General features: G+C 45.8%; 2 protein-coding genes across 5 annotated transcripts in view; both read right to left on the reverse strand.

Annotated features, from left to right (window-relative positions):
- Window positions 1-3,954: 3,954 nt before the first annotated feature.
- ttll4 (tubulin tyrosine ligase like 4) lies at window positions 3,955-115,100 on the reverse strand. Of its 3 annotated transcripts, XM_033024883.1 has the most exons (20): window positions 115,015-115,098; window positions 100,368-100,374; window positions 72,608-74,117; window positions 69,129-69,193; window positions 65,831-65,936; window positions 61,641-61,768; window positions 60,598-60,708; window positions 58,591-58,667; window positions 57,219-57,413; window positions 48,705-48,787; window positions 45,597-45,725; window positions 44,107-44,229; window positions 39,285-39,383; window positions 31,718-31,852; window positions 27,496-27,615; window positions 24,704-24,794; window positions 21,452-21,662; window positions 18,415-18,485; window positions 11,886-11,968; window positions 3,955-6,798 (listed from the first exon to the last, which is right to left on the reverse strand). In XM_033024883.1, exons 3-20 carry the CDS (start codon window positions 74,023-74,025, stop codon window positions 6,738-6,740), a joined length of 3,306 nt encoding a protein of 1,101 aa, XP_032880774.1. In that variant the 5' UTR covers window positions 74,026-74,117; window positions 100,368-100,374; window positions 115,015-115,098; the 3' UTR covers window positions 3,955-6,737. The 3 variants fall into 3 exon arrangements, with proteins under 3 accessions (XP_032880774.1, XP_032880775.1, XP_032880776.1); XM_033024884.1 differs by lacking the exon at window positions 100,368-100,374 and having other exon boundaries at window positions 115,011-115,100; XM_033024885.1 differs by lacking the exon at window positions 45,597-45,725 and having other exon boundaries at window positions 115,015-115,099.
- Window positions 115,101-132,653: 17,553 nt separating this feature from the next.
- Window positions 132,654-144,179, reverse strand: part of cnppd1 (cyclin Pas1/PHO80 domain containing 1) — a 40,033-nt gene continuing 28,507 nt past the window's right edge. Inside the window, exons 5-9 of one of the 2 annotated variants that reach the window (XR_004412668.1) lie at window positions 143,710-143,838; window positions 142,719-142,780; window positions 138,871-138,988; window positions 133,872-136,056; window positions 132,654-132,666 (exon numbers count right to left, since the gene is read on the reverse strand). Coding sequence is in view for 1 of the 2 variants with exons in the window: in XM_033024886.1 (XP_032880777.1) it covers window positions 135,337-136,056; window positions 138,871-138,988; window positions 142,719-142,780; window positions 143,710-143,838 (1,029 nt within the window). In the remaining variant the exon portion in view is untranslated. Of the gene's footprint in view, window positions 132,667-133,673; window positions 136,057-138,870; window positions 138,989-142,718; window positions 142,781-143,709; window positions 143,839-144,179 lie in introns of those variants that run through there. The other variant, XM_033024886.1, reaches the window with a different exon arrangement.

A 144,179-nucleotide genomic window follows, 5' to 3' on the forward strand; every position in this document is an offset into this window, starting at 1 on the left:
ACACACACACACACACACACACACACACACACACACACACACACAAGGTGGGAGAAGAGCTTCACTCGCCCAGTGAAGGGAGGGCTCGAGGCTTGGACAGAGTGAATGCAGAGAGGATCTTTCCACTAAGAAACATAGAAACATAGAAAGTAGGTGCAGGAGGAGGCCATTCGGCCCTTCGAGCCAGCACCGCCATTCATTGTGATCATGGCTGATCGTCCCCTATCAATAACCCGTGCCTGCCTTCTCCCCATATCCCTTGACTCCACTAGCCCCTAGAGCTCTATCTAACTCTCTCTTAAATCCATCCAGTGACTTGGCCTCCACTGCCCTCTGTGGCAGGGAATTCCACAAATTCACAACTCTCTGGGTGAAAAAGTCTTTTCTCACCTCAGTCTTAAATGACCTCCCCTTTATTCTAAGACTGTGGCCCCTGGTTCTGGACTCGCCCAACATTGGGAACATTTTTCCTGCATCTAGCTTGTCCTGTCCTTCAGTGGGAGAGTCTCGGACTAGAGGGCACAGCCTCAGAATTAAAGGACGTTCTTTTAGGAAGGAGATGAGGAGAAATCTCTTTTGTCAGAGGGTGGTGAATCTGTGGAATTCTTTGCCACGGAAGGCTTGTGGAGGCCATCACTGGATATTTTTAAGGCAGAGATATTCTACATTTCCTGAACGTCGTCTGCTTTGATCTGTGTGTTCACACCTTACCCTTCCATATCTCTCTCTGTATACCTCTCCCGACGCTCAGTCTGAAGAAGGGTCTCGACCCAAAACGTCACCCATTCCTTCTCTCCAGACGCTGCCTGTCTCGCTGAGTTACTCCAGCGTTTTGTGTCTATCCTCAGAGGGCGGTGGAGGCGGGTTCTCTGGATGCTTTCCAGAGAGAGCTAGATAGGGCTCTTAAAAATTGCGGAGTCAGGGGATATGGGGAGAAGGATTTGAGTATAGGAGCAGGGAGGTTCTACTGCAGTTGTACAGGGTCTTGGTGAGACCACGCCTGGAGTATTGCGTACAGTTTTGGTCTCCTAATCTGAAGAAAGACATTCTTGCCATAGAGGGAGTACAGAGAAGGTTCACCAGACTGATTCCTGGGATGTCAAGACTTTCATATGAAGAAAGACTGGATAGACTCGGCTTGTACTCGCTAGAATTTAGAAGATTGAGGGGGGATCTTATAGAGACTTACAAAATTCTTAAGGGGTTGGACAGGCTAGATGCAGGAAGATTGTTCCCGATGTTGGGGAAGTCCAGAGCAAGGGGTCACAGTTTAAGGATAAGGGGGAAGTCCTTTGGGACCGAGATGAGAAAAACATTTTTCACACAGAGTGGCGAACCTGTGGAATTCTCTGCCACAGAAGGTAGTTGAGGCCAGTTCATTGGCTATATTTAAGAGGGAGTTAGATGTGGCCCTTGTGGCTAAAGGGATCAGGGGGTATGGAGAGAAGGCAGGTACAGGATACTGAGTTGGATGATCAGCCATGATCATATTGAATGGTGGTGCAGGCTCAAAGGGCCGAATGGCCTACTCCTGCACCTATAGTCTGTTGTCTATTGAACCAGCATCTGCAGTCCTTTTCTGCGCACGTCGAACATGAATCAGGAAGCATCGATGTAGAACGCTGTGGTGAAGATAGTAACACATGGTCCGGTCACCATAAAACAGCATCTGCCAGGCCACCACCTCTATAATTAGCCTGCCCTTTCACTGTCCCTATTATATATAAACACTTTATGCCTTGCAAGCCGTTTGAGTGATTGCAATATAGTCATCACCACTTGTACACAAGGCTACAAAGAGTAAACAAGCATCACGGACATGTTTCAACAGAGGCTTAGTTCGGCAACAAACAAGCGGAAACAAACAGGCCCCTCCAGCTCACACTGGCCAGCGATCCCCGCACATTGACACTATCCTGCACACACTAGGGACAATTTTTACATTCACACCAAGCCAACTAACCTACAAACCTGTACGTCCTTGGAGTGTGGGAGGAGACCGAAGATCTCGGAGAAAACCCACGCAGGTCACGTGGACAATAGACAATAGGTGCAGGAGTAGGCCATTCGGCCCTTCCAGCCAGCACCGCCATTCACTGTGATCATGGCTGATCATCCCGTTCCTGACTTCTCCCCATATCCCTGATCTTTAAGAGCTCTATCGAAAAGCCCTGTACGAGTTCATTCAAGAGCTCTCCCGAGTTTAAAATAAAAAACAAACTCGTGGCAAGCACGTAGAATGTACGTAGCAGGTACGTCGGAGCTCGGGACGTCTCTTAGCGGCTCGTAACGCTAACGGCAGGTACTCGGGAAACGCGGTAAGCTCGGGGTGACTCGCGAAGATTTTTCAACATGTTGAAAAATGTCCACGAGAGCCCCGAGTACCTACGAATGGCCATTGCCGTAAATCTCCGAGTTCGAATCAGTGGAAACTCGGGAGGACTCTTGAATGGACTCGTACAGTGGGACAGGGCTTTAACTCTCTCTTGAAAGCATCCAGAGTGTCGGCCTCCACTGCCTTCTGAGGTAGAGAATTCCACAGATTCACAACTCTCTGGGTGAAAAAGTTTCTCCTCATCTCCATTCTAAATGGCCGACCCTTAATTCTTAAATTGTTTCAGGACTCCCCCAACATCGGCAACATGTTTCCTGCATCTAGCCTGTCCAATCCCTTAATAATCTTATCCCCTGCCTCTCAAGTATAAACTCCGCATCGACAGCACCCGTAGCCAGGATCGAACCAGGTTCTCTGGCACTGGGAGGCAGCAACTCTACCGCTGCGCCACCATGCCATCCAATGATAGCGTGAAGCAACTACATTTGAAAATGGTTCCATAAATGGGCAGAGGGGGAGGGGTGGAGTTGGGAGAAAGGAAGGTGGATGACAATAGACAATAGGCCCTTCGAGCCAGCACCGCCATTCAATGTGATCATGGCTGATCATCCACAATCAGTACCCCGTTCCTGCCTTCTCCCCATATCCCGACTCTGCTATTTTTAAGAGCCCTATTTAGCTCTCTCTTGAAAGTATCCAGAGAACCGGCCTCCACCGCCCTCTGAGGCAGAGAATTCCACAGACTCACAACTCTCTGTTGATAGTTAGTGGCGCAGTATCCAGAGAACCGGCCTCCACCGCCTCTGGGAGCCGGTGACCCGAGGGTTAACCTTTGCACAGAGGGTGGTGTGTGTATGGGACGAGCTTCCAGCCGAGGGACTATCGCAACGTTTAAGAAACATTTAGACAGGTACATGGATAGGGCAGGTTTGGAGGGATATGGGCCAAACGCACTCGGATAGGACTAGTGTAGATGGGGCGTGTTGGCCGATGTGGGCAGGAGGGCCTGTTTCCACGCTGTATCGCTCGGTGACTCTATATCCCCCTTCACCTCTGCTAGCCCACAAACCTGGCTACATGCGCTTCCAGTCCTCAGTAAAGGGCCTGTCCCACTTAGGCGATTTTTTAGGCGACTACAAGCGACCGGGGTGTCGCCTTTATGGTCATGAGTCGTAGCGTCTTCCTGGTTGCCGCTGGATTTCCAACATGTCCAACATTTCCAAATTTTCGGAGACAGTTGGCGACTGTGGGTTTGACGCCAATGAGCGTAGCTTGTCTTCTCCTGACGTACGTGTTGTCGTAGGTTGCCGCCAGGTGCCGACTTTCGTTTTGTTGTTGTTAAACATAGAAAATAGGTGCAGGATTAGGCCATTCGGCCCTTCGAGCCTGCACCGCCCTTCAATATGATCATGGCTGATCATCCAACTCAGCTAAAGTAATGATTCTATTTCAAACTTTGTGCTGTAGCCAGTCGCCGTTTTCTCGGTGACCTGCTACGGCTTAAGACAGTCGCCTAAAAATAGCCTATGTGGGACTGGCCCTTAACTTCATGCATTTGGAGGGAAGATTTTCATCGAGATGAATCATTATTAAAACAGAAACAGCAGATAGTCAAGAGATTAGGCAACATAGTTCTCTTTATTAGTGATTATTAAAAAAAAATATGTTCAGCACACAACAGACTCGGATTATTACAAAATAGTGTCACAGTTTGAGATTGGTACACATTTCCTTGCTTTGACCAGACTAGTGATCAGCTCCTGTAGCCAAGGTCTGCCGTGCTTGTAGGGGGCAATGCAGTTCGAGGGCTGGCATGGGTTCAATGGTGGTGGGGGGGGGGAGGTGAAATGAAGAATTTGTGGCCCTTCCGTTGGGTCAATACTAGCCCTTCGTAGCATAACCTGGAGAGTCTTTCGCAGGTTGCAACAGAAAGACACTGGAAAAGCAGAAGAGCTGGATAAAATTTAATACAGATATTTACATGTATAAATGGTTTGGATTGAATAGAACATTATTCGGATACTTAGTTTTTAGGCAACGCCACATTTCAGTCTACAGTCTTAGAAATCTATAATTGCTTAATATGCACACAAAATGTTATCGAAAGCAATTTGTTTGAATTGTTTCCATAATGGATATTTGGTTATTGCTTTAGGGGTGGGGGGGGGGGGAAAGAAAATGCTCCAACTCTTGAGAACCGCTCATTGTTATTGTAATAAAATTAATAAATCAAGTGTACCCAACTTATTACTAGTCAATGCAGGCAGATAAAAGCTAGTTTGATGCCAAGTTCATTGGAAAACTGTAAACTTTAAATCTAGAGTTAACACGAGCCATGTTAAAGATTACTGCCGGAGGCAGGTTGGTGGGGTAATTGTTCCGGACTTGCGTGATTTAAAATTAACATCATTTGGGGGGTGTGTGGTATGGTCTTGTTGTAATCTCAGCACTTACTCAAGGCAACCCGCTATCGAAAGAGCCACAGGAAACTCCAGACCGCCATTGTCCCTTTTCGCCTGCTAAAGACTCCAAAATAATTCAGCAGCAACGAAAAATTAAATCTTCCCATTGATTCCTTCAGCTACTGATCTTGCGTTTGCTTTCGAAGGGCAAGCAAAAAAAAATAAAAAGTCCTATTCTCGAGAGAGAAAAAATTTGGGGGGGGGGGGGGAAATCCTCTTGTTTAATCATGTTTTGAAGATTAATGGCTAAGGTGTTGTCCCATAACCGATTATAATTGGGACGCTTTCGTTTTCACGGACAGGGTGACACAAACAATAATCGAATGCGGCACTTCACATTCAAGGCACTTGAGAGCAAGGTTTAGGATTCCCTGCTGCTTTGATGCCACTGAAGGGGGAGGAAATAGTGAGACGGGGAATTTGGCCAAGCACAGTTTCAACGCTCCTCCAGAACAGAACTCGCCGGGGGGGGGGGGGGGGGTGTGTTCATCAATGCCGCCATGCTGAGTTCCCGATGATGCCCGACTTGCAAGATTATAGCTGATGTCTTTTTCCTGGGAGGTAGAAAGGGGAGGAGTAGGGACCCGGCTCATGGCAACACTCGCCTTTGGTGAGGCTGAGGTCAATGCTGCCAAGGCCCTGGGACATAATCTGTTCTCCCGAGCGCGTTTGGCTTCACAATGCAGGAAGATGATGACCTGCCGCACTGGTGTGGCCAACAAGACTAGCAGAACCGGGAAGCTGATCAGCAGGGCATTCATTCTCTTCCATCACATGGCTGCAGCAGGGTCAACTCCTCAATAGCAACACGAGTCTACTTCTGCACGCGGGTGCAGTGCGATACCATTGATTTCACATCAGATCGAGGTCAAGATTTAACCAGTGGTTATTGACACCCATAGTCTTTTTGATTCCTCACAAGCTATGACTGGGTGGGTACAGATAATACAACTCAATAAGACATTCCTCATTGCAAATGCTACTTGTGGGCCGCTCAGATTTTAAACGGCTGTTAAAAATAAAAACAGGTCACTGGAATGAACGTCACGTTGAAAGAATGCAGTGGTCTTAAATTCTGCGCATTTTTACGACAAGTAAATTTTTTCTTTTTCTTTTACACAATCCCAATAAGTAATGTTTTACCGGTAATTTCAAAGGTGTTTGTTATAGCCGCGAGATCACTTTTGTTCTTGTAGGCGTGATTATAAAATGGAATTCTTTAATCAAACAAAATCCGAGGCCAATGACATTTTATACAGCGAGGGGTGTGGGGTGGCGGGGAGGGAATGCAGCAGTATATGGGCAAAAGTCAGAATCAGGCATCTTGTGCGTATAAATTCACCGGTCGCTTCTGGTCTTCTTGGGTGGATATCCCCTTTTTTTTTTTTAAAGTTCTTTTAGAGGTATAGCCGCGTTTTCTGGACCGTCTTCTATCAGCAGAGAGGATCTCCAACCCAAAAGCTGATTTGCTTACCGTCACAAAGAGTTTTCGGTGGAGAATAGCAGTTGTGCTCGCCTGAAGCTGGCAACCAGCGTTTAGTTCCAGCCAAACGAGGAGCGGGAATTCGGGGATGGAGTGGGGTAGAACAAGAAGCTGATAGAGCTCCTGTATATTAATTACATTGTTCCGTAAGGCTTTGGGTGGGGGGGGGGGGGGCTGATCGAGATGCATAGCTCGTACTTCGATATTGCAATAAATAACTGATCGGGTCCAAAATTCGGGGAGTTTCAAAACGAGTGCAAGCAGCAAAAAAAAAAAAAAAAAAAAAAAGCTGAAAGGACTGACATTCCTGCTCTCCCCCTTGTTTTCATCCTCGGCTGAGGTGTCCTTCAAAGATCAAGATTCCCAGGAGTTGACAGCAAGGGTTTGGCCGCTGGAAAGGGGCAACCGTAGAAGGGAGAGCGCTCCCTCCACGGGGCAGCAACTTGTCCGAAGGATCTCAGGATGATTGTTGCAGTGGCTGGAGGTGACTCATGTTTGTGCCTTGTGGGGACTCACGGCTGTGAACGAGAGGAGAAAGATGCCGTGTGAAACAGGCAGTTCACACCCACTGAATATTGACTTCTCCAACCTTGCTTTCCTTCTCTCTCTCTCTCCTTCCCAGTTCTCCAACCAGTCTGACTGTCCCCCTAATTAAACATAGAAACATAGACAATAGGTGCAGGAGTAGGCCATTCGGCCCTTCGAGCCTGCACCGCCATTCAATATGATCATGGCTGATCATCCAACTCAGTACCCTGCACCTGCCTTCTCTCCATACCCCCTGATCCCTTTAGCCACAAGGGCCACATCTAACTCCCTCTTAAATATAGCCAATGAACTGGCCTCAACTACCTTCTGTGGCAGAGAATTCCAGAGATTCACCACTCTCTGTGTGAAAAATGTTTTTCTCATCTCGGTCCTAAAAGATTTCCCCCTTATCCTTAAACTGTGTGACCCTTTGTTCTGGACTTCCCCAACATCGGGAACAATCTTCCTGCATCTAGCCTGTCCAACCCCAACCAATTAAGCCTTGCTTTCCCTCTCTCTCCTTCCTAGTTCTTCAACCAATCTGACTGTCCCCTAATTAAAATGTATCTCTGTACGCTTCTCCGAGCTAACAATGATCTAGTCTACATACTCCTTGATTCACCTCCCCTTTGATGTCTCGTTTTCACACCTTACACTTCCTTATCTCCCTCTCCCCTGACTCTCAGTCTGAAGAAGGGTCTCGACCCGAAACGTCACCCATTCCTTCTCTCCAGAGGTGCTGCCTGACCCGCTGAGTTACACCAGCATTTTGTATCTATCTTCGGTGTAAACCAGCATCTGCAGTTCCTTCCTACCACATTTGTTTTACCTCTCCCTTTGCCTCATGCAATTCTAATTATTAAAATTAAATTAAATTTCTTTATTTATATAGCACATTTTTAGTCAACTTGCATTGACCCCAAAGTGCTTCACATAATTACATTCACACACACAGGCAAAGGTGGGTGAAGTGTCTTGCCCAAGGACACACACAGGCAAAGGTGGGTGAAGTGTCTTGCCCAAGGACACAACGACAGTATGCACTCCAAGCGGGATTCGAACCGGCTACCTTCCGGTTGCCAGCCGAACACTTAGCCCATTGTGCCATCTGTCGTCCTAGATGATTAGGAAAGTCATGAGTGTTTGTCGTATGTACTGACAACCGAACCACTCAATTCTTACTCGCGGCAGTATAACCAGCCTATAGTTTAGTTTAGTTTAGAGATACAGCGCGGAAACAGGCCCTTCGGCCCGCCGAATCCGCACCAAACAGCGATCCCCGCGCATTAACACTGTTCTACACACACTAGGGACAATTGTACGTAGACAAAAGTGCTGGAGAAACTCAGCGGGTGCAGCAGCATCTATGGAGCGAAGGAAATAGGCAACGTTTCGTCCCGAAACGTTGCCTATTTCCTTCGCTCCATAGATGCTGCTGCACCCGCTGAGTTTCCCCAGCACTTTTGTCTACCTTCGATTTTCCAGCATCTGCAGTTCCTTCTTAACCAAGGGACAATTGTACATTTACACCAAGCCAATTAACCTGCAAACCTGTACATCTTCGGAGTGTAATATAACAAAGATATAACACATAAAAACGTATTGAATTAATAACCGTAATACCAGTGTAAAAGTGACGGCACTGTGGCGTAGCGTTGGAGCTGCTGCCTTACAGCGCCAGGGACCTGGGTTTGATCCTGACCATGGGTTCATCTCTTTGTTGAGTTTGCACGTTCTCCCTGTGACCCCGTGGGTTTTCTCAAGGTGCTCCGGATTCTTCCCACACTCCAGCCGCACGGGTTTGTCAGTTAATTGGCTTCTGTGAACAATTTCCCTGAGTGTGATGGATAGTGCTAGTGTGCGGGGGGGATCGCTGGTCGGCGTGGACTCAGTGGGCCTGTGTCGGCGCTGTATCTCTGAAGTTTAAAAGTAAAGTCAAAGCCCAAAGTGCCACAAAGACAGTCCATAGTTGGTGATGAGTGGTGTTCAAGAGTATGAAGGTTGTTGGGTAGAAGCTATTCGTGAACCTGGAGGTCATGCCTTTCAGACTCCACCACCTTTGTCCCGATGGCAGGAATGAAATGAGAGCGTGGCCAGGGTGGTGTGGGTCTCTGATGATGCTGGCTGCCTTTTGAGGCAGCACTTCTTATAGATCCTTTCGATGGTGGGCAGGTCAGTACCCGTGATGGACTGGGTGGTGTTCCTATGCTGCTGGCTGTTCGAGTTGCCGAACCAGGCCGTAATGCAAACAAGTCAACATGCTCTCGAGCTGCAGAAGTTCAAGAGCACATTCATTGACATACCCAATCTTCTACGGAAGTAGAGGCGTTGAATCGAGAATTGATTTGGTTTGAGAACTAAGGGACAAAGTTTAGGGGTAACATGAGGGGGAACTTCTTTACTCAGAGAGTGGTAGCTGTGTGGAATGAGCTTCCAGTGGAAGTGGTGGAGGCAGGTTCGATTTTATAATTTAAAAATAAATTGGACAGGTATATGGACGGGAAAGGAATGGAGGGTTATGGTCTGAGTGCAGGTAGATGGGACTAGGTGAGAGTAAGTGTTCGGCACGGACTAGAAGGGCCGAGATCGCCTGTTTCCGTGCTGTAATTGTTATATGGTTATATGGAATCGGTTTCTTTATGCTTGCCTCAATATGTTGGGCCCAGGGAAATAAGAACACTGAGTTCAGAAGGTTGAGGGGGGGGGGGGGGGGGCCCACATTGAAACTTGCCGAATATTGAAAGGCATAGATAGAGTGGATGTGGAAAGGATGTTTCCACTGGTGGGAGAGTCGAGGACCAGAGGTCACAGCCTCAGAATTAATGGGGCGCTCTTTCAGAAAGGAGGCGAGGAGGGATTTCTTTAGTCAGAGGGTAGTTAATCGGTGGAACTCATTGCCACAGAGGGCTGTGGAGGCCAAGTCAGTGGATATTTTTGAGGCAGAGATATACAAATTCTTGATTAGAACGGGAGTCAAGGGTTATGGGGAGGAAGGCAGGAAAATGGGATGAGGAGGCAGAGATCAGCCATGATTGAATGGTGGAGCAGACCCTATGGGCCGAATGGCCTAATTCTACTCCTATAACTTGTGAACACTCTATGGAACCTTGATGAGACATGAACAGATCATTTTGTTCTGTTAGGCCATGCTCTTATTTTGTCACTACCATCGGGAAGGTGGTACAGGAGAAACAAAACCATGCCCATCCAATAAGCATCAGGCTCTTGAACACTGCGCAACGTTAACCTCTGTAACTACCATCTTCAATGGACTGTCTCTTTGATTGCACCAAGGACTTCAGCTTTGCGCCATAAAGGTTACCGAGTATTATGGTTATTAACTTATTCATTATTGATTATTATATATTTATCTGTGTGTTATTGGTCTGTGAGGCTGCAGCAAGAGGCTTCATTGTCATGACAATAGACAACAGACAATAGGTGCAGGAGTAGGCCATTCGGCCCTTCGAGCCAGCACCGCCATTCACTGTGATCATGGCTGATCATCCCCAATCAGTACCCCGTTCCTGCCTTCTCCCATATCCCATGACTCTGCTATCTTTAAGAGCTCTAACTAACTCTCTCTTGAAAGTATCCAGAGAACCGGCCTCCATTGCCTTCTGAGAATTCCACAGATTCACAACTCTCTGTGTGAAAAAGTGTTTCCTCGTCTCTGTTCTAAATGTCTTAACCCTTATTCTTAAACTGTAGCCCCTGGTTCTGGACTCCCCCAACATCGGGAACATGTTTTCTGCCTCTAGCGTGTCCAAACCATTAATAATCTCATGTTTCAATAAGATCCCCTCTCATCCTTCCATTGCAGCTTCACATAATTCGGCCCTTCGAGCCAGCACCGCCATTCAATGTGATCATGGCTGATCATCCACAATCAGTACACCGTTCCTGCCTTCTCCCCATATACTTTGACTCCGCTATCTTTAAGAGCTCTATCTAACTCTCTCTTGAAAGCATCCAGAGAATTGGCCTCCACTGCCTTCTGAGGCAGAGAATTCCACAGATTCACAACTCTCTGGATGAAAAAGTGTTTCCTCGGCTCCGTTCTAAATGGCCTACCCCTTATTCTTGAACTGTGGCCCCTGGTTCTGGACTCCCCCAACAGCGAGTCAGGCTGCATCGCTGGAGAAAAGGGACAAGTGAGGTTTCAGACCCGAATCGTCACCTCTTCCTTCTCTCCAGAGATGCTGCCTGACCTGCAGAGTTACTCCAGCACTTTGTGCCTATCTTCGGTGTAAACCAACATCTGCAGTTCCTTCCTACAAACATCAAACAGCACCTTGCTGACTGAATAACGTGGACATGGAGGCTAAAACAGTTTTGGAGGCTAAACAGATCCAAGAAGGGTCTCGACTGGAAACGTCTCCCGTTCTTTGTCTCCAGAGATGCTGCCTGTCCCACTGAGTTACTCCAGCATTTTCACAAATTCACAAGTAGAATTAGGCCAGTCTGCCCATCGAGTCTACTCCACCAGTCAATCATGGCTGATCCTCTGCCCCCTCATCCCATTTTTCTGTCTTCTCCCCATAACCCTCGACACCCGTTCTAATCAAGAATTTGTCCATCTCTGCCTTGAAAATATCTACTAATTTGACCTCCACAACCCTCTGTGGCAATGAGTTCCACAGATTAACTACCCTCTGACTAAAGGCGTTCCTCCTCACCTCCTATCTAAAAGAGTGCCCTTTAATTCTGAGGCTGTGACCTCTGGTCCTAGACTCTCCCACCAGTGGAAACATCCTCTCCACATCCACTCTATCTATGCCTTTCATTATTCTCAAACCTTCTAAACTCCAGCGAGTAGAGGCCTAGTGCTCATTCCTGGGATCATTCTTGTAAACCTCCTCTGGACCCTCTCCAGAGCCAGCACATCCTTCTTCAGATAAGGGGCCCAAATTTGCTCACAGTACTCCAAATGCAGCCTGCCCATGCGCCTTATAGAGCCTCAATGTAAACCCAGCATCTGCAGTTCCTTCCTACACTATCCTACACAGATCCTCTCTGTGATAAACGCACTACTGATGCAAATAGCCATCTTATACGCTTGAAATGGAGGACTTACCTCTCTTGGGAACGAGATGACTTACACACTCCATTCTGGCTGATGTCCACCTTCGGAATAAACATATTTTTGGGTGGATGCCACTGTAGAAAGGATTAAAAAAACAACTCATTTGTTGCCCGGAGCTAATTAAAGATGGTCGATAATTAAAATTACAATAAGGAGTTTGATTGTGCTAGATTTAGCAATGTTACAAAATTTTGAGATTTTAAAAATCAAGTCTGTAATTTATCCCATCAGATAAAGCATAAAAATAAGTTTAATTTGACACCTAATTCACTTTCATATCTCAAGTATTTAAAAAGTTATGGCCATTTTCATACTGGGAAATGAGCATCTTGTTCCCTATTGATTTTCTATGGACATAACAAAAAAGCTGTGATCGTGAACAGTCAAAAGCCCATAACTTTCTTAAAAATTAAGAGAACTGAATGAAATTTTCAGTTATCATAGATTGAAGCATTCTGAAACAAATATAAAATAATCTTACTTGGATGACCTGAAATTAAAGCATATAATTAGTTAGTTACCTAATTGTAGCTAATTTCAGACTTCAATTACTAGATCTAAACATCTATCCATTTCTTAATAAATGATTAACATTTTTAAATAGCCTAAATGTCCAAATAATATTCACAAATAATTCACAATAAAACATGATTTTTAAATCTCATTTACATTAATTTATAGACCAAATGGAAGGAATTTAGTGTTCAATTGCTGTAAATAAATGTCCATTTAAATCAGCTTGTGAGTGGGATCCTGTGGAACGCGCTGGTTTAGAACGTTCACATTGCGGTAGATTTGTGCCCCAAATGCCCAGAAAAATACTGCGGGATATAATGGGGCCAAAATGAGCTACTCGCAATATTAAACTTTGTATAAAGGGATCTTTAGAAGCCCTTTTTAATGTAAAAATATACAGCATACCTTCTCTGGTTTGCTTTATGAGACCCTGCGGTTACTGGCGGTCGCGGGTTTAGAGATTGATTTTTAAACTACTATAACTATTATTCAAGGCCTTTAAACCTAATAATAGCTTTTGCGACGGGGTCTTTCAGCGATTTTTCGTTAATAATTAACTAGGCTGAACATCTTCGATTTGAACAGCCTAGAGAAAATCGCATTTTAAACCCGCCCCCTCTAAACGGCGCCAAAATCGCGCACACCCGCAGCGACAGATTTTCACCGACGCTTCAGGTAGGCTTTGCAACATACCTACTAGATTCCAAGAGAGTTTACCTCATTGGAGACTCTCGGACGATCTTTAATCGGACTTTATCTTCCACTAAACCTTATTCCCTTCATCCTGTATCTGTGCGCCATGGGTAGACACAACATGCTGGAGTAACAGCAGGTCCGGCAGCATCTCTGGGGAAAAGGGATAGTTGACATTTCGGTTCGAGACCCTTCTTCAGACTGGCGGGTCTGAAGAAAGGTCTCGACCCAAAACGCCACCTATTCCTTCTCTCCAGAGATGCTGCCTGACCTGCTGAGTTACTCCAGCATTTCGTGTCTACCTTCAGTGTAAAGCAGCACCTGCAGTTTCTTCCTACACATATTTTTTCTGTACACTGTGGACAGGTTGATTGCACTCGGGTGTACTCTTTCCGTCGATTGGATTGCACGCACCAACAAAGCTTTCCACTGTACCTCGGCACAGATGACAAACCAAATTAATATTTGTTTTTTCACGGGGATGATGCAGAAAAGTGATAGCTCCTGGTCCTTGTGTAGTGAATTAGCTAGGATGTGACAGATGAAGAATATCAAAAGTCAAAGTATCCTTTATTGTCATTCAGACCTTTCGGTCTGAACGAAATGTCGTTGCCTTGCAGTCATACATATAATAAAACAAAACTCACAATAGACACAAATCTACCATCCACCACAGTGAGTTCACCAGGCACCTCCTCACTGTGATGGAAGGCAAAAGTCTTAAAGTCACTGTGACCTGTGAGCTCCCGATGATGTCGTCCACCCGGCTCGCGGCCGAGCCCCGAATTCAGGTCGGCGCCACCGGAACGCTGCCACAGCCCTGAAGTCGGCCAGCCTCGCACTGGTAAGTCCTGGCTGGCTCTGCCTCCGGAGCCTCGAGGTCGACCCCAGTTGGAGGCCGCCAGCACCGCCATTAGGCCTCAGCGCAGACGGAGACGGAGACGGGGGATACGACCAGGCAAGGTCGAATCCGCCCGAAGGAAGAGACTAAAACAAGTTTCTCCCACCCCTCCCACACATACACAACCCAATAACTAAAATCAACTAACCAAAACAGGACAAGAAAGCAAAGCAGCGCCGCCACTTCCGAATGTGGCCAATATTATGATTTATCTTACAGCAAAATATAGCGAGTCATTAGAACAGAAGGCGACACAAAATGTAATACTGCCGGGAATAGAATAGGATACGAATAAAATGTAGACAAAAGTGCTGGAGAAACTCAGCGGGTGCAGCAGCATCTATAGAGCAAAGGAAATAGGCAACGTTTCGGGTCGAACCCCTTCTTCAGACTGATGTAGGGTGGTAGGGGGGGGGGGGCAGGGAGAAGAAAGGAGAAAGGAAGAGGAGGAGCCCGAGGGCCGAGGGAGAGCTGAGAAAGGGAGGAGACAGCAAGGGCTACCGGAAATTGGAGAAGTCAATGTTTATGCCGCTAGGGTGCAGACTGCCCAAGGTGAGGTGCTGTTCCTCCAATTTCCGGTGTTGCTCACTCTGGCCATGGAGGCCCAGGACAGAAAAGTCGGATTCGGAATGGGAGGGGGAGTTGAAGTGCTGAGCCACCGGGAGGTCAGGTTGGTTAATGCGGATCGAGCGGAGGTGTTCGGCGAAACGATCGCCAAGCCTCCTCCCCTTCTCAGTTCTCCCTCAGCCCTCGGGCTCCTCCTCTTTCCTTTCTCCTTTCTTCTCCCCCCCCCCCCCCCCCCACATAAAAATGCTGGAGAAACTCAGCGGGTGAGGCAGCATCTATGGACTATAGAGCAAAGGAATAGGTGACGTTTCGGGTCGAGACCCTTCTTCTCAACCCGAAACGTCACCTATTCCTTCCCTCCATAGGTGCTGCCTCATCGGCTGAGTTTCTCCAGCATTTTTATCTACCTTCTATTTTTCCAGCATCTGCAGTTCCTTCTTAAACAAGGAATAGATTCTGCTTGGTAGGACGGATGGTTAAATAATTTGTGGTTTGAGAAGCAGAGGGGTGCAGATTTGATAAAGGTCATTGATACAAGATACAAAGACACATCGAATTTGGTGAGTTGCCAGCGTTCAACTCAGATCCATTTATTTGCCACTTGTTTAAATGTAATTCTTTCCAAAGTTATCATTCCTATTTCTAAGTGAAAATTTGCACCCATTGGGATTTCACCTTGGAATCAAGTTACCAGCAGAAATCCCCTGTGATCAATGAACGTTTCAGTCCCAATATCAATTTGGCTGCCAAACGTTGACAGCAAATTATTCACCGCATAAAACACGAGCTGGTGAGCACATTTTATTTGTTCCAAATACTGCGCCGAATACTGCGCCCACGTAAAAATATTGCGCAAAATTTTGTCAAATTATATATTTTTTAAAAAGGTCGCGGTGGACTAGCCCCAGCCTTGGAGTCTGCTGCGTTTTGTGGCTTCCTGGTTTATGGCAAATTGCTGTTCCTGGCCATTTAAGGTGCTGGTTTCCAAATGCCCTGCCGCCGCCTTGTGGCAGAATCAGCAGCCTCATCCCAGTGCTTTGTAGATTTACTGCAGCTCTTATTAAAAGGAAATGGGAAGTGTACCTGGGAGGGGAAGACAGCCTACCCCCGGTGGCTCAGCACTTCAACTCCCCCTCCCATTCCGAATCCGACCTCTCTGTCCTGGGCCAGAGTGAGCACCACCGGAAATTGGAGGAGCAGCACCTCATATTCCGCTTGGGCAGTCTGCACCCTAGCGGCATAAACATTGAATTCTCCCAATTCCGTTAGCCCTTGATGTCTCCTCCCCTTATCAGCTCTCCCTCAGCTCTCGGGCTCCTCCTCTTCCTTTTTCCTTTCTTCTCCCCGCCCCCTACCCTCCATCAGTCTGAAGAAGGGTTTCGGCCCGAAATGTTGCCCGTTTCCTTCGCTCCATAGATGCTGCTGCACCTGCTGAGTTTCTCCAGCACTTTTCTCTACCAGGGGAAGGAAGACAGCTGTGGTTATAAAGGTGCGAGTACCAGCAGCGACTAAACGACAGTTGCCCCACACAGCCTTGATTGATACAAATACATCGATAGATGCTCCTGAACACATCAGCAGTGATGTAACCTGGGGTCATTGGGTGTTTCGGGTCTTTCAACATCAGACACCCTCACCCAGGCGACCCAGCCGTGGGTTGATCAGACCACGACTTGTGTTCAGGTGGCATTCGCTCCTCCCCATGGACCTCCTCTCCTGATCCAGAGCCATCTCGAGGCCTTCTCTGCTGCCTCTGTGGAGTTCTTGATGGCTCTTCTCCTCGCCACTACGTTGATGCCCAGTGCACTCAAGGCTTTGTAGAGCGATTGCCCTGCAAAACCTCTGCAGCCAATGTCGATGGGCATACACCTTGCCTTCCAGCCCTGCTTCCGGCAGTCTATGACCAGCTCTTCCTTCATACTTGGCCATCTTCCTCTCGTGGTTGCACAGATCTATCCCAGTTCTGATATTTGTCAGGTTGTGGAAGGGATGTGTTTCTTGGAGATCACACGTCGGAATTAGTCTTGCCCGCATGCATTACCCATGCCATAAAGTTGTCTTAACTTTTCAAACATCAGGAAGAAGGTACAGGAGGCTGAAAGATGTAACGTCCAGGTTCTCTACAGCCACCAGGCTGTTAAACACTACAACCTCCAAATAAGCTCTGCACTACCTGTTGTACCTGTGCAGAGCTGGATTGTATTCATGTATTGTCAGAAGATCATAAGTGATAGGAACAGAATTAGGCCATTCGGCCCATCAAGTCTATTCCGCCATTCAATCATGGCTGATCTATCTCTCCCTCCTAACCCCAATCTCCTGCCTTCTCCCCATAACCCCTGACATCCGTACTAATCAAGTATTGTGTCATCTGATGTAATTGGATAGCACGCAAATGAAAGCTTTTTACTGTATCTCGGTACCAGTGACAGTAACAAATCAATATCATTTCCTCTAGTTCACTCAATCAGTGGACGAGAATAGCTAATTGGGTGGAAAACATTTTTGCTATTTACTTTCATGGCACTTAAGCGATTTTGAAGATTTTACAAATGATACCCCCACAATGTCCAATAGTCTCGTTCTCTTAGCCCCCTGCCAACAAAAATGACTTGAATTAGCGGAACAATATAAAATTAGTAAGGGATTGGACGGGCTAGATGCAGGAAAAATGTTCCCCATGTTGGGGGAGTCAGGGGGTCACAGTTTAAGAATAAGGGGTAGGTCATTTAGGGCTGAGGTGAGGAAAAACCTTTTCACCCAGAGAGTTGTGGACCTGTGGAATTCTCTGCCACAGAAGGCAGTGGTGGCCGATTCACTGGATGTTTTCAAGCGAGAACTGTTAGGGCAAGCGGAATCAAGGGATATGGGGAGAAAGTAGGAATGGGGTACTGATTTTGGATGATCAGCCATGATCATATTGAATGGCGGTGTTGGCTGGAAAGGCTGAATTGCCAACACCTGCACTTATTTTCTATGATTCTAAACTGGAGACCTCAATGGCTCGGAGATGTATAAGTGCCCTGTCGTGTCTCGGAGGTCTCTCCTCTCCATAAAGGACACTTCCCGGTCACATTCCTCCTGATGTGATCTGGTCAATGCGTAAAAAATCCACGCGGAAGTGATCATAGAAACATAGACAATAGGTGCAGGAGTAGGCCATTCGGCCCTTCGAGCCTGCACCACCATTCAATATGATCATGGCTGATCATCCAACTCAGTATCCTGTACCTGCCTTCTCTCCATACCCCCTGATCCCTTTAGCCACAAGGGCCACATCTAACATCCTCTTAAATATAGCCAATGAACTGGCCTCAACTACCTTCTGTGGCAGAGAATTCCACAGATTCACCACTCTCTGTGTGAAAAAAAATGTTCTCAACTCGGTCCTAAAAGATTTCCCCCTTATCCTTAAACTGTGACCCCTTGTTCTGGACTTCCCCAACATCGGGAACAATCTTCCTGCATCTAGCCTGTCCAACCCCTTAAGAATGTTGTAAGTTTCTATAAGATCCCCCCTCAATCTTCTAAATTCTAGCGAGTACAAGCTGAGTCTATCCAGTCTTTCTTCATATGAACGTCCTGCCATCCCAGGAATCAGTCTGGTGAACCTTCTCTGTACTCCCTCTATGGCAAGAATGTCTTCCCTCAGATTAGGAGACCAAAGCTGTACGCAATACTCCAGGTGTGGTCTCACCAAGACCCTGTACAACTGCAGTAGAACCTCCCTGCTCCTATAGCAAACCGACAGCAACCATTCATCAATGCAAGGCATCAACCAAAGCGGCAGATTGTTACTGCTCGAGACCAAAGACTAAAATGGCGGTAGTTTTGATTACTCACGATGTGTGTAGGATTAGCGGACGATCCCAGATGAACCCTCCGATAACTCAGTTCTTGCAACATTTCAATTGCTGTGGGAACAAATGGTAACAAAATATGGATTTTTCTTTCTAAAAAAAAACATTAGAATGCATTAGAATAAAACATTAGAATAGAATAGGAAGAACAATGAAGGTCCCGGCGTGAGGGAGATGGGGGTGGAAACGAAGGGCAATCAAGCGCGGGACACTTTGTAACTCTGTCGGTGCCCTTTACATAGCGGCTCTTTGCATACCTTGGGTACGCAAATCAAAGAGTTTCACTTGTGACAATAAAACATTCATTCATTCATATTTATTGTCAAACCAATCAGTTCTTAATTTGATGGCTGTGGCTTTTAGGAATAAGCTTTATTTGAATATTAGATACAAGGTGTTGCAGACGCTAGTTTAACAAAGAGGACACAAGGTGCTGGAGTAACTCAAGGGGTCAGACAGAATGTCTGGAGAACATGGATAGGCAAACGTATTGGGTCAGGACCTTTCTTCAGACTCCGTAAGATTGCCTATCTATGTTTACCAGAGGTGGTGCCTGACCCGCTGAGTTACTCCAGCACCGTGTGTTCTACTTGAATATTGCTGGGGTCAGGTGCTATGGATCAATGATAACCTTAGCTTTTCTCAATCTCAACCCCCCAAAGGGCTCCTGGGATGGCGGGACTATCATATGAGGAAAGATTGAAAAGACTAGGCTTGTATTCACTGGAGTTTAGAAGGATGAGGGAGGGTTCTTATAGAAACATATAAAATTACAAAAGTACTGGACAAGCTAGATGCAGGAAAAATGTTGGGCGAGTCCAGAACCAGGGGCCACAGTCTTAGAATAAAGGGGAGGTCATTTAAGACTGAGATGAGAAAAAACTTTTTCACCCAGAGAGTTGTAAATTTATGGAATTCCCTGCCACAGAGGGCAGTGGAGGCCAAGTCACAGGATGGATTTAAGAGAGAGTTAGATAGAGCTCTAGGGGCTAGTGGAGTCAAGGGATATGGGGAGAAGGCAGGCACGGGTTATTGATAGGGGACGATCAGCCATGATCAAAATGAATGGCGGTGCAGGCTCGAAGGGCTGAATGGCCTCCTCCTGCACCTATTTTCTATGTTTCTAGGAGGGTTTGTGCTACTGGTGGGACATCAAACCCTGGCATGTAAGTGAAGAACTCAGATCTACCACGGACTTGGTCCTTGTTGGCTGGTCCATATTTGCCTAGTCTGCAGATGTCAGGAAGTCATGACGCAGCTTTGTAAACTTTGGTCAGGCTGCAGTTGGAGTGTTGTGTGCAGTTCTAATCGTCCCCATTACAAGAAAGATTTGGAGGCTTTGGAAAGGGTGCAGGAGGGGAGGTTAACCAAAATGATGATGGGGTTTTAGCTACAGGGAGAGGATAGACAGACTTGGATTGTTTTCTGTGGAACGACGGAGGTTGGAGGGGAAACCCGATAGAAGTTTATAAAATGATGAGAGGCACAGATAGGGTAGACAGTCAGAATCTTTTTCTCAGGATGGAAATATCAAATACTAGTAAGTAAGTAAGTAAGTAAGTTTATTGGCCAAGTATTCACATACAAGGAATTTGCCTTGGTGCTCCGCCCACAAGTAACAACATGACATACAGTGACAGTTACGAATGACTCAGAAAACACTAAACATTAATAATAATAAAACATTAATGATAAAACACCATTGATCAAGCATGTGAACCAACAAAATACCAGAGCAAAGGGAGGCTACAGATTTTTGGCTGTTGAGTAGAGCAACTACTCGTGGATAAAAACTGTTTTTATGTCTGGCTGTGGCAGCTTTGACAGTCCGGAGTCGCCTTCCAGAGGGAAGTGATTCAAAGAGTTTGTGGCCAGGGTGAGAGGGGTCAGAGATGATCCTGCCCGCTCGCTTCCTGGCCCTTGCAGAACATAGTTTCAAGGTGAGAGGGACAACGTTTTAAGGAGATGTGTGCGGCAAGTATATTTATACAGAAAGTGATGAGTGCTTGGAATGCATTGATAGGGGTGATGATGGAGGCCGATGCAATAATGACGTTTAAGAGGCTATTAGGTCGGCACATTTAGACAGGTACATGAATGGGACAGGTTTCGTGTGATATGGGCCAAAACCGCAGACAGGTGGGACTGCTGTAGATGGGACACTTTAGTCGGTGTGGGCAAGCTGGGCCGAGGGGCGTGTTACCACACTGTATGACTCAGTCTGAAGGAAGAGGCCCCAGACTTGAAACGTCACCCATCCTTTAGATGTTGCCTGACCCGCTGAGTTAATCCAGCACTTTGTGACTATCTTTGGTATAAACCAGCATTTGCGGTTCTTAGTTTCTACTGTTTCCATGCTATGTCACTAAAGTCCTGTTGAAAAGATAGCAAAAGGATTTGAGTATAGGAGCAGGGAGGTTCTACTGCAGTTGTACAGGGTCTTGGTGAGACCACACCTGGAGTATTGCGTACAGTTTTGTTTCATATGAAGAAAGACTGGATAGACTCGGCTTGTACTCGCTAGAATTTAGGAGATTGAGAGGGGATCTTATAGAAACGTACAAAATTCTTAAGGGGTTGGACAGGCTAGATGCAGAAAGATTGTTCCCGGTGTTGGGGAAGTCCAGGACAAAGGGTCACAGCTTAAGGATAGAGTGGAAATCCTTTAGGACCGAGATGAGAAAAACATTTTTCACACAGAGAGTGGTGAATCTGTGGAATTCTCTGCCACAGAGGGTGGTTGAGGCCAGTTCATTGGCTATATTTAAGAGGGAGTTAGATGTGGCCCTTGTGGCTAAAGGGATCAGGGGGTATGGAGAGAAGGCAGGTATGGGATACTGAGTTGGATGATCAGCCATGATCATATTGAATGGCGGTGCAGGCTCGAAGGGCTGAATGGCCTACTCCTGCACCTATTTTCTATGTTTCTATGTTTCTATGACATTGCTTTACTGAAGGGAGTTTGGCTTAGATTATATCCTCCCTAAGCAGATAGAAACGCGATCAACATTTTACAGTACCTGTCTGCCTGTTCCGGCCATGCTTTTGCTCCCACAGGTCCAGCAAGATGTTGAAGTAGCGGGGCTGCTCAAAGAATCGGAGATAGCGCGAGGACATGAGGCCAGGGAAGATCCGCTCAAACTGTCCCCGGCGGTTGTACTCGTCCTCCGATTCCATTAACATCCGAATATCGTCGGGGGTAAGAATGTCCAGAAGCGAGGAGTAGAAGTCCTGAAAGGCACGGAAATAAAAATGACACCCTAGAGACAGGAAACATGTTCCCGATGTTGGGGGAGTCCAGAACCAGGGGCCACAGTTTAAGAATAAGGGGTAAAGCCATTTAGAACGGTGCAGAGGAAACATTTTTTCTCAGAGAGTTGTGAGTCTGTGGAATTCTCTGCCTCAGAGGGCGGTGGAGGCCGGTTTTCTGGATATTTTCAAGAGAGAGCTAGATAGGGCTCTTAAAGATAGCGGAGTCAGGGGATACGGGGAGAAGGCAGGAACGGGGTACTGATTGGGGATGATCAGCCATGATCAAATTAATGGTGGTGCTGGGATGGCAGGACTTTCATATGAAGAAAGTCGGCTTATACACGTTAGAATTTAGAAGATTGAGGGGGGATCTTATAGAAACTTACAAAATTCTTAAGGGGTTGGACAGGCTAGATGCTGGAAGATTATTCCCGATGTTGGGGAAGTCCAGAACAAGGGGTCACAGTTTAAGGATAAGAGGGAAGTCTTTTTGGACCGAGATGAGAAAATCATTTTTTACACAGAGAGTGGTGAATCTGTGGAATTCTCTGCCACAGAAGGTAGTTGAGGCCACAGTTCATTAGCTATATTTAAGAGGGAGTTAGATGTGGCCCTTGTGGCTAAAGGGATCAGGGGGTATGGAGAAAAGGCAGGTATGGGATATTGATTTGGATGATCAGCCATGATCACATTGAATGGCAGTGCAGGCTCGAAGGGCCGAATGGCCTACTCCTGCACCTATTGTCTTTTGAAAGGATCCTGCCTGAAATTTAAAAGAACTTCATACATGTGAGAAGATAAAAGACATAAAATGCTGGAGTAACTCAGCGGGACGGGCAGCATCTCTGGAGAGAAGGAATGGGAGACATTTCGGGGCGGGACCCTTCTTCAGACTGAGAGTCAGGGGAGAGGGAGACCAGAGGTATGGAAGGGTGAGGTGTGAAAATGACAGATCAAAGCAGACGGTGATCAAGGAAATGTAGAAGGGGGGGGAGAGAAGGTGACAACGAGGTATACAATCACTACAATTAATCAGGAGGACAGTGAAACTAATATGATAACTAGGGTGGTGGAGGAACAGAGGGAAAACAAGGGTTGGGTGAGTGGGCAGATGCATGGCAGATGCAGTATAATGTGGATAAGTGTGAGGTTATTCACTTTGGTGGCAAGAACTGGAAGGCAGATTATTATCTGAATGGTGTCAGATTAGGAAAAGGGGAGGTGCAACGAGACCTGGGTGTGCTTGTACATCAGTCACTGAAAGTAAGCATGCTGGTACAGCAGGTAGTGAAGAAAGCTAATGGCATGTTGGCCTTTTTTGCGAGAGGATTTGAGTTTTGGAGCAAAGAGGTCCAACTGCAGGGCCCTGGTGAGACCACACCTGGAGTATTGTATGCAATTTTGGTCTCCTAATTTGAGGAAGGGCATTATTGCTATTGAGGGAATGCAGCGTAGGTTCACCAGGTTAATTCCCGGGATGGCGGGACTGACATATGATGAAAGAATGGGTCGACTGGGCTTGTATTCACTGGAATTTAGAAGGATGAGAGGATATCTTATGGAAGCATATAAAATTCTCGAAGGATTGGACAGGCTAGATGCAGGAAAGATATTTCCAATGTTGGGGAAGTCCAGAACCAGGGGTCACAGTTTAAGAATAAGTTGGTAGGTCATTTAGGGCTTAGATGAGGAAACCTTTTCACCCGAAGAGTTATGAATCTGTGGAATTCTCTGACACAGAAGGCGGTGGAGGCTAATTCACTGAATGTTTTCAAGAGTTAGATTTAGTTCTTAGGGCTAAAGAAATTAAGGGAAATGGGGGGAAAGCAGGAACGGGGTACTGATTTTAGATGATCAGCCATGATCATAGTTAAATGGCAGAGCTGGCTTGAAGGGCCAAATGGCCTACTCCTGCACCTATTTTTCTGTATGAAGTTAGAGAAATCAATATTCATACCGCTGGCTGGCGTGAGCATTTATAATGAAAAGGCCTAATGTTCAGATAATGAAATAGATATTTGCCTGGACTAAAGGATTTATGCAATGGGGAGAGGTCGAACAGACTTGGATGGTTTTCTCTGGAACGTTGGAGGTTGTGGTGAGACTTCAAGATTCAAGAGAGTTTATTGTCATGTGTCCCTGATAGGACAATGAAATTCTTTCTTTGCTTCAGCACAACAGAACATAGTAGGCATTGACTACAGAACAGATCAGTGTGTCCATATGCCATAATATAAATATATATACACATGAACAAAATAAACTGATAAAATGCAAATAACAGATAATGGGTTATTAATGTTCAGAGTTTTGTCCGAGCCAAGTTTAATAGCCTGATGGCTGTGGGGAAGTAGCTATTCCTGAACCTGGTCGTTGCAGTCTTCAGGCTCCTGTACCTTCTACCTGAGGGTCCTTGATGATACTGCCAGCCTTTTTGAGGCAGCTGCCAGCCTTTTTGAGAAAGTATATAAAATTCATAAGGCATAGATAGGGTAGACAGTCAGAACCTGTGGGCGGCACAGTGGTTCTGTGGTGGAGTTGCTGCCTTACAAAGCCAGAGACCCGGGTTCGATCCTGACCACTGGTGCTGTCTGTACGGAATTTGCACGTTCCCTGTCACCACATGGGTTTCCTCCACATTTTATTCTGAGGCTGTGAACTCTGGTCATAGACTCTCCCACTAGTGGAAACAAACTCTCCACATCCACACTATCCAGGCCTTTTCACTATTCGGTAATTTTTAATGAGGTTCTCCCCTCATCCTTCTAAACTCCAGCGAGTACAGGCTCAGAGTTGTCAAACGCTCATCATATGTTAGACCAACCTCCTCTGGACCCTCTCCAGCGCATCCTTCCTCAGATACTGGCTCAAAATTGCTCACAATATTCCAAATGCGGTCAGACCAGCGCCTTATGAAGCCTCAGCATTATATCCCCGTTTTTATATTCAGGTCCTCTCGAAATAAATGCTAGTGATGGGGGAAAGACCGCAGTTCACTGCCTCTCCGAAAGACTTCTTACCTTAGGTGGCGATTTCTGACTCAGGTAATAGACCCGTTTCAGTTTCTCATCTGGTGTAAGATCACTGCTCTTTGGCCTGGATGCGGATGCGCTGTGGAACAATTTAAAAAAATAATTATGCAAATTAAATCAAATCAAATACGTTTATTGCCATTGCACAACAACTGTACAACAAAATTTCATTGCATCTCCTTCAGTGGTATACATAGAAGACATAGAAATTAGGTGCAGGAGTAGGCCATTCGGCCCTTCGAGCCTGCACCGCCATTCAATATGATCATGGCTGATCATCCAACTCAGTATCCTGTACCTGCCTTCTCTCCATACCCTCTGATCCCCTTAGCCACAAGGGCCACATCTAACTCCCTCTTAAATATAGCCAATGAACTGGCCTCGACTACCCTCTGTGGCAGGGAGTTCCAGAGATTCACCACTCTCTGTGTGAAAAAAGTTCTTCTCATCTCGGTTTTAAAGGATTTCCCCCTTATCCTTAAGCTGTGACCCCTTGTCCTGGACTTCCCCAACATCGGGAGCAATCTTCCTGCATCTAGCCTGTCCAACCCCTTAAGAATTTTGTAAGTTTCTATAAGATCCCCTCTCAATCTCCTAAATTCTAGAGAGGATAAACCAAGTCTATCCAGTCTTTCTTCATAAGACAGTCCTGACATCCCAGGAATCAGTCTGGTGAACCTTCTCTGCACTCCCTCTATGGCAATAATGTCCTTCCTCAGATTTGGAGACCAAAACTGTACGCAATACTCCAGGTGTGGTCTCACCAAGACCCTGTACAACTGCAGTAGAACCTCCCTGCTCCTATACTCAAATCCTTTTGCTATGAAAGCTAACTTACCATTCGCTTTCTTCAATGCCTGCTGCACCTGCATGCCCACTTTCAATGACTGGTGTACCATGACACCCAGGTCTCGCTGCATCTCCCCTTTTCCTAGTCGGCCACCATTTAGATAATAGTCTGCTTTCCTGTTTTTGCCACCAAAATGGATAACCTCACATTTATCCACATTATACTGCATCTGCCAAACATTTGCCCACTCACCCAGCCTATCCAAGTCACCTTGCAGTCTCCTAGCATCCTCCTCACAGCTAACACTGCCCCCCAGCTTAGTGTCATCCGCAAACTTGGAGATATTGCCTTCAATTCCCTCATCCAGATCATTAATATATAATATATAAATATATAATATATAAAAAGACACGGGATAAAAGATTTAAAAGAACAAAAACACAAACAACCATTGACTCTCATATACCGGCAAAATTAATGGTGTAGATGTCAATAATTGGAAAATTTCATAATTGCAATTGACAATAAACAATAGGTGCAGGTGTAGGCCATTCGGCCCTTCGAGCCAGCACCACCATTCCAAATGTTAATGGCTGATCATCCGCAATCAGTACCCCGTTCCTTCCTTCTCCCCACATCCCCCGGCTCTCCGCTATCTTTAAGAGCCCTATCTAGCTCTCTCTTGAAAGTATCCAGAGAACCGGCCTCCACCACCCTCTGAGGCACAGAATTCCACAGACTCACAAGTCTGTGTGTGAAAAAGTGTTTCCTCGTCTCAGGGTGGGACACACCTTTGATTATGCTGACTGCTTTTGCAAGGCCGCGTGAAGTGTAGAAAGAGTCAATGGTGGAATGAGAGAAGTGAGGGAATGAGATTCTCCATTGCAGACTAGGCAAATATGGGCATGCAATGACCATGGATGACAGCAAAGGTCGACAGAAATGCTGGGGAAACTCAGCGGGTGAGGAGGCATCTATGGTGCGAAGGAATCGGTGACGTTTCGGGTCGAGACCCTTCTTCAGATGACAGCAAGATCTGGTCTAGTGTACACCATACCACCAAAGGAAAATGGGGGCGGCACAGTGGCAGAGCTGCTGCCTCACAGCACCAGAGGCCTGGGTTCAATCCTGACTACGGGTGCTGTCTGTACGGAGTTTTTACGTTCTCTCCGAGACCACGTGGGTTTTAACCTGGGTGCTCTGGTTTCCTCCCACACTCCGGATTTGTAAGTTAATTGGCTTTGGTATGAATTGTAAAGTGTTACAAGTGTATAGATATATAGAAAATAGATGCAGGAGGAGGCCATTCGGCCCTTCGAGGCAGCACCTCCATTCATTGTGATCATGGCTGATCGTCCCCTATCAATAACCCGTGCCTGCCTTCTCCCCATATCCTTTGACTCCACTAGCCCCTAGAGCTCTATCTAACTCTCTCTTAAATCCATCCAGTGACTTGGCCTCCACTGCCCTCTGTGGCAGGGAATTCCATAAATTCACAACTCTCTGGGTGAAAAAGTTTTTCCTCACCTCAGTCTTAAATGACCTCCCCTTTATTCTAAGACTGTGGCCCCTGGTTCTGGACTCGCCCAACATTGGGAACATTTTTCCTGCATCTAGCTTGTCCAGTCCTTTTATAATTTTATATGTTTCTATAAGATCCCCCCCGCATCCTTCTAAACTCCAGTGAACACAAGCCTAGTCTTTTCAATCTTTCCTCATATGACAGTCCCGCCATCCCAGGGATCAATCTCGTGAACCTACGCTGCACTGCCTCAATCACAAGGATGTCCTTCCTCAAGTTAGGAGACCTAAACTGTACCCAATACTCCAGATGTGGTCTCACCAGAGCCTTATACAACTGCAGAAGAAATGTAGGATAGTGCTAGTCGACGGGCGATCCTTGGTCGGCACGGACTCGATGGGCCAAAGGGTTTGTTTCCGCGTTGTATTTCTAAACTAAACGGGGAAATAAAATAGCAAAATTCTTTACCTTTTTGTGCCATTTGGAGTCACATCTTCTTTTTGAGGAATAATAAATCCAGCCAGATTCAGAAGATCACTGATCATCTGCCCCTTGATGTTAACATCCAATGAGGAATTTGAATGGAGGCTGATGAAAAGATAAGAGAAAATTGAAAGTTACACTGGCTCAGTACCAAAGCATAACATATGCCTACATCAGCTGCTGCAAGCTAAAACTATACCAGAAGCAAAGATTTTTTTAAACTATAACTTGTGTTACAGTGGCGCAGCGGTAGAGTTGCTGCCTCGCACTCGGGTTTGATGCAGACTACAGGTGCTGTCTGTGCGGAGTTTTTTACGTGTGTAAGAAGGAACTGCAGATGCTGGAGTAACTCAGCGGGACAGGCAGCATCTCTGGAGAGAAGGAATGGGTGACGTTCTGGGTCGAGACATCTTCTACGTCACCCATTCCACTCTCCAGAGACGGTGCCTGTCCCGCTGAGTTACCCCAGCTTTTTGTGTCTATCTTTGGAGTTTCTCTCCGTGACCACGTGGGTTTTCTCTGAGATCATCGGTTTCCTTCCACACTCCAAAGGCACACCGGTTTTGTAGGTTAATTGGCTTGGTAACAGTGTAAATTGTCCCTAGGTACGCAAAAATGCTGGAGAAACTCAGCGGGTTCAGCAGCATCTATGGAGTGAAGGAAATAGGCAACGTTTCGGGTCGAAACCTTCGGCCCAAAACGGTGCCTATTTCCTTCGCTCCATAGGTGCTGCTGCACCCGATGAGTATCCAGCATTTTTATGTACCTTCGATTTTCCAGCATCTGTAGTACCTTCTTAAATAAATTGTCCCTAGTGTGTGTAGGATAGTGCTAAAGTGTGGGGATTGCTGGTCGGGATGGACTCGGAGGGCCGAAAAGCCTGTTTCTGTGCTGTAACTCTAAGCTAAGCTCCCAATTAGATTACTTTCTATTTTGCAAATAAGCCTTCAAAAAAACTAAATAAAAGGTTGATGTTGGAAATGTGAATTAAAATGTCAGAAACATTTAAATCACCAGGCAGCACTTGTGGTGAGAGAAGTGGAATTGAAAGTTCAGGTCAAATGAGACTCCATCTGAATATTATCTATCAACTCGCCTTGACAATAGACAACAGGTGCAGGAGTAGGCCATTCGGCCCTCCGAACCATTCAATGTGGTCATGGCAGATCATCCCCAATCAGTACCCCGTTCCTGCCTTCTCCCCATATCCCCTGACTCCGGTATCTTTAAGAGTCCCATCTAGCTCTCTCTTGAAAGTGTCCAGAGAACCTGCCTCCACCGCTCTCTGAGGCAGAGAATTCCACAGACTCACAACTCTCTGTTCCCTCGTCTCTGTTCTAAATGGCTTACCCCTTACTCTTAAACTGTGGCCCCTGGTTCTGGACTCCCCCAACATCGGCAACATGTTTCCTGCCTCTAGCGTGTCCAAACCCTCAATAAGATGCCCTCTCATCCTTCTAAACTCCAGCGTATACGAGTGCTTTGGATGGCACAGTAGCATGGCTAGTAGTTTAGTTTAGTGTAGTTTAGAGATACAGAGGAGAAACAGGCCCTTCGGCCCACCAAGTTCACCCTGACTGGTGATCCCTATATACACTAGCACTATCCTACACACAAGGGACAATTTACAATCTTTACCAAGCCAATTAACGTACAGACTTGTACATCTTTGGAATGTGGGAGGAAACTGGAGCTGCCGGTGAAAACCCTCCACGGACAAGTGGAGAACGGAAACTCCGTATAGTCAGGATCGATGCCGGATCTCCGGTGCTGTAAGGCAGCAACTCTACCGCTGCGCCACTGTGCCGTCCCCTAGGTAGATCCACTTGCTCATAGCGCCAGAGACCTGGGTTCCATCGTGGCCGCGGATGCTGTGTATGCGGAGCTCGCACGTTCTCCGTGACCGCTGGAGTTCACTGCGGGTGCGCCGGTTTCACCCCACATTCCAAAGACGCGCGGGTTTGTTTGTAGGTTAATCGGCCTTCTGAAAATTGCCCCTGGTGGATGAGAACGTGGGCTAACATAGGACAAGTGGGAGACGGTGATCGGCGGTCTGTGTGGGCCAAGGGACCAGCTACCACACGGTCTCCTCACAGTAAGCTAAAGTAGGACTCCTTACACCATGAGTCATTAAAGACATTTTTAGTCGATGCATTCAAAACTTTCAACTACTCTAAAGATGAACTAAAGATTTACAGGAACACTTATGTCAAGTTGGTTTCTTGCGCCTTCTGGTGGTCAGTTAGAAAAGGCATTGCAGGAAAAGGAAACCAAGGAACTAAGGCACGGTTGCGCAACGGTACAGTTGCTGCCTTACAGCGCTGACAGCACCAGAGACCCGGGTTCGATGCTGACTACGGGGGCTGTCTGTAAGGAGTGGGCCCCCCGTGACCAAGTGGGTTTTCTCCAAGATCTCCGGTTTCCTCCCACACTCCAAAGGCACACAGGGTTGTAGATTAATTGGATTGGTATAAATGTAAGTTGCTGTGTGTGTGTGTGTGTGAGATAATGTTAGTGTGCGGGGATCGCTGGTCAGTGTGGACGCGGTGGGCCGAAGGGCCTGTTATCTCTGAACTAAACTAAGAATTAAACTCAACTCTTCTTGGCTGTAATACGCCCTTTGAGCATCCCCATTACCACTTATTTCATTCAACCTTTTCTGCTTAAGACTGATTTCAGCTATGTACACGATGATGAAAAAAAAGCAGGTGCTGAAACAGAATGAAAGCAAGCTTCTGCAGAGAATAGTCACAGTATTGAGTATAAATGTCGGCAGGCCATGTTGCAGTTTCATAAGACATTGATGAGGCCACATTTAGAGTTCTGTTCTGGGTACCATGCGATAGGAAAGATGTTGTCAAATTGCAAATTGGAATAAACCAGCATTTAAGAGGATGTTGCCAGGTCTCGAGGGCCTGAGCTATAGGGAGAGGTTGAGCAGGCCAGGACTCTGACGATGATCTAATCTAATAAACTAAAGGGCCTGTCCCACGAGCATGCGACCTGCATGCGGCAATCGCGACCAAACCGGAAGCGGCGGCGCACGGAGGTCGAGTGAGTGACGTGAAGTTCGAGCGAAGTTCCCAGGTGACGTACGGCGTCGAGACACTGCGTACGGCGTCGAGGCGGCTGCGGGCCGGCAGGCCGTTGCCGCGCGGAATTTTTGAACACGGTCAGTTTTTCGGAGCCCCGCGCGATGTCGGGACCAGCTCCGCACAACTCCATACGGCTCCGTCGATCGAAGTGGGACCGGCCCCGCGAGGCCGTACGGCTCAAGCGACCACGTTAGGTCGCGCTTGCCGCATGCAGTCACATGCTCATGGGACAGGTCCTTAATAATCTAATGACTCTGATCTAATAGAGGTGCATAAAATCACGAGAGGAATAGATCGGGTAAACGTACGGAGTCTCTTGCCCAGAGTTGGAGAAACGAGAACCAGAGAATAAAGGTTTAAGGTTTGGGGGCGATTTAATAGGAACCTGAGGGATACCTTTTTTTTACACAAAGGGTGGTGGGTGCATGGAACGAGCTGCCGGAGGAGGTAGTTGAGGCAGGTACTATTGAAACGTTTAAGAAACGGACAGGCCCGTGGGTAATTTAAGAAAGAACTGCAGATGCTGGAAAAATCGAAGGTAGACAAAAATGCTGGAGAAACTCAGCGGGTGAGGCAGCATCTATGGAGCGATGGAATAGGTGACGTTTCGGGTCGAGACCCTTCTTCAGACTGATGTGGGGGTGGGGGCGAGACAAAGAAAGGAAGCGGAGACACTGGGTTGTGGGAGAGCTGGGAATGGGAGGGGGAAAGTAGTTTACACCCCAGTGGTATGAACATTGACCTCTCCAATTTCAGGTAGTCCCTGCTTTCTCCCTCTCTCCCTTCCCCTTCCCAGCTCTCCCACAGCCACTGTCTCTTCCTTTCTTCTTCCCGCCCCCCCCATCCCACATCAGTCTGAAGAAGGGTCTCGGTCCGTGGATAGGTTTAGGGGGATATAGGCCAAATGCAGGCAGGTGGGTGGGACTAATGTAGATGGGGCATGTTGGTCGGTGTGGCCAAGTTGGGCTGAAGGGCCTGTTTTCAAGCCATATGACCCTATGACTACAATAAGAGTTGAAAGATCTTTCAGAAGAATGCACCAACTTGCCAGTGCCGAGCTTAGACACAACATCAATTAAGGTAGTTGAACATTTCAATGGTTATACTGATACCTTGGTGAGATGTTGACTTCTAGAACCCACATTTTCAAGTTCTCGTCCAGCATTATGTCAAATCCAAAGAGCTCGTGGCAGGTGTAACGGTTTCTTACATACAGGTTTATCTGACTATTCACGAAAGATTCAGAACTGCAAAGCCAAATACACAAAATGAATAAAAACTGAAACCGGCTACATTCATGTCAATGAAAAAACAATCTTAAGTTAACAATGGTCACTACATTGAGTGAATCGAGATAGAGGGTGGAACTTCACAAGATGTTGGTGAGGCCGCACATGGAGTATTAGTTTTGATCGCCCTGCTATCGGAACATTGCCATTAAGCCTTTATAAATCAGAGCATTGAGTATAGAAATTGGGATGTAATGTTAAAATTGTACAAGGCATTGGTGAGGCCAATTCTGGAGTATGGTGTACAATTTTGGTCGCCTAATTATCGGAAGGATGTCAACAAAATAGAGAGAGTACAGAGGAGATTTACTAGAATGTTGCCTGGGTTTCAGCAACTAAGTTACAGAGAAAGGTTGAACAAGTTAGGTCTATATTCTTTGGAGCGCAGAAGGTTAAGGGGGGGACTTGATAGAGGTCTTTAAAATGATGAGAGGGATAGACAGAGTTGATGTGGATAAGCTTTTCCCATTGAGAGTAGGGAAGATTCAAACAAGAAGACATGACTTGAGAATTAATGGACAGAAGTTTAGGGGTAACATTAGGGGGAACTTCTTTACTCAGAGAGTGGTAGCTATCCAAATACAGAAAAATTAATAGCCTATATATATAACATCATTTTGGATAAGGAGAATCCAATAACGGAAATATATCGTCAAGCATGGGAAAATGAAATGGGATTGGCTATAACAAAAGAAAACTGGGAAGAAAGTCCACAACGAATACACCGGTGTTCATTAAACGCCAGACATATACTGATACAATTTAAAGTATTATATAGGTTACATTATTCGAAAACTAAATTAAATAGTATTTTTCCGAATCTCTCCGCTATTTGTGATAAGTGCAAGAAAGCAGAGGCAAATTTAATACATAGTTTCGTTACATGTCCTAAATTGAATTATTACTGGACAGAAATTTTTAAAGTTATTTCTGAAGTCATCAAAGTTAAATTGGACCCTAACCCAAAGCTAATAATATTTGGAATTCCGGATTTACATCTATCACTTACAGTAAATCAAAGACATTTCTTTGATTACTGTTTGATAATTGGGAAAAAAATCATATTGAAATTTTGGAAGGGAACATTATCCCCCACAACCAAAATGTGGGCAACAGAGATGATGGAGACGTTACATCTGGAAAGAATTAGATTTGTCCTATTGGACAAGTATAATTCTTTTGAACAGATATGGTCTCCATATATACAGTATTTAGAGAAGTAGCTGTTCTTGGCAACACAGCTCGGCGTGCACCCTGCGGGATTTGGTGAGAATAATTCATTTTTATATTGGAATTAACATATATGTCTTTATTGATACTATCACTTGTAGTAGTGTTATTAATAATACATATTGTGGTTTCTCAAATTTTTTTTTTTTTTTTTTTTTCTTTCTTTTTTTTTCGTTTCTCTTTTCTTTTTTATATATAATCAAATTATTATTTAATCACTCTCTTAATGATTTATAACTGTTCTATTCTTTCTCTATCATTATTTCTAAAAAAAATAGTAGATAAGTATTACTAGTGTTTTACTTAATGCAAATTGAATTAATTTGATGTAAAGTTGTTTGAAGCATTGTAATTGATTACCTTTAATAAAAAAATATATTAAAAAAAAAAATAAAATAAAAAAAAAAGAGAGTGGTAGCTGTGTGGAATGAGCTTCCAGTGGAAGTGGTGGAGGCAGGTTCGATTTTATTATTTAAAAATAAATTGGATAGGTATATGGACGGGAAAGGAATGGAGGGTTATGGTCTGAGTGCAGGTAGATGGGACTAGGTGAGAGTAAGTGTTCGGCACGGACTAGAAGGGCCGAGATGGCCTGTTTCTTTTTTTTTTTTTTTTTTTTTTTTTTTTTCCACAACACATATATCTTAATACATTTTTTTGTACCGCTTCATTTTTTTTTTTTTTAAAGCTTTAAGAAAAAGATAGAAGTAAGGAAAGTAAAGAAGGTGCGCAAGAGTTGTGAAGTGCAAGAGAGTGTTGGGAAAAGAAAGCCCCTTAGAAAAGAAGTTAGAGAAGGAAGCAAAGTAAGAAAGTAGACCCTAGAAAAGAAAGAAAAAGAAAGTAAGGACAATCGCTCTATTATAACATTAAACTCCACAGAAAGACTACCAACCAAGTCTGTTTTTGTTGTTTTATCTCCCAATGCCAGGTCCTGATACCATTTATTTATTTATTTATTTTTAAAATTACTATTGCACCTCAGAGATGGCCTGTTTCCGTGCTGTAATTGTTATATGGTTATTAAGCTGGAAAGAGTTCAGTTTAGTTTAGTTTATTTAGTGTACTGAGATGGGGCTCATGTTGTCGACCTCCCCGTGGTGAACCCTGTCAACTGACCCGAGTCAGGCGAACAACAACAAACAGAGACAGCAGCAAGAATAATGCAACCTCAGTTGCTGCAGCTTGCAGCCCTAGTGCAACCTGTCACCTCGGCTTGCAGCCCTAGTGCAACCTCAGTTGCTGCAGCTTGCAGCCCTAATGCAACCTCAGTTGTCGCGGCTTGCAGCCTTATTGCAACCTCAGTTGCTGCAGCTTGCAGCCCTAGTGCAACCTCAGTTGCTGCAGCTTGCAGCCCTAATGCAACCTCAGTTGTCGCGGCTTGCAGCCTTATTGCAACCTCAGTTGCTGCAGCTTGCAGCCCTAGTGCAACCTCAGTTGCTGCAGCTTGCAGCCCCAGTGCAACCTCAGTTGCTGCAGCTTGCAGCCCTAATGCAACCTCAGTTGCTGCAGCTTGCAGCCCTAGTGCAACCTCAGTTGCTGCAGCTTGCAGCCCTAGTGCAACCTCAGTTGCCACGGCTTGCAGCCCTAATGCAACCTCAGTCACCTCGGCTTGCAGCCCCAGTGCAACCTCAGTTGCTGCAGCTTGCAGCCCTAATGCAACCTCAGTTGCTGCAGCTTGCAGTCCTAGTGCAACCTCAGTTGCTGCAGCTTGCAGTCCTAGTGCAACCTCAGTTGCTGCAGCTTGCAGTCCTAGTGCAACCTCAGTCACCTCGGCTTGCAGCCCTAGTGCAACCTCAGTTGCTGCAGCTTGCAGCCCTAGTGCAACCTCAGTTGCCACGGCTTGCAGCCCTAGTGCAACCTCAGTGCAGCCTTATTGCAACCTCAGTCGCCGCGGCTTGGCGCCAAACAGGAGCGTTCGCCCTTGTTAGGGGCGGGCATCTACGGATGTGGAACCGGATGGCATCACCCTGCTGCAGCTAGAATGCGGAAGGCCTAACTGGCTACAGCGCCTGGAGGGTGTTACATAACTTCTGCTGCCTCCAACGCAAGGAGAAGCAGTGTACTGAGGTACAGTGAAAAGTTTTTGTTGCGTGCCAACCAGCTAGCGGAAAGACAATACATGATTACAACCCAGCCATTCCCAATATACAAATACATGATGAGGGAATAACGTTTAGTGCAAGGTAAAGCCAGTAAAGTCCGATTAAATGTGTAGGAAAGAACTGCAGATGTTGGTTTAAATCAAAGGTAGACGCAAAATGCTGGAGTAACTCAGCGGGACAGGGAGCATCTCTGGAGAGAAGGAATGGGTGACGTTTCGGGTCGAGACCCTTCTCAGACTGATGTCAGAGGGGTGGGCGGTAGGTACAGAGATAAAGTGTAGTTGGAGACAGTAAGACTGGTGGGAGAACAGGGAAGGTGATAGAGAGAGAGTGAAAGCAAGGGCTACTTGAAGTTAGGGAAGTCAATGTTCATACCTCTGGGTTGTAAGCTACACAAGCAAAATATGAGGTGCTGTTCCTCCAATTCTCCCAGGGCAGAAAGGCCAGATTGGGAATGGGAGGGGAAGTTAAAGTGCCGAGCGGCCGGGAGATCAGGAAGGTTTAGGCGGACTGAGCGGAGGTGTTCAGCGAAACGATCGCCGAGCCTGCGCTTGGTCTCGCCGACGTACAGCAATTGACAGCTGGAACAGCTGATACAGTAGATGAGGTGGGAGGAGGTGCAAGTGAACCTTTGCCTCACCTGTAAAGACTGTCGGGATCCTTGGACGGAGTCGAGGGGGGGAGGTAAAGGGACAAGTTGCATCTCCTGCGGTTGCAGGGGAAAGTGCCAGGGGAGGGGGTGGTTTGGGTGGGAAGTTGACCAGGGAGTTGCGGAGGGAACGGTCTCTGCGGAAAGCAGGAAGGGGTGGAGATGGGAAGATGTGGCCAGTGGTGGGATCCCGTTGGAAGTGGCGAAAATGTCGGAGGATTATATGTTGCATGCGACGGCTGATGGGGTGGAAGGTGAGGACAAGGGGGACTCTGTCCTTTAGAATGGGGGGAGGCGGAGCAAGAGCGGAGCTGCGGGATATCGAGGAGACCATTGTGAGAGCCTCATCTATAATGGAAGAAGGGAACCCCCGTTCCCTAAAGAACGAGGACCTCTCCGATGCCCTGGTATGGAAAACTTCATTCTAGGAGGAATTGGGACCAGGGGATAGTCTTTACAGGAAGCTGGGTGGGAAGAAGTGTAGTCTAGATAGCCATGGGAGTCAGTGGGTTTGTGGTAGATGTCGGTCAATAGTCTGTCTCCTGTGATGGAGACAGTGAGATCTAGAAACGGTAGGGAGATGTCGGAGATGGTCCAAGTGAATTTGAATGCCGGATGGAAATTAGTGATGAAGTTGATGAAGTCAGTGAGTTCTGCATGGGTGCAGGAGGTAGCCACCGATGCAGTCATCAGTGTAGCGGAGGTAGAGCTCGGGGATAGGGCCAGTGTACGCGTGGAACAAGGATTGTTCGACGTACCCTACAAAGAGGCAGGCATAGCTGGGGCCCATGCTGGTGGCCATATCTACGCCTTGGACTTGGAGGAAGTGAGAGGAGTCAAAGGAGAAGTTGTTGATGGTAAGGACCAGCTCTGCGAGGCGGAGGAGAGCATTGATAGGCGTAAATTGGCTGTTTCTGCAGTCGAGGAAGAAACGGAGGGCTTTAAGCCCTTCCTTGTGGGGGATGGAGGTGTAGAGTGACTGGACATCCGTAGTAAAGATGAGGGAGTACACGCGGCTTGTACGGCTTGTACTCGCTAGAATTCAGAAGATTGAGGGGGGATCTTATAGAAACTTACAAAATTCTTAAGGGGTTGGACAGGCTAGATGCAGGAAGATTATTCCCGATGTTGGGGAAGTCCAGAACTAGGGGTCACAGTTTAAGGATAAGAGGGAAGTCTTTTAGGACCGAGATGAGAAAATCATTTTTCACACAGAAAGTGGTGAATCTGTGGAATTCTCTGCCACAGAAGGTAATTGAGGCCAGTTCATTGGCTATATTTAAGAGGGAGTTAGATGTGGCCCTTGTGGCTAAAGGGATCAGGGGGTATGGAGAGAAGGCAGGTACAGGATACTGAGTTGGATGATCAGCCATGATCATATCGAATGGCGGTGCAGGCTTGAAGGGCCGAATGGCCTACTCCTGCACCTATTTTCTATGTTTCTATGAGTGAGGGCCTGGCAAATGGAAGTCGTTGAAGAGACGAAGAGCGTGTGATGTGTCTTGGACATAGGTAGGGAGGGATTGGTCCAGTGGGGATAGGATGGAGTGGAGGTATGAGGAAATTAATTCAGTGGTCGAGGTATGTGGAAATGAATGTCCGATTAAAGATAGTCTGAGGGTCCCTGATGAGGTAGATAGTAGTTCAGGACTGCTCTCTGGTTGCAGTAAGGTGGCTCAGTTGCTAGATAACAGCTGGGAAGAAAAACTGTCCCTGGATCTTGAGGTGTGCGTATTCACACTTCTATACCTTTTGATGGGATAGGGGTGAAGAGGGAGTGGCCAGGGGGCGACTCGTCCTTGATTGTGCTGCTGGCCTTGCCGGTGTGCGTGAAGTGTAGATGGAGTCAATGGAAGGGAGACTCAAAATGCCGGAGTAACTCAGCGGGACAGGCAGCATCCCTGGAGAGAAGGAATGGGTGACGTTCGTGCAAGGCCGTTTCGGGTCGAGACCCTTCTTCAAACTAGTCATCAGGGGAAAGGAAAATAGGAGATGTAGAGAGATAAAGAACAAGGAATGAAAGATAGGGGACGCTGCTCTGTGCAGCAGCCATGTCATGCAGCTCGTCAGTTTTTCAACCTTTTTTTATTTTTTTAGTATGTTTTAAAGTCTGTATTTAATGTTTCTTTGTGTGTTTTATGTGGGGGGTGGTGTGGGGGAAACCGCTTTGGTCGCCTCCTCCACGGAGAGGCGAGTTTTTCCAGGTCGCCTCCTCCGTGGCCTAACATCAAGGATCGACGCGGCCTTTCCCGGAGACGCGCCCGGGGCTTCAGCGGTGGGCGCAGCGTGGACTCTCGGCGTGGAGCGGGCGACCCTCGCTGGGGCTCGCTGGAGGGGAGCGCTCCGTTTCGCTGACCCGGGGCAGCCGGCAGCCTGAAGTCGCAGCCTGAAGCCGCGGTCTGCAGAGCTCCAGCTGGTGCAGCGTCTACAGCCCGGGATCTCACGTTGGGGACCCGGGGGAAGAAGAAGCCATCACTGCCGGCCCGCGGCCGACTTCTACCGCGGGTCCGGCATGGACTTACCATCACCCCTGGAGGGGAGCTTCGACCGCCGGCCCTGCAGTCTACGGTGCTTCTGGCTGCGGCGGGGACTTTAAATCTCGACCGCCGGCCTGCGGCCTACAACAACTTAAAGCCGCGGTCTCCGGTGAGGAAGAGCCGATCCTGGACTGACTCTGGACTCTGGACCTGACCACGGGGGGGAAATGGAGGAGGACTGGCCAAATTTTGTGCCTTCCACCACAGTGATGAATGCTGTGGTGGATGCGTGTGTTACAGTTTTATTGTGGTTGTGTGTTCTTTATTATTGTATCGCTGCAGACAACCCAAATTTCCACCAGCCTGGCTGTGTGGCAATAAATTATATCTAATCTAATCTAATCTAAATATGCAAACCGGTGATAAAGGAAACAGGCCTTTCGTTATAAGCTGTTTGTTGGGTGAAGATGAGAAGCTGGTGCAACTTGGGGAACATGCAATGGTGGGTTTAGAAACATAGAAAATAGGTGCAGGAGTAGGCCATTCGGCCCTTCCAGCCTGCACCGCCATTCAATATGATCATGGCTGATCATCCAACTCAGTATCCTGTACCTGCCTTCTCTCCATACCCCCTGATCCCTTTAGCCACAAGGGCCACATCTAACTCCCTCTTAAATATAGCCAATGAACTGGCCTCAACTACCTTCTGTGGCAGAGAATTCCACAGATTCACCACTCTCTGTGTGAAAAATGTTTTTCTCATCTCGGTCCTAAAGAATTGTGTGATGGTCTGGGCTGTGTCCACAATTCGTTACAATTTCTTGTGGTCTTGGATGTAGCTGTTCCCAGACCAAGCTGTGACCGGTCCCAATAAAATGCAGAGACGAGTAACAAAAGTCATTTGTTATACCTAGACAGGTGTTATTACTCACGCTATGATTGTTTTAATGATCACATCCTTCATTTGTTCCTGTAATTGTTCGATCTTCACTCCCTTTTGATTAAGATACAGCCACAGCGCCTTAAGACTCCTAGAAAGGAGGGGGAAACAGCAATGTGTACCATCAGTTTCACCTGTACGTTGAGTGATAAAACCAAGCGAGAAGAGCAATTTTGAAGATACGAAAGACAAGCGTGGCTGGGAAATACTTGACATGGGACGGGAAAGAATAGCTTCAACAACACGATGTCAGGGGTTATGGGGAGAAGGCAGGAGAATGGGGTTGAGAGGGAAAGTTACATCAGCTATGATTGAATGGGGGAGTAGACTTGGGCCGAATGGCCTAATTCTGCTCCTATTACTTGTGAACTTATCAATAGACAATAGGTGCAGGAGTAGGCCATTCGGCCCTTCGAGCCAGCACCGCCGTTCAATGTGATCATGGCTAATCATTCCCAATCAGTACCCCGTTCCTGCCTTCTCCCCATATCCCCCGACTCCATTAGCTTTAAGATCCCTATCTAACTCTCTCTTGAAAGTATCCAGAGAACCGGCCTCCACCGCCCTCTGAGGCAGAGAATTCCACAGGCTCACCACTCTCTGTGTGAAAAAGTGTTTCCTCATCTCAGTTCTAAATGGCTTACCCCTTATTCTTGAACTGTGGACCCTGGTTCTGGACTCCCCCAACATCGGGAACATGTTTCCTGCCTCTAGCGTGTCCAAACCCTGAATAATCTTATACGTTTCAATAAGAATTCCCTCTCATCCTTCTAAACTCCAGAGTGTACAAGCCCAGCCGCTCCATTCTCTCAGCATATGATAGTCCCGCCATCCCGGGTATTAACCTTGTAAACCTACGCTGCACTCCCTCAACGCGGTGGCGCAGTATAGAGTTGCTGCCTCACACGCCAGTCCCGGGTTCGATCCTGACAACGGGTGTTGTCTGTACGGAGTTTCTACCTTCTCTTCGTGACCGCGTGACTTTTTTCCGGGTACTCCACTTTCCTCCCACACTCCAAAGAGGTACAAGTTCAAGATTCAAGAGGGTTTATTGTCATGTGTCCCAGATAGGACAATGAAATTCTTGCTTTGCTTCAGCACAACAGGTTGTAGGTTAATTGGCTTTGGTAAGAATTGTAAATGGTCCCAAGTGTATAGAATAGTGACAGTGTACGGGGATGCTGGCCAGCTTGGACTCAAGTGTATGCTGTACGCTGTACCTTTAATCTGAAATAAACTAAAACAATCCTGCTCAGGTGGACGGAACCTACCCCGCCCACTCATACACAATGGCTGACAGATATTATGTCCTGCCTAAAGCTCGAGAAAATCTGGTACTCACTTCAACATTCAAATGGAAGGTTTCAGAAAGCATGGGGACCTTTTCTTAAATGCATTCCAGACTTTATAAATGCTTGATCATCAAGCACAGTTTAACAGCTTAACAGTCTACCCATTCATTTATCGTGGATTATTGTTGTGACAGGCTGATATTTGCATATGCTCACTGGCAGTGACTGGGCAGGATTATTTTTGGTATCTCATTTTTCTTTTATTGATGTTGTCTTGTTATATGTTAGCATAAGTTGTATTTATTCTTTTCGTACACTCTGTCTGTAACAAATAGACAACTTTGCACTTTGTTATGTCCTGAAAACGAAATTTAAAAGATATTGATTAAAAAAAAAAAAAACTAAAAACCAAAGATTTGCACCAGAGAGTGCTATGGGAGCTTTATTGTTGGCGCTGTGAGGTAGCAGATATACTAGTTGTGGCACTGTGCATCTTTGAGCCTGGCTATGTAAAACAGACAAAGGTGCTCTTACACACTATCCCACACACACTGGGGACAATTTTCAAGAGAGAGTTAGAGATTAGCTCTTAGGGCTCAGGGAATCAAGGGATATGGGGAAAAAGCTGGAACAGGGTACTGATGTTGGATGATTAGCCATGATGTTATTGAATGGCGGTGCTGGCTCAAAGGGCCGAATGGCCTATTCCTGCACCTTTCTGTTTCTAATTTTTACATTTATACCAAGCCAATTAACCTACAAACCAGCACATCTTTGGAGCGTGGGAGAAAACCGAAGATCTTGGAGAAAATCCACGCGGTCATGGGGAGAACGTACAAACTCCATACAGACAGCACCCTTAGAAACATAGGCACATAGAAAATAGGTGCAGGGTAGGCCATTCGGCCCTTCGATATGATCATGGCCGATCATCCAACTCAGCATCCTGTACCTGCCTTCTCTCCATACCCCCTGATCCCTTTAGCCACAAGGGACACATCTAACTCACTCTTAAATATAGCCAATGAACTGGCCTCAACTACCTTCTGTGGCAGAGAATTCCACAGATTCACCACTCTCTGTGTGAAAAATGTTTTTCTCATCTCAGTCCTAAAAGACTTCCCTCTTATCCTTAAACTGTGACCCCTTGTTCTGGGCTTCCCCAACATCGGGAACAATCTTCCTGCATCTAGCCTGTCCAACCCCTTAAGAATTTTGTAAGTTTCTATAAGATCCCCCCTCAATCTTCTAAATTCTAGCGAGTACAAGCCGAGTCTATCCAGTCTTTCTTCATATGAAAGTCCTGACATCCCAGGAATCAGTCTGGTGAACCTTCTCTGTACTCCCTCTATGGCAAGGAGGCGGCCCAGGATCGAACCCGTGTTTCAGCCGCCGTAAGGCAGCAAGCTGTACCGCTGCGCCACCGTGCCACCCTTTGTGCTTTATTTTCTTCCAGGGAACAAGTTAATGCCGGCACCGATGACTCAAGAATGGCAGAGCCCACAATGGTCCATTGTTGGCGGTGGAAGAGGTGATCATGAAGGGATACAAACCGTGCAACTAGCACGATGACTCGGGTGGGGGAGAAACAGAGAGAGAAGGAATGCAAAGGTTACTTGAAATTAGAGAAATTAATATTCATACTGTCGGGTTGGTAAGCTGCCCAAACGAGATATGAGGTGCTGTTACTCCAATTTACGTGTGGCCTCACTCTGACAGTGGAGGCAGCCCAGGACAGAAAGGTCAGCAACAATGGACCTTTATGGGCTCCACCTTTCTTGAATCATCAGTGCTGATTTGTTCGTTAACTTTTCATACCTCTAGATTCCCTCGCCTCTGACTGACTCCCAGTCTGAAGAAGGGTCTCAACCCGAAACTTCACTTATTCCTTTCTCTCCAGAGATGCTGCCTGGCCCGCTGCGTTACTCCAGCAATTTTGTGTCATAGAAACATACAAAATAGATGCAGGAGGAGGCCATTCGGACCTTCGAACCAGCACCGCCATTCATTGTGAACATGGCTGATCGTCCCCTATCAATAACCCGTGCCTGCCTTCTCCCCATATCCTTTGATACCACTAGCCCCTAGAGCTCTATCTAACTCTCTCTTAAATCCATCCAGTGATTTGGCCTCCACTGCCCTCTGTGGCAGGGAATTCCATAAATACACAACTCTCTGGGTGAAAAATATTTTTCTCAGTCTTAAATGACCTCCCCTTTATTCTAAGACTGTGGCTATCTTCTTGGTTTCTTGGTCCTCTAAAATATTCCAAATGGAATTTAAACTGGAGGTGGTGGAGGGAGGACAAGCCAGAAAGGGTTTTTGGGAAGAAAGAGCTACCTTAAATTTAGTTGCATCTGGTTGGGTAACTATGGTAGGGTGAAGACTATTCCATGCTTTAATTGTGCGGGGGAAGAACGAATTGCGGTACACACCTTGGTAGCTGGAATCTCAAATTGGATTGAATGCCAATTCGATCTTCAGATTCAGATTCAGATTCAATCTTTATTGTCATTGTGCAGTGTACAGTACAGAGACAACGAAATGCAGTTAGCATCTCACCCCGAAGAGCGAACATAGAATAATGAGCAGTGAACATAGAATAATGAGCAGGGTGGGGGAGTATAAACTAGCCTCTGCAGTTCCTCCCTACACATCGTGTATAGATTATTTTGGCCTGGCTACTTTCTTTTCGCCGAAGTATATTAATAATAATAATAATAAATACTTTATTGATCCCCTCAGGGAAATTCAGATGTCCAGAAGCCCCCAACCAACAAACCCACAGATTCAAAACGAACGCAGACAGAAAATACATAGAATACAATGTGGACACTACCTGAGAGCAATAAATACTTAAAAAGACCAATAATTAACAATTAAAAATTAAAAATTGCAAAATGCATCCCCCTACAGCCTAGCGGTCCGAATTATAAAATCTAATGGCTGCAGGGGTGAAGGATCTCCTGAACCGCTCCGTTCTACAGGGCAGGGAGAGGAGCCGGTTGTTGTTCCGAGTGCTCTTTTGACTCTCCAGAATTAAATGGAGGGGATGCCCGGGGTTTTTCAGGATGACCTGCACCTTGTGCGTCATACGCCTCTCAAGCACATCCATCCCAGAGTCTACTCTCCCCTCCAGCACTGAGCTAGCTCGTTTAACCAGTTTGACCAGCTTCTTGTTGTTTTTTGCACTAATGCTGTTGCCCCAGCAGACAACAGCGTAGAAAATAACACTTGAACCACAGTGTTGTAAAACATGTGCAGCATATCATTACACACATTGAAGGATTTGAGCCTTCTGAGGAAAAAGAGTCTGCTCTGGCCTTTTTTGTAGAGGGAGTCAGAGTTGACAGACCAGTCCAGTTTGTTATCAAGGCGACTCAAATTTAATAGTGTTGAGTAAGTGTGAGTTCTGTTGGAGATGTGGAGATGGACACATCTAGGGGAATAGAAAGTAGTCCAGTGCACTCCAGAACAGAGCACCCACCGCGTGACATAAAAGGGTCCAAAACTCCGACTTACCACTTATGGCCTTGACAGAGCTTTCCATCACTGTTGGGCTTGTATTCTGCATTTAGTTTATTTACACTGTAGTTTGTGAGATGCATAAATTTGTTACTAAGACTCTTCATGGAAGATGAATACCTGATCAATAAAAAGAAAAATGAACATGTTAGCGTTGTAAAGAGGGAAAGTGTGATGTTTGGTGGACTGTGTGGGGTGGGAGGACCCGTTGCTCCTCCCGTGCAGCAGGTGGTGCTGCACAGGACAGAAGGAGATGTTTTGTATATAGTTTTTTCCCCAGTCTGTAGTGAGTGAGTGTGCAGCCATTTGGAGTAGTCTTGCTGCCAGCATTGGGTAAAGCATTAAAGACTGTTGTATATTGAAGACTCTCAAGTTTTGTGCAGTCCTAGAATACGAACACGAAATAATGCATCTGAAGCAAATTAACCATATTTCATAACAAGTTGTGATTAATATTGTACTATATACATTCTTTGTCTGGACCAGCCTCTTCCCTTCTGTTATCAGATTTCTAAACAGTCCTTCCATTAGCTATGGCATAGACCAGATTTTCTTTGTGCCTGAATGCATGGGAAGGAACCGCAGTTGCCGGTTTACACCGAAGATAGACACTAAATGCTGGAGTAACTCAGCAGGATAGGCAGCATGGCAGACTGAAGAAGGTGGGTCTTGAACCGAAACGTCACCCATTCCTTCTCTCCAGAGATGTTGCAGGTCCCGCTGAGTTACTCCAGCACTGTGTGCTCCAGTTACTGATTTTATGCCTTCCCCTCAGCTAACAATGAATCATTCTACATTTGCTTATCATCGTCTGCTTTGATCTGTCGTTTTCACACCCATGGAAACATAGACAATAGGTGCAGGAGTAGGCCATTCGGCCCTTCGAGCCTGCACCGGCATTCAATATGATCATGGCTGATCATCCAACTCAGTATCCTGTACCTGCCTTCTCTCCATACCCCCGATCCCTTTAGCCACAAGGGCCACATCTTACTCCCTCTTAAATATAGCCAATGCACTGGCCTCAACTACCTTCTGTGGCAGAGAATTCCACAGATTCACCACTCTCTGTGTGAAATTTTTTTTTCTCATCTCGGTTCTAAAAGATTTCCCCCTCATCCTTAAACTGTGACCCCTTGTTCTGGACTTCCCCAACATCGGGAACAATCTTCCTGCATCTCGCCTGTCCAACCCCTTAATCCATATCCCTAGACTCCCTCTCTCTTGAATCTCAGTCTGAATAAAGGTCTCGACTCGAAATGTCACCCATTCCTTCTCTCCTGAGATCCCGCCCGCTGAGTTACTCCAGCATTTTGTGACTATCTTCAACTAATCATCCCAATTCCACGTTGCAATACTCAAAGAGCAAATAAACGTGACATTTATGAAAAATCATTGGAAGATGCATAAAAGATACAACCCTCCGAGACTCAAATTAATCGGCAGCAACCAGTTACTATTCCGTTCTATTGTCTTTATAAACTTACTTGCAGCTTGCAAAACGGACCAGGCCATCTGTAAACATGTATATCCGTAGAGGATCATATGAGGTTACATAGACGTAAATTCTTAAATCAAATTTACTGTTACCAATGAGGTAGGGTCTGTGCAAGTATCTAGAGCAAGGAAAAGAAAGACATTGCAATATATGAAAATGTTTCCAGCTAAATTTGCATGCAGTTCTCAATATGAACAGAACATGTTGGAAACACTCAACAGGTCAGGCAGCATCTATGGATACATTAAGGGACTGTCCCACTGCGGCGACCTAATTGGCGAGTTTAGAAGAGTTTGAAAAAGTGTCACGTTGAAGACCTCCTTCGACTATGTTGAAGACTAGCTTCGACCAGCTTCGGGAAAATTGGTCACCGAATAGTGGAGAGTGAAGACAACCTCCTTCAACCTCCCTTCGACTATGATGAAGACTATCTACGACTACTCTCGATTACCTACGAATAACATGCCGACCTACTACGACCTACTTCGACTAAACCTACGAGTAAAAGAAAAATCAATTTTTTCCATGGTGACCTTTTTTTACTCGCGGGCATTTTTCAGCGTGTTGAAAAATACGCCGCAACCTAGCTGAGGCCTCGAGGACACGGGGACTACTCTCGAGCATGAAGGAGAGTTACAAAGACCTCCCTTGTGTCGTCCATGCTGCGAGTACGAGTCGAGGGCAAAGTCTTCTGAACTCGTGGATTAGATCGCCGCAGTGGGACAGCCCCTTAAACAGTTAACATTTCAGGTCCAAAATCTTTGTCAGAACTGGGGAAAAGTAAAATTAGTTCAAGTTGCAGAGAAGATGAAAGGAAGCAATGTATAGGACATAGGGAATTCTATTGTAGAGTAATGAAATCAAACAGGTTGGTCACAGTGGCGCAGCGGTAGAGTTTCTGCCTTGCAGCGAATGCAGCGCCGGAGTCCCGGGTTTGACCCCGTCTACGGGTGCTGTCTGTAGGGAGTTTGTACGTTCTCCCCGTGACCTACGTGGGTTTTCTCCGAGATCTTAGGTTTCCTCCCACACTCCAAAGATGTACAGGTTTGTAGGTTAATTGGCTTGGTAAATGTAAAAATGTAAAAATTGTCCCTGGAGGGTGTCGGATCGTGTTAATGTGCAGGGATCGCTGGTCGGCGCGAACGGCCTGTATCCGCGCTGTATCTCTAAAATAAACTAAAGTTAAAACGGTGATTACAATTTATCTTCTATATGATTTCTGATGGCAGCCACTATTAGCTGCAATCGTTAATAGCAGGGGTATGGGACATGTTAAGCAGGTTAGGCTAATATCCAGGAGCCTGGGCTAGAAGGAATTAATTATATGGAGAAGGTAGACAAAAATGCTAGAGAAACTCAGCGGGTGAGTTTCTCCAGCATTTTCGTCCACCTTCGAATTTTTCAGCATCTGTAGTTCTTTCTTAAAGTATAAGGAAAGTTGGGTTGTTTTCTCTGGAGCTTTGGAGGCTGAGGGGAGACCTGAAAGAAGTGTATAAATTCTTAAGGGGGTAGATGCAGGAAGATTGTTCCCGACGTTGGGGAAGTCCAGAACAAGGGGTCACAGTTTAAGGATAAGGGGGAAATCTTTTAGGACCGAGATGAGAAAAACATTTTTCACACAGTGAAATCTGTGGAATTCTCTGCCACAGAAGGTAGTTGAGGCCAGTTCATTGGCTATATTTAAGAGGAGTTAGATGTGGCCCTTGTGGCTAAAGGGATCAGGGGGTATGGAGAGAAGGCAGGTACAGGATACTGAGTTGGATGATCAGCCATGATCATATTGAATGGCGGTGCAGGCTGGAAGGGCCGAATGGCCTACTCCTCCACCTATTTTCTATGTTCCTATGCAGTGGCAGAATTAGTTAAAGGTGAGCAATTCAACATTGAGTCCCAAAGCTGCAATATGCCTAGACTGAAGATGAGATGCTTAGTTGTTCCTCAGGTCTGCATTGGATCTCATTGTCTAACAGAGCAGAAGATTGCAGGCAGACGGATCAAAGTAGGAGAGACGGAGTGTAAAAGAGTGGAGGAAAGAACTGCAGATGCTGGTTTAAATCGAAGGTAGACACAAAGTGCTGGAGTAACTCAGCGGGGCCGACAGCATCTCTGGAGAGAAGGAAACGGTTGACGTTTCGGGTCTGAAGAAGGGTCTCGACCCGCAACGTCACCCACTCCTTCTCCCCAGAGATGCTGCCTGTCCCGCTGAGTTACTCCAGCATTTTGTCTCTACCTTGGAGAGTTAAAGTGGCAGGTGGTAGGAAGCTCAGGGCGGTTGCAAAGCAAATCATCCTTTTGCCATTTGGTTTCGCTAATCTACAGACCACATTAGGAATGCGAAGGTACACAAAAATGCTGGAGAAACTCAGCGAGTGCAGCAGCATCTATGGAGCGAAGGAAATAGGCAACGTTTCGGGCCGAAACGTTGCCTATTTCCTTCGCTCCATAGATGCGGCTGCACGCGCTGAGTTTCTCCAGCATTTTTGTGTACCTTCGATTTTCCAGCATTTGCAGTTCCTTCTTAAACACTTAGGAATGGCAAATGTGGCCGACTACATTGAGAAGAAATGCATGGGAATCACTGCTTCACCTGGGAAGATTGTACGTGACCCCCTAATGCAGAGAGGGAAGGGATAGAAAATAGGTGCAGTTGGAGGCCATTCAACCCTTCGAGCCAGCACTGCCATTCATTGAATTTCCTTTATTGTCATTCAGACCTTTGAGTCTGAACGAAATTTCGTGCCTGCAGTCATTCATTGTGATCATGGCTGATCGTCCCCAATCAAATAGAAACATAGAAAATAGGTGAAAGGGCATTTTAATTAGTGAAATCAACGTTCATACTGCAGGGTTACAAGTTGCCCAAACAAAATGTGAGCTGCTGTTCCTCCAATTTGCATTTGGCCTCACTTTGTGGGGATGGAAGATTGGATCAGGGTGTCATGAAGGCCACGGATTGCTTAAAGGGGAGGGGTGAGAAATGCGCGATGGACGGTGGAATTTTGTGAGAACTGGGGGTAATTAAACTGTCCAGTAAAAAAGAAATACGTATGTACATCCACATAAGTGTAAACGTAGATCAAGGAAGATAAATTCTTACTTCTGAACCAGCAGAGGTCGCTTCTTGGGGATCTGATTCCATCTGTGAATAACTTGAATCCCAATTCCTCTTGCAGATGCAGGCTGTATAAGGAAAAAAGCAACAGAAAAGCCATCAAGATGTCAACAGATAGTTGATTCAGTCATGATCGGAGGTTATAGGAGCAGAAATAGGCCGTTAGGCCCATCACGTCTACTCCGCCGTTCAATCATGGCTGATCTATATCTCCCTCTCAACCCCATTCTCCTGCCTTCGCCCCATAACCCCTGGCACCCGTACTAATCAAGGATCTATCAATCTCCGCCTTAAATATATGCATTGACTTGGCCTCCACAGCCGTCTGTGGCAATGAATTCCACAGATCCGCAACCCACTAAAGAAGTTCTTCCTCACCATATATAACCATGTAATCATATAACAATTACAGCATGGAAACAGGCCATCTTGGCCCTTCTAGTCCGTGCCGAACACTTACTCTCACCTAGTCCCATCTCCCTGCACTCAGACCATAACCCTCCATTCCTTTCCCGTCCATATACCTATCCGATTTATTTTTAAATGATAAAATCGAACCTGCCTCCACCACTTCCACTGGAAGCTCATTCCACACAGCTACCACTCTCTGAGTAAAGAAGTTCCCCCTCATGTTACCCCTAAACTTTTGTCCTTTAATTCTCACCTCTTTTCTAAAAGTACGTCCTTTTATTCTGAAGTCATGGCCTCTTGTCCTGGACGCACCCACAGATGGAAACATCCTCGTCCACAAGAACTCTATTGCCTTTCACTCTCTAATAGTAAGACCAGCCGTTCCATATTACCAACAGCTACGTTTTCGTTCCTTATTGATAACTTGGCATCTATTTGTGAACTTCATGGTCATAAAACACAAACATAGCAGCATCCAAGAACAACAGCAAAGCTGCGCTACAGGCTGGGGATTACAAGGTCAGTGTGATCTCTCTAGCTGCTTGCATGCAAGTCTCATGAAGGAAATGAACACTGGACGAGCATCACATATACAGGGAAGCCATTAGCTACAGGTAGGATTAGGTTTGGCAACTCGAACGCCCAGAAACGAAGAATATTGCAAAAAGCGGTGAACGCTGCCCAGTCAATCACGAGTATTGACCTCCCCACCATCATGGTGATCCACAAGAGTCGCTTCCTCAAAATAGGTTTTACAGAGTACTGTGTTTACATATCTTTACAAGTATGAATTCCATTATTCCATATTTGGGACATATAGCGTCATACAGCGTGAAGCCCGACTTGCCCACATTTGGCCAACATGTCCCAGCTACAAAAAGCTGGAGTAACACAGCGGGACAGGCAGCATCTCTGGAGAGAAGGAATGGGTTGGGACCCAGCTACACTAGTCCCACCTGCCTACTTTTGGCCCATATCCAGGTCTCTCGCTTAACTTTTTTCCCCTGTTGCCAGTCGGGCAACCTTGGCAGCTTTTTAGGTTGCCAAATGACAGTTTAGGTGGTCATTTAAGATGGCTTGCATGACGCGTGCGATAATGTGCTCGGACGAAGCGCGTAGTTACCAGTCGGAATTATACTCAATGAAGCATTCACATATTATTTCTGCTTCAAATAAAGTCACAAACTAAGCATATTCACCAATCAAGACATGATATACACCACAATGACATGCAGCAAAATTATAAGACAGTATCTCAACTCTTTTTACACATTGCAATGAATGCAATTTCTATTGGTTCTTTCCACTTCCAAACAAAATTAGTTCTTTCCAATTCCAAACAAATAATAACATTGGGAATTAAAACACATTTGATTGCATTCCGTTATCAAACATAGTCAATGTTCGCTCTGAAGACATTTCCAGGACAATAGGGTCAGGGAAGGGGGTGTGTGTGAATTAGTGTGGGGTGGATAGAAGGCAGTCGGTGCAGAATAGATGGATTGAGGCAGGTGAATTAGTACGTGTTGGTTGGTGTAGGTAAACTTGTGAGGGGAGAGCACGGGGGATGTCAGTGGTGTTGAATGGGGGGGGGGGGTGGTTCAGTACGGGATGATTGGGGGTAGACAAAAGTGCTGGAGAAACTCAGCGGGTGAGGCAGCATATATGGAGCGAAGGAAATAGGCAACGTTTCGGGTCGAGACCCTTCTTCAGACTGTTCCCCTCATTCTTCTTGAATGGGAGGATCAGTACAGGATGGATGGGGGGTGGGGGGGGAGATCAGCGCAGGATGAATGGGGGGGTGGTCAGTACAGTGTGGATCGGAGGGTCTGTGCAGGATGAATGGCAAATCACAACAGGATGAATGGGGGAAGGTGCAGGGTAAATGGAGAGTGGGTCAGTATGGGATGAATGCATGGATTAGTACAGGATGGATGGGGGATCAGTACAGGATGGATGGAGAAGTGCAGGATGGATGGGAAAGGGGTAAGTATAGGGTGAATTGGGGAACCAGTGTAGGATGGGTGGGGGGGGGGGGGGGGGGTGGTGGGTGGCAGGAGGATCAACGCGAGGTGGATAGGGTGATCAGCGCAGGATGGATAGATTGGGCGGGGGAGAGGAGCACAGGGGATGTCAGAGGACTGAATAGAGGTGGGTATGGGGATCAGTGCCGGATGTAGAGGTGGGGTCCCAGGATAAGGGGGGGGGGGGGGGTAGAGAGGGCGTACAAGAGAGAGAGAGAGAGAGAAGGGGGCGAGGTGGGGACGAAGGAGGGTCAGCGCTCCTCGGACAACATCGCCCCGCTGCCTTGGCCGTTGGGAACTCCTCGCCACCGCCTCCCTCCTCCGCCAGCCAACAGCAAGGTGCGGGGCCGAGCGGTGTAGCTCAAAGATCCCATTGCTACAGGATCTATGGTGCAGCTGCTTCAGAAGTGTCGGAGCGAATGACGGGTCCCGAACAGCAGCGGCCTCGACCGCGATAGCGGCTCCATCTCCTCCTCCTCCTCCTGCTTGCAAACCCGCTAGCGACGCTTTAAAAAAAAAACCCCCTCGCGCACGCCGAGGCCTCCCCCTTCCTCCCTCCCTCCTCCCGGTCTCGGCGTGCGGGAGGGTTTTTTTAAAGCACCGCTCGCGGGTTTGCAGGCAGCGGCCCTTATCAGGGCGGGCGGGGTGCAGGAGGAGGAGGAGATAAAGCCGCTGCTCGTGGCCCGTCATTCGTCACCCCGCACCTAGTATCTTTCCCACGCAATACAGCCGTCACCGCCGACACAAAACGTCGTGTTCCTTTTCTCCAGAGATGCTGCCTGACCCGCGGAGTTACTCCAGTTTATTTTGTCTATCTTCGGTACAAACCAGTATCTGGTTGCCAAGCCGGGCAAAATGACTCGGTGTTTAGGTTGCCCGGCGACGCTTTGAGTGGTCTGTGGCACCCGGGCAACCGTTAATTTAGAGTCCTGATATCCCTCCAAACCTGTCCTATCCATGTAGCTGTCTAAATGTTGGGATAGTCCCAGCCTCAACTACCTCCTCTGGCAGTTTGTTCCATACACCCACCACCCTTTGTGTGAAAAAGTTACCCCACAGATTCCTATTACATTGTTTCCCTTTCACCTTAAACCTATGTCTTCTGGTCATAGGGGTAGGATAGGGACCCACAATCCCGTTTATATCAAGGGTCAAGAACTTCAAATTCCTGGGCGTGCATATTTCCGAAGATCTTTCCTGGTCCCAGCACACTGATGCAATCATAAAGAAGGCACATCAGCACCTCTATTTCCTGAGAAGATTACGGAGAGTCGGTATGTCAAGGAGGACTCTCTCGGTGCACAGTAGAGAGCATGCTGACCGGTTGCATCGTGGCTTGGTTCGGCAACTTGAGCGTCCAGGAGCGGAAAATAATGCAGAAAGTTGTGACCAATGCCCAGTCCATCATTGGCTCTGACCTCCCCACCATCGAAGTGATTTATCGCAATCGCTGCCTCAAAAAGGCTGCCAACATAATCAAAGACCCACACCATCCTGGCCACACACTCATCTCTCTGTTGTTATCAGGTAGAAGGTACAGGAGCCTGAAATCTGGTACATCCAGGTTCAGGAACAGCTTCTTCCCCAGAGCCATCAGGCTATTAAACACAACATCAAACAAACTCTGAACTATAACTGCCTAATAATAATAATAATAATAAATTTTATTTTCGGGCGCCTTTCAAATCTCAAGGTCACCTTACAAAGATTAAACAGAAGAGAGAAAAAACATATAGTCGGAGAAAAATAAATAATAAGGACATCATCAATACACAAATTAAAGATAGAAATCGCTCCAAAGACACAAAAATAAAAATAAAATAAAAAACACAATGTGAAGAGAGAGCAGCGGCAGCTAAAGCGCGCCAGCGTCCACTCTCCCTTCCGACAGCCATCTTGGACACAGACTAACAAAGTACCTTACACACAGAAAAATCATCCCCCCACAGTGGTTACCACTGTGGGGGAAGGCACAAAAGTCCAGTCCCCAACCCCAGTTCTCCCAAAAGTCAGGCCTATTAAGGCCACCGCTGTTGCCTCAACGGAGGCCCGATGTTCCTGGCCGTTCTAGCCGGGTGGTCTTGCCCCGGCGTCGGGAGAGTCCTCACAGCGGCTGGGCCACCCGGAACGGCCGCTTCCTAGCAGGGGATTGTCGGCTTCCGAAGCCGACAAGGACGTACCGAGTTGGAGCTCCCAGGCTCCCGATGTTAATGTCGGCGCCGCCCGCTCCACTCCGCAGACCCGCAGCCCAGAGGTGTTGCTTTCGGCGGTCCAGCTCCAGCGCGTCGACCCAGGCAAGGCATCGCCCGCTCCGCTCCGCGATGGCGCTCCAGCGCTGTGCCGCCACCGAAGCCGAGGTGCTGGGCGGTCCCCGCCAGGAAACGGCACTCCAAACCGCTGGTAGGCCACGAGGACGGGTCGACGGGCAGCCCAGAGAAAAAGCTGCCTCACCGACCAGGTAGGGACCTAGAAGTAAGGTTACCTTCTTCCCCCCACAATAAGAAGTCCATTTCTCCGAAAAAACGACGAACAAAACTAACTAAAAACTGGAAAAAAAATGAATTCAACGGACGGCTGCTGGTTAGCAGCCGTTCCCCAAGATGGCTCCTCCTAGAACTGAAGCCAGAAGCCTATTGCACTATATCTGTTTATTTATGTGTATATATATGGTCTATGCTATATAGACACACTGATCTGTTCTGTATTCATGACTACAATATTCTGTTGTGCTGCAGCAAGCAAGAATTTCATTGTCCTATCTGGGACTCATGACAATTAACTCTCTTTACTTGACTTGGTCCTCGATTCTACCCTGGGCTAGAGACCGTGCAACTACCCGATCTATTCCTCGCATGATTTTATATCTATATAAGATCTATAAGATCATAACACCTCTATAAGATCACCCCTCATCCTTCTGCGCTTCAAGTAATAGAGTCCCAGCCTACTCAACCTCTCCCTATAACTCAGATCCTCGAGTCCTGGCAACATCCTCGTAAACCTATGATAATAACACACTCTAGATTCTTGACTTTCAACTCAATTCACATTGTTAATGTGGAGTTAATATGGACTATTATTTGTAAAGTACTGTCATTATTCAATCAGGTTATCAAATAGGGTTATTTATAAAGGGCTTCCATTTAGCCAAAGCAGAGTCTGAATGAGATCAATTTCTAGTCTTGAAGCAAAAACAAGTGGAATTTACAATAGGAGTCCCTGCAGAATATGCATACAGTTTTGGTCTCCTAATCTGAGGAAGGACATTCTTGCCATAGAGGGAGTACAGAGAAGGTTCACCAGACTGATTCCTGGGATGTCAGGACTTTCATATGAAGAAAGACTGGATAGACTCGGCTTGTACTCGCTAGATTTTAGAAGACTGTGGGGGGATCTTATAGAAACTTACAAAATTCTTAAGGGGTTGGACAGGCTAGATGCAGGAAGATTGTTCCCGATGTTGGGGAAGTCCAGAACAAGGGGTCACAGTTTAAGGATAAAGGGGAAATCTTTTAGGACTGAGATGAGAAAAACATTTTTCACACAGAGAGTGGTGAATCTGTGGAATTCTCTGCCACAGAAGGTAGTTGAGGCCAGTTCATTGGCTATATTTAAGAGGGAGTTAGATGTGGCCCTTGTGGCTAAAGGGATCAGGGGGTATGGAGAGAAGGCAGGTACAGGATACTGAGTTGGATGATCAGCCATGATCATATTGAACGGCGGTGCAGGCTCGAAGGGCCGAATGGCCTACTCCTGCACCTATTTTCTATGTTTCTATGAGTCTACAATGCCTGCTTTCAGGAAGACATGAAGTATTCCAACATTGTTAATTTGAGAATGAACAAGGAATTATCCTGCATCTTGGTCATACATCCGTTAATTAACATTGCTAACAAATATGCCATTATGTGGTTGATATGAACAGGGTGGCGCAGCGGTAGAGTTGCTGCCTTACTGCGTCAGAGATCCGAGTTCCATCCTGCCTACGGGTGCTGTCGGTATGGAGTTTGTACCTTCCCCCCGTGACCTGCGTGGGTTTGCTCCGAGATCTTCGGTTTCCTCACACACTCCAAAGACGTGCAGGTATGAAAGTTAATTGGCTTGGTGTAAATGTTAAAAGTTGTCCCTAGTGTGTGTAGGGCAGCGTTAGTGGGCGGGGATCGCTGGTCGGTACGGACTCGGTCGGCCGAAGAAACATAGAAACATAGAAAATAGGTGCAGGAGCAGGCCATTCGGCCCTTCTAGCCTGCACCGCCATTCAATATGATCATGGCTGATCATCCAACTCAGTATCCTGTACCTGCCTTCTCTCCATACCCCCTGATCCCTTTAGCCACAAGGGCCACATCTAACTCCCTCTTAAATATAGCCAATGAACTGTGGCCTCAACTACCTTCTGTGGCAGAGAATTCCACAGATTCACCACTCTCTGTGTGAAAAATGTTTTCCTCATCTCGGTCCTAAAAGATTTCCCCCTTATCCTTAATCTGTGACCCCTTGTTCTGGACTTCCCCGACATCGGAAACAATCTTCCTGCATCTAGCCTGTCCAACCCCTTAAGAATTTTGTAAGTTTCTATAAGATCCCCCCTCAATCTTCTAAATTCTAGCGAGTACAAGCCGAGTCTACCCAGTCTTTAGAGCCTGTTTCCGCTCTGGTTCTCTAAACTAAACTACGTTACCACATTTCCTACAATGACCGGACATAACGCATTTGGAAAGGGAAGAACTTTGCGTGAGGAAATCGAGTCTTTAGATTTAGACTTTAGAGACACGGTGTAGAAACAGGCCCTTTGGCCCACCGAGTCCTAAACGTTATTCCCTTATCATGTATCTATACATTGTAAATGGCTCGATTGGAATCATGTATTGTCTTTCCGCTGACTGGTTAGCAAGCAGCAAAAGCGCTTCACTGTCCCTCGCTACAGGCGACAATAAACTAAACTGAACCCTCTGGTCATCTTATTTGCTTCACTATTCGCATCCTTGTATCTCGCTCGTTATCACACCTTCTCCAGCCAATAATGGACCATTCACCAGATTGATCCCTGGGATGGCGGGACTGTCATATGAGGAAAGATTGAAAAGACTAGGCTTGTATTCACTGGAGTCTCGAAGGATGAGGGGGGCGATCTTACAGAAACATATAAAATTATAAAAGGACTGGACAAGCTAGATGCAGGAAAAATGTTCCCAATGTTGGGCGAGTCCAGAACCAGGGGCCAGACTTAGAATAAAGGGGAGGTCATTTAAGACTGAGGTGAGATAAAAAAAATTCACCCAGAGAGTTGTGGATTTATGGAATTCCCTGCCAGAGGGCAGTGGAGGCCAAGTGACTAGATGGATTTAAGAGAGAGTTAGATAGAGCTCTAGGGGCTAGTGGAGTCAAGGAACATGGGGAGAAAGCAGGCATGGGTTATTGATAGGGGACGATCAGCCATGATCACAATGAATGGCGGTGCTGGCTCGAAGGGCTGAATGGCCTCCTCCTGCACCTATTTTCTGTGTTTCTATGTTTCTATTATGGACTCCGCCGTTCCTGAGATCATGTGTTGGCTGCCCTGATTGGTTCTGGCCTTTTCTCATATCCTGTCCCGTTTCCACCCCCCCCCCCCCCTCCCCCCCCCAACCTTTAGAATAAGGTTTCCGACCCGACACTGCAGATGCTGCTTTACACTGAAGGTAGACACAAAATGCTGGAGTAACTCAGCGGAACTCTCTAAGTTAGAGAAGTCAATATTCATACCGCGGGGATGTCTCCCTCTCCTCTGACTCTCAGCCTGAAGAAGGGTCTCGATCTGATACGTCACCCATTGCTTTTCTCCAGAGATGCTGCCTGACCCTTGGGTTACTCCAGCATTTGGTGACTGTCTTTGGGCTTTGACAAGGTTTGGCATGGTGGGCTGATCTGGAGTGCAGGAAGTAAAAGTGATATAACCAAACAAGCTTGATTTTTAAAGCTGCTCTTGAATCTGCTTCTACCATTCTTTAAGGTTTGGCCTTACAGATCTTGTATAAATTGGCGTCATTGTGGTTCCGTTGAGAATAAACTGGTGGCAACTTACTGGTTTAATAATCCATTTCTGCTTGGTAGAGCCGTCTGCCCAGGCATTCTTCAACAGCTTGATGTCATGAGGGAGGATGAAGGATTGTGGAAAAAAGCTGAACTCTCTTTTCCCAAATCGTACCTGCATTTTCAACAAGTTACGCCACAGGCGATCCTTGCGCCCGATTTGAAACGATCCTGGAAAGTGATTCAGCTGCAAGGAAACGCAAGAGGATGACTTTTCCAAAGTCCATCAGGATATTTATGATGCTTTGCAGAGACCGACATCAAATACAAGAATATAATTTCAAATTAATTTCAATGCTTTTTAATAAAGAACTTAAATTGCTACTCGTTGACCTATTAAACAAGAACTTGCAAATATAAAGCAACAAAAAGCAGGAAACTGTTCAATACTAGATGATCAGCCATGATTGAATGGTGGGCTGGATGCGATGGGCTGAATGGCCTAATTCTGCTCCTATAACTTATGGTTTGATCAGTGGAGGCGAAGACATTGGTGTTTTAAGGTATTTTTTAAGTCAGTGGCAATCTAACAATGACAACAAAAATTAAAAGCAACTAAAAAACATAGACAAAAAAATTCACAAGGAGGGTCGTAAAAGATAAAAAGCTAAATATTGAAATGTTGGAAAGCTCCAGTAGAAACACAAAACGGTGAAAACTCTCAGCAGCACAAGCCGTCTCACATAGATTCTATGTGACATGCTGATCATTTTCCGCATTTCTGCTTCTACTTCAATGGTGAAAGGCCATCGATCCCGGGTCTCCGGCGCTGTATGGCAGCAACTCTACCGCTGTGCCACCGTGCCGCCCTAGCATGATCTATCTTCCTACTGATGGCCTTTCTCCCTGTAACCTGCGTGGGTTTTCTCAGAGATCTTCGGTTTCCTCCCACACCAAAGACATCCAGGTTTTGTCAGTTAATTCGCTTGGTATGAATATAAACTGTCCCTAGGACACTTGTGTGCAGGAAAGTGTTCGTGTGCGGGGATCGCCAGTCAGCGTGGACACGCTGGGCCGAAGGGCCTGTTTCCGCGCTGTGTCTCTAAACCAAACTAAACTACAAGTCTTAACAAAGATGGCGGAAGACTCCAATGGTGGAGAGCGGGGAGTGAGGAGGATGCAGCGAGGTCAGGTTTGGATGTAGAGGATTGGGGAAGGACTCCGATCCTCTATAGCTGGATATAGCTCTTGGGGCTAATGGAATCAAGAGATATGGGGAGAAAGCAGGAACGGGGTACTGATTGGGGTTGATCAGCCATGATCATATTGAATGGCAGTGCTGGTTCGAAGGGCCAAATGGCCTACTCCTGCACCTATTTTCTATTTTTCCACGACCGGCCGATTCCAAAACTGCAACTATTTACCTTCTGATATTCCCGGAGGGTCTTAAACAGTGGCGACTTCATATGGTGCCCCCAGCAACCCATCCAATCGTACGATCCTGAAATGCGCACACAGACACACCAACGTTCAACTTGGAAAAGGGAGGCTTCCCCCCCACCCTTTTCAGTTCCCCCCACCAGATGCAAACAGAGGCAATCACCTTTTAAATATCTTTGAGTTTGAATTTGGCTCATTGTCACATGTGCCAAGATACAGTGAAAAGCTTCTGTTGCGTGCTAACCCAGTTGGCAGAAAGACAATACATGATTACAATCGAGCCATTCACTGTGTTCAGATGCACGATGAAGAGAATAACGCAAATAACATTTAGTGCAAGATAAAGCCATTAAAGTACGATCAAAGATAGTCCGAGAGTCTCCAATGTGTTAGATAATAGCTCAGGACTGCTTTCTAATTGTTGGCAGGATGGCTCATTTGCCTGACAACGGGTGGGAAGAAACTGTCCCTGAATCTGGAGGTGTGTGTTTTCACACTTCTGTACCTCTTGCCCGATGGGAGAGGGAAGAAGAGGGAGTGGTCGGGGTGTGACTCGTCCTTGATTGTGCTGGTGGCCTTGCCGAGGAAGTACAAAGTGTAAATAGAGTCAATGAAAGGGAGGTTGGTTTCAGAATTAAGGGACAGAAGTTTAGGGGTAACATGAGGAGGAACTTCTTTACTCAGAGTGGTAGCTGTGTGGAATGAGCATGGGTGAAGCTCGACAGACTTGGTACTGGAGTTGGGCGTTTCAACGCCAGCGTGTGGAGATGGGGGCTCCACCAGAGTCATCTCTGGGTGCCCGCTCTACCACCCACCCAAATGGAGCTCAGGGCCTGGCAGACATTGACGCAGAGACAACAACCTGGCTGCTCCACACCCGGCTTGAGATCTAATTATTCCTTTGGTTTATGTTTCATTCACAAGAAGAAGCTTGATTAGTATGGGTGTCAGGGGTTACGGGGAGAAGGCAGGAGAATGCAAATTCGTGAAGCGTTCCATATTTTTGCTTTTTCCATTGACAGTAGGGAAGTTTCGAACAAGAGGACATGATTTGAAAATTAAGGGACAAAGGTTTAGGGGTAACATGAGGGGGAACTTCTTTACTCAGAGAGTGGTAGCTGTGTGGAATGAGCTTTCAGTGGAAGTGGTGGAGGCAGGTTCGATTTTATCATTTAAAAATAAATTAGATAGGTATATGGACGGGAAAGGAATGGAGGGTTATGGTCTGAGTGCAGGTAGATGGGACTAGTTGAGAGTAAATGTTCGGCACGGACTAGAAGGGCCGATATCGCCTGTTTCCGTGCTGTAATTGTTATATGGTTATATGGTTTGTGTGATGGTCTTGGCTGCGTCCACAATTCTCTGTAGTTTATTGCGATCTTGGATGGGGTTGCTCCCAACCGATGCTGTGATGCATCCTCGATAAAATGCTTTCTACTACGCATCTATGCAACAGCCATTTGTCCGTTTGCAGTGGAACGTCAGGGGGCAACCTAACAGAGTTTCTACCAGATACCCACAGACTCCCGCCTGATTTGAGGCACTTCACACATCAGTGAGAGGACACAGCTAGATACGACTGACAGAGATGCAACAGCACCGTGGTTAGGCTTCTCAACTAGCAATCAAGAGATTGGCCTGAAGATGTTGAGACAGCTTCAAATCCCTTCAGCCAGGAAATTGACAGCAGACACGGGTTAGATTCCGACTACGGGTGCTGTCTGTACGAAGTTTGTACGTTCTACCCGTGACCTGCGTGGTTTTCTTCGAGATCTTCGGTTTCCTCCCACACTCCAAAGACGTGCTGGTTTGTAGGTTAATTGGCTTGGTACAAATGTAAAATTGTCCCTAATGTGTGTCGGATAGTTTTAGTGTGCGGGGATCGGTGGTCGGTGTGGATTCGGTGGGCCCGTTTACGTGCTGTGTCTCTAAACTAAACGAAAGGATGCCCTCACCACATAGACGACAAATAAATATGATTAATGACTTACTTTTAGTAATTTTGAAATGGGACTTGGCCACTGCATTTTTCACAACTATTGGTGTTACATTTGACATTCTCCATTTCATCTGCTTCCTTAGCTCCCATGGCAATTGTTCAACTGTGGAGGTGATGACAAAAGTAATTCAGTAAAGGAAAATTCACATTATATCATTCAGACCCGATTGCAATGCTATAACAACTCTGCACGTTCTGAATTTAAGACTTCGAGCAACGAGGAATCTTGGCACCCTGTTCAGCATGGACATTGTGGGCTGAAGGGCCCGTTTCTGCGCTGTGCTCTTCCATTCTCTTTAGGGCCTGTTCCACTTGGGTGTCATTTGCGCGTCATTTATGCGACATCATTTACACGTCAAGACGCAAGCATCGTGACGCGCGCATGGCCGGGGTGAGGCTTGTTGGCGCAGGCAGTGACGCGCGGGGCGCCCCAGGATTTTGGGGTTCACAAAATCTTCTCGCGCCACCTGCGTGACACGCAAATGACGCCCAAGTGCGACAGGCCCTTTTGTGAGATAAAACTCACCATTTAAAACATCAAGTAGACAAACCACATGGATCAGCAGAGGTGTGTGTGTGTGTGTGTGTGTGTGTGTGAGTGTGAGTGTGAGAGTGAGCAAAAAAAAAAAATGGATATTTGGAAATCATATATTTCTCTGTAAATAACACAGCAATGGTAAATAAAAATGGTGGAAAAACTCAGCGTCTATGGAGAGAGGGAGCAGGTGACGTTTCCGGTCGAGACCCGGCTACACTACAGGAGAGCTGGGAAGGGGGAGGGGAAGGAGGGAGCTCTCCCGCAAGCCGACTGTCTCCCCCTCTTCCTTTCTTTTTCCCGCTCCCCCCCACCCACATCAGTCTGAAGAAGGGTCTCGACCCGAACCATCGCCTATTCCATCTCTCCATAGATGCTGCCTCACCCACTGAGTTTCTGCAGCATTTTTGTCCACCTTCCATTTCTCCAGCATCTGCAGTTCTTTCTTAAACAGCAAAAGGTAAATAGTATCTAATGGCAATAAATACTTCTTTCCTTACTTTTCTCGTTTGGAGTCCCAAAATATACGATCAAAGGCATATCATAGAATAGGCTTTTAATTAATGCTGGTTTAGCAACTTGATGTTTATACTCATGCGTTGGTGTGTACCCGATATCAAAAACAGACCTGGAGAAAAAGAAGAGAACAAATAGATTGATATTAAGTAAGTAAGTTTATTGGCCAAGTATTCACATACAAGGAATTTGCCTTGGTGCTCCGCCCACAAGTAACAACATGACATACAGTGACAGTTACGAATGACTCAGATAACACTAAACATTAATAATAATAAAACATTCATGATAAAACACCATTGATCAAGCATGTGAACCAACAAAATACCAGATCAAAGGTAGGCTACAGATTTTTGGCTGTTGAGTCGAGCAACTACTCGTGGATAAAAACTGTTTTTATGTCTGGCTGTGGCAGCTTTGACAGTCCGGAGTCGCCTTCCAGAGGGAAGTGATTCAAAGAGTTTGTGGCCAGGGTGAGAGGGGTCAGAGATGATCTTGCCCGCTCGCTTCCTGGCCCTTGCAGTGTACAGTTCATCAATGGAGGGAAGGTCGCAGCCAATAACCTTCTCTGCTGATCGGACGATTCGCTGTCCGATAAGTCAGCTGCAATGAATTTATTGTAATATGAATGCCATCAAAACAAAAACAAAAATTGTTAGAGCCTTATGAAATGCTCCCAATCCACTCACAATACTAGCAATTGGAATTTTAATGAACATTTATCCAACTGTAACAGAACATTTTAGCTCAAGTTCCACTTTGGAAATATTATTCCACTTTGGAAAATACGAGGACGCAAGGAGCTGCAGATGCTGGAATCGTAAGAAAAATAAAAAGTGCTGGAGCAACTAATCTCCGGAGAACATGGAACGGTGAGGTTTCAGGTCAGGACCCTTCTTCAGTTTGATCGTAGTCGTCAGAAACTGAGTGATTGGAAAATATCGGTCTCCCGTGGTTAAAAGGGTTATTTTACAGACCTAATACCTTTGTTAAGCAAAGGTTTCCGTAGCGGGTAGTAAATAAAACCATTACTTTTTTTAGTGGGGGATCTCGTTTTCTGTCCATGGAATAACAAAAAAAAGTAAACCAAAAGCAAACCAGCTAGCTTTGATAAGCTGAAATATGTTCATAAATCATAAGAGCAGAATTACCATATAACCATATAACAATTACAGCACGGAAACAGGCCATCTCGGCCCTTCTGGTCCGTGCCGAACACTTACTCTCACCTAGTCCCATCTACCTGCACTCAGACCATAACCCTCCATTCCTTTCCCGTCCATATACCTATCCAATTTATTTTTAAATGATAAAATCGAACCTGCCTCCACCACTTCCACTGGAAGCTCATTCCACACTGCTACCCCTCTCTGAGTAAAGAAGTTCCCCCTCATGTTGCCCCTAAACATTTGTCCCTTAATTCTCAAATCATGTCCTCTTGTTTGAATCTTCCCCACTCTCAATGGAAAAAGCTTATCCACGTCAACTCCTCTCATAATTTTAAAGACCTCTATCAAGTCCCCCCTTAACCTTCTGCGCTCCAATTACACCATTGGGCTCATCCAGGCTACTCCACCATTCAATCATGGCTAGACCAAAAAATGCTGGAGAAACTCAGCGGGTGAGGCAGCATTTATGGAGAGAAGGAATAGGTGACGTTTTGGATCGAGATCCTTCTTCAGACTGATGTTGGGGGGAGCGTGAAAAAGCGATCATGGCTGCTCTTTCTTTCACTCTCACCCCCATTCTCCTGCCTTTCCCCCCATAACCTTTGACACCCATACTAATCAAGAACTTGCCATACTCTGCTTTAAAAATACCCAATAACTTACTTGGCCTCCCCAGCCGTGTGTGGCAATGAATTCTACAGATTCACCACTCTCCAACGAAAGAAATTCCTCCCCAATTCCTTCCAAAAGGTACGCCCTTTAATTCTGAGGCTGTAGTGGTCTCTAGTCCTAGACTCTTCCACTAGTGGAAACATCCTCTCCACATCCACTCTATCTACACCTTTCATTATTCAGTAGGTTAAAAGCCAATTGTTGGAAGATGGAAGTAACTTCAAGTCACTCCTTCCATTAATCATTTCAAAGAGAGTTAATTGTCATTGATTTTCCATGGATTTATGTTTATTTGGAAGACACTGCTAAAATGTGCTTCCTGACCTTTGCTGTGGCAATAAATGAAATCAAACTCTTTTGTTATACCTGTAGTAGAGATTTGGGTCTGGTGCACTATCGTCCTTCAGCTTCATCAAAGCAATAAAAGTATCTCATGGTGGCAGCCCACCACTCCCTACTCAAGTTAGGGATGGACCACCAAACATTAAGATACTAAAAGCAACAAAGTGCTGGAATAACTCAATGGCTCAGGCAACATTCTTACAAAATTCTTAAGGGGTTGGACAGGCTAGATGCAGGAAGATTGTTCCCGATGTTGGGGAAGTCCAGGACAAGGGGTCACAGTTTAAGGATAAGGGGGAAGTCTTTTAGGACCGAGATGAGAAAAACATTTTTCACACAGAGAATGGTGAATCTGTGGAATTCTCTGCCACAGAAGGTGGTTGAGGCCAGTTCATTGGCTATATTTAAGAGGGAGTTAGATGTGGCCCTTGTGGCTAAAGGGATCAGGGGGTATGGAGAGAAGGCAGGTACAGGATACTGAGTTGGATGATCAGCCATGATCATATTGAATGGCGGTGCAGGCTCGAAGGGCCGAAAAGGCCTACTCCTGCACCTATTTTCTATGTTTCTATGTAACATCTCTGGAGAACATGGTTAGGTGATGTTTCGGGTCTGTTTAAACAGTAAGATAATAGAGCCCATGTTTTTAAAAACTTCAAGTACTAAAGGGTCTACATTTGTTATATTGATTATGAATGATATCTGTAAAACTACATTTAGTGTATTTTAGAGATACAGCATGGAAACAGCCCCTTCGGCCCACTGAGTCACCCGCACACTAGTTCTATTATCCCAGTTTCGCATCCTACACACTAAGGTCAATTTACAGAAGCCAATTAACCTACAAACCTGCACGTCTTTGGAATGTGGGACAGTGCTGGAGCACCCGGAGACAACCCACGCGGGCACAGGTAGAACATACAAACTCCGTACTGACAGCACCCGGAGTCAGGATTGAACCTGGAACTCCGGCACTGTGAAGGGGCTGTCCCACTGCGGCGACCTAATCCGCCAGTTCAGAAGAGTTTGCCCTCGACTCATACTCGTAGCATGGTCGACACAAAGTCCTAGGAGGTCTTTGTAACTCTCCTTCACGCTCGAGAGTAGTCCCCGCGTACTCGAGGCCTCAGCTAGGTCGCGGCGTATTTTTCAACATGCTGAAAAATGCCCGCGAGTAAAAAAAAGTCGCCATGGAAAAACAAATCGATCAATTTTTTACTTGTAGGTTTAGTCGAAGTAGGTCGGCATGTTAGTCGTAGGTAATCGAGGGTAGTCGTAGATAGTCTTCAACATAGTCAAAGGGAGATCGAAGGAGGTCGTCTTCACTCTCCACTATTCGATGTCTAATTTCCCAAAGCTAGTCGAAGCTAGTCTTCAACATAGTCGAAGGAGGTCTTCAACGTGACACTTTTTCAAACTCTCCTAAAGTCTTCTAAACTCGCCAATTAGATCGCCGCAGTGGGACAGGCCCTTAAGGCAGCAACTCTACCACTGCACCACCGTGCCATCCTAAACATAAATTGTTACATTGAAAAACAAAAAAAGGGTGTGGTGAGAAACGAAGCAGGTATATCAACACATTTTGGTCTTTTTTTGTTTCATATTATTTTTTGTTTTTGTCTTTGAATTTTTTTTCAAGTTTTTACTTATTCATTCTGCGACTACACTCTTTGGTAGTTTACGGGTTTACAAATTCACTAGCTCTTTCACTCTTTCTCATTCTTGTCCTTTTTCTCTTTTTCTATTTCATTTTTGTCAAAATTTAAATGGAAGATGTACAATAAATGTATTTTGTCATATGCCATGGTTTATACGACTGTACACTGCTTATAATAAAAATATTATTTAAAAAAAAAAAAGAAGAAAAAAAAAAGGAAAAAAAAATGTGGAGCGGGTGAAAAGGTGGTAAATTGTTATCCAGACAGCAGATTAGGAAACAAGTACCAAGAGATCATGAGTCAAATGAAACAATGCTTTGTCAGAAAACCTACTTGGTATCAGGAGACTCGGGCATTGCATCATTAAAATTCAGCTTGGTTGAATCTTCCATTGAAATGGTAGAAGAGGAATCCGTAAGGGTGGAACACTCAGACTCCTCTGTAAGGAAACAATTGGCATTTAGACACGGCTAATGACGGTAAATGTCATAAACAATTAACATGGCATTGAAAGCAGCCCTTGATTATAGTGTATCTTGAAAGGGACAGGGCTGCATCTTGTCCGGAAATATTACAATCTGGTTTGGGAACTGCTCTGCCCAGGACAAGAAGGCTCTGCAGAGTAGTGCGTTCGGCCGAACGCACTATGGGAACTATACTCGCCCCCCTGCAGGAACTATACATCAGGAGGTGCAACTCCAGAGCCAATAAGATCATGGGAGACCCCTTCCACCCCTGCAACGGACTGTTCCAGCTGCTCCGGTCAGGCAAACGCCTCCGTTGCCATGCTGTGAGAACGGAGAGGTTGAGAAGGAGTTTCTTCCCAGAGGCCATTAGGACTGTAAACTCCTATCTCACCAGGGACTAACTTTACTGGACCACTCTACAGTTTTTTTTTTTAAATCGCTGTTTTTTTTTTCTTTTTACTTCCTCCCACAATTTGCAATATGTAATATGTAAAATAATATGTGATTCTGTTCCATTCTGTTTGTAGTTTGTTTGTTTGCACAAAGTCCGTGAGCATTGCCACTTTTCATTTCACTGCACATCTCGTATGTGTATGTGACGAATAAACTTGAACTTGAACTGAGGAGTGTTATGTTACTTTATATGTTATCTGTCAGCAAAACTAATTTTAAGTTGTGGAAACAAAGAACTGCAGATGCTGGTTTGCAAAAGCAGGACACAACGTGCTGGAGTAACTCAGCAGGTCATTGGATAGGTGACGTTGCAGGTTGGGAAGAAGATGCTGCCTGAACCGCTGAGTTAATCCAGTACTGTATCCTAATTTAAAGATGTGTCCATACCATATTTAGGTCCAGTTTTGTACACATAGCAAATAAATGATTACAGAATTAACCATATAACAATCACAGCACGGAAACAGGCCATCTCGGCCCTTCTAGTCCGTGCCGAACACTTACTCTCACCTAGTCCCATCTACCTGCACTCAGACCATAACCCTCCATTCCTTTCCAGTCCATATACCTATCCAATTTATTTTTAAATGATAAAATCGAACCTGCCTCCACCACTTCCACTGGAAGCTCATTCCACACAGCTACCACTCTCTGAGTAAAGAAGTTCCCCCTCATGTTACCCCTAAACTTTTGTCCCTTAATTCTCAAATCATGTCCTCTTGTTTGAATCGTCCCTACTCTCAATGGAAAAAGCTTATCCACGTCAACTCTGTCTATCCCTCTCATCATTTTAAAGACCTCTATCAAGTCCCCCCTTAACCTTCTGCGCTCAATTATTAGAGCATGTCTAGGAAAGAAATGCAGATGCTGGTATAAATCGAAGGAAGACACAAAATGCTGGAGTAAATCAGCGGGACAGGCTGCATCTCCGGAGAGAAGGAATGGGCGACGTTTCGGGTCGAGTCCCTTCTTCAGACATTATTATAGCAGAGCTGGAAGCCATTTGTCTAATCAAATGTGTCAGCTCTGTGCAATAGTTAACTGATCAACCCCTGAGATTTTCTCCTTTGAATGCATCTGTCCAGTTCTGATAACCAGCATCTGCAGTTCCTTCCTACACATTTTGTCCGCTCCACGGCGAAATCTCCTCAAGGTGTGTCTACTTTGAAGAAGTTCTCCTCCTCTCTCCGACGAGAGTCCTGCAACACCCTCTCTCGCTGCTCCCCCTCTGTGATTCATCACCCATATCTCTTGTTTCCCTTATCCCTAACCAGTCTGAAGCAGGGACTCGACCCGAAACGTTATCCATTCCTTCTCTCCAGAGATGCTGCCTGTCCCGCTGAGTTAATCCAGCTTTTGTGTGTCTATCCCGGTTTAAACCAGCATCTGCAGTTTCTTCCTACACATTAAATATTACATAATAGCAAAGGTAGACACATTTTGGGCCATGTATGGCCTCATTGCCAAAGGATTTGAATAGAAGAGTAAAGATGTCTTACTACAATTATACACGATCTTGTTGAGACCACACCTGCAGTCTCGAGAACATTTTTTTTCCGGAAAGAATGAAATTAAAACTCAGCTCAATGGTTCCTAGGATATCGGTAGCAAGGACAGCAAATGGATTAGGCCTTAAAACCATGTATTCAGGTTCTCGATTGCCCTACTCTGGGCAAAAGACTCTGCATTTACCTCTCAATTTATCTATTCCTCTCCTGATCTTGTACACCTCCTGCACACCAAGGATGAAAGTCCTTGCCTGCTCATCCTCCCCCTCCCTATAGCTCAGGCCCTTGAGTTCTGGCAACATCCTCGCTAATCTTCTCTGCACCCTTTGCAGCTTGACAACATTTTCCTGATAACACGGTGACCAAATTGGAACACAATGCTCCAAATGTGGCCTCAACAATATCTTATACAACTGTAACATGGCGTCTCAATGATAGACACAAAGTGCTGGAGTTACTGGGTGGGTCAGGCAGCATCTCTGGAGATAAAGGATGGGTGACGTTTCGGGGCGGGACCCTTCTTGAAACAGAAGATGGGGGGGGGGGGGGGGGGGGGAGAGCCGTAGGCGAGAAAAGACCAGGACCAAAGATCTTAAGGATGACATCAAACGGGTCATGGCAGCTATCGAAAAAGTACGGAAATGATAAGGGGGAAATAAAAAAACACCCGAAGGAAATAGATGTTTAACAAAAAAAACGGGGGGGGGGGGGCGATCGCTCCGTGTCGTGTCGGAGGGGGGGGAGGGTGGTTTGAGTTCCGCTTTCCCCGACTCGGTCTGAAGACGGGTCTTGACCCGAAATGTCACCTATTCCTTTTGTCCAGAAATGCCGCCCGACCCGCTGCATTTTGTGTCTATCCTTTATTCTCCCAGCCTGATATAGCAGAATCTCCCTGAATTAGCTTGACGCCATGACAGAAGCCGGTTACGGAAATGGCGCTGAAGGTTACCCATCACCTACTACGACTTTTTAGCGGAGTGGACCATCTTGCTCCGCTGTAAGATCTTTGACCAGGGCTGGCCACAAATTAGCTCAGGCAGGGTGGTGCCGGATAAGCCAAAGGTTGCTTTAGGAATTTGGAACAAAGCTAATCAATTTATTATGACAGCTACAGAAACAATTCATGCAAAGCTGGAGTTTGTAGAGCAGACCATGAAGCAATACATAGGAAAGTCTTTATAGGACATGAAGAGCCAGATTTACCATCATAGTCCTGGCTGCTGGCTTCCTCCAGGCCATCGGCAAACTCCTCCTCTTCAAGGTCAACACTAGTAAGGAACAGAAAAAAATTTAGCTGGTTTGCACCAGAATATTACACTACAGGTGCACAACCTTTTATCCAAAAGCCTTGGGACCAGACACTTCTCGGATTTCGGAATTTTTCGGATTTCCGAATGGAAGATTTTTAGCGTAGATTAGGTAGGTAGCGCGGGCGGCTTGAAAAGTCTGGAGCTGCTGCCTCCTCCCCGGAGACCGGGGAATCATTGTAAATCATTGCTTAAATGTTAGTCAGTTAGTTTGGAGGGATTTTATGTGGGAGGGGGGTGAAGGGGGAAACTTTAATTCTTAGTCCCCTACCTGGTCGGAGAGGAGGGGAGCGGGCAATGCCTTACCGGGTCGCCGTGCAGTAAGCTCCGGAGCGCTGTGGCCGCCGACTCCCAACATCGTGGAGCTGGGGGCTGCGGGCGGCGCTGGTTGGAGCTCCGACCCCGGCAACTCTACCCCTGGCTGCGCGGCGCTCCAAATCCAGCGCCGCCCGCGGCCGGACGCCCGCAGCCCCAGCTCCACGATGTTGGGAGTCGGCAGCCACAGCGCTCCGGAGCTTACTGCACGGCGACCCGGTAAGGCATAGCCCGCTCCCCGCCTCTCCGACCAGGTAGGGGACTATGAATTAAAATTCCCCCCACCCCCCTTCACATAAAAGCCCTCCAAACTAACTGACTAACATTTAAGCAATGATTTACAGATGTTTAAGTGTCTCCCCGGTCTCCGGGGAGGAGGCAGCCACTACAGTAGTACAGACCTGGGTTGACCGTGGGTCGTTTCAGGGCACGTTTGGCGCCAAACACGAGATTTGGTGTGCAGACGACATCCTGGAAAAAATGTCCGGTTTTCGGAGCTTTTCGGTTTCCGGAACTCCGGATAAAAGGTTGTGCACCTGTATTAGTTATCTCCAACCTTTTCTTTCTTCCGCATAATACTCTTGAAAAATACGAGGGAAGCTCTGTGGCTGGCAGCAACAAGCACAATGGGGAGAAAGTATTTTTTTGGGGCCAAAGGTAAATAATGATGCAACTCGTACTGCTTTGTGCTTTGAGCAACATGGCCAAGATACAACATTTTAGACTTTAGAGTAAACGTGGAAACAGGCCCTTCGTCCCACCTGACTAGCAACCACCCTGTACACGAGCACTATCTTGCACACCAGGGACAATTTCCGACTTTCTGAAGCCGATTAACCTGCAAACCTGGAGTGTGGGGAGGAAACTGGAGCAACTGGAGAAAACCCCACGTGGTCACGGGGAGAACGTGCAAACTCCAGTCCAGACAGCACCCGTAGTCATGATTGAAGTTGGATCTCAGGCGCTGTAAGACATCAACTCTACCTCTGCGCCAAAACTTACCCAAATATAGAAACATAGAAAATAGGTGCAGGAGTAGGCCATTCAGCCCATCGAGCCTGCACGGCCATTCAATATGATCATGGCTGATCATCCAACTCAGTATCCTGTACCTGCCTTCTCTCCATACCTCCTGATCCCTTTAGCCACAAGGGCCACATCTAACTCCCTCTTAAATATAGCCAAATGAACTGGCCTCAACTGCCTTCTGTGGCAGAGAATTCCACAGATTCACCACTCCCTGTGTGAAAAATGTTTTTCTCATCTCGGTCCTAAAATACTTCTCCCTTATCCTTAAACTGTGACCCCGTGTTCTCGACTTCCCCAACATCGGGAACAATCTTCCTGCATCTAGCCTGTCCAACCCCTTAAGAATTTTGTAAGTTTCTATAAGATCCCCCTTCAATCTTCTAAATTCTTGTGAGTACAAGCTGAGTCTATCCAGTCTTTCTTCATATGAAAGTCCTGCCATCGCAGGAATCCCTCAGTCTGGTGAACCTTCTCTGTACTCCCTCTATGGCAAATCAAGGCTAATCAAAGATAGTCCGGGGGTCCCAATGAGGTAGATGGTAGCCCAGGACCACTCTCTAGTTGTTGGTAGGATGGTTCAGTTGCCTGGTAGCAGCTGGGAGGAAACTGTCCCTGAATCTGGACCTGTGTGTTTTCTACACTTCTATGATGGACAGGATGAAGATTGTTCTGATTTTAAAAAGATACCAAACAGCTTGACGTTACCCCCAGAACATTTTTCCTCCTCTTTTCATTGAGAAACTGACTTGTGGACAAAATTGTCCCATTATTGCCAGCTACCCAAAAATGAGCTTGATTCTTGACAGGCGATTTGTTTGCTGGGAAGGGAAAGAAGGCATCAACGTTTTAAGGCTGATCGCAGACACACACACAGTTTGTTGGTGGATATGCTTGAACTGTGAGTAGGAATGGTAACTTTGTATCACTTTCTCTGTCCTAAAGGAAGACACTGTTTAGATTAGTTTAGAGATACAGTGCGGAAACAGGCCCTTCGGCCCACATAGTCCGCGCCGGCCAGCGATCCCCGTACACTAGCACTATCCTATATGCTGGGGACAATTTACAATTCTCACGGAAGCCAATTAAGCGACAAACCTGCACACCTTTGGAGTGTGGGAGGAAACCGGAGCACCCGGATAAAACCCACGCGTTCACGGGGAGAACGTGAATACTCCGTGCAGACAGCACCTGTCGTCAGGATCGAACCTGGGTCTCTGCCGCTGTGAGGCAGCAACTCTACCGTGCCGCTGCCGTGTGTTGTAATCACAGTCGAGATTGTACAAGACATTCTTGCCATAGAGGGAGTACAGAGAAGATTCACCAGACTGATTCCTGGGATGGCAGGACTTTCATATGAAGAAAGACTGGATAGACTCGGCTTGTACTCGCCAGAATTTAGAAGGTTGAGGGGGGATCTTATAGAAACGTACAAAATTCTTAAGGGGGTTGGACAGGCTAGATGCAGGAAGATTGTTCCCGATGTTGGGGAAGTCCAGAACAAGGGGTCACAGTTAAAGGATAAAGGGGAAATCTTTTAGGACCGAGATGAGAAAAACATTTTTCACACAGAGAGTGGTGAATCTCTGGAATTCTCTGCCACAGAAGGTAGTTGAGGCCACAGTTCATTGGCTATATTTAAGAGGGAGTTAGATGTGGCCCTTGTGGCTGAAGGTATCAGGGGTATGGAGAGAAGGCAGGTACAGGATACTGAGTTGGATGATCAGCCATGATCATATTGAATGGCGGTGCAGGCTCGAAGGGCCGAATGGCCTACTCCTGCACCTATTTTCTATGTTTCTATCACAGAACCGCCACTTCAAAGTGTACAATCAGTACAGGTAGTAAATGTTTGCAGTAATGACTCTCTCTGATAGCACGTTGACATTATAGGCACAAATCAGGAAACAGACACATTAAGTACTTAGGTACACAAAAAAGCTGGAGAAACTCAGCGGGTGCAGCAGCGTCTATGGAGCGAAGGAAATAGGCAACGTTTCGGGCCGAAACCCTTCTTCAGACCGCATTACTTACTCTGAGCCTTGAGAATCGTCCTCGTTCTTGGAATTTTCTGCCTCTTTTATAGCTTTACTTGCAGGCCTGAGCTGCATGGCAGCTATCTGTAACGTGAGGGAACTAATGTTCATCTTCGGGGCCGAGAGAGAGGACCGCTTCTTAGTTTGGTCGGTTACTTGTTGCAAGCCAGCGGGCCCTGGAAGACCGATGGGGCTTTGATTCTGGATGCGTACATTGGTGGACAAAACACCAACCGGCGTTTTATTGCCACTAGCCACGGCATTCTCTTTACTCGCACTGCTTTCTTTAACCAGAGGTTCCAAATTACAATTCGCGTACACATACTCAGACTTGAAGGCTGTGAGATTTGGTGATGCTCTTTTGAATATTCCTCCTGTACCGTTGTACAGTCCATTTTGAAGTTGAATACCATGGGAAGACAAGCCTTCAGTTTCTTTTGAAAAAGTCACACATCGCTCGTGCAGATTGTTCTTTGGAAGGCGGTCTTCTGATAATCTTTTCACCGCTTCGTTAAACTTTATTTCTGGATCACCGGGAATGCTCCTGGTGAGCTTGATCGCACTCTTCAAGTTACCGTAGGAATGTTCGCTCTGATGAGAGCCTTTAACCTCCATGTTACCGTGAATGGGGCTTCCGGATAGTCCCCTGGCGCTGCTGCCGTTGTGTTTAGCCCAGTTTTCCATGTCTCCAAACTCATTGGTGCCATTCGTAAGAACGGTTTTGGAGCCCTTGTCCAATTTCTGGTACAAAGGCACTTTGGCACTGGTCGGCCTCATGAATGCGTTCGTGTTTAGCAGCGGCTTGCGACACAGCGATGTAGGTTTCCCCGCGTGACCCGGGTTATTTTTGACCGCGGGCGCCGCGTTGCCGCCCGCGCTGTGAGAATTGTTGTGCTGAGAAATCGGAGAAATTGCACTGTTGGATTTCATCAGGCTGTCGCAAGAGATCGCTCGGGAAGGGATGGAATGGATGAACCCATTAACGTACGAAATTGGCGTTGTTCTATTTCCGAGCCCGCCGAGCCGCGAGCCGAGGGACTCGAGTTTCTGGTAGGATCTGTAGCCGTGACCAGTTCGATCATGAATCGAGGAGGGCTCAAAAGGGCTGACCAAGACGTTAGAATGGAAACTGTTGTGGAAACCTGGCATTATTACCCTGCTCTTACCTCCCACCACAGAAGGATAGGGTTGAGAGGCAACGCGGTGGGTTGGGCTGGAGCATGTGTTTGGTTTCCTGACAGGTACAATCACATTGTAACCATCCCATTCCCATAGTGGATGCTGGGCAACGGAATAAGATGGCCTGCTCTCCTGTGTTTGAACAATATTGAAGGATTTTGTGTTGAAGCTCAAAGTCTTGCAGTAGTTTTTGGAACAGGGGTCTGTAGAACACTCCTCACTCTTGGGCGAGGCCATGAACTGCCATTTTTTTTTTTACCACATAAGCAAACGCAATGGAGGCTGTGCAATTGGAAGACAACTGGATAAAAAAAGTATCTTCACTGAACCTGAAAAACAAAAGTGAAACAGCAGCACTGAATAATGGATAAACAGCATATATGTATATAAAAACACAAATGCACTTTCTACCTGAAAACGGTATGATTATCCCATCAACCCCCTACCAAGGAAGAACAACAAGGGAAGGACTTGGAACGTTATTTCGCCTTCCATCACAGTGAGGAATGTGTAGGAGTCACTGTGAGGGATGTTCATGTTAAAATGTGTTTTTTGAGTCTGTTGCTTTTTTAATTGTATGACTGACCTGGCCAGTGAATTTCAAAGTCAAAGTATCCTTCATTGTCATTCAGACCTTTCGGTCTGAACGAAATTTCGTTGCCTTGCAGTCATACATATAATAAAAATAACAAAAACACACAATAAACACAAATTTAACATCCACCACAGTGAGTTCACCAGGCACCTCCTCACTGTGATGGAAGGCAAAAGTCTTAAGTCTTAAAGTCTTTGTCTCTTCCCTCCTTGTTCTCCCTCTGCGCTGAGGCGATCCAGGCCTCCGATGTTGTGACCCCGACTTTCACTACACCAATTGGTGTATGTGACAATAAATGAACTTATGAACACTTCACATCTGAGCTTGGGGTAGGGATGAATTTCCATGGAAGAAACATTTAGGCAATTGAAAAATTGGGTTCCATCACACGCGCCACTGAATTATGTACTTTATTTTGTGTTGTGTTTGGGTAATGCAATGCAAGTTGTATAATGCACACAGTTTTCTTTATTACTGCAAACAAAAACACCACTCGGTTGGTCCTACAAGAATTATGGTGGACATCCAAATGAATCAGTGAAGACTCTGAAGTCAAAGGAGCACTTTTCTTTTGAACCAAGATAAAACCACCTTAAACCGATCCCATTTCCTCAATCCCCACTCCACCAGTATTTAAAAGGCATGCTGGTCGTGTGAATTAAGCCTTGGGCAACACGTCTGTGTTCAGGTTCTGTTGCTTCATGACATTTGCTGGTGAACCTCACCCGCATTATGAAAGAAATGTTCTAACCACAATAGCCTGCAGGAGATTTGCATTCACACGCATTGCATGCACACTATTAACAGCTCCAGATTCATGAAGGGCCCGTCCCTTTTTTCCGCGACTTGCCGGCACCCGTCATAGTCGCAAGCCGGTCGCTGAAAAGTTTCAGAATGTTTCAGCGGCGACCAGAAAAAAAAGGTACAACTCTTTGGGCGACTACTCACGACCAAACAGCGTAAGTGGGACAGGCCCTTAACTACGACTTCGCAAACTTGAACACACATTAAAACCCATAGAAACAATGGGTGCCAGATGCTACACTAAACTGAGCATTAAACAGACTGTCATGTACCTTTTCCAGTTTTCTGATGCAAATCGTGAAAGGAAAAATACATCAACCAAAATTAGTTGATAGACACAAAAAGCTGGAGTACCTCAGGAGGTCAGGCAGCATCTCTGGAGAGAAGGAATGGGCGACGTTTCGGGTCAAGACCCTTCTTCAGTCTGATGTCAGGGGAGGAGGCGGGACAAAGATAGAATGTAGTTGTGGACAATAAGACTAGTGGGAGAACTGGGAAGGGGGAGGGGATGGAGAGGGAAAGCAAGGGCTATCTGAAGTTAGGGAAGTCAAGGCCAGTTCATTGGCTATATTTAAGAGGGAGTTAGATGTGGCCCTTGTGGCTAAGGGGATCAGAGGGTATGGAGAGAAGGCAGGTACGGGATACTGAGTTGGATGATCAGCCATGATCATATTGAATGGCGGTGCAGGCTCGAAGGGCCGAATGGCCTACTCCTGCACCTAATTTCTATGTTTCTATGTTTCAATGTTCATACCGCTGGGGTGTAAACTACCCAAGCGAAATGTGAGGTGCTGTTCCTCCAATTTGCGCTGGGCCTCACACTGCAATGGAGGAGGCCCAGGACAGAAAGGTCGGAATGGGAATGGAAGGGGGTGTTAAAGTGTTGAGCAACTGGGAGATCAGGTATGTTAAGATGGACTGAGCGGAGTTGTTCAGCGAAACGATCGCCGAGCCTGCGCTTGGTCTCGCTCTCTACATCGGCGAGACCAAGCGCTGAACACCTCCGCTCAGTCCGTCTCAACCTACCAGATCTCCCGGTGGCTCAGCACTTCAACTCCCCCTCCCATTCCCACTTTGACCTTTCTATCCTGGGCCTCCTCCATTGCTTTCTCTCTCCATCCCCTCCCCTTCCCAGTTCCCCCACCGTCTCCAACTACATTCTATCTTTAACCTACCCACCCCCCTGACACCAGTCTGAAGAAGGGTGTCGACCCGAAACATCACCCATTCCTTCTCTCCAGAGATGCTGCCTGTTACTCCAGCATTTTGTGCCTACCTTCGATTTAAAACAGCATCTGCAGTTCTTTCCTTGCCAAAATTAGTTTACGGTTGAAAGCACTAGTTCAAAGTTTTGCATAACAGTATTGGGCTATTCAACCCTACCACCAATTCTGCTATTCAATGAGTTCATGACCTACTTGTGACCTAACTTCAGTCACTTACATTTTTTTTAGATTCAAGCCTTTAAGAGCAAATATGCCAGGAAATTGCAGGCAGCATGCAAGACGAATAGGGTTGTCAAAGTTGGGGATTTTGCTCGGTCCGCATTAACCAACCTGAACACCCGGTGGCTCAGCAATTCAACTCCCCCTCCCATTCCAAATCCGACCTCTCTGTTCTAGGCCTCCTCCAAGGCCAGAGTGAGCACCACCGGAAATTGGAGGAGCAGCACCTCATATTCTGCTTGGGCAGTCTGCACCCTATTGGCATAAACATGGAATTCTCCAATTTCCGGTAGCCTTTGCTGTCTCCTCCCCTTCTCAGCTCTCCCTCAGCCCTCGGGCTCCTCCTCTTCCTTTTTCAGCACATCCCCAGTGGTTCTTACCAACTTCATAGACAAACAAAGTGCAAAAACCAGCACTACCTTGAGTCTATATGGTACTTGTCAAATTTATCAAGTCATTTATAAATAACATCCATAGACAACCTAAAGAGAAACACAAAATGCTGGAGTAACTCAGCAGGACAAACAGCATCACCAAAGATCTTATAGCGGAGATCTTTGAGCATCACTGCAGAAAAGGAATGGGTGACTTTTCATAGAAACATAGAAAATAGATGCAGGAGTAGGTCATTCGGCCCTTCGAGCCAGCACCGCCATTCAATATTGCAGTATTCCACAGATTCACAACTCTCTGGGTGAAAACGGTTTTCCTCATCTCAGTCCTAAATGGCCCACTCCTTATTCTTAAACTGTGATCCCTGGTTCTCCACCAACATCTGGAACATTTTACCTGCTCTAGCCTGTCCAATCCCTTAAGAATTTTATGTTTCTATAAGATCTCCTCTCATCCTTCTAAATTCCAGTGAATATAAGCCCAGTCGATCCATTCTTTCATCATATGTCAGTCCTGCCATCCCTGGAATTAACCTGGTAAATCTACGCTGCACTCCGTCAATAGCAAGAATGTCCTTCCTCAAATTCGGAGACCAAAACTGCACACAATACTCCAGGTGTGGTCTCACCAGGGCCCTGTACAATTGCAGGACCTTCTATACTCAAATCCTCTTGCTATGAAGGCCACCATGTCACTTGCTTTCTTCACTGCCTGCTGTACCTGCATGCTTATTGTCAGTGACTGGTGAACATGGACACCAAGGTCTAGTTGCATTTCCCCTTTTCCTAATCTGACACAATTCCAGATAATAATCTGCCTTCTTGTTCTTGCCACCAAAGTGGATAATCTCATATTTATCCACATTATACTGCACCTGCCATGCATCTGCCCACTCACCCGACCTATCCAAGTCACCCTGCACCCTCATAGCATCCTCCTCGCAGCTCACACTGCCACCCAGCTTTGTGTCATCTGCAGACTTGGAGATGTTACATTTAATTCCTTTAATTTAATTTTGGGTCGAGACCCTTCTTCAGAATGGGAGTCAGTGGAGAGGGAGTCCAGAGATGTGGACGGGTGAGGTGAAAAATCGACAGATCAAAGCAGACGAGGGAAATGGAGAATGGTTCATTGTTAGCTGAGGAGAAGGTGACAACGAGGCATACAATAGGTAAAATTAATCAGGGGGACAGTGAATCTAGTCGGAGAATTAGGGTGGGGGAGGGACAGAGAGAGAGGGAAAGCAAGCAAGTTAGAGAAATTAATAATCATACCGCTGGGGTGTAAGCAACAAAATATGAGGTGCTGTTTCTCCAATTTGCATAGGCTATCCCTTTAGATTTAGATTTAGATTTAGATTTACTTTAGATTTACTTATCCACTAAAGGATGACTAAAATCAGCCTAGTTCATTTGTTATTGTGGTTCTTTGTTGGCCCTCTCTGATACTTGGGAACAGAGGAAGGACAGAATCAAGGTGAAATACTGCACATCCCACATAAGGCAGTGCTAGGGATTATCATAACCATACAGCAGGTTTGCATGGAGTCCAGCCACAAATTTTGTTCAAAAATAAATACTGAATTGACTTAATTAGGCTAATTCAATTCTTGCAGTGTTAAGGGCCTGTCCCATGAGCATGCGACCTGCATGCGACAGGCGCGACCAAACCGGAAACGGGGGCCGCGCGGAGTTCGAGTGAGTGACGTGAAGTTCGAGCGAAGTTCGCGCGTGACGTACGCCGTCAAGACGCGGCATACGGTGTCGAGACGCTGCACACGCCCGTCGAGGCGGTACGTACGGCGTCGAGGCGGCTGCGGGCCGGCAGGCCGTTGCCGCGCAGAATTTTTGAACACGGTCAGTTTTTCGGAGCCGCGATTTCGGGACCAGCTCCGCACAACTCCATACGGCTCCGGCGATCGAAGTGGGACCGGCCCCACGAGGCCGTATGGCTCAAGCAACCACGTTAGATTGCGCTTGCCGCATGGAGTCGCATGCTGGTGGGACAGGCCCTTTAGTTTAGTTTAGTTAACAGATACAGCATGGAAACAGGCTCTTCGGCCCACCAATTACCACTGACCAGCGATCCCCGCACATTAACACTATCCTACATGCACTGGAGACAATATACATTTACCCCCAAGCAAATTAGCCGACAAACCTGCACGTGTTTGGAGTGTGGGAGGAAACCCGAGCACCCGGAGAAAACCCACGCAGGTCACGGGGTGAATGTACAAACTCTGTAAAGACAGCACCAGTAGTCAGAATGGAACCCGGGCCTCTAGCGCTGTAAGGCAGTAGCTCCACTGCTACGCCACCGTGCTGCCCAGCATTGGGTAAAATTCAGCAACTCCACATTTCCCATTTATAGACTTCAAAGAAGAAAACCACATTATAAAAACAAATGAGTAACATTACCAAATGAATGCACGATTAATGGGAAAGGCCACAAAAGGATTTTGTTTTCTTTCATTACAACGCTGAACAGACAAAAACAAAATACAATTGGGATAAAAACTCGGGACAAGCTGCTGACAAGAGTTTTTGCAGGGATTGGCTGCACAAAAGGGAATAAACGTTAATTATCCCTTCCTTCGCTCCTTTCCTTGGCGGCACAGCGGTAGAGTTGCCACCTTACATTGCCAGAGATCCGGGTTCAATTCGGACTATGGGTGCTTGTCTGTACCTTCTCCCGTGACCTGCCTGGGTTTTCTCCAGGTGCTCTGCTTTACTTCCCCGCTCCAAAGACGTACAGGTTTGTGGGTTAATTGGCTTGGTATAATTGTAAATTGTCCCAAGGTCAAGAGTGTTTTATTGTCATATGTCCCAGAGAGAACAATGAAATACACACATACTCAAAAAACAAACAAACAATAGTAGTGCAATACTAATAATAATAATAGTCTATTGTAGTTCAGAGCTTATTTGGGGTTGTAGTGTTTAATAGCCTGATGTTCCTGAACCAGGTTCAGGAATAGCTAATTCCCCACAGCCATCAGACTATTAAACTTGGCTCGGACAAAACTATGAACATTAATATCCCATTATCTGTTATTTGCACTTTATCAGTTTATTTATTCATGTGTGTATATATTTATATAATGGTATATGGACACACTGATCTGTTTTGTAGTCAATGCCTACTATGTTCTGTTGTGCTGAAGCAAAGCAAGAATTTCATTGTCCTATCAGGGACACATGACAATAAACTCACTTGACTTGACTCGATGGTTGTAGGGAAGAAGATGTTCCTGAACCTGGACGTTACAGTTTTCAGGCTCCTGTACCTTCTTCCCGATGACAGTGGTGAAATGAGAGCGTGGCCAGGATGGTGTGGGTCTCTGATGAAGCTGGCTGCCTTTTTGAGGCAGCAACTCCGATAAATCCCCTTGATGTTGGGGAGGTAAGAGCCGGTGATAGACTAGGCAGTGTTCACAACTGTAGGAGAGTGTTAATTTGCAGGGACCACTGGTCAGCACGGACTCGGTGGGCTGAAGGGCTGGTTTCTGTGCTCTGTATCTCTGAACTAAACTAAATTAAACCTACACCTTATTACAGCTTTGTGTGAGCAATATTAAGGTTAAGGGGGGACTTGATAGACGTCTTTAAAATGATGAGAGGGATAGACAGAGTTGACGTGGATAAGCTTTTTCCATTGAGAGAAGGGAAGATTCAAACAAGAGGACATGATTTGAGAATTAAGGGACAGAAGTTTAGGGGTAACATGAGGGGGAACTTCTTTACTCAGAGAGCGGTAGCTGTGTGGAATGAGCTCCCAGTGGCAGTGGTGGAGGCAGGTTCGATTTTATCATTTAAAAATAAATTGGATAGGTATATGGACGGGACATGTCCATAATCTATATGGACATAGACTTTAATACGGCATTCAATACGGTCATCCCCACCAAGCTCACTACCAAACTCCACCAGCTAGGCTTCAGCTCGCCGATATGCGATTGGATCCTGAACTTTCTGACAGTGCGACCGCAGGCAGTGAGACTGGGCCCGCACCTGTCCTCCACTATCACCCTGAGCACCGGCACACCACAGGGCTGTGTATTGAGCCCCATGCTCTACTCCCTCTTCACACACGACTGTTCCTGCGTTCGACACAAACACCATCGTCAAGTTTGCAGACGACACAATAGTGATTGAGCTGATCACCAACGGTGATGAAACAAAATACAGAGCGGAAACCTGGCGGACTGGTGCACACGTAACAACTTGTCACTAAACACCTCCAAGACCAAGGAGCTGATTATTGACTTCAGGAGGTCACATAATGGAGAATACGCCCTAATCTCCATCTACGGGGAAAGTGTGGAGAGAGTGTCCAGCTTTAAGTTTCTGGGCACTCACATTTCAGAGGACCTCACATGGTCCACCAACACCGCTGCACTGGTCAAGAAGGCACAGCAATGACTGTTCTTCCTGAGAACATTAAAAAAGACTGGTCTGCCCCAACAGCTGCTGACAACCTTCTACCGCTGCACCACAGAGAGCACATTAACGTATGGCATCTCTGTGTGGTATCTCAGCTGCACGGAGGTGGAGAGGAGAGCTCTTCAGCGCGTCGTCCACAGAGCGCAGAAGATTATTGGGACACAGCTACCAGCCTTGGAGGGCATCTACCACACACGGTGCCTCAGGAAGGCCGTCAGCATCCATAAAGACTCCTCACACCCTTGTAATGGACTGTTCGAACTACTTCCCTCCGGCAGACGTTACAAGGCCTTCTACGCCCGAACCTCCAGACTCAGGAACAGCTTCATTCCCAGAGCTATAGCGGCTCTGAACCGGCCCTGCTGAGTGCCCCCCACCCCCCATGGACTGTCTCCCTCGGATGGTCACGTCGCACAGACACATCTGCACTTTAGTCTGTTTGAACTGTTTTTACTATTTTACTGTTGTAATGTTCTTTTTACAAACCATGTTCTCGGGGTATCTAAATCTAAATTTTATTAGTTATTTAAGTTATGACATCGGATGGAAGCTGCATACCAAATCTCGTTGCGCTTATGTGCAATGACAATAAAATATATTATTATTATTAATATTATGAAAGGAATGGAGGGTTATGGTCTGAGTGCAGGTAGATGGGACGAGGTGAGAGTAAGTGTTCGGCACGGACTAGAAGGGCCGAGATGGCCTGTTTCCATGCTGTAATTGTTATATGGTTATATGGCTCTATACTCCTTTGGGTCTTTAAAAGTTTTAAGACACTTGATTCATTTACTCACATTAATCACCAGGGCACAGCAAAATATTCCAATGCATAATAAAACAAACAATGGTATCAGCTCCATGGTGGCAACCTGCGTCCTGGCAGAACAGGTCAAGCAGAGCCGGCAATGCATTTGTACCTTTAAGCCCTGCAATTATGTAAGATTGTACAATACACGAGTCATTTTACAAAATGCATTATCCAGAATTTATTGACAGGCGATCATATGATAGGAGCTTAATAAAACACAGTTCTAGAAAGGTACAAATGATTGAGTTGTCACACAGGTATTGTTTTTTTATTTTAATTACAGCTAAGCAAAACTGGCAAATCAAATTATTGCCTGTTACTCAAGTGAATGGGGAAGGGCAATATCAGGTTTAGTTGCAGGCATTAAGAACAATTGAAAACTCCAGCAGGATGTAATACCAGCTGTTCTTCATTGTTCAGAGTGAGTAGAGGTTAGTTTAAAATGTATAACCTGTAATCTTCTGCGAGCATATTACAGCAGTCATAATATTTGGAAGCTTCTATTAACTTCTGATACAAACCCATAACATCTTTAATTATGCATTTATCAACACATGTGTTGTTCCTTTGATTACCTAACTCTTGAATCTATGATTCCATGAGCTTCACTGCAAAAGATTCTCATTCAGCTGAACATGTCCATCGCTCAGCTCTGTGCTTCACCCTCCTTAATACAAACACGTACATTTCAATAGACAATAGGTGCAGGAGTAGACCATTCGGCCCTTTGAGCCAGCACCGCCATTCACTGTGATCATGGCTGATCATCCACAATCAGCACCACTTCTCCCCATAACCCTTGACTCTGCTATCTTTAAGAGCTCTATCTAATTCTTGAAATCATCCAGAGAATTGGCCTCCACTGCCTTCTGAGGCAGAGAATTCCATGGATTCACAACTCTCTGGGTGAAAAAGTTTTTCCTCATCTCCGTGTGTAAAGTCCTGTTAACACTGCGTCATAGAACTTCATAATCAGTACTTTAATAAGAATACATACAGAGACCACAACGACAGGTACTGTAGGCTCAAAGTCGTAGCTCAAACTGAAAGTAGGATTGCTTACATTCCACTGATGGAAACCCGACACAGATTAAGGATCGGGTTCTAAATAGCAAGACCAGACATGGATCAAATCAGTAATAGTGATTGATCCACACTCCGTTCTAAATGGCCTAACCATTATTCTTAAACTGTGGCCCCTGGTTCTGGACTCCCCCAACATCGGTAACATGGTTCCTGCCTCTAGCGTGTCCAAACCCTTAATAATCTTATATGTTTCAATAAGATTCCCTCTCATCCTTCAAAATTCCAGTGTATACAAGCCCAGTCGCTCCATTCTTTCAACATATGACAGTCCCGCCATCCCGGGAATTAACCTCGTGAACATACGCTGTACTCCCTCAATAGCAAGAATGTCCTTTCTCAAATTTGGAGACCAAAACTGCACACAATACTCCAGGTGTGGTCTCATTAGGGCCCTGTACAACTGCAGAAGGACCTCTTTGCTCCTATACTCCTCATGTTATGAAGGCCAATATACCATTAGCTTTCTTCACTGCCTGCTGTACCTGCATGCTTACTTTCAGTGACTGATGTACAAGGACACCCAGATCTCATTGTACTTCCCCTTTTCCGAACTTGACACCATTCAGATGATAATCTGCCTTCCTGTTCTTGCCACCAAAGTGGATAACCTCACACTTATCCACATTAAACTGCATCTGCCATACATCTGCCCACTCACCCAACCTGTCCAAGTCACCTAGCATCCTCATAGCATCCTCCTCAGAGTTCACATTGCCACCCAGCTTTGTGCCATCTGCAAATTTGCTAATTTTACTTTTAATCCCTTAATCTAAATCATTAATTTATATTGTAAATAGCTCCTGTCCCAGCACCGAGCCGTGCGGTACCCCACTAGTCACTGCCTGCCATTCTGAAAGGGACCCGTTAATCCCTTCTCTTTGTTTCCTATCTGCCAACCAATTTCCTATCCATGTCAACACTCTACCCCCAATACCATGTGCACTAATTTTGCCCACTAATCTCCTATTTGGGACCTTATCAAAGGCTTTCTGAAAGTCCAGGTACACTACATCCACTGGCTCTCCCTTGTTTATTTTCCTGGTTACATCCTCAAAAAATTCCAGAAGATTTTGTTTGAACTCATTGCTAACAATATTGTAGGTTTAGGTTTATTATTAATGCCGTGTGTATTAAGATACAGCAAAAACCTGTTTGCATTCCATCCAGGATATTTCATACTAAACATACCTGTAGTCCGAGCGGAAAAAAACCGGAATGCAGCATCCAGTGTTATAGCTGCACAAAGTGTGCAGATAAATAAGTGCGAGATAGTTTGGGAGGTCAAGGATTCATCTTAGCATGTGAGAAGACTACTCCTCACTATGGTACATTTTTCAAACTTTTGTACCTTCTTCCTGATGGACAGAGAAGAGAGTATGACCGGTCAGGGTGGGAGGAATGCTTGATTGGCTGCTTTCCTCAGGTATGGGGAATTGTAGACAGAATGAATGAAGGAGACTAAATGTGTAGGGAGGAACTGCAGATGCTGGTTTAAACTGAAGACAAAGACAAAAAGCTGGAGTAACTCAGCGGGCCAGGCAGCATCTGAAGTTTCGGGTTGAGACCTCTTCTTCAGACTGAAAGTCTGGGAAAAGGGGAGCAAGAGATATAGACAGTACTTAGGACAAATGAATGGAAGATATTGAAAAAAGCAACAATGATCAAGGAAATGTGGAGCCCACAATGGTCCATTGTTGGCTGAGGGATAGGTGATAATCAAGGAGTCTGGTCAGCAACTCCCTGGAATGTCTTATCTGCCTATGCATGATCCATTCCCCTCATTGCCTGCATATCTATGTTTGGAGAGGGTGGTTTGTGATTTGGTGGGTGTGGATGCTCATACAATACAATACAATATTTATTACATGTCATTTGAACCTCAGTGAGGCTCAAACGAAACTCCGTTTCCACAGCCATACAAACAAAGACAATTCCTACAAGAAATACAAACAATTCAATTTACACAAACATCGATCACAGTGCGTCTCCTCCTCACTGTGATGGAAGGCAAAGTCTTTTCTCCCCGAGCACAGAGCAGAGGGTTCAGGTTTGACTGGTGTCAGTAACCACTGCATAATACCGCAGTCAACTTTGTAAATATGTAGTCTGCAGCCACGGGACCTTCTAAACTCTAATTTCCACATACTAATAGAGTACATGTTTATGTAACAAGACAAATTGGTTAGGACTCTGCCATTTTGATCAGGAACTAGAGGATCACTTACAATGTCACTGTGGAAAGTGACAACTAGCAATTAACCCACTGAGCTCCTCCAGCCATTTGTTGTTGCTTAACAATGCCTCTCCATTTCTAAACTCCAAACCTTTTGCAATAGGGCAGCACGGTGGCTACCTTACAGCGCCAGAGACCCGGGTTCGATTCTGACTGGACGGAGCCACTGTATGGTGCTGTCTGTTTGTACGTTCTCCCCATCTCTTTTTCTCCAAGATCTTCCATTACCTCCCACACTCCAAAGACGTACAGGTTTGTAGGTTAATTGGCTTGGTATAAATGTCAATTGTCCCTAGTGTGTGTAGGATAGTGTTCATGTGCGGGGATCTCTGGTTGGCACAGACTCGGTGGGCCGAAGGGCCTGTGTCCGCGCTGTATCTCGAAACAAAAATCCAATATGCTCTTCGTCTTAATTACTTGTTGCACATTGCTATTTGTAGTCTCTCCCGATTAAGATAATAGTCTGCCTTGATTTCCCCAACCCAGGTGTATGACCTCACACTTTCCTGCATTTGCCAAGTGTTTTTCCCATTCCCCATCTCGGCAGGCTCTCCCAACTACTTTTGTGTCATCAGCAAAGTTGGGATACCATACACTCTTCCCCTTGCTTTGTTCAGTTTTGGTCATCATGCTATAGGAAGGATGTGGAGGGGGTGGTGACCGAGGTCGCGGTGGTGGTAAGCATGGCCGGTGGTGACCGGGGTTGGCTGGTGTGGCCGGGAGGCAGGCGTGGCCGTGGTGGCTGGTGTGGCCGCGGTGGTTGGCGTGGCCAGGTCAGGCGTGGCAGTGGTGGCTGGCATGGCCATGGTGGTGAGAGAGAGGGCGAAGGCACGATGTCATTTTTCCAGGGTAGAGGAATCATGAAACTAGAGGGCATAGATTTAAGATGAGTGGCGAAAGGTTTAATAGGAACCGGAGGGGCAACATTTTCACCCAGAGGATTGTGTGCATATGAAATGAGCTGTCAGGTGAGGTAGTTGAGGCACCATTTAAAAGACATTTGGACAGGCAAATCTGTAATATGTAGACAAACAAAAAAGCTCCCACTGATTGCAAGATGATATACAATGATATTGCAAGAAGGGATACTGAGTTGGATGATCAGCCATGATCATATCGAATGGCGGTGCAGGCTCGAAGGGCCGAATGGCCTACTCCTGCACCTATTTTCTATGTTTCTATGTTTCCCCTTATCCCCAGTGGCAGATAGAACACTGTTGCTGCACAACATTCGAGGAACACATCAGTCAGTAACTTTATGTGGCCTTGGGCCCCTTGCCGCTGCCTCAGTCAACATGTCCATCCAGTGGTGTGATGGGTATGAAATGTGAAATGGACACCAACATACAGCAGCTTCTCTTATTGGAAAACAAGTCCAAAGAAACAGCTTCAAACAGAGGTCGACTCACAAACATTGGAGATTACAACACAATAGCGGGCACTTGACTCAATCGCACTTATTTCCTAACTCCAAAAGAGCAAGCCGGAAACAAATGCCACAAATATGTTCTCCATTCAGTTTCATCAGTTTTAAATATCTAAGCATTTTGGGACCTGATAAATACTATGTAACAATGTGTCATTTTTTGCACTTTGCTAAAACCAAATGTGTTATTGAGCCTTTACGACGACCTAACTGCACGCATAGTTTAGTTTAGTTTTATAGTTTAAAGATACAGCACGGAAACAGGCCCTTTCGGCACACCGAGTCCACGCCGGCCAGCTGTCCCTGCACACTTACATTATCCTACATACACTAGGAACAACTTACCAAATTTTTACCGAAGCCAATTAGCCTACATCTGTATGTCTTCGAAGTGTAGGAGGAAACCCGAGCACTGGGGAAAATCCACGCAGGTCATGGGGAGAACGTGCAAACTCCATACAAGCAGCACCCTTAATCAGGATCGAATACGGGTGTCGGGCGCTGTAAAGCATCAACTGGACCGCTGCGCCACTATGCCGCTCTTTGAGAACCATGCAAGTGACTCTTTTAAATCTCTTTCCACCTGTAAATATCGCACTATTTCTAGCTGCATTAATACTGTTCCCTTTAATATTCTTGGCGCTACAATGCTGTGAACTATGTTCTGCACCCTGCACCTTTCCCTTTGTGGTATATATTGGTTTGACTATATACAATACGGATAACGGTATCAGATTCGATGAGATAGCATGCAAAACAAAGCTTTTCACTGTACTTCGGTACAGTAGCAATAATAAAGCTAAACATAGAAACATAGAAAATAGGTGCAGGAGTAGGTCATTCGGCCCTTCGAGCCTGCACCGGCATTCAATATGATCATGGCTGATCATCCAACTCAGTATCCTGCACCTGCCTTCTCTCCATACCCCCTGATCCCTTTAGCCACAAGGGCCACATCTAACTCCCTCTTAAATAAACTACTCCCCTGCCTGTAAACATCTACATGGTTCCAATTTAAATAGTTAAGCCACAAAGCCTGGATATGGCAACAATATTCCTGCACGTATATTTATACATATATATCAGTTATATCTCACCTACGTTCATGCATATTATGAAGCCTTGTACAATCAATGACATTGCTAAGTATTTTAAAACGATACCCATATAACTGCTTTATTAAAGTATGTGCAAGTATATAGATGTTATAAACTGAAAGCGTACGCCTAGCCGTACAACAGCCTTGAAGCAAACAACTAAACATATGTTAACCAAACTAACGTCTGAAGAAAGGTCTCGACATGAAACGTCATCTATTCCTTCGCTCCATAGATGCTGCCTCACCCGCTGAGTTTCTCCAGCATTTTTGTCTACCTTCGATTTTTCCAGCATCTGCAGTTCTTTCTTAAACTAAACATATACTAAACATTTTGGCCTCCTCTATAGACAACAGACAATAGGTGCAGGAGTAGACCATTCGGCCCTTTGAGCCAGCACCGCCATTCACTGTGATCATGGCTGATCATCCACAATCAGCACCACTTCTCCCCATAACCCTTGACTCTGCTGTCTTTAAGAGCTCTATCTAATTCTTGAAATCATCCAGAGAATTGGCCTCCACTGCCTTCTGATGCAGAGAATTCCATGGATTCACAACTCTCTGGGTGAAAAAGTTTTTCCTCATCTCCGTGTGTAAAGTCCTGTTAACACTGCGTCATAGAACTTCATAATAAGTACTTTAATAAGAATACATACAGAGACCACAACGACAGGTACTGTAGGCTCAAAGTCGTAGCTCAAACTGAAAGTAGGATTGCTTACATTCCACTGATGGAAACCCGACACAGATTTAGGATCGGGTTCTAAATAGCAAGACCAGACATGGATCAAATCAGTAATAGTGATTGATCCACACTCCGTTCTAAATGGCCTAACCATTATTCTTAAACTGTGGCCCCTGGTTCTGGACTCCCCCAACATCGGTAACATGGTTCCTGCCTCTAGCGTGTCCAAACCCTTAATAATCTTATATGTTTCAATAAGATTTCCTCTCATCCTTCAAAATTCCAGTGTATACAAGCCCAGTCGCTCCATTCTTTCAACATATGACAGTCCCGCCATCCCGGGAATTAACCTCGTGAACATACGCTGTACTCCCTCAATAGCAAGAATGTCCTTTCTCAAATTTGGAGACCAAAACTGGACACAATACTCCAGGTGTGGTCTCATTAGGGCCCTGTACAACTGCAGAAGGACCTCTTTGCTCCTATACTCCTCATGTTATGAAGGCCAATATATCATTAGCTTTCTTCACTGCCTGCTGTACCTGCATGCTTACTTTCAGTGACTGATGTACAAGGACACCCAGATCTCATTGTACTTCCCCTTTTCCGAATTTGACACCATTCAGATGATAATCTGCCTTCCTGTTCTTGCCACCAAAGTGGATAACCTCACACTTATCCACATTAAACTGCATCTGCCATACATCTGCCCACTCACCCAACCTGTCCAAGTCACCCAGCATCCTCATAGCATCCTCCTCAGAGTTCACACTGCCACCCAGCTTTGTGCCATCTGCAAATTTGCTAATTTTACTTTTAATCCCTTAATCTAAATCATTAATTTATATTGTAAATAGCTCCTGTCCCAGCACCGAGCCGTGCGGTACCCCACTAGTCACTGCCTGCCATTCTGAAAGGGACCCGTTAATCCCTACTCTTTGTTTCCTATCTGCCAACCAATTTCCTATCCATGTCAGCACTCTACCCCCAATACCATGTGCACTAGTTTTGCCCACTAATCTCCTATTTGGGACCTTATCAAAGGCTTTCTGAAAGTCCAGGTACACTACATCCACTGGCTCTCCTTTGTTTATTTTCCTAGTTACATCCTCAAAAAATTCCAGAAGATTTTGTTTGAACTCATTGCTAACAATATTGTAGGTTTAGGTTTATTATTAATGCCGTGTGTACTGAGATGCAGCAAAAACCTGTTTGCATTCCATCCAGGATATTTCATACCTGTCTTTCTAAACATACGTCATTCTAAACATACCTGTAGTCCGAGCGGAAAAAACCGGAATGCAGCATCCAGTGTTATAGCTGCACAAAGTGTGCAGATAAATAAGTGCGAGATAGTTTGGGAGGTCAAGGATTCATCTTAGCATGTGAGAAGACTACTCCTCACTATGGTACATCTTTCAAACTTTTGTACCTTCTTCCTGATGGACAGAGGAGTATGACCGGCCAGGGTGGGAGGAATGCTTGATTGGCTGCTTTCCTCAGGTATGGGGAATTGTAGACAGAATGAATGAAGGAGACTAAATGTGTAGGGAGGAACTGCAGATGCTGGTTTAAACTGAAGACAAAGACAAAAAGCTGGAGTAACTCAGCGGGCCAGGCAGCATCTGAAGTTTCGGGTTGAGACCTCTTCTTCAGACTGAAAGTCTGGGAAAAGGGGAGCAAAAGATATAGACAGTACTTAGGACAAATTAATGGAAGATATTGAAAAAAGCAACAATAATCAAGGAAATGTGGAGCCCACAATGGTCCATTGTTGGCTGAGGGATAGGTGATAATCAAGGAGTCTGGTCAGCAGCTCCCTGGAATGTCTTATCTGCCTATGCATGATCCATTCCCCTCATTGCCTGCATATCTATGTTTGGAGAGGGTGGTTTGTGATTTGGTGGGTGGGGATGCTCATACAATACAATATTTATTACATGTCATTTGAACCTCAGTGAGGCTCAAACGAAACTCCGTTTCCACAGCCATACAAACAAAGACAATTCCTACAAGAAATACAAACAATTCAATTTACACAAACATCGATCACAGTGCATCTCCTCCTCACTGTGATGGAAGGCAAAGTCTTTTCTCCCCGAGCACAGAGCAGAGGTTTCAGGTTTGACTGGTGTCAGTAACCACTGCATAATACCGCAGTCAACTTTGTAAATATGTAGTCTGCAGCCACGGGACCTTCTAAACTCTAATTTCCACATACTAATAGAGTACATGTTTATGTAACAAGACAAATTGGTTAGGACTCTGCCATTTTGATCAGGAACTAGAGGATCACTTACAATGTCACTGTGGAAAGTGACAACTAGCAATTAACCCACTGAGCTCCTCCAGCCATTTGTTGTTGCTTAACAATGCCTCTCCATTTCTAAACTCCAAACCTTTTGCAATAGGGCAGCACGGTGGCTACCTTACAGCGCCAGAGACCCGGGTTCGATTCTGACTGGACGGAGCCACTGTATGGTGCTGTCTGTTTGTACGTTCTCCCCATCTCTTTTTCTCCAAGATCTTCCATTTCTTCCCACACTCCAAAGACGTACAGGTTTGTAGGTTAATTGGCTTGGTATAAATGTCAATTGTCCCTAGTGTGTGTAGGATAGTGTTCATGTGCGGGGATCTTTGGTTGGCACGGACTCGGTGGGCCGAAGGGCCTGCGCTGTGTCTCGAAACAAAAATCCAATATGCTCTTCGTCTTAATTACTTGTTGCACATTGCTATTTGTAGTCTCTCCCGATTAAGATAATAGTCTGCCTTGATTTCCCCAACCCAGGTGTATGACCTCACACTTTCCTGCATTTGCCAAGTGTTTTTCCCATTCCCCATCTCGGCAGGCTCTCCCAACTACTTTTGTGTCATCAGCAAAGTTGGGATACCATACACTCTTCCCCTTGCTTTGTTCAGTTTTGGTCATCATGCTATAGGAAGGATGTGGAGGGGGTGGTGACCGAGGTCGCGGTGGTGGTAAGCATGGCCGGTGGTGACCGGGGTTGGCTGGTGTGGCCGGGAGGCAGGCGTGGCCGTGGTGGCTGGTGTGGCCAGGTGCAGGCGTGGCTGTGGTGGCTGGCATGTCCATGGTGGTGAGAGAGGGCGAAGGCACGATGTCATTTTTCCAGGGTAGAGGAATCATGAAACTAGAGGGCATAGATTTAAGATGAGTGGCGAAAGGTTTAATAGGAACCGAAGGGGCAACATTTTCACCCAGAGGATTGTGTGTATATGAAATGAGCTGTCAGGTGAGGTAGTTGAGGCACCATTTAAAAGACATTTGGACAGGCAAATCTGTAATATGTAGACAAACAAAAAAGCTCCCACTGATTGCAAGATGATATACAATGATATTGCAAGAAGGGATACTGAGTTGGATGATCAGCCATGATCATATCGAATGGCGGTGCAGGCTCGAAGGGCCGAATGGCCTACTCCTGCACCTAGTTTCTATGTTTCTATGTTTACCCTTATCCCCAGTGGCAGATAGAACACTGCTGCTGCACAACATTCGAGGAACACATCAGTCAGTAACTTTATGTGGCCTTGGGCCCCTTGCCAGAGCCTCAGTCAACATGTCCATCCAGTGGTGTGATGGGTATGAAATGTGAAATGGACACCAACATACAGCAGCTTCTCTTATTGGAAAACAAGTCCAAAGAAACAGCTTCAAACAGAGGTCGACTCACAAACATTGGAGATTACAACACAATAGCGGGCACTTGACTCAATCGCACTTATTTCCTAACTCCAAAAGAGCAAGCCGGAAACAAATGCCACAAATATGTTCTCCATTCAGTTTCATCAGTTTTAAATATCTAAGCATTTTGGGACCTGATAAATACTATGTAACAATGTGTCATTTTTTGCACTTTGCTAAAACCAAATGTGTTATTGAGCCTTTACGACGACCTAACTGCACGCATAGTTTAGTTTAGTTTTATAGTTTAAAGATACAGCACGGAAACAGGCCCTTTCGGCACACCGAGTCCACGCCGGCCAGCTGTCCCTGCACACTTACATTATCCTACATACACTAGGAACAACTTACCAAATTTTTACCGAAGCCAATTAGCCTACATCTGTATGTCTTCGAAGTGTAGGAGGAAACCGGAGCACTGGGGAAAATCCACGCAGGTCATGGGGAGAACGTGCAAACTCCATACAGGCAGCACCCTTAGTCAGGATCGAATACGGGTGTCGGGCGCTGTAAAGCATCAACTGGACCGCTGCGCCACTATGCCGCCCTTTGAGAACCATGCAAGTGACTCTTTTAAATCTCTTTCCACCTGTAAATATCGCACTATTTCTAGCTGCACTAATACTGTTCCCTTTAATATTCTTGGCGCTACAATGCTGTGAACTATGTTCTGCACCCTGCACCTTTCCCTTTGTGGTATATATTGGTTTGACTATATACAATACGGATAACGGTATCAGATTCGATGAGATAGCATGCAAAACAAAGCTTTTCACTGTACTTCGGTACAGTAGCAATAATAAACCTAAACATAGAAACATAGAAAATAGGTGCAGGAGTAGGTCATTCGGCCCTTCGAGCCTGCACCGGCATTCAATATGATCATGGCTGATCATCCAACTCAGTATCCTGTACCTGCCTTCTCTCCATACCCCCTGATCCCTTTAGCCACATGTAACTCCCTCTTAAATAAACTACTCCCCTGCCTGTAAACATCTACATGGTTCCAATTTAAATAGTTAAGTCACAAAGCCTGGATATGACAACAATATTCCTGCACGTATATTTATACATATATATCAGTTATATCTCACCTACGTTCAAGCATATTATGAAGCCTTGTACAATCAATGACATTGCTAAGTATTTTAAAACGATTCCCATATAACTGCTTTACTAAAGTATGTGCAAGTATATAGATGTTATAAACTGAAAGCATACACTTAGCCGTACAACAGCCTTGAAGCAAACAACTAAACATATGTTAACCAAACTAACGTCTGAAGAAAGGTCTCGACATGAAACGTCATCTATTCCTTCGCTCCATAGATGCTGCCTCACCCGCTGAGTTTCTCCAGCATTTTTGTCTACCTTCGATTTTTCCAGCATCTGCAGTTCTTTCTTAAACTAAACATATACTAAACATTTTGGCCTCCTCTATAGACAACAGACAATAGGTGCAGGAGTAGACCATTCGGCCCTTTGAGCCAGCACCGCCATTCACTGTGATCATGGCTGATCATCCACAATCAGCACCACTTCTCCCCATAACCTTTGACTCTGCTATCTTTAAGAGCTCTATCTATTTCTTGAAATCATCCAGAGAATTGGCCTCCACTGCCTTCTGAGGCAGAGAATTCCATGGATTCACAACTCTCTGGGTGAAAAAGCTTTTCCTCATCTCCGTGTGTAAAGTCCTGTTAACACTGCGTCATAGAACTTCATAATAAGTACTTTAATAAGAATACATACAGAGACCACAACGACAGGTACTGTAGGCTCAAAGTCGTAGCTCAAACTGAAAGTAGGATTGCTTACATTCCACTGATGGAAACCCGACACAGATTAAGGATCGGGTTCTAAATAGCAAGACCAGACATGGATCAAATCAGTAATAGTGATTGATCCACGCTCCGTTCTAAATGGCCTAACCATTATTCTAAAACTGTGGCCCCTGGTTCTGGACTCCCCCAACATCGGTAACATGGTTCCTGCCTCTAGCTTGTCCAAACCCTTAATAATCTTATATGTTTCAATAAGATGGCACAATGGGCTAAGTGTTCGGCTGGCAACCGGAAGGTAGCTGGTTCGAATCCCGCTTGGAGTGCATACTGTCGTTGTGTCCTTGGGCAAGACACTTCACCCACCTTTGCCTGTGTGTGTCCTTGGGCAAGACACTTCACCCACCTTTGCCTGTGTGTGTGGATGTAATTATGTGAAGCACTTTGGGGTCAATGCAAGTTGACTAAAAATGTGCTATATAAACAAAGAAGAAAAAAAAAAAGATTCCCTCTCATCCTTCAAAATTCCAGTGTATACAAGCCCAGTCGCTCCATTCTTTCAACATATGACAGTCCCGCCATCCCGGGAATTAACCTCGTGAACATACGCTGCACTCCCTCAATAGCAAGAATGTCCTTTCTCAAATTTGGAGACCAAAACTGCACACTATACTCCAGGTGTGGTCTCATTAGGGCCCTGTACAACTGCAGAAGGACCTCTTTGCTCGTATACTCCTCATGTTATGAAGGCCAATATATCATTAGCTTTCTTCACTGCCTGCTGTACCTGCATGCTTACTTTCAGTGACTGATGTACAAGGACACCCAGATCTCATTGTACTTCCCCTTTTCCGAACTTGACACCATTCAGATGATAATCTGCCTTCCTGTTCTTGCCACCAAAGTGGATAACCTCACATTTATCCACATTAAACTGCATCTGCCATACATCTGCCCACTCACCCAACCTGTCCAAGTCACCCAGCATCCTCATAGCATCCTCCTCAGAGTTCACACTGCCACCCAGCTTTGTGCCATCTGCAAATTTGCTAATTTTACTTTTAATCCCTTAATCTAAATCATTAATTTATATTGTAAATAGCTCCTGTCCCAGCACCAAGCCGTGCGGTACCCCACTAGTCACTGCCTGCCATTCTGAAAGGGACCCGTTAATCCCTTCTCTTTGTTTCCTATCTGCCAACCAATTTCCTATCCATGTCAGCACTCTACCCCCAATACCATGTGCACTAGTTTTGCCCACTAATCTCCTATTTGGGACCTTATCAAAGGCTTTCTGAAAGTCCAGGTACACTACATCCACTGGCTCTCCTTTGTTTATTTTCCTAGTTACATCCTCAAAAAATTCCAGAAGATTTTGTTTGAACTCATTGCTAACAATATTGTAGGTTTAGGTTTATTATTAATGCCGTGTGTACTGAGATGCAGCAAAAACCTGTTTGCATTCCATCCAGGATATTTCATACTAAATATACCTGTAGTCCGAGCGGAAAAAAACCGGAATGCAGCATCCAGTGTTATAGCTGCACAAAGTGTGCAGATAAATAAGTGCGAGATAGTTTGGGAGGTCAAGGATTCATCTTAGCATGTGAGAAGACTACTCCTCACTATGGTACATCTTTCAAACTTTTGTACCTTCTTCCTGATGGACAGAGGAGTATGACCGGCTAGGGTGGGAGGAATGCTTGATTGGCTGCTTTCCTCAGGTATGGGGAATTGTAGACAGAATGAATGAAGGAGACTAAATGTGTAGGGAGGAACTGCAGATGCTGGTTTAAACTGAAGACAAAGACAAAAAGCTGGAGTAACTCAGCGGGCCAGGCAGCATCTGAAGTTTCGGGTTGAGACCTCTTCTTCAGACTGAAAGTCTGGGAAAAGGGGAGCAAAAGATATAGACAGTACTTAGGACAAATGAATGGAAGATATTGAAAAAAGCAACAATAATCAAGGAAATGTGGAGCCCACAATGGTCCATTGTTGGCTGAGGGATAGGTGATAATCAAGGAGTCTGGTCAGCAACTCCCTGGAATGTCTTATCTGCCTATGCATGATCCATTCCCCTCATTGCCTGCATATCTATGTTTGGAGAGGGTGGTTTGTGATTTGGTGGGTGGGGATGCTCATACAATACAATATTTATTACATGTCATTTGAACCTCAGTGAGGCTCAAACGAAACTCCGTTTCCACAGCCATACAAACAAAGACAATTCCTACAAGAAATACAAACAATTCAATTTACACAAACATCGATCACAGTGCATCTCCTCCTCACTGTGATGGAAGGCAAAGTCTTTTCTCCCCGAGCACTGAGCAGAGGGTTCAGGTTTGACTGGTGTCAGTAACCACTGCATAATACCGCAGTCAACTTTGTAAATATGTAGTCTGCAACCACGGGACCTTCTAAACTCTAATTTCCACATACTAATAGAGTACATGTTTATGTAACAAGACAAATTGGTTAGGACTCTGCCATTTTGATCAGGAACTAGAGGATCACTTACAATGTCACTGTGGAAAGTGACAACTAGCAATTAACCCACTGAGCTCCTCCAGCCATTTGTTGTTGCTTAACAATGCCTCTCCATTTCTAAACTCCAAACCTTTTGCAATAGGGCAGCACGGTGGCTACCTTACAGCGCCAGAGACCCGGGTTCGATTCTGACTGTACGGTGCTGTCTGTTTGTACGTTCTCCCCATCTCTTTTTCTCCAAGATCTTCCATTTCCTCCCACACTCCAAAGACGTACAGGTTTGTAGGTTAATTGGCTTGGTATAAATGTCAATTGTCCCTAGTGTGTGTAGGATAGTGTTCATGTGCGGGGATCTGTGGTTGGCACGGACTCGGTGGGCCGAAGGGCCTGCGCTGTGTCTCGAAACAAAAATCCAATATGCTCTTCGTCTTAATTACTTGTTGCACATTGCTATTTGCAGTCTCTCCCGATTAAGATAATAGTCTGCCTTGATTTCCCCAACCCAGGTGTATGACCTCACACTTTCCTGCATTTGCCAAGTGTTTTTCCCATTCCCCATCTCGGCAGGCTCTCCCAACTACTTTTGTGTCATCAGCAAAGTTGGGATACTATACACTCTTCCCCTTGCTTTGTTCAGTTTTGGTCATCTTGCTATAGGAAGGATGTGGAGGGGGTGGTGACCGAGGTCGCGGTGGTGGTAAGCATGGCCGGTGGTGACCGGGGTTGGCTGGTGTGGCCGCGAGGCAGGCGTGGCCGTGGTGGCTGGTGTGGCCGCGGTGGTTGGCGTGGCCAGGTGCAGGCGTGGCAGTGGTGGCTGGAACGGCCATGGTGGTGAGAGAGGGCGAAGGCACGATGTCATTTTTCCAGGGTAGAGGAATCATGAAACTAGAGGGCATAGATTTAAAATGAGTGGCGAAAGGTTTAATAGGAACCGGAGGGGCAACATTTTCACCCAGAGGATTGTGTGTATATGAAATGAGCTGTCAGGTGAGGTAGTTGAGGCACCATTTAAAAGACATTTGGACAGGCAAATCTGTAATATGTAGACAAACAAAAAAGCTCCCACTGATTGCAAGATGATATACAATGATATTGCAAGAAGGGATACTGAGTTGGATGATCAGCCATGATCATATCGAATGGCGGTGCAGGCTCGAAGGGCCGAATGGCCTACTCCTGCACCTATTTTCTATGTTTCTATGTTTACCCTTATCCCCAGTGGCAGATAGAACACTGCTGCTGCACAACATTCGAGGAACACATCAGTCAGTAACTTTATGTGGCCTTGGGCCCCTTGCCAGAGCCTCAGTCAACATGTCCATCCAGTGGTGTGATGGGTATGAAATGTGAAATGGACACCAACATACAGCAGCTTCTCTTATTGGAAAACAAGTCCAAAGAAACAGCTTCAAACAGAGGTCGACTCACAAACATTGGAGCTTACAACACAATAGCGGCACTTGACTCAATCGCACTTATTTCCTAACTCCAAAAGAGCAAGCTGGAAACAAATGCCACAAATATGTTCTCCATTCAGTTTCATCAGTTTTAAATATCTAAGCATTTTGGGACCTGATAAATACTATGTAACAATGTGTCATTTTTTGCACTTTGCTAAAACCAAATGTGTTATTGAGCCTTTACGACGACCTAACTTGCACGAATAGTTTAGTTTAGTTTTATAGTTTATAGATACAGCACGGAAACAGGCCCTTTCGGCACACCGAGTCCACGCCGACCAGCGGTCCCTGCACACTTACACTATCCTACATACACTAGGAACAACTTACCAAATTTTTACCGAAGCCAATTAGCCTACATCTGTATGTCTTCGAAGTGTAGGAGGAAACCGGAGCACTGGGGAAAATCCACGCAGGTCATGGGGAGAACGTGCAAACTCCATACAGGCAGCACCCTTAGTCAGGATCGAATACGGGTGTCGGGCGCTGTAAAGCATCAACTGGACCGCTGCGCCACTATGCCATCCTTTGAGAACCATGCAAGTGACTCTTTTAAATCTCTTTCCACCTGTAAATATCGCACTATTTCTAGCTGCACTAATACTGTTCCCTTTAATATTCTTGGCGCTACAATGCTGTGAACTATGTTCTGCACCCTGCACCTTTCCCTTTGTGGTATATATTGGTTTGACTATATACAATACGGATAACGGTATCAGATTCGATGAGATAGCATGCAAAACAAAGCTTTTCACTGTACTTCGGTACAGTAGCAATAATAAACCTAAACATAGAAACATAGAAAATAGGTGTAGGAGTAGGTCATTCGGCCCTTCGAGCCTGCACCGGCATTCAATATGATCATGGCTGATCATCCAACTCAGTATCCTGCACCTGCCTTCTCTCCATACCCCCTGATCCCTTTAGCCACAAGGGCCACATGTAACTCCCTCTTAAATAAACTACTCCCCTGCCTGTAAACATCTACATGGTTCCAATTTAAATAGTTAAGCCACAAAGCCTGGATATGGCAACAATATTCCTGCATGTATATTTATACATATATATCAGTTATATCTCACCTACGTTCAAGCATATTATGAAGCCTTGTACAATCAATGACATTGCTAAGTATTTTAAAATGATACCCATATAACTGCTTTATTAAAGTATGTGCAAGTATATAGATGTTATAAACTGAAAGCATACACTTAGCCGTACAACAGCCTTGAAGCAAACAACTAAACATATGTTAACCAAACTAACGTCTGAAGAAAGGTCTCGACATGAAACGTCATCTATTCCTTCGCTCCATAGATGCTGCCTCACCCGCTGAGTTTCTCCAGCATTTTTGTCTACCTTCGATTTTTCCAGCATCTGCAGTTCTTTCTTAAACAAAACATATACTAAACATTTTGGCCTCCTCTATAGACAATAGACAATAGGTGCAGGAGAAGGCCATTCGGCCCTTCGAGCCAACACCGCCATTCAATGTGATCATGGCTGATCATCCACAATCAGTACCCCGTTCCTGCCTTCTCCCCATATCCCCTGACTCTGCTAATTTTAAGAGCCCAATCTAGCTCTCTCTTGAAAGCATCCAGAGAACCGGCCTCCACCGCCCTCTGAGGCAGAGAATTCCACAGACTCACCACTCTCTGTGAGAAAAAGTGTTTCCTCGTCTCCGTTCTAAATGGCTTACCCCTTATTCTTAAACTGTGGCCCCTGGTTCTGGACTCCCCCAACATCGGGAACATGTTTCCTGCCTCTAGCGTGTGCAATCCCTTAACAATCTTCATGGGTGAAACCCAATGCCGACTGGGCGATCGCTTAGCCCCAGTTCTGTCCACTGTGACCATTTTCATCTCCTAATCACCCGGCCATTTTAATTGGCCCTTTGCGTATCGACTTTGTCGATCCTTGACCCCATCACTGCCAAGGTGATGCCAAATGCAAAACTAGAGAAAGAGAATTTCTGAGTTACTCCAGCTTTTTGTATCTATCTTTGGTTTAAACCAGCAACTGCAGCTCCTTCCTACACTTCATATTCCATCTGTGTGGTCAACAACCCAAAGGCATGAACATTGAATTTCAGGTAACCACAACCCCTCTCTCCTTCTATCTACCCTGGTCCTCTCTCACACCCCCTTCTTCCCACCTTATTCCACAGCCTTCTATCATCTTATTTCTTTGGCTTCCTCTTGCCCACACAGTCCTCCCACTGGATCTCCTCTGCCCTCCCTCCCCCACTCACACCTCTCATTCAGTTCCATTCTTGCCATCCTTCCCTGTCAGAATCTAGAATCTTCTGATGAACACACATAATTGTTCCATTAATGCAAGACATAATTTAATTCAATTTAAACTATTACATTGACAATATTATTCAAAAACGAGGTTGAATAAATTCTACCCAAACGTCTCTCCCAGATGCGATAAATGTTTGTTTCAAAATGCTAATATAACACATTCATTTGTAGGATGTACAAAGTTGAATACATTTTGGAGCGATATATTTGATATATTTACAAAGCTTTTCAAGTCAAGAATAGAACCTAATACGGAATGGATTATATTTGGAATAATAGGAGAAGATATCAATTTAAATAAAGACCAAAAAGTTTTTTTTAATTATGGGTTAATAATTGGAAAGAAATTGATACTTAAATTTTGGGAAAATACAGCTATACCAACTATTAAAATGTGGATTAGGAATATGATGGGACATAGCACACCTTGAAGAAATGAGACTCCGACTAATAGATAAATATGACCAATTCTTAAGGAGTTGGTCCCCTTTCATCGACTTTTTGGAATCATGTGATGCAGCAGTACCGTAAAGATTACTGATTTCAGGTCAGGTCGTGGATAGATTTACATCTCCGAATAAAGATTTGAAAATTTATTTTTAAAGGGTCTTTCCCTCCTATTTCTACTTTCTACTTTTTCCTTTCTTATATACACACTTCACGTTTTTCTATTTTCTACTATCTATTTTTCCTCTTTTTCTTCCCTCTATTTTTTTTTTTTATTCCTGTCTTTCTTACTTCCTTTTCTAAAACATAAAACTAGAGGTTGTACATAGAATGTATTACGTTATGAAATAGTTGGCACCTAAAATTAGGTACCACTGTATTGTTTTGTATTGTATTAACTTCTAATAAAATAAAAAAAATAAAAATTAAAAGAATCTAGAATCTACAGCCTTTTGTTCTCACCCATCAGCCATTTATACCAAGCCAATTAACCTACAAACCTGTACTTCTTTGGAGTGTGGGAGGAAAGCGAAGATCTCGGAGAAAACCCACGCAGGTCACGGGGAGAACGTACAAACTCCGTACAGACAAATACCTGTAGTCAGGCTCGAACCCGGGTCTCTGGCGCTGTAAGGCAGTAGCTCTACCGCTACGCCACCGTGCCGGCCACTGTCCACTCCTCTCATCTCTTTATACCAACTGCTCCCTCCCTAGATGAAGGACCGTGATCTAAAACACTGACGGTCCACAGATGCTGCCTGACCTACTGAGTTCCTCCGGCTACCTAGTATTTTTACTACAAAACAAATACAAAAATTAAATGCCGACCAAGCTTACCATGCATAAGGTAGGTGTAATTATGATCCCCATTGTGCTGAGTGAGTTGTCAAGCAGGTTGGGGAATAGGATATTATATTTCATACAAACACCGTGGTTGGCAGTTACGTGTGGCGCAGCGGTACAGTTGCTGCCTTACAGTGGATGCAGCGCCGGAGACCCGGGTTCGATCCCGACTATGGATGCTGTCTGTACGGAGTTTGTACGTTCACCCCGTGACCTGCGTGGGTTCTCTCTGATATCTTCGGTTTCCTATCACACTCCAAAGACGTAGAGGTTTGTAGGTTCAGTGGCTTAGTAAATGTAAAAATTGTCCATAGTGGGTGTAGGATAGTGTTAACATTGCGGGGATCGCTGGTCGGCGTGGACCCAGTGGGCCGAAGGGCCTGTTTCCACGCTGGATCTCTAAACCGTGGATAAGGCAGATGACAAATATGTTGGAGGAACTCAGTGGATCAGGCAGCATCTGTGGAGGGAATACTCAGATGACATTTTGGGATGGGACTCTTCTTCAGACTGATTGGAGCATTTTGGGAGAAAGGTAGAAAAGACAGGTGGGGTCAGGACAAAATCTGGCAAGTGATAGGTGGATACAGGTGGGGGAGTGTGATTGGATGATGGGTGGAGTAAGTGACAAAGGCTAGAGATGAAAAGGGGATAAAGGGGTGTCAGATAAAGCGAGTAAAACGGAAAGCCAGAGGGAGGGATGCAGGGAAGAGACAGGGGTTCGGGATGAAAAGAGGGACAATAACCCTGTTAGGTCCCCACCGCTAATTGCCAGAGAGTTTGCAGGGAAAAGGAGTATAACAGACAGAAGTATATCAGGCAACTGAACCATCCTACCAACTTCTTCTTCTTGCGTATGGCGTGCACAGCCTAAAGTTGTACGACAACTTGTTCTATTTGATCTTATTTGATTGTGCACGCCGGGTTGATTGCATTCGCCGAAACAGGGCGGACCACGTGAAGGTTGCAATCTCCCACCTCCATCCTACCAACAACTAGAGAGCAGTCCTGAGCTACTATTTACCTCATTGGAGACCCTTGGACTATCTTTGCTCGGACTTTATCTTGCACTAAACATTATTCACGTTGTTGCCTTTATCATGTATTTGTACACAATGGATGGCTCGACTGTAATAAAGTATTGATTTTCTGCTGACTGGGTTAGCACGCAACAAAAGCTTTCCACTGCACCTTGGTACATGTGACAAATGCCTAAACTCAAACTCTAGAAGATAAACACAAAAGGCTGGAGTAACTCAGAGGGTCAGACAGCATCTCTGGAGAAAAGGAATAGGTGATGTTTTTGGTCAAGACACTTCTTCAGACTGAGAGTCAGGGGAAAGGGAAACGGGAAATATAGACAATGATATATAGAGATATAGAACAAATAAATTAAAGTTATGTAAAAAAAGTAATGATGACAAAGGAAACAGGCCATTATGAGCTCGGCAGGGGTTATGTAAAAACGACTTACAGACGATGAAACTCAACAAGACAACTTTGAAGCTAGTACGACTTGGGTGGGGGAGGGACGGAGAGAGAGGGGGTGCAAAGGTTAGAACGGAGACGAGGAAACACTTTTTTCTCACAGAGAGTGGTGAGTCTGTGGAATTCTCTGCCTCAGAGGGCGGTGGAGGCCGGTTCTCTGGATGCTTTCAAGAGAGAGCTAGATAGGGCTCATTAAAATAGCGGAGTCAGGGGATATGGGGAGAAGGCAGGAACGGGCTACTGATTGGGGATGATCAGCCATGATCACATTGAATGGCGGTGCTGGCTCAAAGGGCCGAATGGCCTACTCCTGCACCTATTGTCTATTGTTTCTTGAAGTTAGAGAAATCAATATTCATACCACTGGGTTGTAAGCTGCCCAAGCGAAATATGAGGCGCTGTTCCTCCAATTTGCGTTTGGCCTCACTCTAATAATGCAGGAGGCCCAGAACAGAAAGCTCAGTGTGAGAATGGGAAGGGGAATTAAAGTGTTTGGCAACCGGGAGTCAGGTAGGTCCTGGCCTCCTCCTTATTCCAAGATTGTCGGGTGTAGTTGTTAAGGTATGAGACGTGTAATCTAGAGGTTTGGACGAACAAGAGATGTGACATTTACGAGGCTTTGGTGGCATTTAAGAGGCTTTTGGATAGGCATATCGATATATTCAAAATGGAGGGAAGAATTGGTCCTGGCATCATGTTCCACACTGACATGACAGGCCGAAGGTCCTGTTCCTGTGCTGTACAGTTGTACGAGAGTTAAAATCTCACTGTTACAGTGGCCACAGGTGACATTTTGAGTACATTATCATGGTGATTATTAGCAGGGGAATCAAAATTGAACACAATACTCCAAATGTGGTCTCAACAATGTCTTGTCCAGCTGTAACATAAAGTTCAACCTCTATACTCATTACTCTCTCTGATAGCCAATGTACTGAAAGCCTCTTTACCACCTTACCTACTTCTGATGTCATTTTCAGATGTCACTATGTACGTGAATTCCAAGATTCTTCTGCTTCACAAAACTCCCCATTCACTCTGAATATATTCTGCATAGATGGCTTATAGGTTGACACAAAGAATGAAAGTGCTGTTGTGCACAATCCTGCACTTTCCAGATTAACAAATGAAATCTCAGGTTATTAGACATTACTGTTAATAATTTTGCTGTGGCATAACTTCCAGTTCATTTGTAAAGACATAAAGAAAATTGTTCCATTTGACGTGATATTGACATCCTGCAACATTTGTACTTGTGACTCTGTATTCTGGAATGGCTGTCACCCAAGACCAGTTCCAGGAAAATGCTATCTGTAACTCAAGACGTTTATGCTGATAAAATGAACAGCCATATTAATATAATTGCCAGGATCCAAAATAATGATATGGTATATTGCGCACAAAAAAACCTCTCGACTTGATATTTTAAAAATAGGTGAAATATGGCAACAGAACAATTTTGAGACAAGTTTTCTCTCAAATCCTCAGAAAGTAATCTTCTCGTGTCTAATAGAATCAAACAGCAGGGAAACAGGCCCTTCGGCCCAACTTGCACATGCTGACAAAGATGGTCCATCTATGCTACTCCTATCTGCCCGTGTTTGGGCCATATCGCTCTAAACTTTTCCTATCCATGTACCTGTCCAAATGTCTCTTAAATGTGGTTATATTACCTGCCTCAACTAACTCCTCTGACAGCTCATTCCCAATACTTGACCACCCCCTGTGACAATCTTAGCTTGTTCAAATTTATTTTTTTCCCCACACAAAGTGTGGCGGGTGCATGGAACGAGCTGCCCGAGGAGGTAGTTGAGGCAGGGACTATCCCAACGTTTAAGAAACAATTAGACAGGTACATGGAATAGGACAGGTTGGACGGATATGGGCCAAGCGCGGGCAGGTGGGACTAGTGTAGCTGGGACGTTGGCCAGTGTGGACAAGTTGGGCCAAAGGGCCTGCCTGTTGGTGGTAGGCCTGTAATTTAGCTACAGAAATTGATGAAGGGCTTCAGGATTGAACTCTCGTCAAAGACATAGACACAACCCAGGGGGCTAGATAGCCCGGCTGCCAATTTGGCTCATTCACTAAAGGCTGGACATAGTAAAATATCTAATTTCTACAGCATTGTAATTTAGGTTGGGCTTTATTCAATAGCGCAATCTCCTGTACCTAAATAATAATTGGCACATATGGAATTTGAGTGGGATAAATGAGCTCTTGAGCCATCTCTGCTATTCAAGGGGATCGTAGGTTGATTACATCTCCACCTCAGCTCCAGTTTCCTGCTTGAGCTCCATGACCTTATATTCAGCAGTTGACTAATAGCCCTGTCCCACTGTATGAGTTCATTCAAGAGTTCTCCCGAGTTTGCCCTGATTCTACGGTAATGGCCGCTCGTAGGTACTCGGGGCTCTCGTGGACATTTTTCAACATGTTGAAAAACCTTCACGAGTCTTCCCGAGCTTACCGCGTTTCCCGAGTACCTGCCGTTAGCGTTATGAGCAGCTAAGAGATGTCCCCGAGCTCCGACGTACCCGCTACGTTCATTCTACGTGCTTACCACGAGTTTGATTTGTTTTTTAAACTCGGGAGAGCTCTTGGACAGGGCTTTAAGAATCTTATAGCCTTGAAAATATTCAATAATAAAGATTTCACAAATCTCCAGGAATGAAGGAAATCCCCCCCAGATCCCTTATTCTGACACTCTACCCACTAGTTCTACATTCATCACAAGAGGAACTGACCTCTAACTTCAAGTAACCTTTGTTTTCCCTCTCTCTCCATCCCTCCCCCTTCATAGTTCTCCGACCAGTCTGACTTCCCCGATTTAATTTTATCCCCATGTGCTTCATTGTCACCTTCTCCAATCTAACAATGATCTATTCTACATTTCCCTTCACCTTTTCAGCCTCTATGATCGTGTTTTCCTACCTTCCACTTCCTTATCTCTGTGTCTCCCTCTCCCCTGACTCTCGGTCTGAAGAAGGGTCTCAACCCAAAACATCACCCATTCCTTCTCTCCAGTGATGCTGCCTGTCCCCGCTGAGTTTCTCCAGCATTTTGTGTCCATCTTCGTTGTAAACCAGCATCTGCAGTTCCTTCATACACACCACCCACCTTTCCAAATTCAATCTATGCTTTGATTACATCCCCTCTCATCCTTCTGAACTCCAGAGCACATCCAACTCGTTCATCCTTTCCTTTTGACAACATCTCTTCAAAGCCAGAATTAACTTGGCCCGAAATGTTCTCCTAAAATGCTGCCTGATCCGCTGAGTCACTCCAGCACTTTGTGTCTTTTATTTGTAAACTAGCAAGTTAACCTCATTTTTCAACTACAAGGACACCCAGATCCCCTTGCACAGCTCCATTCTAAAGTTTAAATATTCTTATTTTCTATTCTTCCTCCTAAATTAAAACATATATTTTTTTCCTACATTATGCTCCAACTGTCAAATTCTGTCTCGAGCCAACCTACACTCAGCAATTTTATGTCATAACCACTTACGAACAAATTTGACTATAAAATAATCTTGCATTTTTTTTAATCCAAATTAATAACATGGATGAACAATAGCTGAGATGCTAGCACTCGCTCTTGTGGCACGTGGTATTCTAGCAACTTGAAAACTGTCTCTTTAAGAATAAGGGGTAGGCCATTTAGGACTGAGATGAGGAAAAACTTTTTCACCCCGAGAGTTATGAATCTGTGGAATTCTCTACCACAGAAGGCAATAGAGGCCACTTCACTGGATGTATTCATGAGAGTTAGATATAGCTCTTAGGGCTAACGGAATCAAAGCAGGAACAGGGTACTGATTGTGGATTATCAGCCATGATCATATTTAATGGCGATGCTGGCACGAAGGGTCAAATGGCCTACTCCTGCGCCTATTTTCTATGTTTATGATGATTGTTTCAGTTTTAGTTTATTGTCACGTGTACCGAGGTACAGTGAAAAGCTTTTGTTGCGCGCTCTCTGCTTGACAATTCTTTATCGACATTGCCTTTAATATCCCCGGTTGTCATCTTGCATTGTAACCGTTACTGAATTATTTTGGAAGTTCAAATACACTAAATCCTCTGCTAGTTCCCTTCATCCAACTAGCTTATCGAATACTCAAAAATAATTGAATGAAATTGCCAGACACAATTTCTCTTTATCAAATTGATCTTTAAACTTTGAGATGGGTAGGAAAGAACTGCAGATGCTGGTTTAAATCAAAGGTAGACACAAAATTATGGAGATTGTGATTGATTAAGAAGGATCTTGATGTGAAACATCACCCATTCCTTCTCTCCAGAGAAGCCGCCTGTCCCGCTGAGTTACTCCAGCATTTTGTGTCTACCTTCGATTTAAACTTTGAGAATTGGAAACAGGTGCAATATCTGGAAGTTATGGCAGACAACCTGCACTAGATAACAGCATAAAACTAAAAAAGAGGTAATAATTTACAGAAATGGGGAAAGTGCTCTTCCTTTACCTCGTGGAAATCCGTGTAATCTGTATTCTTAAACAATGATTAAGATTCAAATGGAAACACCTCTGTTCCTTGCCTCAATAAACCCTCCCCGAATGAATTCACGTTAATGCTAAATTGAAGTATTTTTCAAAAGAAAGCTTGACAATAAACCTCAGGAAGATATTCCAAGATAACAACATAAAAATTGGCAGCACCTGTCAGACAAACAGGCCGATGACTTTTCTTTGGCCATAAGGACTTACTGTGAGCAAATGGGATTAGTGTAGATTGGTAGCATGGACATGATGGACCAGAAGCCCATTTCTGCACTCAGTGGCTGTAACACCATACAATAACTCCTGCAGCCATAAATGTTGAATTCAAAGTTATACAGTTTTGGTTCAATCGATTTTAAACAACATGGAGGCACAGAATCATAGTAGTGTTCCAGTATGTAGCAGGGAAACCAAATGAACCACAAAAGCACTTAGGACAGTCTGTCAAAGAGTCATACAGCATGGGAATGGGCCTTCGGCCCAACTTGCCCACACCAACACCAAGTCCATCTACATTGCACCAACATGCCTGCATGCATTTGGCCAATATCCCTCTAAACCTGTCCGATCCATGTACCTGTGTCCATCTAAATGTTTCTTAAATGATCATAGGTCATGGGAGTAGAATTATGCCATTCAGCCCATCAAGTCTACTCCGGATTCAATCATGGTTAATCTATCTCTCCTTCCGAACCACATTCTCCTGCCTTCTCCCCATAACCTCTGACACCCATACCAATCAAGAATCTATCTATCTCTGCCTTAAAAATATCCACTGAGGGTCTTCACAGCCTTCTGTGGCAAAGAATTCCACAGATTCGCCACCCACTGACTAAAGAAATTTCTCCTCATCTCCTTCCTAAATTAACGTCCTTTAATTCTGAGGCTATTGAGGTTCCCCCTTATTCTTCTTAACTCCAGCAAGTACAGGCCCAGTGCCGACAAATGCTCATTATAGGTGAATCTACTAATTCCTGGGATCATTCTTGTAAACTATGCGATTGTACCTACTTCAACTACCTCCTCCGACAGCTCGTTCCTTACACCCACCACCCTTGTGTGTAAAAAAGTTACCCATCAGGTTCCTATTAAATCTTTCCCCCCTCATCTTAAGCCTATTCCTATGGTTCTCGATTCCCCGACTCTGGACAAAAGACTCTGTGGTGTACCCGATCTAATCCTCTCATGATTTTGTGCACCTCTATAAGATCACCCCTCATCCTCTTGCGCTCCAAGCCTACTCAACCCCTCCCTATAGCTCAGGTCCTCCAGTCCTGGCAACATCCTCTTAAATCTTCTCTGCACCCTTTCCAGCTTCACAACATCTTTCCTATAACATGGTATAACTGAACGCAATAATCTAAATATGGTAGACAACAATGCTGGAGAAACTCAGCGGGTGAGGCAGCATCTATGGAGCGAAGGAAATAGGCAACGTTTCGGGCTGAAACCCTTCTTATAACTGTAACGTGTCCTATACTCAATACTCTAACTGATGAAGGCCAAAAAAACAGATGTGACAAGAAAAAAAATCAGAACAAATGTCTTATCCCGATAGGGTTAATGTACACAATGCTTTATCATAGTGTCAGCACAGGCAATTACTTAATCAAAAGAATTAGGTTTAGTGGACATAATTTTGAGCTGAGGTCTCACTGTAATGCCATGGGATTAACAATCAACAATTAACAATCCAGCTGACAATTTTGTAACAGATTTATCACCAGGAAACAATCTTTACAAAGGAATATATCACTGGAGTTTCATTAACAGGGCATCGATTTTTTTGTATTACATCAGATTCTTTATCTAATGTCTGTATCCACAACAAACTATTGCTCTCTGATTCAGAAAAGGGCTCCAAATGCAAATAATGTGGGAAAGGGGGAATAAAACCAAAAACAGCAATGGTTGATGATTTCAAAAAGTGTCTTCTTCCGACTGCCTTAACTGCATGAAGATAGATATTGGACTTCAGATTTTGATCCCTATCAACCAGGTTATGCCTGCTTTTGGGCAGCAGTTTACTTTAGTCCATAGCAATTCAGAGAGACACAGGGTGCAAACACATGCCCTTCGGCCCGACTCGCCCATGCCGGCAAGATCAAAGATGGTCCTATTTGCCAACTTTGGGCCCATATCCATCTGAACTTTTCCTATCCAAGTACCTGTGCATCAGCCTGAAGAAGGGGTTCGACCTGAAACGTTGCCTATTTCCTTCGCTCCACAGATGCTGCCTCATCCGCTGAGTTTCTCCAGCATTTTTGTCTACCTTCGATTTTCCAGCATCTGCAGTTCCTTCTTAAACACATGCCCAAGTGTCTTTTAAATGCGATGATAGTATCTGCCTCCACTATCTCCTCTGGCAGCTCACTCCGGCCATAAGACATAGGAGCAGAATTAGACCTTTCAGCCCTCCGAGTCTGCTCTGCCAATTGATCATGGCTTAATTATTTTCTCCTCTCAACCCCATTTTCCTGCCTTCTCCCCGTAACCTTGGATGCCCTTATAATCAAGAACTATCAATCTCCACTTGTTAAATACCAAATGACTTGACCTCCACAGCCGTCTGTGGCATCATGAACCCAATGAGCCCAATGGTTCTCAGATCATAAGTTAGCAAATGCTACCTTATATACTTTATCCAGCTCCACATACTATCATTGTATCAATGGCTGTTCCTTTGAACAAGGCACTAAATTAATTCACTATCTGGTCTCTTAGATGCTTTTGAAGAGCATGGAAGATATTCCATATGTCTGGGACAATATCTACTCTCAACTAACTTTACCAAAATAATTCTTTATTTCCTGTCACTTAGCTCTCTGTGGGAGACTGCTGTGCACAAAATGGGCATTGTTTTTTTTCCATTAAACATAGAAACATAGAAATTAGGTGCAGGAGTAGGCCATTCGGCCCTTCGAGCCTGCACCGCCATTCAATATGATCATGGCATTAAAGTCAATAACTTCACAACACTGCTTTATTAATTATAAAGCAATTTGGGTTGTTGCAAGCAAGAAAACAACATTTATTTAAATTAATCACTCCTATGTTTACAGGGTGTTTAACCTGAGCAAGTGCGAGGTGGACACACTGATCTGTTTTGTAGTAAATGCCCACTATGTTCTGTGTGCTGAAGCAAGAATTTCATTGTCCTATCAGGGACACATGACAATAAACTCACTTGAACTTAAATTGCATTTTGGGAGGTCGAATGCAAGGGGGAAGTATTCAATCGTTAGCAAGACCCTTAACAGCCTTGATGCACAGAGGGATCTTGGGGTCCAAGTCCGTAGAAAGTGACAGAGTAACAAAGGAAGCATTTGGTACACTTGCCTTCCGAGATCATGGCAAAAGCATCAGGGTTAGGAAGTCATGTTTAAGCTTTATAGGACATTGATTAGTCCTCATTTTGAGTATTGTATGTGGTTCTGGTTGCTCCTTTATAGCCAGGATGTGGAGATGGTGCAGAATACTAGAATACTAACAGAATTAGAGGGTTTTATCTATAACGAGAGGTAGGCGTCTCTTGGATTGTTTTCTCTGAAACATCAGAGGTTGATGGGAGACCTGACGGAAGTATATAGAATTAGGAGAGGCATTGACAGTCAGAACCCTTTTCCCAGGGAGAAAATGTCACAGACTTGTGGGCTTAAAGGTGAGAGGGGCAAGGTTGAAAGGAGATATGCACATAAAGTTTATTTTTATACCAGGGGTGGTGGTGGAGTTGGATTCGATGGAGGCTTTCCGATAAACAGACGGATAGTCATTTCAAGTTCAAGTGAGTTTATTGTCATGTGTCCCTGATAGGACAATGAAATTCGTGCTTTGCTTCAGCACACAGAACATAGTAGGCATTTACTACAAAAATGTCAGTGTGTCCATATACCATAATATAAATATATACACACATGAATAAATAAACTGATCAAGTGAAAATAACAGATAATGGGTTATTAATAATCAGAGTTTTGTCCGAGCCAGGTTTAATAGCCTGATGGCTGTGTGACACAATGTGGGAACAGGTCCTTCAGCCCAACTTGCCCACACTGGCCAACATGTCCCAGCTGCCTGAGTTTGGCCCATATCCCTCCAAACCTGTCCTATCCATGTACCTGTCTAACTGCTTCATAAACATTGGGATAGTCCCAACCTCAATTACCTCCTCTGGCAGCTTGCTCCATACACTCACCACCCTTTGTGTGAAAAAATTACCCCTCAGAATCCTATTGAATTTTTTCCCCTCCACCTTAAATCTATGTCCTCTGGTCCTCGACTCATCTATTCTGGGCAAGAGACTATGTGCACCTACCCGATCTGTTCCTCTCATGATTTTACACACCTCAATAAGATCACCCCTCGTCGTTCTGCCCTCCAAGGAATAGAGACCCAGCCTACACAACCTCTCCTTTTTGCTCAGACCCTCTAGCCCTGGCAACATCCTTGTAAATCTTCTCTGTCCCCTTTCCAGCTTGACAACATCTTTCCTATTACCTGTACATGGTGCCCAGAACTGAACACTATACTCTAAATGCAGCCTCACCAACGTCTTATACAACTGCAACATGACCTTCCAACTTCTATACTCAATACTCTGCCGGATGAAGGCCAATGCGCCAAACACCTTTTTGACCCTACCCTATCCACCTGCGACTCCACCTTCAATGAACCATGCACCTGTACTCCTAGATCCCTCTGCTCTACAACACTCCCCTGAGTCCTGCTATTCACTGTGTTGGTCCTGCCCATGTCAAGACTTCCCAAAATGCAGCTCCTCATATTCCTCTGTATTGAATTCCTCAGCCTACCTGGCCAATCAATCAAGTATATCAAGGATATGAAGGGAATGGCGGGATATGGATCTCGTGCTGGCAGAGGAGATCAGTTGAACTTGGCATTATGTTCGCCATGGACATTCTGGGTCAAAAGCCCTGTTTTGTTGTTATAATGTCTATATTCTATAGCAGATTGCAAAAGTGAGCCCTCACAGGTATTGTTAAACCAAAGGCCTGGAAACATGTTCAGGTACAAACCACAATTCCTTCTCCACAGATGTAGTGAATTCAACAAATGTTACTGTCTCATCCAACACCTTCAAACTGATCAATACCATTTGTCGAGATTTCCTATGCAGATACCCTGTTGCGCACAAAACAAAATTGACTTTAACTGTAGGAAGGAACTGCAGATGCTGGTTTACACCAAAGATAGACAAAAATGCTGGAGAAACTCAGCGGGTGCAGCAGCATCTATGGAGTGAAGTATTTTCCTTCGCTCCATAGATGCTGCTTCGAAACCTATTTCCTTCGCTCCATAGATGCTGCTGCACCCGCTGAGTTTCTCCAGCATTTTTGTCTACCTTCGATTTTCCAGCATCTGCAGTTCCTTAAACACATTGTGTGTCTATCAATCCCGACTATATTGCTTATGATGGCTTGGCAACGCTAAACATTTTCTAAATAATAGGAGAGGTTAATTACAGCAAGTTAGCCCTTAAGGAATGTGACAGAACTTGCAGTTGATGAGTCTGTGAGAGAGAATGACTTACAACGGGAAATAAGGAGAGAGAGAGAGTGAGAGATGGGCTAATGGGATTGCTGATAACCAGCATGAATCACAAGTTCACAAATGCTGTTGTGTTGTGTATACTTTTACCAGCTCCACATACTACACTGTAAACACATATTAGATTACCTGTTTGCTGAACAGGCGTGTCTTGTCTTCAAGTATAATCATGACACTTTCCACATTATGCAATGTCCTACTCTGACCAGCCTCCGGACTTTCGAATTTGTTTTCAATGCACACTCAGCGAACAGCACCTCTAGTTTTGATCAACTCTTGCTCATACTTCTAGTCAGTAATTTGCAAAACCTCGTGCTTTCAGAAACAATATTTCTGAAGCTAGTGACTTAAGGGAGCAAGGGGGGGGATAACCCACCTACTCACAGTGCAGGCACACAGGTTTGCAACTTTGCTGTACTTCTAAATCTATTTTTGGTGATCATTTTGAGAAGGTAGTGTCCATAAAAGGAATCTGTTAACTGCATGCTTGTACTCTTTGGGTTTAGAATCGTTATATTCTTCCCTCTCTTCCCCGATGCCTACTAATTTTAGCTCATCGGTTTCCCGCTGTGAGTTTGCAGTGTTTCACGTCTCCAGAGTATTGCAATATTTCTAATGTTATATCATGTAAGTTATAAGCAAAATATATATTTGTACTTCAATATAGTCAAACAGCCAACTTTTCCCAATTCTGTCCCACACTCTCTCCTTTTCACTCCCCCCTCCTCTCTTCGCTTTCACTCTCCTCCTTCTCCCATCCTCTCTCCCCCGCCTCTCTATCCCCCCCCCTCCCTCTTCCCCCCCCCCCCTCCCTCTCTCCTTTTCACTCCCCCCTCCTCTCTTCGCTTTCACTCTCCTCCTTCTCCCATCCTCTCTCTCCCCCCCCCCTCTCTCCTTTTCACTCACCCCTCTTCGCTTTCACTCTCCTCCTTCCCCCATCCCCTCTCTCTCCCTCCACTATACCCCCGCTCCCTCCACTCACCGGCGATCTCTACCGCCTTCCCCACAGTCATCTCCCTCTCCCCCTCGCTCACCCCCCACCCCCCCCCCCCACTCTCACCCTCCACTCCCCTCTCTCTCCCTCCCTTACCCTTCTCCCACTCCCTCACTCAGCGCCCCCCCCCTCATTTTCCCGCGCTCTCCACCGGCCCCCCTCACTCCCTCCCTCCCTCCCCTTCACTCTGACTCACTCCCTCGCCCAGCTCCCGCCTTTCCTTCTCCCCCTCCCCTTCACTTACTCTCACTCCCTCCCTCCCCACCACCCCCTCCCCCGTCACCCCCTCCCCCGCCCAGCTCCCGCCTTTCCTTATCCCCCTCACCCCTTCACTCCTTGCCCTCACTCCCTTCCTCCCTCCTTTCCCCCTTCACTCACCCACACTCGGTGCCCGCCTTGCCCTCACTCCCTCCCCTTCACTCACCCACCTTCACCCACTCACACTCCCTCACCCTCTCTACCCGCCGTCACTCCCTCCACTCTCCCCTCCACTCACCCACACTCCCTCCCCTTCACTCCCTCATCCCCGTCACTCCCTCCCCTCTCCCGCCTTTCCCTCTCCCCTTCACTCCCACCCTTCACCCTCACCCCCTTCACTCACCCACACTCGGTGCCCGCCTTGCCCCGGGCGAGCGGCGCCGCTCCGCCAGCAGGAAGCGGCCGGGCCCAGGGCGGGCCCTCGCCCTCCTCCTCCTCCTCCTCGCGCCGCCTCCTCCCGCCTCCCGCCGCCGCCGCTCATTGTCGGCGACCCCGACCCTGACCCTGACCCCAGACCCGGGGCCCCGGCTCCATCCTCCCTTCCCGCGCTCCCGCTCCCGCTCCCTAGCAACCGCCAGTGACGCGGCGGCGGCGCGCACGTGGTCGTGATGCGCGGGCATGAGGTGGGGGTCTTGTCTGTCTCATTGTCTCTATGTCTGTGCGTGTGTGTGTCTCCATATCTGTCTATATGTCTGTGTGTGTGTGTGTCCATATCTGTCTATATGTCTGTGTGTGTGTGTGTCCATATCTGTCTATATGTCTGTGTGTCCATATCTGTCTCTATGTCTGTGTGTGTGTGTGTCTATGTGTGTCTCCATATCTGTGTGTGTGTGTCTCTATGTGTGTGTCTCCATATCTGTCTATGTTTGTGTGCGTGTGTCTATATGTCTGTCTATGTGTGTGTGTGTGTCAGTCTGTCTATGTGTGTGTATGTGTGTGTGTCTCCATATCTGTCTATGTGTGTGTCTGTCTGTGTGTGTGTCTATGTCTCCATATCTGTCTGTGTGTGTGTCTATGTCTCCATATCTGTGTGTGTGTGTCCATGTGTGTGTGTCTATGTCTCCATATCTGTCTATGTGTGTGTCTGTCTGTGTGTGTGTCTATGTCTCCATATCTGTCTATGTGTGTGTCTATGTGTCTGTCTATGTGTGTGTCAGTCTGTCTATGTGTGTGCCTCCATATCTATGTGTGAGTCGCCGTGTGTGTCTATATGTGTATCCATATCTGTCCACGTGTGTGACTGTGTGTCTGTATATCTGTATGTGTGTGTGTGTCTCCATCTCTGTCTCCGTGTTTGTCGATATGTGTCTATATGTGTATCCATATCTGTCCATGTGTGTGACTGTGTGTTGCCGTGTCTGTCTGCGTGTCTCCATGTCTGTGTGTCTCCATGTCTGTGTCTCCATGTGGGGGGGGTGTGTGTGTGTCTGCATGTCTGTCTAATATGTGTGTCTCTGTGTCTGTCTGTGTGTGTCTCCGTGTCTGCCCCGTGTGTCCCCGTGTCTGTCTATGTGTGTGTGTGTGTGTGTGTCTCCATGTCTGTCTTTGTGCGTGTCTCTGTCTATCTGTTGGCTCTGCCTGTCTATGTGTGTGTGTGTGTCTCTGTGTATGTCTCTATGTCTATCTCTTGTTTCTATGTCAGTCCATCGACACATCTCTAAGAACTGGGTGTGTCTACAGAAACATCTCTATTTACATGTGTCTGTTTATATCTATACAGCTCTATCAACTATGTGTCTACCTGAACATCTCTAACTACATGTTAATCATGGCCGATTAGGAAAAGGGGAGATGCAACGAGACCTGGGTGTCATGGTACACCAGTCATTGAAAGCAGGCATGCAGGTGCAGCAGGCAGTGAAGAAAGCGAATGGTATGTTAGCATTCATAGCAAAAGGATTTGAGTATAGGAGCAGGGAGGTTCTACTGCAGTTGTACAGGGTCTTGGTGAGACCACACCTGGAGTATTGCGTACAGTTTTGGTCTCCTAATCTGAGGAAGGACATTCTTGCTATAGAGGGAGTACAGAGAAGGTTCACCAGACTGATTCCTGGGATGTCAGGACTTTCATATGAAGAAAGACTGGAGAGACTCGGCTTGTACTCGCTAGAATTTAGAAGATTGAGGGGGTATCTTATAGAAACTTACAAAATTCTTAAGGGGTTGGACAGGCTAGATGCAGGAAGATTGTTTCCGATGTTGGGGAAGTCCAGAACACAGGGTCACTGTTTAAGGATAAGGGGGAAGTCTTTTAGGACCGAGATGAGCATTGTTTTTTCACACAGAGAGTGGTAAATCTGTGGAATTCTCTGCCACAGAAAGTAGTTGAGGCCAGTTCATTGGCCATATTTAAGAGGGAGTTAGATGTGGCTAAAGGGATCAGGGGGTTTGGAGAGAAGGCAGGTACAGGATACTGAGTTGGATGATCAGCCATGATCATATTGAATGGCGGTGCAGGCTCGAAGGGCCGAATGGCCTACTCCTGCACCTATTTTCTATGTTTCTATGAATACGATTGACATAAACAAAAAAGTATGTTATGACAAATGAAATAATTGGTGCCCATATAGTAGATAGTATATTTTAGTATAGTCGTATCTGACAAAAAATAAAAGTTGTTTACTGCACTGTATAACTGTCGGCTAATTCTGTTGTGAAGTCAGTTAACTGCAAACATCTCCCCATGATATCATGCAATAAAGTCTCAAGATTCAAGAGAGTTTATTGTCATGTGTCCCTGATCGGACAATTAAATTCTTGCTTTGCTTCAACACAACAGAACATAATAGGCATGAATACAAACCTGGACAAAACACGAGTATAAGTCTCGAAGCGAACCTGCGAAATCTCCGCTTTTCATTTTCCTTTCATTCCATCTAAATTAATTTCTTCCACATTCTTGTTCTACCTGTCTGTCTATGTATCAGATTCAGATTCAGATTCGATCTTTATTGTCATTGTGCAGTGTACAGTACAGAGACAACAAAATGCAGTTAGCATCTCACCCAGACGAGCGAACATAGAATAATGGAACAGTAAAATATATATATATGTACATACAGTAGCAGTAGGGCAATTATTCTGGGGGAAGGAGTGTCCGGGGGTGGGGGGGGGGGGGGTGACTGGCAATCACCAAGGTGCAGAGGTAAGTTGTGTAACAGCCGCAGGGAAGAAGCTGTTCCTGAACCTGCTGGTCCGGCAACGGAGAGACCTGTAGCGCCTCCCGGATGTCCATACAGAAACATAGAAAATAGGTGCAGGAGTAGGCCATTGGGCCCTTCGAGCCTGCACCACCATTCAATATGATCATGGCTGATCATCCAACTCAGTATCCTGTACCTTCCTTCTCTCCATACCCCCTGACCACTTTAGCCACAAGGGCCACATCTAACTCCCTCTTAAATATAGCCAATGAACTGGCCTCAACTACCTTCTGTGGCAGAGAGTTCCAGATATTCACCACTCTTTGTGTTAAAAATGTTTTTCTCATCTCGGTCCTAAAAGATTTCCCCCTTATCCTTAAACTGTGACCCCTTGTTCTGGACTTCCCCAACATCGGGAACAATCTTCCTGCATCTAGCCTGTCCATGTGTAAATCTATACATCTACCTATCTATATGTGTCTATTTAAACATCTTCATCAACTATCTATCTATGTGTCTGTCTACCCAAACATCTCCACTTACCCACCAGTCTGCCTATGTATATGTGTCTGTATATGTCTCTCTATGTAGACATATCTGTGTATGTGTCTGCATATGTCCGTCCCAACTCCTCCGTCTATGACGCATCTGCTCCCAGGATGAGGTGTTCCACACCAGGGCATCGGAAATGTCCTCATTCTTCAGGCAACAGGGGTCCCCCTCCCCTACTATAGATGAGGCTCTCACCAGGGTCTCTTCAATACCCCGTAACACTGCTCTCTCTCCCCATCCCCCCCACTCGGAACAAGGGCAGAGTCCCCCTAGTCCTCACCTTCCACCCCACTAGCCGTCACATACAACAAATAGTCCTCCATCATTTTCGCCACCTCTATCCTAACCCCACCACTCGCCACATCTTCACATCTCCCCGTCTGCTTTCCGCAAAGACTGCTCCCTCCGGAACTCCCTGGTCAATTCTTCCCTTCCCGCCCGCACCACCCCCTCCCCGGGCACTTTCCCTTGCAACCGCAGGAGATGCTGCACTTGTCACTTTACCTCCCCCCTCGACTCCATTCAAGGACCCAAGCAGTCGTCCCAGGTGCGACAGAGGTTCACCTGCACCTCCTCCAACCTCATCTATTGCATCCGCTGCTTTAGATGTCAGCTGCTCTACATCGGTGAGACCAAGCGTAGGCTTGGCGATCGTTTCGCCGAACACCTCAGCTCGGTCCGCAATAACCAACCTGATCTCCCTGTGGCTCAGTACTTCAACTCCCCCTCCCATTCCAAATCCGACCTTTCTGTCCTGGGCCTCCTCCATGGCCAGAGTGAGCACCACCGGAAATTGGAGGAGCAGCACCTCATATTCCGCTTGGGCAGTCTGCACCCCAGCGGCATGAACATTTACTTCTCCAATTTCCGATAGTCCTTACTGTCTCCTCCCCTTCTCAGCTCTCCCTCAGCCCTCTGGCTCCTCCTCTTCCTTTCTTCTTCCTGCCCCCCCCCCACCCTTCATCAGTCTTAGGAAGGATTTTGGCCCGAAACGTTGCCTATTTCCTTTGCCCTATAGATGCTGCCTCACGCGCTGAGTTTCTCCAGCACTTTTGTCTACCTTCTGTCTATCTGTACATCTCTATCTGTCCGTATATGTGTCTGTTCGACATGTTAATCTGTACAACTCTAATTATATGCCGGTCTATGTTTAGTCATTTGTCTATATGCCTACCTATCTGTGCAACTCTACCAGCCTGTATCTTTCTATTTATACATCCATCTACCTACCTGTCTCCCTATGTAGGTAGACAAAAGTGCTGGAGAAACTCAGCGGGTGCAGCAGCATCTATGGAGCGAAGGAAATAGGCGACGTTTCGGGCAGAAACCCCTCTTCAGAATCCCTATGTATATGTGTTTATGTCACAGGTAGGCACAAAATGCTGGAGTAACTCAGCGGGTGAGGCAGCATCTCTAGAGAGAAGGAGTGGGCGACGTTTTGTGTCGAGACCCTTCCTCAGGCTGGTGTCGGGGGAGGGGGAGGGACAAAGATAGAATGTAGGCATAGACAGTAAGACCAGTGGGAGAACTGGGATGGGGATGGAGAGAGAAAACAAAGGCTATCTCAAATTAGAGAAGTCAATGTTCATACCGCTGGGGTGCAAACTGCCCAAGTGAAATATGAGGCTCTGTTCCTCCAATTTGCGCTGGGCTTCACTCTGACGATGGAGGAGGCCCAGGACAGAAAGGTCAGATTGGAAATTGGAGGGGGAGTTGAAGTTGACATATGTCACTATGTATATGTGTCTGTGTATGTCTATCTATTAGTCTCTGTATCTACATGTCTATGTTCAATTGCTTATCCATATGCCTGCCTATCTATACATCTCTAACAACCAGACTGCCTATGTCAAAATGTCTTTCTAGAAGTCTGTATATCTACACAAACTGGAAAGGCTGCAGGAGGGATTCACCAGGATGTTATCTGGACTTGCAGGCCCGAGTTAGAGGCCCAGCACCTTATTCCCGCTCACACACACACCCGTCAACTCCCCTTTTAACTCTTCATTGCCAATAATCTAAGTTAAGATGCTGGGTCATAGAAACATAGAAACATAGAAAATAGGTTCAGGAGTAGGCCATTCAGCCCTTCGAGCCGGCACCGCCATTCAATATGATCATGGCTGATCATCCCTCAGTATCCCATCCCTGCCTTCTCTCCATACCCCCTGATCCCTTTAGCCACAAGGGCCACATCTAACTCCCTCTTAAATATAGCCAATGAACTGGCCTCCACTACCATCTGTGGCAGAGAATTCCACAGATTCACCACTCTGTGTGAAAAATGTTTTTCTCATCTCGGTCCTAAAAGACTTCCCCCTTATCCTTAAACTGTGACCCCTTGTTCTGGACTTCCCCCAACATCTTCCTGCATCTAGCCTGTCCAACCCCTTATGAATTTTGTAAGTTTCTATAAGATCCCCCCTCAATCTTCTAAATTCTAGCGAGTACAAGCCGAGGCTATCCAGTCTTTCTTCATATGAAAGTCCTGACATCCCAGGAATCAGCCTGGTGAACCTTCTCTGTACTCCCTCTATGGCAAGAATGTATTTCTTCAGATTAGGAGACCAAAACTCTACGCAATACTCCAGGTGTGGTCTCACCAAGACCCTGTGCAACTGCAGTAGAACCTCCCTGCTCTTATACTCAAATCCTTTTGCTATGAATGCTAACATACCATTCGCTTTCTTCACTGCCTGCTGCACCTGCATGCCTACTTTCAATGACTGGTGTACCATGACACCCAGGTCTCGTTGCATCTCCCCTTTTCCTAATCGGCCAACATTCAGATAATAGTCTACTTTCCTGTTTTTGCCACCAAAGTGGATATAACCTCACATTTATCCACATTATACTGCATCTGCCATGCATTTGCCCACTCACCCAACCTATCCAAGTCATCTTGCAGCCTCCTAGCATCCTCCTCACAGCTAACACTGCCCCCCAGCTTTGTGTCATGCGCAAACTTGGAGATGTTGCATTCAATTCCCTCATCTGATGAGGGAACTTACATCTGATGCCCATAATATGCTCCAGTTATATCATATTTATGATGAATAAGTATAGTCAAAAATAAGTAACATTTCCCCAATGCATCTCATGATCACATTGCTAAAGTTTTTTAATTGGCTCAAATAAAGTTCTATTAAGATAATAAACAAATTAAATATAAATCATTTTGGGGTGCAAACTTGCAGAGCACTGTTCCAATAGCAGGAAATAGACATCTTGCACAATCTGATTATCTTTGCAGACTGATATTTATCTTTCAAAATGGAAGTGCTGCATTTGTGTGGTTTCTTTGTTAATGCAAATCTGCCCTTTTTTACATTTTCACCTTTAAACTATGTCTGGCTTTGAATTTGATTTGATACCCAGCAGAAACATAGAAACATTCGGCCCTTCGAGCCAGCACCGCCATTCATTGTGATCATGGCTGACTGTCCCCTATCAATAACCCGTGCCTGCCTTCTCCCCATATCCCTTGACTCCACTCGCCCCTACAGCTCTATCTAACTCTCTCTTAAATCCATCCAGTGACTTGGCCTCCACTGCCCTCTGTGGCAGGGAATTCCATACATTCACAACTCTCTGGGTGAAAAAGTTTTTTCTCACCTCAGTCTTAAATGGCCTCCCCTTTATTCTAAGACTGTGGCCCCCTGGTTCTGGACTCGCCCAACATTGGGAACATTTTTCCTGCATCTAGCTTGTCCAGTCCTTGTATCATTTTATATGTTTTTGTAAGATTTTCCCCTCATCCTTCTAAACTCCAGTGAATACAAGCCTAGTCTTTTCAATCTTTCCTCATATGACAGTCCCTCCATATTGATTCCTGGGATGTCAGGACTTTCATATGAAGAAAGACTGGATAGACTCGGCTTGTACTCGCTAGAATTTAGAAGATTGAGGGGGGATCTTATAGAAACTTACAAAATTCTTAAGGGGTTGGACAGGCTAGATGCAGGAAGATTGTTCCCGATGTTGGGGAAGTCCAGGACAAGGGGTCACAGTTTAAGGATAAGGGGGAAATCTTTTAGGACCGAGATGAGAAAAACATTTTTCACACAGAGAGTGGTGAATCTGTGGAATTCTCTGCCACAGAAGATAGTTGAGGCCAGTTCATTGGCTATATTTAAGAGGGAGTTAGATGTGGCCCTTGTGGCTAAAGGGATCAGGGGGTATGGAGAGAAGGCAGGTACAGGATACTGAGTTGGATGATCAGCCATGATCATATTGAATGGCGGTGCAGGCTCGAAGTGCCGAATGGCCTACTCCTGCACCTATTTTCTATGATTCTATGTTTACTCCGCCATTCAATCATGGCAGATCTATCTTTCCCTCTTAACCTCATTCTCCTGCCGTCTCCCCTTAACCCCTGACAACTGAGATGATACGACAATGTACGGTGCAAAATGCTCTTTGTGGTTTAAAAGTCGGATGGGCAGTGAATGCACAACACAAGTAAATTGAAAATGACATATTGAGCAAACAATAAATGATTTGAGGAAGGACATTCTTGCTATTGAGGAAGTGCAGCGTATGTTCACCAGGTTAATTCCCGGGATGGCGGGACTGTCATATGTTGATAGAATGGAGTGGCTGGGCTTGTATACTCCGGAATTTAGAAGGATGAGAGGAGAAACATATAAGATTATTAAGGGGTTGGACAGGCAAGAGGCAGGAAACATATTCCCAATGTTAGGGGGGTCCAGAACCAGGGCCCACAGTTCAAGAATAAGGCGTATGTTTAAGAAAGAACTGCAGATGTGGAAAAATCGAAGGTAGACAAAAGTGCTGGAGAAACTCAGCGGGTGAGGCAGCATTTATGGAGCGAAGGAATAGGTGACTTTTCGGGTCGAGACCCTTCTTCAGAAAAAGGGACAGGCCATTTAGAACGGAGATGAGGAAATACTTTTTCACCCAGAGAGTTGTGAATCTGTGGAATTCTCTGCCACAGAGGGCGGTGGAGGCCGGTTCTCTGGATGCTTTCAAGAGAGAGTTAGATAGAGCTCTTAAAGATAGCGGAGTCAGGGGATTGGATACTGAGTTGGATGATCAGCCATGATCATATTGAATGGTGGTGCAGGCTCGAAGGGCCGAATGGCCTACCCCTGCACCTATTTTCTATGTTTCTATTATGGTGAGAAGGCGGGAACGGGGTACTGAATATGGATGATCAGCCATGATCACAGTGAATGGCGGTGCTGGCTCGAAGGGCCGAATGGCCTACTGCACCTATTGTCTATTGTCAAAGCAGCTACTGTATTTGTCGACCTCTCAACTGCAGAGGCCAACTGCAACTCAGAGTATTTACACCAAGTTGTGCTCGTGTCTATGGATTAATATTTCGGGCAACTGGATAATTTAATACTAATTTACAAATAACTAATAAATTCATTGACCAGATTACCTTTCTTCCTTCCAAGCTTTTCAACAGGTCCTTCGGATATAATCATCGAGTCGAATCAGTGAAGGGCTCCAAAATTATTTGTTCAGCAAATCTCAGAGTTCCAAATCGAAACAATAACTATGATCATATCACCAGGATCCAGAACTCTGAGCGATGTATTCGATGTTTGTTTTAACTCCGCGATCATTTTCCACTCACGACACCAATTTGTGATGTTGAACCCTTCGAAACCTGTCCCTTTTTTTCTGGGGGTGGGTGGGGGGTTGGGGGGGGGGAGGGAGGGGGGTTCATATAGAAAATGCCACAGAGTCTTTCACTGGACCTCAGTACAGGTGGCAATCATGAACCAAGATCTAAATTGGAATGCAACAATAGAATGGGGGTTTGTTGACATCACAAGCATGGGCAAGGGGGCAGTGTTAGCTGTGAGGAGGCTGCAAGGTGACTTGGATAGGCTGGGTGAGTGGGCAAATGCATGGCAGATGCAGTATAATGTGGATAAATGTGAGGTTATCCACTTTGGTGGGAAAAACAGGAAAGTAGACTATTATCTGAATGGTGGCCGATTAGGAAAGGGGGAGATGCGACGAGACCTGGGTGTCATGGTACACCAGTCATTGAAAGTAGGCATGCAGGTGCAGCAGGCAGTGAAGAAGGCGAATGGTATGTTAGCATTCATAGCAAAAGGATTTGAGTATAGGAGCAGGGAGGTTCTACTGCAGTTGTACAGGGTCTTGGTGAGACCACACCTGGAGTATTGTGTACAGTTTTGGTCTCCTAATCTGAGGAAAGACATTCTTGCCATAGAGGGAGTACAGAGAAGGTTCACCAGACTGATTCCTGGGATGTCAGGACTTTCATATGAAGAAAGACTGGATAGACTCGGCTTGTACTCGCTAGAATTTAGAAGATTGAGGGGGGGATCTTATAGAAACGTACAAAATTCTTAAGGGGTTGGACAGGCTAGATGCAGGAAGATTGTTCCCAATATTGGGAAGTCCAGAACAAGGGGTCACAGTTTAAGGATAAGGGGGAAATATTTTAGGACCGAGATGAGAAAAACATTTGAATCTCTGGAATTCTCTGCCACAGAAGGTAGTTGAGGCCAGTTCATTGGCTGTATTTAAGAGGGAGTTAGATGTGGCCCTTGTGGCTAAAGGGATCAGGGGGTATGGAGAGAAGGCAGGTACAGGATACTGAGTTGGATGATCAGCCATGATCATATTGAATGGCGGTGCAGGCTCGAAGGGCCGAATGGCCTACTCCTGCACCTATTTTCTATGTTTCTAAGATTCTGGGCAAGGGCAAGATGTCTGAAGAACGGTTTCGGCCCGCAACGTTGCCCATTTCCTTCGCTCCATAGATGCTGCTGCACCCGCTGAGTTTCTCCAGCAGTTTTGTCTACCTTCGATTTTCCAGCATATGCAGTTCCTTCTTAAACATAAGGGCAAGATTTGGTGAGCGTTTTGGTCCACCAAGGCAAGGCCGACTGGGTCTCCCGACATCGACCCATTTTAACTCCCCCCCTTTCCATTCCCATGCTGATCTTTCTATCCTGGGCTTTCTCTGTTGCCGGACTGAAGCCACATGCAAACTGGAGGAGCAGCACCTCTTATTCCGCTTGCGTAGCTTACAGCCCAATGGCATGAATATTAAATGCACCAATTTCGGGTAACTGCTAGTAGGGTAAACCACCCCCCTCTCTTCATCCCACCCTCCCATCTATCCCCTGCGGTCCACCTAGATTCATACCTATTTCTCCCTTCCCTTCCCACCTACATTCCTTCACAATTCACTACTCTTCATTTCATCTTTTTTCTCCACCTTGTCTTTTCATCCCTGGCCCTTGTCCAACCATCTATCAAAACACCCCATCTCCTACATCAACCTATTACTTGCTACTCCTCTCCTCTCCGCCAGCCTTCTTCCCGCACGGATAGAAGGTGGTAGATCTAGAATGACACCACAAGGAACTGCAGATGCTGGAATCTTGAACAAAACACAAAGTTCTGGAGGAACTCAGCAGGACTTTAGGGCCTGAGGTATAGGGAGAGGTTGAGCAGGCTAGGACTCGATTTCTTTTCAGCGCAGGAGGGTGAGTGGTGATCCTGGAGAGGTATGTAAGATCATGAGTGGAATAGATAGGGACATCACGAACCAGAGGGAATAGGTTTAAGGTAAGGGAAACATAGAAACATAGAAAATAGGTGCAGGAGTAGGCCATTCGGCCCTTCGAGCCTGCACCGCCATTCAATATGATCATGGCTGATCATCCAACTCAGTATCCTGTACCTGCCTTCTCTCCATACCCCCTGATCCCTTTAGCCACAAGGGCCACATCTAACCCCCTCTTAAATATAGCCAATGAACTGGCCTCAACTACCTTCTGTGGCAGAGAATTCCACAGATTCACCACTCTCTGTGTGAAAAATGTTTTTTCTCATCTCGGTCCTAAAAGACTTCCCCCTTATCCTTAAACTGTGACCCCTTGTTCTGGACTTCCCCAAACCTTATCCTTAAACTGTGACCCCTTGTTCTGGACTTCCCCAACATCGGGAAGAATCTTCCTGCATCTAGCCTGTCCAACCCCTTAAGAATTTAGTACGTTTCTATAAGATTCCCCCTCAATCTTCTAAATTCTAGAAAGATTTGATAGGAACTTGAAGGGCAACTTTTCGCACAGAGTGTGGTGGGTATATGGAATGAGCTGCCAGAGGAGGTAGTTGAGGTAGGTACGATAACAATATTTAAAATAAAGGCTTGGAAGATATTGGTCAAGCACAGGCAGGTGGGATTAGGGTAGATGGGACATCCTGGTAGGTATGGGCAAGTTGGACAGAAGGGCCTGTTTCCATGCTGTATAACTATGACTCCCACCCCGCCTGTGGACGGGACTGGATCATGCGTAGCCCCAAGAATGGATAGAAGTAGGTGGAAGAGATAATAATAATAATAATAATACATTTTATTTGCGGGCGCCTTTCAAAAGTCTCAAGGACACCTTACAGAATTTAACAAGAGTAAAAAACATATAATCGGAGTAAAATAAATAATAAAGACATCACCAATACACAAATTAAAGACAGAATTCGATCCAAAGACAAAAAAAATCAAAAACACAATGTGAAGAGAGAGCAGCGGCAGCTAAACCGCGCCAGCGTCCACTCTCCCTTCCGACAGCCATCTTGGACACAAACTAAAATAATCACTTACACACAAAAATCATCCCCCCACAATGGTTACCACTGTGGGGGAAGGCACAATGTCCAGTCCCCATCCCCAGTTCTCCCAAAGTCAGGCCTATTGAGGCCTCCGCTATTGCCTCTACGGAGGCCCGATGTTCCTGGCCGTTCTGGCCGGGTGCTGTTGCCCCGGCGTCGGGAGAGTCCTCTCAGCGGCTGGGCCACCTGGAACGGCCGCTTCCTTACCGGAGACCGCGGCTTCCGAAGCCGACAAGGCCGCGCCGGTTTGGAGCTCCCAGGCTCCCGATGTTGAAGTCGGCGCCGCCCGCTCCGTTCCGCAGACCCGCAGCCGGAGGTGTTGAACTCGGCAGGTCACAGCTCACCAGAGCTCCAGCGCGTCGATCCAGCGTGGCGACCCAGGCAAGGCATCGCCCGCTCCGCTCCGCGATAGCGCTCCAGCGCTGTGCCGCCACCGAAGCCGAGGTGCTGGGCGGTCCCCGCCAGGAAACGGCGCTCCACGCCCGCTGGTAGGCCACGAGGACGGGTCGACGGGGCAGCCCGGAGAAAAAGCTGCCTCACCGACCAGGTAGGGACCTAGAAATATAGTTACCCCCTACCCCCCACATTAAAAAGTCTATTTCTCCCACAAACAAAACACAGGACTCACTAGAACTACAAAAAAAAGTGAATTAAACGGACAGCTGCTGGTTAGCAGCCGTTCCCCAAGATGGCTCCTCCCACAAGAGATGTGTGGGAAGTAACTGCAGATGCTGGTTTAAACAGAAGATTGACACAAAATGTTGGAGTAACTCAGCGGGACGGGCAGCATCTCTGGAGAGAAGGTAATGGGCGACGTTTTGGGTTCGGGACCCTCCTTCAAACCCTTCTTCGGGTCTCGACCCGAAATGTCGCCCATTCCTTCTCTCCAGAGATGCTGCCCGTCCCGCTGAGTTACTCCAACATTTTTTTTGTCTATCTTTGATTTAAACCGGCATCTGCAATTCTTTCCCACAGAGATACTGTCCTGGGCCTCCTCCATGGCCAGAGTGAGCAACACCGGAAATTGGAGGAACAGCACCTCATATTCCGCTTGGGGAGTCTGCATCCCTGGGGCATGAGCATTGAATTGTCGCAATTTTGTTAGTCCTTGCTGTCTCCTCCCATCCCCCAGCCCTCGGGCTCCTCCTCCTTTTTCCTTTCTTCTCCCCCCCCCCCCCCCATCAGTCTGAAGAAGGGTTTCGGCTCGAAACGTTGCCTATCTCCTTCGCTCCATAGATGCTGCTGCACCCGCTGAGTTTCTCCAGCATTTTTGTCTACCTGTAATCAGGGACAGACAGACTGGTCGGAGAACTGGGAAGGGGGAGGGGTAGAGAGAGAGAGAGAGAGAGGGGGAAAGCAAGGGTTACTTAGAGTTAGAGAAGTCAATGTTCATGCCGCTGGGGTGCAAGCTGCCCAGGCAACATACGAGGTGCTGTTCCTCCAATTTGTGTTTGGCCTCACCCTGACAATGGAGGAGGCCCAGGACAGAAAGGCCAGTGTGGAATGGGAAGGGGAGTCCAAGTGTTTAGCAAGGTGTCCTCAACCTTGGGGGACTTGGCTTCTTATTCTCACTTCCAAAGAAGATAATGTTTTTGCAGGAGACACACATGAAACAATTCAATTCAACTTTAATGTCATTGCACAAATACTGAGTGAGTACAACGAAATGCAGTTTTGCGTCAGTCCGTAGTAGTAGTGCATATAGAAATTTAAAAAAAAGAAGATACAGAATAATCAAAAATACAGAATAATTAAACAATGGGGACGGAGGGACCGGCGAAATCTATCGGCGGGACTCCGAGTTCAGCAATGTGATGGTATAATTGTAGAAGCTGTTCCTCATCCTGCTGGTACGAGACCTGAGGCTCCTGTACCGCCTCCCTGATGGGAGGAGGGCAAACAGTCCATGGTTGGGGTGGGAGGGGTCTTTAATGATCTTCCCAGCCCGTCTCAGACACCGTTTTCGGTGGAGGGCATCCATGGCAGGGAGCGGGGCACCAATGATGTGCTGCGCGGTTTTCACCACCCGTTGCAGTGCCTTCCTGTCCGCTACGGTGCAGCTGCTGTACCATACCGTGAAGCAGGTGGTCAGGGTGCTCTCGATGGTATAGCGGTAGAAGTTGGTCAGGATCTGGGGGGACAGGTGGGCTTTCTTGAGCCTCCTCAGGAAGTAAAGGCGCTGCTGTGCCTTTTTGATCAGCTTGGAGGTGTTGAGGGACACTACAAACAACAAACACAAATAAGATTAAACGCGAATTGGATAGGCCAAACATACTACTCCTCATTTACTTCTAAATCTAGGGGTACAGCTATTCTTATTAGGAAAGGCATTCCTTTTAAATTAAAGAATACTATATCAGATTAAGAGGGAAGATATATTATAGTTTCGGGTGAAATTTATGCAACCCCACTAACTTTGATAAATATTTATGCTCCGAATTTTGATAACCCCCAATTTTTTGATAACCAATGGGAAAGTCTCGGAATTAGAAGGATCGGAGATATGTACGAAATGGGAAACTTACTATCATTCCAACAACTACAATTAAAATTTAAATTGAAAAACAACCAATATTTTAAATATCTTCAGATTTGCGATTTCGTGAAAAAATATATACAAGGATATCAAAAAGTAACTCCTGACTTATTGGAAGAAGCAATGAATATTGAAGCTGACTCACAAAAATTAATATCATATTTATATAATGGTATTCTAAATATAGACCTACCATCGACAGAGGTACTTAGAGAAGAGTGGGAATGGGAATTAATGATAAAAATTACGAAGGTTAAATGGGAAAAATACCTGATATATATTCACAGATGTTCAATTAATGTAAGACATAATCTAATTCAATTTAAAATTGTACATAGATTATATTATTCAAAAACAAGATTGAACAAATTTTATCCAAATATATCCGCCACTTGTGATAAATGTCTAGCCCAAAAGGCAACTATAACACACTCCTTAGTTTCCTGCATAAAACTTTATAGATTTTGGAATGATATTTTTGAAATATTTACAAAATTATTCAAGACAAGAATGGAACCTAATACTGAAATGATTATATTTGGTGTAATGGAAGATGGGAATAAATTGAACACATAGGTGGGGTTGCGGGTAATGAAGTAGAGTTTCAAAGTCTACAGAGAGATTTATGCCAGTTGGAAGAGTGGGCTGAAAGATGGCAGATGGAGTTTAATGCTGATAAGTGTGAGGTGCTACATCTTGGCAGGACAAATCAAAATAGGACGTACATGGTAAATGGTAGGGAATTGAAGAATGTAGGTGAACAGAGGGATCTGGGAATAACTGTGCACAGTTCCCTGAAAGTGGAATCTCATGTAGATAGGGTGGTAAAGAAAGCTTTTGGTGTGCTGGCCTTTATAAATCAGAGCATTGAGTATAGAAGTTGGGATGTAATGTTAAAATTGTACAAGGCATTGGTGAGGCCAATTCTGGAGTATGGTGTACAATTTTGGTCGCCTAATTATAGGAAGGATGTCAACAAAATAGAGAGAGTACAGAGGAGATTTACTAGAATGTTGCCTGGGTTTCAGCAACTAAGTTACAGAGAAAGGTTGAACAAGTTAGGGCTTTATTCTTTGGAGCGCAGAAGGTTAAGGGGGGACTTGATAGAGGTTTTTAAAATGATGAGAGGGATAGACAGAGTTGACGTGGAAAAGCTTTTCCCACTGAGAGTAGGGAAGATTCAAACAAGGGGACATGACTTGAGAATTAAGGGACTGAAGTTTAGGGGTAACATGAGGGGGAACTTCTTTACTCAGAGAGTGGTAGCTGTGTGGAATGAGCTTCCAGTGAAGGTGGTGGAGGCAGGTTCGTTTTTATCATTTAAAAATAAATTGGATAGGTATATGGATGGGAAAGGAATGGAGGGTTATGGTCTGAGCGCAGGTATATGGGACTAGGGGAGATTATGTGTTCGGCACGGACTAGAAGGGTCGAGATGGCCTGTTTCCGTGCTGTAATTGTTATGTGGTTATATGGTTATCTCAAAATCTATTCCTTAACTATGGTTTAATAATAGCAAAAAAATTAATACTTACATTTTGGAAGGGTACATCAATACCAACGCTTAAAATGTGGATTGCAAGTATGTTGGACACCGCTCATCTTGAGGAAATGCGATTCCTCCTAATGGATGAATCAGACCAATTCATAACGAGTTGGTCTCCATTCGTCGTTTTTTTGGAATCATATGGTGCAACACAATTGTAAAAAATAACTGTTTCAGGATTGGTCAAGATTATAAATAATGATCTCCTTTTCTTTTTTATTTTATTTTCTTTTCTCTATTTTCTCTCTCAACTTTCTTCATTTACTCGTTTCCTTTCTTCACACACTATATATTTCACATCTTTCTATCCTTTACTATCTAACTTCTTTTTCTTATTCTAATCTTTTTTCAATGTAACAAAAAAAAAAAAAAAGAAGTTGTACATAAAATGTATTATGAAAATATATATTAGGCACTTTGGTGCCATATGACTGTACTTACTTCTAATAAAATAAAATATATAAAAAAAGAAAAAAAAAGAATGAATTTCAGTCACAGCAGAAATATTCGTTGCTTGTACATTTTATTTCATCTTTCATGATAAAAACAGTTTGGCCATTACAAAACAGCAGGACATTTGATTTCCTGCTTAATAATATCCACAATTTCTGATAAAATATACTGTCTTGCTGTCTTTTGGATTATTTGATACACCCACCGTGACAACCGGTAGTGGCTTGAAATGCCTCGTTGTCACCACTACTGATGCCCCTGTCCCACTTAGGAAACCTGAACGGAAACCTCTGGAGACTTTGCGCCCCACCCAAGGTTTCCGTGCGGTTCCCGGAGGTTGCAGGTGGTTGCCGGAGGTTGCAGGTAGGGAGACTGACCAAAAACCTCCGGGAACCGCACGGAAACCTTGGGTGGGGCGCAAAGTCTCCAGAGGTTTCCGTTCAGGTTTCCTAGGTGGGACAGGGGCATAATTCAGTGCAGGAGAACTAAGCTGACATTTTAATAATTGTCACAGGGATATTCCTATTAACTTATAAGGATGGGATATTTATACTGAGTGACTTCATGAGAAACTATACTGACTTTTTATTAAATCCCTGCCTGCACTCCAATTTTCGTCCATTTTAACATAGAACATAGAAAACCACTGCACAGAGACAGGCCCCATGGCTTACAATGTCCATGCCGAATGTAATAAATAGACAATAGGTGCAGGAGTAGGCCATGCGGCCCTTCAAGCCAGCACTGCCATTCAATGTGATCATGGCTGATCATCCACAATCAGTACCCCGTTCCTGCCTTCTCCCCATATCCCCCGACTCCACTATCTTTTCGAGCCCTATCTATGCCTATCCCAAAGCCTCTTAAGCCACTATCATATCCGCCTCCACCACCACCCCTGGCAGCGCGTGCGTTACAGCCACCCACCAATGTGTAACAAAAAAACTTGCTCCACGCATCTCCTTAAACTTTGCAACTCTCACTGCCACTCTCTCATTTCCACACTGGGAACAAGGATCTGACTGACTATCTATGACTCATCATTTGCTATGCTTCTGTATAGGAAGGAACTGCAGATGCTGGTTTAAACCAACACTCATCCCTTCCCCCCCCCCCCCCCCTCCAACCCTCATGGGTGCTGGAATCAGTAACAAAAAGGAATGTTCACCAATGTTCTGGCTGAAATCAGCAAATTCCACACCGGATTAGCGCTGGCTGGGTGGTTAATCATTTGTGAGACTGGGTTTAGTTTAAACTCAGAGATGCAGGCCCTTCGGCCCACCGAGTCCGTACTGACCAGCGATCCCCCCGTACACGAACACTATCCTGCACATGAGGGGCAATTTACATTTGTACTAAACCAATTAACCTACAAACCCCGTACGTGGGAGGGAACCGGAGCTCCCGGTGAAAACCCACGTAGGTCACGGGGAGAACATACAAACTCCATACAGACAAGCAAGCGTAGTCAGGATCGAACCCAGGTCCCTGGCTGTGTAAGGCAGCAACTCTACCGCTGCGCCACTGTGCCGCCCCTAATCCCACCAAGCAACAAGAGACGCAAGGAACAGCTGATGCTGAAAAATTACATACTACCGGAATAGCTCAGCGGGTCAGGTGGCATCTCTGGAGAAAATGGGGAGGTGACATTTTGGATCAGGACCCTTCTTCAGACTGAACATCACCTAACCATTTTCTCCAGAGGTGCTGGCTGACCCACAGAGTTACTCCAGCTCTTTGATATGTCTTTTTTTTTTTGTTGCAAACCAGCATCTGCAGTTCCTTGTATCGACATTTGCAAGTTATTTGTAACCATCTTACATAGAAACATAGAAAATAGGTGCAGGAGTAGGCCATTCAGCCCTTCCAGCCTGCACCGCCATTCAATATGATCATGGCTGATCATCCAACTCAGTATCCTGTACCTGCCTTCTCTCCATACATAGAAACATAGAAATTAGGTGCAGGAGTAGGCCATTCGGCCCTTCGAGCCTGCACCGCCATTCAATATGATCATGGCTGATCATCCAACTCAGTATCCTGTACCTGCCTTCTCTCCATACCCCCTGATCCCTTTAGCCACAAGGGCCACATCTAACTCCCTCTTAAATATAGCCAATGTACTGGCCTCAACTACCTTCTGTGGCAGAGAATTCCACAGATTCACCACTCTCTGTGTGAAAAATGTTTTTCTCATCTCGGTCCTAAAATACCTCCCCCTTATCCTTAAACTGTGACCCCTTGTAAATGTTAGAGGTGCATGGTCCGAGATTATAATATGATGATATTTTGAATTGTAGGTATATGGGATGAGCATAGAATCTATTAAAAATAGTAAAACACAATAAATCTAGTAAAACATAATATGCTGGACGGTCTCGGCGAGTCAGGCAACACGTGTGGAGGGAAAGGATGGACGACGTTTCGGGTTGGGACCCTTCTTCAGTCCGACCCGAAATATTGTCTGCCCATCCCCACCCACACCCACTGAGTCCCTCCAGTTCTGTTCCAGATTCCAGCATATGCTGTCCTGTTCAAGATTCCAGCATCTGCAGTTTCTTGCATGAAAAGCTGGGGACATTTTCCTGATTTCCTCCGTCACCCCGCAATAGTTTAAATGTGGTTTGCTTGGCTACTCAGAGACTTACAAATCTCCCCAAATGACTGTAGGAAACACAGCTCAGATCTCCCACGTTAGAAAATCACTCCTGAATAAAAAAATTAGAGAGTTAAAGCAAAGGTTCCAAATAACCCAACAACTGTAAATTGTAATGCTATGTAAATGCATTGTAAATGCTATACCCAATGTAGTCTAATCATACTGCACAAGACAGGTTATTAGTACATCTAGCTTTTGTGCATGGTCACAAGTTTATCGCTTTTCCTCAGGTTTTCCAGCATCGGTAGGCAACCATTTTGGATTCCACAAAAAATTAGGCGACCATTTTGAATTCCACATCCGATTCCTTGATGCCTTCATCAAACCCGTTTCGTTATAAAAGGTCTTCAAATAGCTGTACAAAAGGTGCAGAGTCTAGAAATCCTGCAAACTTCGAATTCTGCGACTTAAAAGTAACGCCGCACGCTGTCGAGTGTCGGGTATGTTTGCTGGGAAGGACCAGCAGCAGGCGCTGTTCTAAGCACGTTTAGCACAAGCCCCAAGCTCCTGGTGTGAATGATGTCCTTTAGGTGAGATACCAAATAAGAGTTGCAGGTTAACTGGCTCCAGCTGGTTGAGATTTTGCGTTAAAAAGTAATTCCATTGCTCGTTATCTCATCGGCTGGCAGCACCGAGGGCGAGATCCTCCATTTTGTGTCTCTCCTCGCGCGAGTTGCTAGGCACAAAACCGCCGCTGTGTTCTCTGGCAGAGTAAGCCGCCTCCTCTGAAAGTAATTCTCCGCAGAGGGAACGTTTTGAGAGGATTGCTAGGTGCGGGGCTCTATGTACATGAAAGTGACTTTGAACGTGTCAAATTTATTGCTGAAGGCCGCTGAGAGGGGCGCGAGTGTGCCCGCTGCTCACAATTGTATCCTGGAGTTACAACAGCACGTACACCTATCAATGTTGGCGAGTTCACTCCACTTCGACAGGTTATTAGCAAATCTAGCTTTTGTGCATGGTCGCAAGTTGGGAACAGCTGCCAGATCAGGCCCAGGATTCTGGTGGAGGCCGAGATCTTGCTGCAGCGACTGTCTTGCTGGTCTAATCGCTGGGTTTTGAGATTGAAGTCGAATGATCGCAAGTGGGGATCGGGTTGATAAAATGGTTCCGAATTCTAAATGCTGGGAAAGGAGGGGGACTGATTGCCTAGCTGGGCAAGACGGGTATGGCAAGCTGGTTGAACGCTGTTGGCGTTTCTGTCGGGCAACTTCTCATCCTCAGGGAACCGGGGAGGCAGAGAAGGTCCATGAGCCGCTGGAAGCTGGGAGTTGGAGGAGGCTTCTTCACGTTTACCGCCCTGTCCTTTGTGCAACCTCTACATCCGGGGGAGAACGTGCCCCGCGATCCGAAGGCGCAGAGGAGTTCCGACGGGCTGTGGCGGAAGGAGATCTTAATGGACGTCTGGTTCGATGCCCCGCATTGGACTGCCATCCCGGTCTCGCCCTGCAGTTTGCAACAAGTAGAACAGGAAATGGGCGGTGGGATCCTCAGCTCCTCTCGGACGTTCCCCTGGTCAGTAACGTAAGTGAAGGAGGTCAGGGCAGCCCCCCAGGTGCACAGGGCCGACATGGCAAAGCCAGAATTTGTCCATCTCGAGTCATTTTCCAACAGGCAGCAACAAAGGCCGGAGGGAGAGCCCGGAGGCTTGGCCACGTCAGCCACCGCTGGGTTGAACGGCGGGAAGGGCTCGGCCTCCTGCCGGCATTTCGCTCGGTCCAGGACAACTCCTTGGCCCACAACCGGTTTCTCGGCGCTGGGGAACGGGTCCGCCTGGCCCCTCGAGTACACGGCCTGTCGGGCGAGCGCTGAGCCGGCGATTATTCCTGCCACGCCAGTCAGGTAGACGAACCCCAGCATGCATGCAACCTGCAACAGAGAGTCGAGGTTAGTTTGGTGGTGCCACAAGGAAACACCCAGTCCGCACCGATCAGCGATCCCCGCACATTATAGGGCCTGTCCCACTTTCCCGAGTCCTCTGCCAAGTTGCAAGGACCTTAAAAAAAAAAAAAATCAAGATTTTTGTGATCTACGAACTCCTACTCCCGACTATCTTTTTACTCGTGGACTTTTTAGTCATGCTGGAAAAAACGTCCCGACTTACCCGATGCCCCGAGTACCTACGGCTGGCATAACGAGCCGCTACGATATATCTACGGACTCCTACGGACATTCTCCAAGTTCGTTTTTATCATTTAAAAATAAATTGGATAGGTATATGGACGGGAAAGGAATGGAGGGTTATGGTCTGAGTGCAGGTAGATGGGACTAGGGGAGAGTAAGTGTTCGGCACGGACTAGAAGGGCCGAGATGGCCTGTTTCCGTGCTGTAATTGTTAAATGTTATACACCTCCAGTTTAAATTCCATTTGGAATATTTTGGAGGGTCAAGAAACCAAGAACCAAGATATGGTGTTATATGGAATCAAGGGTAAAACTCGGGAGAATTCGTGAGTAACTTCGTGAGTAAGTGGGACAGGCCCTTAACACTATCCTACAAACACTAGGGACAATCTCCATTTATGCAAAGCCAATTGACCTACAAACCTGTATTTGGAGTGTGCGTACAGACAGCACACATAGTCGGGACCGAACCATACTGAGTCACAGAGAATTTTTTTCCAGTTTACCGCTACTTTATTGTCACGTGTACCGAGGTGCAGCGAAAAGCATTTCTGTTGAGTGCCATCCAGTCAGCGGACAGAATATACACGATTACAATCAGGCCGACAACAGTGTACAGATACAGGAGAAAGGGAATGTTGGTTTAGTGCAAGGTAGACACAAAATGCTGGAGTAACTCAACGGGTGAGGCAGCATCTACGGGTCGAGACCCCAAACGTCACCCCATTCCTTCTCTCCACAGATGCTGCCTCACCCGCTGAGTTACTCCAGCAATTTGTGTCTTCCTTCGCTTTTATCCAGCATCTGCAGTTCTTTCTCACACGTTTAGTGCAAGATAACCGTTTTGAGTAGAGCAGAGCTGCCAAGTTTTGTCAGAGAATTTCAGTATTCTGGTACCTGAAAAATCAGTATTTTGCTGAGGAAATTAGTATTTCTACGCAGTGCCATTTTGTTGAATTTTTTTTATATGTGCGGTCATACCCATGTAAGAGTACAAGAATGCATAACTTTGCTCCCAATTGACATTTCTTCCACGCACCTTACTTGACAGTGCATTCATTGCCATCTCTTTGTATACTGCTGTTTGAACGGCTGCTTCCTGCTTTTAGCACCAGATGATGACGTGGAAGCCATTTTGGAAGCCTCCCTCTCCGTTCCTCTCTTTCCCTCCCTCTCCCTCCCTCCCACCCTCCCTCTCTCCTTCCTTTTTTGTACTGTCCCTCTCTTATTCCCTCCCTCCCTCTTACCACCTCCTTCTCCCGCTCTCCCTCCCCAAACAGTCTGTGACCCATAGCGCTGTGGCCATAGCTCTATGTGTAAAGCCCATCGCACTATGTGTAAAGCCCATAGCGCTCCAGCTGGTAGCGCTATATTTAGAACCCATAGAGCCCTAGCGGACAGCTCTTCTTTTAAATTCCCACGCGCTAAACGGTATGTTAGCATTCATAGCAAAAGGATTTGAGTATAGGACCAGGGAGGTTCTACTGCAGTTGTACAGGGTCTTGGTGAGACCACACCTGGAGTATTGCGTACAGTTTTGGTCTCCTAATCTGAGGATGGACATTCTTGCCATAGAGGGAGTACAGAGAAGGTTCACCAGACTGATTCCTGGGATGGCAGGACTTTCATATGAAGAAAGACTGGATAGACTCGGCTTGTACTCGCTAGAATTTATAAGATTGAGGAGGGATCTTATAGAAACTTACAAAATTCTTAAGGGGTTGGACAGGCTAGATGCAGGAAGGTTGTTCCCAATGTTGGGGAAGTCCAGAACAAGGGGTCACAGTTTAAGGATAAGGGGGAAGTCTTTTAGGACCGAGATGAGAGAAAACAAAATTCACACAGAGATTGGTGAATCTGTGGAATTCTCTGCCACAAAGGGTGGTTGAGGCCAGTTCATTGGCTATATTTAAGAGGGAGTTAGATGTGGCACTTGTGGCTAAAGGGATCAGGGGGTATGGAGAGAAGGCAGGTACAGGATACTGAGTTGGATGATCAGCCATGATCATATTGAATGGCGGTGCAGGCTCGAAGGGCCGAATGGCCTACTCCTGCACCTATTTTCTATGTTTCTATGTAAACCTGTAACGGGACAGGCAGATCAAAGCTTACAAAAATAATCATCCAGATCTTGAAATTTAAAATACTAATAGATTTAATCTGCTATAACTTTTAGAGGTACAGTATGACTTTTTTGCATTTTTCTTGCATTTTTTAAGCAGCAAGATGAAACAGAAAGTCGGGCCGGTTTAAAAAAAATCCGTATTTTACAAAGCAAAATTGTATATCCGTATTCTTATCGCATTTCCGCACCAAATATGGAAAATCCGTACTACTTGGCAGCTCTGGTAGAGGTTTAAAAGAGTGGTGCGATTGTAATGAATGATGGCAGATCCACTTTTGTGAGCGGCACGCTGAGAGTCGCCAGGCCTGGATGCTATGTTGCATACTTGATCACAGTTAAATGCAAACGAAACTTGCATAACTCGTTGCTCTGTGCCGTCCCTTTCAACAAGAATCAAACAATCAAACAATTATTATGGGTGTGAATGAAAGCTACCTTGACAACATGCTGGTAGAATTCTGAAAACACCTGTTGCCACAGCGCCTGCTCCAGCAACACACACAAGTCCGTGTATGTGAACCAGCCTCGTTTTAGTCCCTGCGACTCGGCCACCCTACAAAGAAAGAAATTGAAGCACACGATAAAAATCCTTGCAGCACGGAAGGTTACGTGATCTACCTATATCTCTTCCGAACAAGGGTCCCCGCCCCAAAATATCACTTATCAATCTTTTCCAGTGATGCTACCTGACCCGCTGAGTTACTCCAGCACTTTTGTGTTCTACGTAATGTATCTTAACTTTAGACTTTATAGAGATACAGCACGGAAAAAGACCCTTCAGCCCACCGAGTCCTCGCCGACCATTAGTTTAGTTTAGTGTCCCGTGTACCGAGATACAGTGAAAAGACTTTTTGTTGTGCACTATCCAGTCAGTGAAATCTAAACTATACATGATTACAACCAAGCCAACCGCAGGATGAAGGGCATAACGTTTAGAGCAAGATAAAGTCTAGTAAAGTGCATTTAAAAATAATCTGAGGGTCTCCAATGAGGTAGATGGTTGTTCAAGACCATTCTCTAGTTGGTGATAGGATGGTTCAGTTGCATTATGACAATTGGGAAGAATCTGGAGGTGTGTGTTTCCACATTTCCGTACCTCCAGCCTAATGGGAGAGGGAAGGAGTGGCCAGGGTGCGACTGGTCCTTGATGATGCTGCTGGCCTTGCCGAGGCAGCGTGGGGTATCAATGGAGTCAATGGAAAAGGGAGGTCGGTTTGCGTGATGGTCTGGGCTGCGTCCACAATTCTCTGCAATTTCCTGACGTCTTGGATGGAGCCCAAACCAGGCTGTGATGGGGACAACTATATCCATGGACAGTTGGCGAAAACTCCACAACATTGCTATTGCACTGGGTCCGATAAAGAATCTTGCTTTTCAAGGCAGGGCCCAGGACTGAATGGGTGACTTCACAAATAAATATGTGGATTCATAACAGCACCTATAGATTCTCCTTACTTAATCCCCCCTCTGTGATCCCCCCGACTCTACGACCACAACATCTGTTGCATCCGCTGCCCTAGGTGTCAGCTGCTCTACGTCGGTGAGACCAAGCGCAGGCTTGGCGATCGCTTCGCCCAACACCTCCGCTCGGTTTGCACTAACCAGCCTGATCTCCCGGTGGCCCAGCACTTCAACTGCCCCTCCCATTCCGAATCCGACCTTTCTGTCCTGGGCCTCCTCCATGGCCAGAGTGAATCCCACCGCAAATTGGAGGAGCAGCGCCTCATATTTCGCTTGGGTAGTTTACACCCCAGCGGTATGAACATTGACTTCTCCAATTTCAGGTAGTCCCTCCTTCCCCCCTCCTTCCCCATCCCCTTCCCAGCTCTCCCACAGACCATTGTCTCCGCCTCTTCCTTTCTTGTTCCCACCCCCCCCGCCCCACCCCCACAGGATAGGATTGGTTTAGGGGCCAAATGCAGGCAGTTGGGACTAGTGTAGATGGGGCATGTTGGCCGGTGTTGCCAAGTTGGGCCGAAGGGCCCGTTTTCACGCCATATGACCCCCTGACTCTACAATAAGAGTTGATACTGTCTCCGCCTCTTCCTTTCTTTGTCCCGCCCCCCCCCCACATCAATCTGAAGAAGGGTCTCCACCCGAAACGTCACCTATTTCCTTCGCTCCATGGATGCTGCTTCACCCTCTGAGTTTCTCCAGCATTTTTTTCTACATTCTCCTTACTTTAATTGATTTAAAGATTAAAGCAGGGAAACAGGCCCTTTGGCCCATCGTCCTTGCCGACTATCAATCACCCGCTTAGACTTGTTTATACGCTATCCCGCTTTCCCACCGACTCCCTTCCCACCAAGTGTAATTAACCTACAAACCCCCGCGCCTTTGAAATGTTGCAGCGCCCGGAGGAGGAATGCCATGCAGTCACAGGGAAAACATGCAAACTCCACCCCAGGTCAGGATCAAACCAGTCTCTCGTGCCGTGAGGTGGCGGCTCTACCAGCTGTGCCACTCTGCCACCTAATTTGGTGTAATTATAGAGTTCAGTCTTAGCATGCGGGTAATTAGAAAGGCTCACGGTATCAGGATAAAGGTTTGCAGGTTTAGACTAGAGAGATCGATGTTGGAAAGGGTGGAGGGAAGATTAACGAGGATGTTGCCAGGACTCGAGGGCCTAAGCTATAGGGAGATGTTGAGCAGGCTAGGACTTTGTTCCTTGGCACGCACGAGGATCAGGGGTGACCTTATGAAGGGTATAAGATCATGAGAGGATTAGATAGCGTAAAACACAGAGTATTTCACTCAAAGTAGGGGAATCAAGAACCAGGTTTAAGGTGAGGGGGAAAAGATTTAATAAGAACCTGAGGGGTAACTTTTTCACACAGAGGGTGGCGGGTGTATGGAGCGGGATGCCGCAGGAGGTAGTCGAGGCAGGTACTTCAATGGCTTCTTTGAGTAGGAAAGAACCTCAGATGCTGATTTAAATCGAAGGAAGACACAAAATTCTGGAATAACTCAGCAGGACAGGCAGCATCTCTGGAGAGAAGGAAGGCTCTCGACCCTAGTGGGTATAGGATGGTGTTTGTGTGCGGGGATCGCTGGTCTGTTTCCGCACTACAATACAATACAATTTATTTGTCATTTGGACCTCGTTGAGGTCCAAACGAAATGTCGTTTCTGCAGTCATACATTACAAAACGAAAAAGACCCGAGACACAACACAGTTTACACAAACATCCATCACAGTGCATCTCCCCTCGCTGTGATGGAAGGCAAAACAAAACTTATCTCTCCCCTGCACTCCCCCCCGATGTCAGAGTCAAAGTCAAAGCCCCCGGCGGGCTACATAGAAACATAGAAAATAGGTGCAGGACGAGGCCATTCGGCCCCTCGAGCCAACACCGCCATTCATTGCGATCATGGCTGATCGTCCCCAATCAATAACCCGTGCCTGCCTTCTCCCCATAACCCTTGATTCCACTAGCCCCTAGAGCGCTATCTAACTCTCTCTTAAATCCATCCAGTGACGTGGCCTCCACTGCCCTCTGTGGCAGGGAATTCCCCAAATTCCACAACTCTCTGGGTGAAAAAGTTTTTTCTCACCTCAGTCTTAAATGGCCTCCCCTTTATTCTAAGACTGTGGCCCCTGGTTCTGGAGGGGCACTGTATCTCTAAACGAAACCAACCACAATCCTATTGAAGGTAGACAAAAATGCTGGAGAAACCCAGCGTGTGCAGCAGCATCTATGGAGCGAAGGAAATAGGCAAGGTCTCAGGCCGGAACCCTTCTTCAGACCCAGGATGCTCCATAGATGCTGCTGCACCCGCTGAGTTTCTCCAGCATCTTTGTCTACCTTCGATTTTCTAGCATCTGCAGTCCCTTCTTAAACACAATCCTATTGGAGCACACTTTCGTGGTCAACTCCTGCTCCAATCCCTGATGTTCTTTCGCAGCATTAAGGGCGTGTCCCGCCCGCTTACGCGATTTTTTGGGCGACTGCCGGCACCCGTCATAGACGCAGCAGGTCAGCGAAAATTTTCAACGTGTTGAAAATCTAGCGGCGACCAGAAAAATGTACGACTCTTTGGGCGACTACTCACGACCATACAGGCGTCACCCTTGCTACACCGCTGGGTTTTCAACACGTTGAACATTTTCCAGACCGGCTGCGACTATGACGGGTGCCGGGAAGTCGCCGAAAAGAATCGCGTAAGTGGGACAGGCCCCTTAAGGGTATGTCTTGGCTGCTCTCAGCCTAATTATTTCCCATTGCAACAGTGTGTAAACACAGCTAGTGTTCCTTGCCAACGCCCAGTAACAGCACACCTACCTTCCCTCCAGGCGACTCAAAAGCTCAAAGAATTCCTGGGTGTTAACGTACAGGTTCCAATCCTACAATGCCAAATAAAAAAAATAATTGAGTATAAACTGCCACACACACGTAGGAAGTTGAGAGGAATAGACGCACAGATTCTCTTGCCTTGAGTAGGGGAATCGAGAACCAGAGGACATAGGTTTATGGTGAAAGGGGAAAGATTTAATAGGAACCCGAGGGTAACATTTTCCACACAAAGGGTGGTGGGTGGATGGAACAAGCTGCTGGAGCAGGTAGTTGAGGCAGGTACTATCGCAACGTTTTGATGGGTGCATGGATAGGACAGGTTGAAGAGGGATCTGGGCAATCAATCAATCAATTCGTTTTATTCAACACATACACATACAAGTGCAGTGAAATGAATTTGCCAGCAGCGGTACAATTAAAAAGGAACACACAATACAAAATAAAATTTAAAACAAACATCCAGCACAGCATTCTTTATTGTGGTGGATGGCACAAAGTAGTCAGGTGGGACTAGCGTAGATGGGCCATGTTGGCCGGTGTGGGCACGTTGGGCCGAAGGACGTGTTTCCACGTATGACTCTGTGACTAAAGGGCCTGTCCCACTGTACGAGCTAATTCAAGAGTTCTCCCGAGTTTCCCTGTTTCGAACTCGGAGAATGATGGTAATGGCGGCTCGTCGGTACTCGGGGCTCCCGTGGACATTTTTCAACATGTTGAATAATCTTCACGAGTCTTCAAGAGCTTACCGCGTTTCCCGAGTGCCTGCCGTTAGTGTTACGAGCCGCTAAGAGACGTCCCCGAGCTCCGACGTACCCACTACGTACATTCTACATGCTTACTACGAGTTATTAAACTCGGGAGAGCTCTTGAATTACCTCGTACAGTGGGACAGGGCCACAAGTTTAGATTACGGGCAATATTTTTAACATTTCTACAAGTAAGTTCTACACATTTCCAATGGGCCGACCCGATAACTTACGATGGCTCGCAGGAAGTTCATCTCCAGGGTGTTGACCACTTGAACGTCCAGCTTTCCCGCAGCCCCCCACTCGTCATTGAACACCTCCTCCTCTTCCCCCTCATCGTACAAGTACTTGCTGGCGACCATCTGGGACAAAAAACAAAGAAGCCGGTTGAGAAAAAAAGAGTGCTGGATGGACACCGTCACAGCGACAGGTTTGCCTGCCCGCGGAAGGAACCACTCAACGAAAACACAAAGTGCCGGAAGAACTCAGCCGGGCAGGCAGCATCTGTGGAAGGGAATGGACAGACATTTTGGATCGGGACTCTTCTTCAGGTCTTGACCCAAAGCTATTGAAAGAGACCAAGTAGCCGACCATCCCACACATCTTTTGGAATGTTGGAATGAAATCTAGAGCACATGGAGGAGATTCACATGGCCTCAGAGAGAGTAAACTCCACACAAACGTGTTACGGTTGATTCATAAT

The sequence above is a fragment of the Amblyraja radiata genome, chromosome 7, assembly GCF_010909765.2.
Source record: "Amblyraja radiata isolate CabotCenter1 chromosome 7, sAmbRad1.1.pri, whole genome shotgun sequence".
NCBI classification, from domain to species: domain Eukaryota; kingdom Metazoa; phylum Chordata; class Chondrichthyes; order Rajiformes; family Rajidae; genus Amblyraja; species Amblyraja radiata.

What these genes read in the sequence shown, in the direction of transcription:
- ttll4 (XM_033024884.1), bottom strand. Translation starts at nt 74,025, where the DNA reads ATGGCCTCGCCCAAGAGTGAGGAGTGTTCTACAGACCCCTGTTCCAAA. An exon ending in CCATTTCAAAATTACTAAAA is followed by an intron (nt 58,668 to 60,597) that starts GTAAGTCATTAA and finishes TGCGCATTTCAG; the next exon opens with GATCGTACGATTGGATGGGT. An exon ending in TGGCCGGAACAGGCAGACAG is followed by an intron (nt 18,486 to 21,451) that starts GTACTGTAAAAT and finishes TTGTTCCCACAG; the next exon opens with CAATTGAAATGTTGCAAGAA.